Source organism: Gnatocerus cornutus, chromosome 3, assembly GCF_029298725.1.
Source record: "Gnatocerus cornutus isolate USDA-ARS CGAHR chromosome 3, icGnaCorn1.1, whole genome shotgun sequence".
NCBI classification, from domain to species: domain Eukaryota; kingdom Metazoa; phylum Arthropoda; class Insecta; order Coleoptera; family Tenebrionidae; genus Gnatocerus; species Gnatocerus cornutus.
In genome coordinates this window covers 16,963,266-17,107,444 of record NC_142235.1, presented here as the reverse complement: position 1 = coordinate 17,107,444, position 144,179 = coordinate 16,963,266, and the positions used below count along the sequence as shown (strand labels likewise).

Here is a 144,179-nt window from a genome sequence, read left to right as displayed (position 1 = left end):
ATGTGCCAAATTACATAATTTTAGAACAATTGTGTCAAAGCTGACAAACTTTTGTTACCGTTATTGGCCAAAATTTTCCAAATTTTTCTCAAAAGTGCTGTCATTCTTGTAATTGCAACGCGATTGTAATAAAAATTGAAGATATTACTACTTTACCTTCAATTGTTATTCGTGATAAATTAAAAAATTATAGAACAACATTGTCAAGTTTTAAAAATTTTTGTTGCTGTGACTAGCAAAGAACTTCGAAAATTTTCTTAAAAATGTTGTAATTTCGGTAATTGTTTCTCAATTGTAATGAAATTTGGGGGTATTACTACTTCGTGTTCGATTGTTAACTTCGTCAAATTACAAAATTTTAGAACAATTTTGTCAAATTTTACAAATATCTTGTTAGCCAAGAATTTCCAAAAATTTTTCAAAAATGCTGTAATTCTGGTAATTGTAACGCGATTGCATTAAAATTTGAAGACATTACTACTTTACCTTCGATTGTTAATCGTGTCAGATTACAAAATTATAAAACAATTTTGTCAAAATTTCACAAATTTTTGTTGCCGTGACTAGCCAAGAATTTAGAATGGTTTTTTAAAAATGTTGTAACTTTGGTAATTGTAGCGTTACTGTAACAAACTTTGGAGACATTACTACTTTGCTTTTGATTGTTAACTTTGCCAAATTACAAAATGTTAGAACGATTGTGTCAAATTTTACAAATTTTTGTTACCGTGACTAGCCAAGAATTTCTAAAAATTTCTCAAAAATGTTGTAATTCGGGTAACTGTAATGCTATTGTAATAAAATTTGGTGACATTACTACTTTATTTTATTGTTAACTGTGCCAAATTACAAAATTATAGAACAGTTATGCTAAGTTTTTCAATTTTTTATTACTGTGGCTAGCCAAGTATTTCCAAAATTTTCTCAAAAATATTGTAATTTTAGTAATTGTAACGCGGTTGCTATACAATTTGCGGGAATTACTATTTCTTGGTTGTGTAATAACTTCCCCAATTTGCAAAATTGTAGAACACAAAACAACATTTTTAGAAATTTTAGTTTTTCTAATTTTAGTGCTGCAGCTATTCATTTTCACCTTTTTTGGGCTCATTTTGTTCTCTTCTTTATCAATTTTTGTCAATTTAATATTTCTCTCCTCTTTACAGACCTAGACAAAATGGATTTTTATCTGAACACTTGACAAACTGACCACCGAGAAATCAATAAACCGGAAAATTTCTTTTATTATTTACTTTTCATGAAGTATGTCCTTGATTCCTCGAAACCCCAATTAGCCAAACTCTTCGCTCTCCCCAAAAAAAAAATTGCCCCCATCGAGCCCCATTCCCAGTAGTGGGCAAACCCGGTCCTCGAGCACAAAGAAGGCTTATTGTCCGAAATGGTCCCGGATTCCCGGATCTTTCTTATAAATACTAAGGGCATCGCGACGCTCCTTCGCCGGGACGCTAGTGCGGCGTTGCTAGGCTACCGGGATGGACCCCGAGATGACCTCTCAACTGCAGATGACTTTATGTCAGACGATTGGCAACCCTGCCCGTTCCAGCGCCTCATTTCATACATCGCTGAGCGAATACGAGGGAATGTGGAATGACACCCTTGCAATTACTCTGTTCGGGTTAATGCCGAAATTACTGCGGCTTTGAGAACTTGGATGTGTCAAGTGCATGGGATTTGGATTTAAGAAAATTTTTGAACGGACCAACGCAATAATAGTAAATGAAAAAATTACTTGTAAACTTCCGGATTCACCCTCCCAGCCACCATAAATGTATATGACACAGAAAATTAGGGTGGAAATGTTATATTGCATTCGGCTGTCTCCTTTCATACAGAAAGAATGTCCAAAATGCATATCAAAACTTCTGACAAGTACAATAGATATTAAAAGAAGGGTCGTAAATGGCTTTTCCGAAACCCGAAATTACATCCAACCCCTAATTCCGAAAACAAACATTAAACCTTAAAAAACCACCCCGATCGCCCGACGTCGTTAAAAATCAATTAGGAGCGCCGTGTTTTTCTCCAAAGATTTGATTATCGGCATATCGGTGCCGAGAAAAATCCCTCTGCGTAAATTAGGGGTTGTGTTAAGCCACTTAAAATAAATCTCACCCTTGTGCTCCCTTTCATTTAATTTCGGATGATTGTAACATGGAAACTGTTAACGATTTTGTGAGGTTTGTTCGTATGTAAATTGTGGAACGATATTCCGGTGGATCTTTAGGGGTGAACCGGAGTCCGGATTAAGTTCGAGACCCGCGAAAATCATGTTACGAATTTTAAATTGAGATTGAACGGCGCAGCCTAATTGAAGCGAGGTAATAAAAGTGTTTGGGGGGTTGCTTTTTATTTGATAAGGACAGATCCTTTATTCACGGGGTGTTTGAATTTAGACGGGCGTTGAATCAAAATTCACAGCGGAAATTCGAGAATTTTGCAAATATGTGACTCTGAGGACACATTTCAGTATTCCGCTCATTAATTATACAAGATTTAAAGTCGCAGTAAAATCAATTTTAATTCAAAAAACGTGAGACTCAAGTAAAAGCTCGCCGCCGTGCCTTTTTAGGAAAGAAACCTTTGTTTTGATGCTAATTCTGAAACCTGGAAAACGACTTGACTGTTCGAAAAATTGATATATACCGAGTGATTCTAAAAATTGGTACTACAGTTTGTGGTTTCCTTGTCTCCCATTTTCTATTTCCTTATAATTGGATCTAATACGTTGTCGAACAATTATTGTTGATAATTTGGAACCGAAAGTTACTATTTTTGGGTTGTGTAATAACTCTACTAATTTGCAAAATTGTAGAGCAAAACACAATTTTTGTTAGAACTTTTGGTTTGAAGACCAAATTTCAGAAATTTATTTTGTGGGAAAAATATGTAATTTTGACTGTTAACTGTACCAAAATAAAAAATCATAGGAAACATGTGTCAAATTTTCCAAATTTTTATTCTTATAATTAACCAAAAATTTCCAAAATTTTCCAAAAAGTGCTGTAATTTTGATAAATGTAATTCGATTGTAATAAAATTTAAAAAACTAATTACTTAATTTTTGGCTATTAACTGTGTCAAATTATAAAATTATAGAACAAATGTGTCAAATTTTTGTTCTGATGATTAGCCAAAAATTTCTAAAATTGTCTGAAAAGTGCTATAATTTTGGTAATTATTGTAATTCGATTCTAACAAAATTTTAAAAACTGATTACTTAATTTTTGGCTATTAATTGTGCCAAATTACAAAATTATATGACATATCGTATCAAGTTTTACAATTTTTTGTTCCGGTGACTAGCCAAAAATTTCCAAAAATTTTTCAAAAATACTGTGATTTTGTTAATTCTAATTTGATTAGAACAAAATCTGGAGATGATTAATTTACTTTTGACTGTTAATAGTTCCAAAGTACAAAAGTATAAAATACATGTGTCAAATTTTCCAAATTTTTGTTCTGATGACTAACCAAAATTTCCCAAAATTTTCTTAAAATGCTGTAATTTTGATATTTGTAATTCGATTGTAACAAAATTTGAAGAGATGATTTCTTTATTTTTGACTATTAATTGTGCCAAATTACAAAATTCTAGAACAAATATGTCAAATTTTACAAATTTTTGTTCTGGTAACTAGCCAAAATTTCCTTAATGTGATTTCCTTAATTCTGATACGATTAGAACAAAATCTAGAATGAAGATTAATTTACTTTTGACTGTTAACTGTACCAAAGTGTAAAATTATAGGATACATGTGTCAACTTTTACAAATTTTCGTTCTGATGACTAGACAAAAATTTCTAAATATTTCTTAAATATCCTGTAATTTCGGTAATTTTAATTTGATTGATTGTAACGAAATTTGAAGAAGAAATTTCTTAATTTTTGGCTATTAACTGTGCCAAATTACAAAATTTTGGAACAAATATGCCAAATTTTACAAATTTTTGTTCTGATAACTAGCCAAAAATTTCCAAAATTTTTAAAATTGATGTAATTTCCTTAATTCTAATACGATTAAAACAAAATCTAAAGAGAAGACTAATTTACTTTTAACTGTTAACTAGACCAAAGTATAAAATTATAGGATACATGTGTCAATTTTTACAAATTTTCGTTCTGATGACTAGACAAAAATTTCTAAATATTTCTTAAATATCCTGTAATTTCGGTAATTTTAATTTGATTGTAACGAAATTTGAAGAAGTAATTTCTTAATTTTTGGCTATTAACTGTGCCAAATTACAAAATTCTAGAACAAATATGTCAAATTTTACAAATTTTTGTTCTGATAACTAGCCAAAAATTTCCAAAATTTTTAAAATTGCTGTGATTTCCTTACTTCTAATACGATTAAAACAAAATCTAAAGAGAAGACTAATTTACTTTTGACTGTTAACTAGACCAAAGTATAAAATTATAGGATATATGTGTCAACTTTTACAAATTTTCGTTCTGATGACTAGACAAAAATTTCTAAATATTTCTTAAATATCCTGTAATTTCGGTAATTTTAATTTGATTGTAACGAAATTTGAAGAAGTAATTTCTTAATTTTTGGCTATTAACTGTGCCAAATTACAAATTACAGAACAAATATGCCAAGTTTTACAAATTTTTGTTCTGATAACTAGCCAAAAATTTCCAAAATTTTTAAAATTGCTGAGATTTCCTTAATTCTAATACGATTAAAACAAAATCTAAAGAGAAGACTAATTTACTTTTGACTGTTAACTAGACCAAAGTATAAAATTATAGGATACATGTGTCAACTTTTACAAATTTTCGTTCAGATGACTAGACAAAAATTTCTAAATATTTCTTAAATATCCTGTAATTTCGGTAATTTTAATTTGATTGTAACGAAATTTGAAGAAGTAATTTCTTAATTTTTGGCTATTAACTGTGCCAAATTACAAATTACAGAACAAATATGCCAAGTTTTACAAATTTTTGTTCTGATAACTAGCCAAAAATTTCCAAAATTTTTAAAATTGCTGTAATTTCCTTAATTTTAATACGATTAAAACAAAATCTAAAGAGAAGACTAATTTACTTTTAACTGTTAACTAGACCAAAGTATAAAATTATAGGATACATGTGTCAATTTTTACAAATTTTCGTTCTGATGACTAGACAAAAATTTCTAAATATTTCTTAAATATCCTGTAATTTCGGTAATTTTAATTTGATTGTAACGAAATTTGAAGAAGTAATTTCTTAATTTTTGGCTATTAACTGTGCCAAATTACAAAATTCTAGAACAAATATGTCAAATTTTACAAATTTTTGTTCTGATAACTAGCCAAAAATTTCCAAAATTTTTAAAATTGCTGTGATTTCCTTACTTCTAATACGATTAAAACAAAATCTAAAGAGAAGACTAATTTACTTTTGACTGTTAACTAGACCAAAGTATAAAATTATAGGATACATGTGTCAACTTTTACAAATTTTCGTTCTGATAACTAGACAAAAATTTCTAAATATTTCTTAAATATCCTGTAATTTCGGTAATTTTAATTTGATTGTAACGAAATTTGAAGAAGTAATTTCTTAATTTTTGGCTATTAACTGTGCCAAGTTACAAAATTCTAGAACAAATATGCCAAATTTTACAAATTTTTGTTCTGATAACTAGCCAAAAATTTTCAAAATTTTTAAAATTGCTGTGATTTCCTTAATTCTAATACGATTAAAACAAAATCTTAAGAGAAGACTAATTTACTTTTGACTGTTAACTAGACCAAAGTATAAAATTATAGGAACATGTGTCAACTTTTACAAATTTTCGTTCTGATAACTAGACAAAAATTTCTAAATATTTTTTAAATGTCTTGTAATTTCGGTAATTTTAATTTGATTGTAACGAAATTTGAAAAAGTAATTTCTTAATTTTTGGCTATTAACTGTGCCAAATTATAAAATTATAGGACAAATATGTCAAATTTTACAAATTTTTGTTACGGTGACTGGCCAAGAATTTCCATTTTTTTTTTTCAAAAATAATTAATTTCTGTAATTCTAATTCGATCGTAACGAAATTAAGAGAAAAGATTAATTTACTTTTGTCTGTTAACTGTACCAAATTATAAAATTATAGCACAAACGCATAAAATTTTACAAAGTTATGTGACGTTGACCAGTCAAGAATTTTCTCAAAAATTCTGTAATTTTGGTAATTGACCCGCTATTGTAAGAAAATTTAACGATGTTACTACTTTAAAGTCGTGTAATAATTCCACCATATTACAAAATTGTGGAGCAAATAACAACAAATTTAGAGAATTTTGTTTAGAGAACTAAGCAAAAATTTCTGATAATTCGTAATTTTTGTGGTGCAACTACAAAACTGGAAAAGTTATTATTTTAGGTCGTGTAATAACTCTGGTTCTTCGGTTTGTCTTTCAGTCCTCGCTCCTCGCCTTCCACCCTCTGAAAACAAAAACATTCCCGACCATCTGATGGGTGTCTTGTATCTTTTAATTGGTATCCAATACCTTGTCGGACATCTACTGCTGACGCTTCGGAACCGATATCTGATACACGTTTAAAAACTGACAAGGCAGGATGACAAGGGCTCTGAAAACCCCAAGTGTTGGAATTCCTTCCACGACGTGCGGGCAATCACCAATTTTTTAGCCAAAGTCGGAAAAGTGAAATAAATCAACCTTTTCCGAGCCATCGACTTCTCATGTTACCGATCTATCGGAACAAGTTATCAATTCACTAAGCATTTCATGTTGTTGGTAGAACTGTTCTTTGTGTCAACGCCGCCTCACGATGATTATCGGAGTTTTTTCATGATTATTAAACAGTCCCGAGTTTCGGCTTGTTATTAAGAGGGTGAAAGCACTTAAAACTTAAATTAATAACCGAGCAAATTAACAAAATTTTAGATCGCGTGAGAGTCGAATGGGCTTTCTGTTCCGGTTTAATTACCGGAAATAATTTATTCAATTATTTCCTACGTATTGATTAAAGTCATCAACTCTTTCATCGCGACATTTCTTCTTCGGAAATTGGAAAATCCGCGGCGCCACCCGAAATTAGAATACTCGTTGGTACCTTTTGACCGTTTCCATGCTTCTTCGAATTCGGTCCACGTCTTCGCCATCATTATCGTTCGGTATTTAAGACGTTTTAATCGCGATTCTTAATGTATCGGACGTTACCTCGCGGACAGGACGGTCAGACGGCGTTCTTGGGCCGTGTCGTGGCCCCCCGCGATGTAATTGCAAGCCGCGAGTGTGTTCGGATGGGTGGTCCCGTAACGCGTCCCGCTGGGACGATCGCCCAGCGAGGAGGCTAGTTGCGCCGTTAGGACACAAGGAGAAGGCTACAATTTTCTAATTACTTTAGCCTACTAGATTAACACGCAGAGAATGAAGTAGCAAGCTCCCCAAAATACGGCATTTTTGAGAAAAGTTTGGGGCGATTTCAAATCAGAAATTTCTAATTTTTGTTCTATAACTTTGTAATTTCGCACAGGTACTATAATCATTTCCCCAAATTTCATTAGCGTTGGAATTACCGGAATCACAGCATTTTAAGAAAATTTTGAAATTTTTTGATTAATTACCATAACAAAAATTTATATATATTTTGACACACTTGCCTTATAATTTTGTATTTTGGTACAGTTCACAATCGAAGCCAATTTAGTTGTCCACCAAAATTTTATTACAATCGCGTTTCAATTACCAAACTTACATTTAAAAAAAAAGTTGAAAATTTTTGGCTAGACATCGTAACAAATTTTTTCAAACTGTTCTATAATTTTGTAATTTTTCCGAGTTAACAATCAAAGTTAAACTAGCAATCTTCCCAAATTTTATTACAATCGCGTTACAATTACCGCAATCACAACATTTTTGGAATTTTCCTGAAGATGTTTCTTTAGTCATTATCAAAAAAATTGTAAAATTTGACAAACTTGTTTTATAGTTGTGTAATTTAGCAAAATTAACAATCGACAGTAAAGTAGTAATGTCTCCAAATTTTATTACCATCGTCACATTAATATCAAAATTACAGCATTTTTGATTTTTTTTTACTTTTTGGTTAGTCACCAAAATACAAATTTGTACAATTTGATTCATATATTCTATAAATTTATAATTTGGTACTGTTGACAATCAAGAGCAAAGTTGTTATCTTCTAACATGCGCGTTTTAATTACCAAAATTGCAGCGTTTTTTAGAAAATTTTGTAAAATGTTGAGTAGTCATAACAAAAATTTATAAAATTTGACACAATTTTGTAATTTGGTACATTTAACAATCGAAGGTAAAGTATTATTGCCCCAAAAGTTTGCTACAATCGCTTCACAATTTCAGAAATTACAGTATTTTAAGAAAAATTGGAGATTTTTAGCTGGCTCCCATAGCAAAAATTAGGAAAATTTGCGACACTTGTCCTATAATTTTGTAATTTAACAGTTACCAATTGAATATAAATAAATAATTTCTTCAAATTTTATTACAATCGCGAGGCAATTAGCAAAATTACAACATTTTTGACTAGTCACTGTGACAAAAATTTGTTAAAATTGATACAATTGTTTTATAAATTTGTAATTTGGCGCAGCAAACAATCGAAAGTAAAGTGCTAATGTCTTCAAATTTTATTACAATTGCGTGACCATTACAAAATTACAAAATTTTTAAGAAAATTATAGAACTTTTTGACTAGTCAAGGTAACAAAAATTTGTAAAATTTGACAAAATTGTTCTATAATTTTGTTATATGGTACATTTAACAATCGAAGGTAAAGTAGTAATGCTACAAAAAGTTTATTACAATTGCGTCACAATTTCAGAAATTACTGTAATTTAAAAAAAAATGGAGATTTTTAGCTAACTCCCATAACAAAAATTAGGAAAATTTGCCACACTTGTTCTATAATTTTGTAATTTGGTACATTTAACAATCAAAAGTAAAGTGTTAATGTCCCAAAAGTTTATTACAATCGCGTCACAATTTCAGAAATTACAGTATTTAAAAAAAAAGTTGGAGATTTTTAGCTAGCTCCCATGGCAAAAATTAGGAAAATTTGCTGCAATTGTTCAATAATTTTGTAATTTAACACAGTTACCAGTCGAATATAAATAAATAATTTTTTCAAATTTTATTACAATCGCGTGACACTTAACAAAATTACAAAATTTTTAAGAAAATTATGGAAATTCTTGGCAACTCAAAGGTAACAAAAATTTGTAAAATTTGACAAAATTGTTCTATAATTTTGTTATATGGTACATTTAACAATCGAAGGTAAAGTAGTAATGCTACAAAAAGTTTATTACAATCGCGTCACAATTACCATAATTACAGGATTTTTGAAAATATTTCGAAAATTCTTGGCTAGTCATCGTACCAAAAAATTGTAAAATTTGACACAATCGTTCCATAATTTTAAAATGTGGTACAGTTAATAATCAAAGACAAAATAATGATGTTTTCAAATTTTATTACAATCGCCTTACAATTACTGAAATTAAGGAATTTTTTAGAACATTTTGAAAATTTTTAACTAGTCATCGCAACAAAAAAATGTAAAATTTGACACAATTGTTCAGTAGTTTTAAGATTTGACACAGTTAACAATCGAAGGCAAGGTAGTAATGTTACTAAATTTGATTACCATCGCGTTACAATTACAGGAATTACAGCATTTTTAAGAACATTTTGAAAATTCTCGGCTACCCATCGTACCAAAAAATTGTAAAATTTGACACAATCGTTCCATAATTTTGAAATGTGATACAGTTAATAATTAAAGGCAAGATAATGATGTTCTCAAATTTTATTACAATCGCCTTACAATTACTTAAATTATGATTTTTTTTAGACCATTTTGAATATTTTTGACTAGCTATCGCAACAAAAAAATGTAAAATTTTACACAATTGTTCTATAGTCTTAAGATTTGACACAGTTAACAATCGAAGGTAAGGTAGTAATGTTACTAAATTTGATTACAATTGCGTTACAATTACCGAAATTACAGCGTATTTAAAAACATTTTAAAAATTCTCGGCTACCCATCGTACCAAAAAATTGTAAAATTTGACACAATCGTTCTATAATTTTAAAATTTGGTACAGTTATTAATAAAAGGCAAAGTAGTAATGTTGTCAAATTTTATTACAATTACGTAATAATTACCAAAATTACAGCAAGTTTGAAAAAAAATTGAAATTACGTGACTAGAACCGAAACAAAAATTTGTACAATTTCACACATTTGTTTTAGAGTTTTGTAAATTGGTATAGTTATTACACAATTTAAAAATTGTAACTTTTCCAAATTTTATTGCTGTAGCACTAAAATTACTAAAATTACGAATTTTACCCATAAATTGTCGAAAATTTTTGCTTCGTTATAATTTTTTTTTATTTTTAATTTTTAGTTAACAATTTTAAAATTTGGTAGAGTTATTACACGACTCAAAAATAGTAATTTCTCTGAATTTTATAGTTGTAGCACAAAAATTACAAAAAATACAAATTTTGCCTAGTCACCGCAACAAAAATTTGTAAACCTTGACACAATTGTTCTATAATTTTGTAACTTGGCACAGTTAACAGTTTAAGGTAAATTAATAAATTCTCCATATTTTATTAGGAACGTATCATATTTATCGAAATTACAAATTTTTAGAGAACATTCTTGGCAAGTCACAAAAACAAAAAGTTGTAAAATTTGACACACTTGTACTACAATTGTGTAATTTAGCACAATTGACAAATCAAAGACTAAGTAGCAAACTTCCTACATTTTATAACAGTCGCGTTACAAACGTTACAAATACCAAGACTAGAGCATTTTTTTGCTAAAATTTATGTCGAAATTTGGAAAATATAAAACATTTTTTTCGGTTATTAATGCAGATTTGGCATGGCAGATTTGGTTGAAATTGGCTCACGAAATTTTATTAAACTTTTCGTTCTTTATTAATTCCCTTTTGTTGTTCCTCCGGTGCGATCGATACCTTTCGCAGTTTCTGCCACCCACGACCATTCCCATTTTTCGTCCGTAAATACCTCCACTTTCCTCTTTTTTATTTCTTCTTTGGGTGCTGCAGCCGCCGCTCTTCACGGCTAGTTGGCAAATACAAACGCAGTCTGTTATATGGGGGCGCCACCGACGCGGCGCCGCCACAACTCACTTCCTCCAGCTCCGAAAACAGCGGAAATCGCAAACTGTTTCTGTTTACCTGATCTCGAGAAGCCGCAATATTTTTCCACTTTCCGTGCACGCATAAAGAGGAAATGAAGGATTACGGATAGAAATTGAAACAATCAAAAAAAGGAAGTCGCTGATTATTTTTTCGTTTAGGAATGCAAGAAATTCGCCTTGGAAGAGTTAATTTCGTCGGCATATGAGTCGCCCGCGGTGTCGTGTCTTTCCGAAAATTTGTATAAATTAAGGCTTAATGGCCGTTCTCAGCCCCCCGGAGCGCCGCCGCTCCGCCGCCCCTCGCGCGTCGGCGACAATCATTTTTTCCGCTCGGTCATCTCGTGTTCATCCATCGACTTTTTCTACTGAAAAATTTCGGTGTTCTCTTGAGATCATCGCACATATCTAGCGTGCCATGGAACAAATGCCAACCATGTTGATGCTAATGGATGATGAACAGATAGCGCCAGTGTCAGGGCTAACAGATTATTAGTGAAGGGGACCACAGGCGGGGACCATTGTTTTAATAAGGATGCGTTTAGACGGTTATTATTTATGATTTATTAAAAAAAACCTCAATCTGAGGACACGCTCTTTTGCACTTTTTGATGAATCATACTGTATATATGAGGCAGGTTGATGCCTCTATATTAAAAACTAGATCTCAGAAAGACATGAAAAATTTTAAATTTGTTAGTTTTCTAGTCCTTGGGCTCTTTGATTTCATGTTTTAAAGACAGATTTCATATTAGGTATGTTACCAGTTTTTAAGTTTTCCGACATTAGAAAAAAAATTGTATTTTTTGTAATTTTTGTGCTACAACTATGAAATTTAGAAAAATTACTATTTTTGAGTCATGTAATAACTCTACCAAATTTTAAAATTGTTAAGTAAAAATTAATAATTAAAAAAAAATATTTCTATAACAAAGTAAAAATTTTCGACAATTTTTGGGTAAAATTCGTAATTTTAGTAATTTTAGTGCTAAAGCAATAAAATTTGGAAAAGTTACAATTTTTAAATTGTGTAATAACTATACCAATTTACAAAACTCTAAAACAAATGTGTGAAATTGTACAAATTTTTGTTTCGGTTCTAGCCACGTAATTTCAATTTTTTTTCAAACTTGCTGTAATTTTGGTAATTATTACGTGATTGTAATAAAATTTGACAACATTACTACTTTGCCTTTTATTAATAACTGTACCAAATTTTAAAATTATGGAACGATTGTGTCAAATTTTACAATTTTTTGGTACGATGGGTAGCCGAGAATTTTCAAAATGTTTTTAAAAATGATGTAATTCCTGTAATTGCAACGCGATTGTAATCAAATGTAGTAACATTACTACCTTGCCTTCGATTGTTAACTGTGTCTAATCTTAAAACTATAGAACAATTGTGTCAAATTTTACATTTTATTGTTGCGATGACTAGTTAAAAATTTTCAAAATGTTCTAAAAAATTCCTTAATTTCAGTAATTGTAAGGCGATTGTAATAAAATTTGAATACATCATTATTTTGTCTTTGATTATTAACTGTACCACATTTCAAAATTATGGAATGATTGTGTCAAATTTTACATTTTTTTGGTACGATGGGTAGCCGAAAATTTTCAAAATGTTTTTAAAAATGATGTAATTCCTGTAATTGCAACGCGATTGTAATCAAATGTAGTAACATTACTACCTTGCCTTGATTGTTAACTGTGTCTAATCTTAAAACTATAGAACAATTGTGTCAAATTTTACATTTTATTGTTGCGATGACTAGTTAAAAATTTTCAAAATGTTCTAAAAAATTCCTTAATTTCAGTAATTGTAAGGCGATTGTAATAAAATTTGAATACATCATTATTTTGTCTTTGATTATTAACTGTACCACATTTCAAAATTATGGAACGATTGTGTCAAATTTTACAATTTTTTGGTACGATGACTAGCCAAGAATTTTCGAAATATTTTTAAAAATGCTGTAATTCCTGTAATTGTAACGCAATTGTAATCAAATTTAGTAACATTACTATCTTGCCTTCGATTGTTAACTGTGTCAAATCTTAAAACTATAGAACAATTGTGTCAAATTTTACATTTTTTTATTGCAATGGCTAGCAAAAAATATTCAAAATGGTCTAAAAAAAATCATAATTTAAGTAATTGTAAGGCGAATGTAATAAAATTTGAGAACATCATTATTTTGCCTTTAATTATACTGTATCACATTTCAAAATTATGGAATGATTGTGTCAAATTTTACATTTTTTTGGTACGATGGGTAGCCGAAAATTTTCAAAATGTTTTTAAAAATGATGTAATTCCTGTAATTGCAACGCGATTGTAATCAAATGTAGTAACATTACTACCTTGCCTTGATTGTTAACTGTGTCTAATCTTAAAACTATAGAACAATTGTGTCAAATTTTACATTTTATTGTTGCGATGACTAGTTAAAAATTTTCAAAATGTTCTAAAAAATTCCTTAATTTCAGTAATTGTAAGGCGATTGTAATAAAATTTGAGAACATCATTATTTTGTCTTTGATTATTAACTGTACCACATTTCAAAATTATGGAACGATTGTGTCAAATTTTACAATTTTTTGGTACGATGACTAGCCGAGAATTTTCGAAATATTTTTAAAAATGCTGTAATTCCTGTAATTGTAACGCAATTGTAATCAAATTTAGTAACATTACTATCTTGCCTTCGATTGTTAACTGTGTCAAATCTTAAAACTATAGAACAATTGTGTCAAATTTTACATTTTTTTATTGCAATGGCTAGCAAAAAATATTCAAAATGGTCTAAAAAAAATCATAATTTAAGTAATTGTAAGGCGATTGTAATCAAATTTGAGAACATCATTATTTTGTCTTTGATTATTAACTGCACTACATTTAAAAATTATAGAACTAGTGTGTCAAATTTTAGAGTTTTTTAGTGCAATAGCTAGCCAAAAATTCTCAAAATGTTCTCAAAAATTTCGTAATTTTGGTAATTGTAAGGCGATTCTAATAAAATTTAGAAAGATTACTACTTCATTTTTAGTAGTTATTTCAGAATTCTTGGACAATATTGTCAAATTTTACAAGTTTTGGTGACAGTGACTAACCAAAAATTTTCAAAATTAAAAAAAATGCTGTAATTCTGGTAAATCTAAGGCAAATGTAATCAAATTTCGTAACATTATGACTTTGTCTTCGATTGTTAACTATGTCAAATGACAAAATTATTGAACAATTGTGTCAAATTTTACATATTTTTGTTACGATAATTAGTCAAAATTTTTTAAAATGTTTTCAAAAATTCCGTAATTTCGGTAATTGTAAGGCGATTGTAATAAAACTTGGAAAGATAACTACTTAACTTTCAGTAGTTAACTGTATCAAATTACCGAATTATTGAACAACTGCGTCAAATTTTATAATTTTTTTACGGTGACTAAGCCAAGAATTTTAAAAAATTTCTCGAAAAAGCTGTAATTTTGGTAATTGTAATGCTATTGACATGAAATTTGGGTACATTATTACTTTAACTGCGATTGTTATATGAGCCAATTTACAAAATTATAAAAGAATTGCGTGAAATTTTACATTTTTTTTACGATAACTAGCTAAGAATTTCCAAAATTGTCTCAAAAAATTTGTAATTTTGGTAATAGTAACGGAATTGTAATATAATTTGAGAAAGTAACGACGTTTGAGTCGTGTAATTACTCTTTCAAATTGCAAAATTGTAGAACAAAAAACTAAAATTTTTATTTTTTTGAGGACCCAAAATAGTAAAATTTAGGTAAAATAACTTCAGATGTACAAATATGTGAATATTTTCCTTCAAGAAAAATGTGGAAGAAGCTCATTTTAAACCACCCTGTACAAAATGAGCCCCAATCTTACCAACCAAAAAATGCCGAAACGAAACATCTGCGAAATCTGTCCCAATTTGTCTAATAACCCACGTTTTCCTCGCCGTCCGCTTCCTCATATTTGCTCATCTCCCAGCCTGCTTAATGTTCCATGAAAACGCCATCCATATTTTTTCCAGCACCTCCTCGTGGGGAAAACCTCCATCTCCGCGTCAACAATTAAGAGTTTCTTTTTGTTCGCTTAATTATATTTAATTGGGTGCAACGTTTTTATTGGGCCACAAATCATACAGGCAAGGGTCGTAAAATCTTCCAGTATTGTATTCTTCCTCAAATGTGGGTTAAATAATAGAAAATTTATTAGTTAGGTGATGGGGTCCTTCCTGTTCTTCTCGTATTTATTAATATTAAGTTCGTTAGAGCCGATCTTCCGTTTAAAATAATTAAACTAAAACATCTAAAATTTACGACGCGGCCTTAATTAAGAGGAATTTTTATTTGGGAACTGCCAGAGGGTGATAGTAATGTATGTGTGATTTTTGCACCCCCGGAACCCGGACTAGACGCGACTTGTCCGGAAGCACATCGTCACAGCGTTGTAATTGTTACGTCACATCCGCAGCATCCCCATGCACTAAACCACCCTCAACGTGACAAATTTTTATGGCTTTTTACCCCGGTTTAGCCACACGTCCATCCCCCGTCTCTCTCACCCCCAAACGTTTAACAAAGACACCCGATTTACGTATACAGTGAAACCTCGAGCGGTGACTTGCGAAAAAACGCGTTTCGTTTTGGTTACGGGTTGTTAATGTAGCGAATCTGTGGCTAATTGTTATTGGTTGTTAAAGCCACGTGACCTCGGACGACACTAGATGCGAATACGAAATTAATGGTCGTGGAATTGCTGTAGTGTCGAGTGGGGTTTATTAATGGTACAAGGATGAGATTTTTCGTTTTAGTTTGGTGGAGAAAATACGGGATAGGGTAATTGATATGTTAGTGTTGATTTAATTCGGGTTTGGTATCCCTTTATGTATTTAGTTTATGATAATAACACGTTGCAATCAACGAAAGCAATTAATTTTAGTTGATGTCTCACTGGCTCGAGACGAAATTTTATCGCTCGATTACACTATTATCATATTAAAGATTTATGAAATGTGTACTACCACCTAATTTTATAATTACGGGATGAGTTATGGTCAAGGCTGGAGAGGTACAAGGTGGGAGTCAGAGTAGGCCCTGCAGACACACTTTTTTAAAGTTGGCGCCACCACCAGACGCGTTTTTTATTATTCAAAAAAATTTGATTTTTTGAATTCTTTCTCAATTTCTAAATTTTAGATCCTCGAACTTTTCTGTTTTAAAATTTTTTAAATTCTAACTCTTGGTTTCTGACATTTTCCAATTCTTTAGCTCTGAAGTTTTGTTTTTTATTTTGAAAATCTCATTGTCTTCTTTGAGATAAATTGTTGTTAGCACAGTTAAAAAAAAGTCGTTTTAAGGTAGTCAGGTTTCTAAATATTAAATAAATTAAATTTAAGTTTTTCAGTTTTGATTCCGAAAATTTGATGCCTATGAATTTTTTCTCAGTTTCTAATTTTCTTGGTTTCTAAGATTTTGAAATTGTTTAGCTTTGAATTTTTGAGAGTTATTCTCTGTTTTTCAGTTCTGTATCTACTTCTAAATTTTGAATATTTCGGTTTTTTAGTTCCCAAGTTTTTATGTCCTCAGTTTTCAAATTTTTAATCTTCTTTCCCCGGAGATTCACAGCTGGTTAAATTTCCAGTTTTTGGAACTGTCTCGTTCTAGATTTTGAGCGGTGGTGTGTCAGGTTTTCAGGGTTTTTAGCTTTTGATTGCTCAGTTTTTAAGTACTTATTTTATCTTCCGACTAAAAACTTCAGATTTTAGATCACTAAATTTTGGCAAATACTCTAAGACTTTTCCATTTTTAGGTTTTTAGGGTTATATTTTTCAAGTATTGAGTCTCTTTTAAGTTGTCAGATTTTAAGAGATTTTACATTAAGAAGTATCTATGTGCTTAGGTTTTCTGAGTTTTAATAATTTAAGATCTATAAAACTGAGAATCTAAACTTAAAAGTAATAATTTTAGAATCTTTAAAACTGAAAACCTCAGCATTAAACAATTTGACAATTATGTATTATAAACGTTAGGAGAGTGTCAGAACCTGAGAATTTTGAATTTTTGTAGCTTTAAAATTATTAGATTATTTCTCAGTTTTTAGTTCTAGATCCAGTTCTAGATTCTGAATAATTTTGATCTCTGTTCCCAGATTTTTTAATTCACAATTATTTTCAAATTTTAAATTTTCTTTTTCTGATTTTCGTTTACATGTTCTAAGATTTTCAGATTTTCGGAATATAACTTCTAAAATTTTAAGTTCAATTTCTCAGTTACTTATTAATTCAGCTCTGAGAATCTTAACTTTCTAGTTTTTTTAGTTAATTTCCCAGTTTTTCAGTTCTAAATTATAAATATTTCGAGTCTCAATTTCTACGTTCTTATGTTCTTACTTTTCAAGTTTTTAATCTTTCTTCTCTGGAGATCTCTATATTTGGAAATTATTCGCATTTGAGATTTTGACTTTTAATTGCTCAGGTTTCAAGTATTTAAGATCTGAGAGCCTAAGGGCTATGAGTCGCCACACGTTAGGAAGTACCTACTCATATTCTGAGACTTTTGATTTAAAATTTTGAGGATACATATTTCAAATTTTAGGTTTTTAGGCGCTTATTTCTTCAGGTTTAAAATTAGTTTTTCAGTCAGTTTTTTGGATTTTTTATTACATTTAAAGCTGTAGTTTTAGGTTGTTCGGTTTGGATTTAGAGGCTTCTATTTTCATAGATTTGTGTCAGAGCCTGAAAACCCGAGAAAGTCAATTTATGTTTTACTTAGAATTTCTCAAATTATATTATTATATTTGTAGACGCAGGCGATTTTCGTGATTTTATTTAAGATCCTAGTTTAGAATTCTACAACTCAGATATTTTTTGTTGCATTTTGAGGGTCTTAGATTCTCTCATTTTGAGCTTTTGCAAAAGTTCTCAGGCTCTAGGTTTTCAGGTTTTATTCCAATCTTACATTCCAAATATTATTTCAGATTCATGTTTCCAAATTAAGAATCTGGAGGTTTTTTAATCAGGAAATGCTCAGATTTTGTAGATTTCGAGATTACAAATTCTTTGATTTTTTTTTCTGATAACTTATTTATGATATGTATTCCTAAATTCTTTTTCAGTTTTCAAATTTCAGATCCTTGAGACTTTCTGTTTTTAAATTCTTCAAACTTCAACTTTTGGTTTTTGAGCTTTTAAATTATTAAGCTTTGAATTGTTGAGATTTGTCTTGCTTTTTAGTTCTTGATACATTTTGCTTTCTAAATTCTCTGTTTTCAGATTTTTTCAGTTTTTAATGTTCGGAGATTTTAGAGATTTTAGAAGTATTCATTTTTGAGATTTTGAGTTTTTAGGATTTTTAGTGATGTCCCAAGTTTCCAAGTTTTTGGATTTTGATTGCTCAGTTATGAAGTGCTTACTTTTAAGGTTGTTAGGTTTTTAAGCTCTTTTTTTTCAAGTTTAGAATAGGTCGTTTTTTTAGGTTTCCATCACATTCTTAGCTTTAGAGTTTCATTTCCCAAGATTTGATTTTTTTTCTGTTTTTTAGGTTTTGCGTTTAGATGTTTTTGAATTTTTTTAGTTTTTCGAAGTTGTTATTTAGAGTCTTAGAAACTGAGAATCTAAACCTAAATTCTGATTTTAATAAAAACTGTAAAAGTCTGACACCTAAAATTAGTATATTATTAGTATAGTATATTATATCAGTATATTAAACAATTTGATAATTGTTTTCTTAAACTTCTAAAAATATTTTGAATTTGTACACGCTGAAGATTTTAGTAAATTTTTCAAGCAGCTAATTTTAGATCCTAGTTTTGAATTCTGCAAGTCTGAGATTCTGATGGTTTTAGATTCTATCATTCTGAGCCTCTGGAATTTTAATTGTGGGTGTTCAGCTCCAGACTTTCAGTTTTTTAGGGTAATTTAATGAAAATGTTCTGGATTTTGTAAATTCTAAGATTATAAATTTTTAGACTCTCCGGTTTTCAGTTTTCTCATCTAACTTTTAGCTAACGAGTCAAATGTTACTTTTTTAGACTAAAATTAGAAAAAAATATTGTAGTGCGATGACCCGAAATTGATAATTACTTGTCCGTTTTAAGACACAATAAAACCCCTATTGTGAAAACTACCCTCAAAAGCTGCAAAGCTCGATTTCACCCCAAAAAACACGAATCTTCCTCCATTGTCCCTCACAACAGTACAATCTCGTAACGTCCTCTATCAAAACTAAAAACTCGAACAAGAAGAAGACCTCCGGGCGATTACATTCGTACATTTCGCTTGAATACAAACACTTAACACGTTAAATGAAATGTTAAATCCCAATTTTTCAACGTAACTTGAATAAGGGTATTTACGTCCGTATCCTCCATTGTCCCATTATGGGTAGCTACCATTTCAAGGACGACCCAAATCTCTAATCTCATTTCTTAAAAGGACACGAATTTAATTGAGTGGGGGCATTCGCAAAAAATTACTACTGGATACCCTTTGGGGCACAAAGCGCCGGTTGTTTTCGGGGACCAAAGTGGGCACCGATTTGGAAAAATTTAATCTTCCCGAGACGGACAGTAATTACGGTTGGAGACTGTGAAATTTCCCGTCTGGTAATTTCTCAAAATTTGTATTCTAGTAATGAATTCACCACCCGACCGAATTTGTCTTTTATTTGTTTTGCGGCACGACTCGCGTTAAGGGTTGGGGTTGTGTTTGAAGTCCGAACGATTTGAAACAAACTACAACATGTATCGTATTACAATAGGGGTTGATTTCTTTTATTTCTCGACACAAATGATTCCGAGTTTCCCTCTAGATGTCTGGAATCGCTTTAGCAAATTGCTCGTCCGGTCCATATTGTGTCCGTTTCCCCTTTTTATTATAACATAGTTCTAAAACCTACACACCACCGAAAGGAAACATGTTATTCGGACCCTTTTTTCTTTTCTTTCATTTTCTCTCTCTCAGCGCGAAACTGTTTTTCCACGAATGTTTTTCTAATACCAACGAGATGCGAGGAAACGTCAATTTAGTTAATTGAATTAAGACTTGCGGTTTGGTGAGTACACAAGGGAAGGGGTGGCGATAAAAAGAGTTTGATTGAGGGAGTTTTTTTAATTACCTACATCGTTTGTTCGACACAAATAACTTTATAGAGGTGTTTTCAAAGTCGCGGAAACTTCCACTGGGACTTAGAAACGCCAATTGATCTTTTTACACGTTGAGCGCCATAGGGTGGTGTTTTAGTCGCGTTTCCAAACGCGGAAGTAATTATTACATTCAAACCACCGCACGAGAAGAATTTCCTCACTGAATTAATTAAAATGATTAACTACGAGCTTAATGATTCTAGGAACAATTAAATCGGTCAGACTATTTCAAAAATGAAGAATATCCGGCCAACTAGATTCTTGACCATGGAAAAAAAATCAATTAATGGTCCCTTTTTAGTCCGGCAGACCTTAAAAGTGTTTACCGATTTGGAAAATCCTAATCTCTCCAAAACGTATCACTTTCACTGTAATTACCATTGACGACAAGTAGATGGTCGTCCGTCTGGTAATTTTTTTGGATTGGTCAACAGAGGAGGACGTTTCCGACGATATTAAAAACATCCTGTCTTCACGTTATATTATTCAATTAATTTTAATGGAATCAAACTGGAATTAAACAAGTGGGCTGTCAGATTTACAATTATGTTTTATTAATTACATGGGCGGCAATTAGACCCACATTTTACCATTTATTTCCTTCAATCAACGTTGGAAATTTTAATTTTATGCGATGGGGGTGGTGACGTTTCAATTATCACGATTTTGATGGGAATGAACATGCAGAGCTACCAACCCAAAAACAACTTTGGAGGCCTCCTACTGCTCGGTTTACATTAAATTTATGATTCATGGAGGTATTATTTTTAAAGAAAATATTAAATAAGCTATTATCGTTTCCATGATTTGTTTAAATGTAAATACAGTCGTAATTATGAGTAAATTAGTTCTGAGTTTACGACTAATGAAAAGTTTTACGTTTTACTTTTATTGCAATACGGCTGATGCAAAAATTATTTTTAGATTTACAGATAAATCGTTATGTTTTCAATTGTAAATTTGTATGTGAAAAAAGATTAAATTTGTGTGTCTTTTATTTTTCAAAGTTAAATTAAATTCTTAGAATAGCAGAGTCCAGACCTTAAACTCTGCCAAACTCAAAAGAAATTAAAAAAAATCTTAAAAACCGAGAGAATTGAAGAATCTAAGAATGTATAGTCTTAATGGTCCCAATTTATTAAATTAATTAAATGCAAAATCTATAGAAATCTGACTAACGTACGAAATTCATAACTTGGGAAATAAAACCTTAAAATTTAGAATGCGATGAAAACCTGAAAAACCGACAAATTTTAAATCTAAATAAAAAGCGTCTTAAAACCTAAAAACCTTAGAAATAACCATTTCAAAACTGAGCAATCAAAAGCCAAAAAGTTTGAAAATCAAAATCTGAAAAACTCAAAATTTAAAAGTGATTCTAAAACCTATGGAAAAGAAACAATAAACATTTGAAAAAAATTAAAAACCTGGAAACTAAAAATTTTAAAATTAGAACTGCATCAAGAAGTAAAAAACTGAGAAAAAATCTAAGCATCTGGGAGTGAAATTTAAAGAATTTAAGAACAAGAGTCAGAGATAACAATCTCTCTAAATTTTATTACTCTAGGATTCATATTTTCAGACTTATAAATTTTTATAAAAAACATCGGAAATTTTTTAGCTCTTCATTTCTAAAATTAGTTTTTTCAGCAATAACTTTGAGATTTAACACAAATGATGAGGAAGTAAAAGACACCGACTTTTCCAAATTTCACTGCTCTAGGATTAAAATTTTTAGAATTACAAATTTTTATTAACAGAATTGAAAATTTTCAGTTCGACCTAAAAATAAAAATTCCTAAAATTGGTTTCTTTTACTCTCTGATTTTAAGATGTGGCACAATTTATAAACACTTCAGAGATACCAATCTAACTAAATTTGATTACTCTAGTATTCATATTTTCAGAATTACTTTTTTTTTATAAAAAACATCGAAATTCTTTTAGCTTTTCATAAAACTTAAATTTCTAATATTGGTTTCTCCGGCTCGATAACTTTAAGATTTGGCACAATTGATGAGCAAGTAAGAGATACCAACTTCCCCAAATTTTATTGCTCTAGAATTACAATTAAAAATATAAGTAAATTAGTTCTGAGTTTACGACTAATGAAAAGTTTTACGTTTTACTTGTACTGTCTTTTATTGCAATACGGCTGATGCAAAAATTATTTTTAGAAGTGCAGATAAATCGTTCTCTTTTCAACGAAGAATTTCTTGTAAATTTGTATGTGGATAAAGATTAAATTTGTGGTCTTCAAAGTTAAATAAAATTCTTAGAATAGCAGTGTCAAGACCTTAAACCCTGGCAAACTCAAAAAAACTTAAAAAAAATTTTGGAAACAGAGAGAATTGGAGAATGTAAGGATTTATAGTCTTAAAATCCTTTCGCATGGTCCCAATTTATTAAATTAAATAAAAAATTTAAGAGATTAGAGATTAGAAAAATTAGAAACTTCCAAATGCAAAATCTATAGAAATCTGACTAACCTACGAAATTCATAACTTGGGAAATAAAACCTTAAAATTTGGAATGCGATGAAAACCTGAAAAACCGACCGACTTCAAATCTAAAAAAAAAGTCTTAAAACCTAAAATCCTTAAAAATAAGCACTTCAAAACTGATCAATCAAAAGCCAAAAACTTTGAAAACCAAAATCTGAAAAACTCAAAATTTCAAAAGTGAATATTTCTAAAATGTCTAAAATTTCTGGAGAAGAAACATTAATCATTTGAAAAGTGAGGTCATAAAAACCTGAAAACTGAGAATTTAAAAATTAGAACTGCATCAAGAACTAAAAAATCTAAACATTTCAGAGTGTAATTTAAAGAATTTAAGAACAAGAAAGCTGAACAACCTAAAATTCAAAAATTCAAAAAGAATTCAGGAATATCATAAGTAAGTTATCAGAAAAAAAATCTAAGAATTTATAATCTCCAAAACTCCAAATTTTAGCATTTTCTGAATGAAGAATCCCGAGATTATCAACTTGGAAACTTGACATTTGGAATGTAAGATTGGAGTAAAACCTGAAAACCTGGAGCCTGAAAACCTAAAATTAAAATTCGCAGAAGCTCAGAATGAATGAATTTAAAATCTCTATGCAACAAAGAATCTATGAGTGGCAGAATTCTTAGGTAGGACCAAAAATAAGGTCCCGAAAATCTCCAGCGTCTACAAATTTGAGATAATTTGAGAATAAAAAAAAACAGAAATCGTATATTTTTCTTAAACTTCTCAGGGTCTCGACAGTTTCCTAACATTTTTAGTTGTCAAATTGTTTAATTCTGAGGTTTTCAGGTGTCAGGCTTTTCCAGTTTTGGACGTTTTAAAACTATTGCTTTTCAGGTTTTGTAGCTCGGCATGTTCGGAGTTTATTAAATTTTGACTTTTGGTTTAGCATCTCAGTTTCTTAGATCCTAAATTACTACTCTGAAAATCTAAGAAAATAAAAGCTTCTTAATTTGAATTCTCTAAAAACCTAACAACCTAAAACTTACAGCTTTGAATGTGATAAAAATCTGAAAAACTGACTGAAAAACTGATTTTAAACCTGAAAAAATAAGCGCCTAAAAGTTTAAAATTCGAAATATCCTCAAAACTTTCAATCACAAGTCTCAGAATATGAGTAGATAGGTACTTTCTAAAGTGTGGTGACCCAAAAACCTCAGGCACTTACGGCTTAAGTACTTTTAATGAGAGCAATCAAAAGTGAAAAACCTTAATAACCTGACACTATAAAAATCTCAGAAACTCAAAATCTCAAAGACGAATAATCTTAAAATTTAGAGACCTGGAAACCTGTGAACCTCCGGAGAAGGAAGAATAAACCCTTGAAAAGTGGGAACACAAAAACGTAGCAACTAAGACCTGAAATATTTAGAATCTAGACCTAGATCCAAAACTGAAAAATTGAGAAAGTAGCTAAATATTTTAGAACCAAAGAGACAAAAACTCAGACACTAATAATGTGAGATTTTTACAGCTGGATAATAAGTAAACTGAGCAATTGAAAACCAAAAACTTTTAAATTCTCGGAAACTCAATATTTCCAAAATCTGGAGATCTAAGTACATGGTAATGTTCAGAAAAAAAGATTAAAAAATTTAAAATTGAGAATTGAAAAATCTGAGAACTGAGATCCGAAATATTTAGAATTTAGAACTAAAAAAACTGAGAAAAAAGCTAAAAATTTTAGAGTAAAAGAATGTTCAGGCAGAGTTAAAATTTAAGAAATTTGAGAACTGCAAAGTAGAAGGATCCAAAATTTAGAAACTGAGAAAAAACACATGAATATCAATTTTTTGGAATAAAAAATTAAACTGAAAACTTAAATTTCGGAGTTTTAGGATCTTACAAAACTAGAAGTTGAGAAAATCGGGAGCCTGAGAGTCTCATAGCCGGAGGATACTGAGCAATCGAAAGTCAAAAACTCTGAAAACCTGAGACACCACTAAATCTCAGACACTCAAAATGTCAAAGGTAAAAAATCTTAAAATTTGGGGATCTAAAAACCTGTGAACATCCAGAAAATAAAAATTAAAAATTTGAAAACTGGGGACAATAACATCTAGGAGCTGAGATCTGAAATATTCAGAATCTGAAATTGGATCCAAAACTGAAAACTGAGGAATAATCTAAAAATTTAAGAAAGAAATTTAAAAAATAGAAGAACAAGAAAACTGAAGAGTCTTTAATAAAGAAACTGAAAAAGAATTCATAAATGAAAATTGAAAACTTGAATTTCAGAATTTTAGAATCTTACAAAATTAGGAACTGAGAAATCTGAGAGCCAAAGAGTCTTTGAAGTGTAAAAAGTAACTTTTTTATTATACCGTTATTATTTAAATCAAAGAAGGCATTAAAATTTTGGACGTACGTCTGCTGGAGTTCGTACATTTCGATATAAAAATTATTTACCTGAAGTGATCAAAGACACGAAGATTTTGCCAACTGTCAAAGTCACAGCCACTCCTTACAAGTGCATATTAATTCTGCCTTCATTTTAGATTCTCCGGCGCGCCATAAATCCCCCGATTGTCCGACCTCTTCGGTTTGCAAATTTCCGCGAACCGAAATTCGTAATTTATTGGTCTTAAACGGCGCAAAAACTCCATCGCAACAATTTTAATCAGCTCTCATTAATAACTCGAAAGTGCGAATTTTGCCCCAATATGGCGTCGCCGTCATGCCAATTGTCCCGTTATCCGATCCGGTCCTGCACAAGCGGATGATTTATTCCGGTTAGGTCGTGAATGTCGTGAAGCGCGTCTCGGTGTAAGGCGGCTGTTGTGGCTGCTCGCTCTTTGCTGTGGTAACGAGATACCAGGGTGGTCCAGCCTTCACCTGTCCTGTTCTCCCATCCGCGACGTTTTTTTTTCGAATTTTCCCGTAATTTCCAAACTGGGGAGAAAAAATCGAAGCGGATGGTAGCGCCGTTTCTTATCAGATCCTCTGCAGACATATTTCGGCGGTGTCAAAGACACGGAGTTACATGCATGGCTTCACCGCATGGTGTTCAGACGCCGCCAACGCCACCGGGCGGTTTTCATTAGCGTGGTGCTTGTCATAATTGACAAATTGGGCTAAAGGGCCACAGTTCGACGGAGGAGAATTTTATTCGAAAAAAATTGCTAATGAAAACGAAAGCCAACAATGTATTCTAGGGCACCTCTTTATCCAAAAAAAGTTAAATTATAAATCATCGTAAGTTGAATCACTTTTATTTTGAAAAATTATGAAAATTTATGTATCAATATTTGAATTTTTATTATTTTTTAAACATTTGATTAGTCGTTACAGTATGTTACCTGTGAAAAACAGAGATGTGAAAAGCATTTATGTTAAACAACTCTAAAACCAAGGCAAATGGATAGGAAACTGCAATAACGTGGTAATCAAAATGTCATAAATAGTTTTATAATAATTTTGGTAATTTCAGTGCTACAACTATAAAATTTGAGGAAAATACAACTTTTGAGCCGTCAATTGATTCTACAAAATTGCAAATCTGTAGAACATTTTAGAAATTGTTAAGGCGGAGCAAAAAATTTAGACACCCTTTGATTAAATTCGGAATGTTTTTATAATTTCAGTACATCGGCTACAAAACTTGGAAAAGTTACAAATACTACCTATGAGTTATGTAGAGGAGACCGGGGTAAAATGATTCCCATTGATTCCCAAACTGCCCTTAGTTCGATCTGTCAATGAAATGATTAAATATGTTGCTGAACCTGCGGATACTGCAGACAAGCACCTGCATGCAGTTCGATGGAAATTCAAAAAAATTACAGCGATATTTGTGTTTTTCCTTGGTTTGATCTAAGGTAAGGCATTTTTTTCAAGTGTATTTTACCTTTTTTATTAAAATTTTAAAATGACCCAGTGGTGTTTTAAAGGATTAACATTAAACTTTCAATTTTTTGTAGATTCAGTTGCAACATTGCATGTTGTATATTTATGGATTATGTTCTTTGTTCTTATAGCACTTGGAGTAAAACGATCACTTATGTACTGGTAAAACGATCCTGGAATCATTTTACCTCTAATATGAATAATTGCATGATATTTGACAAAAAACAGTGACAAAAAAACAAAAGCGAGAGAAAGAATCTTTTCAGAATGTATTTTTTTTCAAAAAAAAATTATTTACTCTTCAAAAGAAGAGGATTGGATTAGATGCAGTGTGTGCCAAAAATGAGCTCATGATCAATGTGCAAGAGTAGACAAAGAGAATAATATATTTACTTGCAATTTTTGTTTGGGGGAATTAAAAACTTCTCAAATCAGAAAAACTTCTTATTTTTACAAAAAAAAGTAAATTCTTTTAATGTTTATTTATGTCTTCATTTTGTTGTTTTATTTCTTGTTATTTAAGTTTATTTTGTTATTATTATTTTAATGTTTAAATATATTCACTGTTCCCACTAACCGAGGGTTCATTTTACCTCTAGTCTATGCGTAAAATGATCCTTCTGCAGTCTTACACTTAATTCTGATTTTAATAAAAATGGTGCAAAATTTCGGATGCATTTTTAGGCGGACTTGTAGTACATTAGTGGTCAAAACTCCTGCATAAATAGTAGATTTATCAATATAAAAGTTTTGTAGCTATGTTGCTAAAGACCTTAGAGAGATCATTTACCCCTGTACCCCCTACTAAATTAGAAATTTTTATTTTCGAGGCGAAGCGGTAATATGAGAAATCATCTTCTAAAAATTCGTAATTTTTGTAATTTTAGCGCTACAGCTATTAAATTTAGAAAAATTACTAGTTTTTGTTTATTAACTCGGCTAAATTTTGAAATTGTATATCGAAAGACACAAAATTTAGAAATTTTTATTTTCATAGCGAAGCCGAAATAAGAAATTCTTCTGAAAAATTCATAATTTTTGTAATTTTGGTGCTACAGCTATAAAATTTTGAAAAATCACTAGTCTTTAATCGTATATTAACTCTACTAAATTTTAAAATTGTAAATTGAAAGACACAAATTTTAAAAAAATGTATTTTCAAGGTTAAGCCGAAATATGAGAAATCCTTCCTAAAAATTCGTAATTTTGGCAATTTTAGTGTTACTGTTATGAAATTTGAAGAAATCACTACTTTTTAATCTTTTATTAACTCTGCTAAATTTCAAAATTGTAGATCGAAGGACACAAATTTAAGAAATTTTTATTTTCAAGGCGAAGCCGAACGAAATATGAGAAATCCTTCCTAAAAATTCCTAACTTTTGTAATTTTAATTTTACAGCTATGAAATTGTGGAAAATTACTAGTCTTTAATAGTATATTAACTCTGCCAAATTTTAAAATTGTAGATTAAAAAACATAAATTTTAAAAATTTTTATTTTCAAGGCGAAGCCAAAATATGAGACATCTGTTTCTAAAAATTTGTAAATTTTGGTAATTTTAGTGCATGAAATTTGTCGAAATTACAAGCCTTTAATCGTACAATATTTGGAAATTTTCATTTTCAAAAGGAAGCAAACTATTCTGACATCCACTACTAAAATTCGTAATTTTGGTAATTTTAGTGTTACTGTTGTGAAATTTGAAGAAATCACTACTTTTTAATCTTTTATTAACTCTGCTAAATTTCAAAATTGTAGATCGAAGGACACAAATTTAAGAAATTTTTATTTTCAAGGCGAAGCCGAACGAAATATGAGAAATCCTTCCTAAAAATTCATAACTTCTGTAATTTTAATTTTACAGCTATGAAGTTGTGGAAAATTACTAGTCTTTAATAGTATATTAACTCTGCTAAATTTTAAAATTGTAGATTAAAAAACATAAATTTTAGAAATTTTTATTTTCAAGGCGAAGCCAAAATATGAGACATCTGTTTCTAAAAATTTGTAAATTTTGGTAATTTTAGTGCATGAAATTTGTCGAAATTACAAGCCTTTAATCGTACAATATTTGGAAATTTTCATTTTCGAGAGGAAGCAAACTGTTTCGTAATTCGTAATTTTAGTAATTTTTGTGTTACAGCTATGAAAGTTGAGAAATTTTTTATTTTTCACTCGTTTATTAACTTTAGCAAACTGGGAAATTGTTGAGAAAAAGGCGCACATTCTAGAGATTTTAACTATGTTTACTATCCAGCAAAATTAACGCAAAATCGCCCTACCAATTTTAAAAATGGCTTTAAAAAAATTAATGATGATTCACACCAAGTTACGATTTCTTCAATGTGATAGAACATTTATAGGACAATCCGAAATTGCATATTAAACTTTTGCAATGCATTCAGAACTAAACAGCTCATTAACTGATTTAATACAAATGTGACAAAAATTGTTAAGTAAGAAGTCAGAAATGGCTATAAACCACGAAGAATACTGATCTAGTTATCACTTATCAGTATTCGAGGAAGTTAAACACTCTGTAGAGGCCAACTGCAAAACTCGAGGTAAAAATCACAGCGATTCCCACTTTTGTTTTTTGCAACTATTTTGCAACAAGTGTTAATTTTGTGAAAAAAATTTGATATTAAATTGTCAAAATTGCTTCACAATGCAAGTACATATATGGGCTCAGATCAGTTTGAAAAAAATGTAATTTTTAAAAAATAGTTATTTGTGTACCAAGACCAAAAAGTGACTTTTTTTGGTCGAGCCTTATTTTAATGGCCGAGACGAGGGCATTTTTTGGCCATGATGCACACAAGATTTTTTAGGCGACATCATTAAATTTACAAGTTAATTAATTTTTATTTATGATTTATTGATTTAATCATTTATAACAACTGAATAATTGCAAATATTTATGAATCCTTCCGAAAAGTTTATATTTTCTTTATTAACATTTGTAGTTTCGGCATGTATAGCTTCACAATTTGTATGAATTGAGTTTGATGTGCTTTTGATGTTGTTGCAGCAGCACTGCTAGACCAGTTTATTTGCAATAATTCATCACGTCTCTGTCGTATTTTACAGAAGTTAGTCGATTTTTTATTTTACCTAAATAATGATATAATTGGGGGTAATGTCGGTATCTTTATGTAATATGCAGAACTATGGGTAGATGGCGCCACCATAGAAGGGCCAAAAATGTTTGCGGCCAGAAAAGACATACTTTTAGGCCGTTTTTGAGACCTAAAAATGTCATTTTTAGTTTAAGTCGCCTAAAAAATAAATTTTTAAAGTTTACATTAATTTTGCGGCGCAGTGTAGTCATAATATTTCGTCAACTTCGATGTTGGAATTTTTTACCCAGTTGTTTTGGTTTTAAAGTTTTATTTTTTATTTTAATAAGATAAACCATCAAAAATTTAAAAAATAAAAAAATGCAATTATTGAACCATACATTTTCAAAATGTAATTAATTCAACCTACGATGATTTAAAATTTGACTTTTTTGCAGAAGAGGATGTTCTAGAACGCACGTGGGGTGGTTTTGGAGCCGCCGTGTATATAGGTATACAGCGTGTTCGAAAAAAAAGTCTTGACAGTGACGGATCTTCTTCCTCCACTCGTCCTTCCAAACAAGGACAAAGCGGAGTTCGTCCCTTCCCCCGGATAAATAACGATGACATCGTTTGCCATCATGTCGGCCGTAATGTATGAACAACACCTTCAATGTAAACGTTCAACGTTAATTAGAATTTACTATTAACACGTTTTGTAAAACAAGGCCGGGATAAAAGCCACCGATCGCAGTCGGCGATCAATCAGTCAATTGTCTGCGCATGTGTGCCCGTTTTCTGCTACCACACAATCGCTAGATGTCACCCGTTCAATTTTTTTTATGACTACTTTGTTTTAATTTCTTGTGAAAAGACCGCACTCGTGTCCACCATAAATCCGAAGAACAATCGAGCGAGATGCGCCGTTTAAGGAAAAAATTTTTTACGACTTTTTTCGGAATCCAGACCTGCCTCGTTTTCCGCCAACTATCAAAAATTCACACCGCTCCAATTTCCCACACAGTCACAGTCTGAGCGCGGCTTGTCCGCGGTTCGTTTTTCTTTTATTTCTATATAGATATTCGGTTTTTTTTGGTTTCGTTTCGTGGTGGCGCCACGTTCGTCCACGGCATGCTGCGACCCTTTGACTCACAGAATGCCGACAATTAGAATGCGCCCGGTCGTTTTCAACATATGTAAACATGTCGTATAAATTAAGCGACTCGAAGACGGGACAAATCAAGATCGTCATCGAATTAAAACGAGACGTCTCTGATGTCTCTGAGGTTTTTGTGCGAGCGCGAGGAGAACGGGCTTTTTTCATCATTTCGTTTCTTTTTCGGTTGGGTCATTGCGACGTCAAAAAGGAATTAGTTAGACATTCAACTACCAGCTTATTAACATCTGCATACTTTATTGAGGAACTTAAATTGGACTGGTGAGAACCATCAATCTTACGAAACGGAAAACTTCATTTTCAAATACACGAAATTTTGAATATCTAATTTTCTAGAATTCTCCAATTTATTACATTCTTTTTTTTATATTATCAAACTTCCAAATAGTTTGGGCGCTCTTTAAAACTAATAAAATAAGAAAAAATCGAAATTTAGAATCATTAATAAATTTTTGACATTTTCAAAAACTTTCTAAAACTGTTGCTATAACTAGAATCTTGACATAAATTTAGACGATCTATAAAATGTGCGAAATAACTTCAATATTAGAATTTTCGAAATATCCAAGATTTTTATTTGTTGTCCAATTTCTTATATTGCAAGAATTTTTTTATGTGATTTATATTAGGATTTTTAAAATGTTGAAATGTGGGAGAAATTTGTATAAGATTTTTATTAAATTTACAATCGATCATTTAATTTTTAGGCTTTTAGAGTAGTTGAAAAAAACATCAAAATTTTTACAACTCGACGAATTTTATTTAGAAAAATTAGAATTAAAACTCCTAGAATATTGAGATTTATAAAAAATTCAAAATATTGGAAAACTTTTTTTATAGCGCTAAGGTTTCGAGTTTTGAAATTTCTCTAATTTTCTGAAATTGGTAAATTATAGCGTCCCCATTCTCTAGAAACTAGGAATAATTCGTTTTTCTATATTTTCAAACCTCCAACATCTCTGGCGCTCTTTGGAATCAATATAACAAGAAAATTAAAAATTAGAATTTTTGACTTTTTTTTTAGAACCTCTCAAGGACTCTCAATATATAGAATTTGTAGAAAATTTAAAACTATTGCGATCACGTCACCTAAATTTAATTTTTTTAAGATTTCTGCTACCTTTAAAATTTTCGAAATAACTTCAAAATTACAATTTTCAAAATATAAAATTTACCGCTTAATTTTTTAAATCTGCGTAGAATACTTACCAGATTTTAATAAAATTCTGAAACATTCATTTAATTTTCGAGATTTTAAAGGAGCAGAAAAATAATCCAAAATTCCAAAGTAATGAAAATCTTCATTTTAAAAGCGTCAAAATTTTGAATCTCAGATTTTTTTTTAAATTGGTAAATTATGGCATTTACATTCTCCAGAAGCTATTAATACTTCCTTTTTCTACATTTTTAAACTTCTAACAAGGTCGGTCGGTCTTTGAAATCTTTTAAATAAAAAAAATTCGAAAAAAAATGTTGACTTATTTTTGTTGTACAAGTTTTGCTATAACTAGAATCTTAATGCAAATTTAAATTATTTAAGAGCTTTTCCTTCTTTAAAATTCGTAAAATAACTTTAATATCAGAATTTTAATATCTTTGTTGTTAAATTTCTATTTATTCTATAATTTTTGAAATCATTAAATATAACTAGAATATGAATATCTAAAATTAAAAAAAAATAGAATCAACCATTTAATTTTCATTTTTTTTGAAAATTAAAAAAAAATAAATTTTGAAAACTGGACGAATCTTATTAAAAAAATTAAATTAAAATTCGTAAAATATATATTTTTTTGAAAGTCTAGAGTTTTTAAAACCTCTAGACAAACCCTTAAAATGTTTGATTTTAAAATTGTAGGCTTTCTAAAATTTGTGGAAATTTAGGATCTCCAGAAACTGAAAATTATATTTTATTTAATTTTTGATTTCTTTTTTAAAGTAACAATATTAAAATAAATTGACATTAAAAATTAGAAAATTAGCAAAACTTTATTTTTTTTAAACTAAAATATTTAGCATTTTCAGGCAGTTCAAAATTTGTAATAACTTTTTTTTTCTAGACAGATTTTAATTATCTTCAAAATATTTTGATTAATTTTGATCATTAGAATCTTTATGAATTTTAATACATGACTGGAATATTGACTAAGATTCTTGAATAGTTTGGAATGTGTCATATTAAAGATTAAAACTAAAAATAAAAAATTAGAAAAAAGCGACAAGTCGGAAAAACAAAAAAAATCGAAAACAATAATTATAAAAATTCAAATACCTAATTGAAGAATAAAATAAATATAAAGAAGTAAAACATAGAAGATCGTTTTTGAAAGATAAAAGAAATCTCTAAAAACACCTAAGAAATCTAATAGATCTAAAACAATTCAAGCATCTAAGGAAAGCAAAATTAAGAATCTACGAAAAGAAAAATAAGAAAATTCAAAGAATTTTAAATATAGAATTCTAAAGAAGTCAAGACCAAGACACATATTAAACATTTGAAAAAGTTTGATGAATTCAAAGAAATTTGCGAGGGATCTAAAAATTTCAAGAAATTGAGAAGTAATTGAGAAAAAATTTGCAGGAATTGAAAGACCACTTGGAAAATTCTAAATCAAAGAATCTGAAAATTGAAATATCTGGAAAATTTAGAGAAAACAGAAGGAAAAAATTAAGAAAAAACTTGAACTTGAAAAAAAGTGGAAAAAAAAAGAGAAAACAGATGAAGAAATAAAGAAAATTAAACAAAGTTGTCTTCAAATTGAGCTAAAATAGACTGAAAAATACAAGAATATTTTGATAGAAAGAACGAGGTAATTGGAAAAAGAACTGAAAGTAGAAGAGAAAAAATCAAAATAATAATAATAATAATAATGTTTATTATTGGCAAAGAAACCTGTAAAGTTTAACCAAAGGTCTAGGTTATACAGATTAAATTCGAAGACATTACAATAGTATAAAATTACAAAAAGACAAGTATAAAATGACACAAGTTAGAATCTAAGAATACAAACATAATAAAACACGTTGAAATGACAGGTCTCGCCTAAAATCAAAATTTAAGAACTCCTCCACTGAGTAAAAGTAATTGTTTGTTAAAAAATGTTTTATTTTCCTTTGAAAGGTCTTGACTGGCAAGAGTTTTATATCCGCTGGTAAAATGTTATAAAATTTTATGCAAAAGTAGTTCGTGGCTGTTCGAGATTTGTTAAGCCGCATATTATTATGACTGATGACCTCAACAGATCTTGTATTGTTATTGTGAAACGCATTAAGTTTGTCGAATAGATGTATATTATTGGTTAAGTAGACTAAACATTTAAATATGTATAATGATGGTAAAGTGAGAATTTTTAATTCTTTAAAGTGACTTGCACAATCTTCCCTGTAGCTTAAGTTGCAAACGATTCTTAGTGCTCGTTTTTGAAGCTTAAAGAGTCTATTGGCACTAGAGCTATGATCCCATATCAGAATTCCATATTCTAAATTTGAGTGGACTAGACCATAATAAATTCTTTTTAACATTTCCCGTGATAGACTGTTAGCGAAGTTTCTTAGTAAGTAAATGTTTCGCTTAATTTATTGGCCAGGTATTCTCCCTGTTTGTTCCAGGATAAGTCAGAGTCAATAAATAAACCTAAATATTTAGCATTTTTGACATATTTTCCATCCTCAAATGAATTATTACAATGTTTTAGGGTAAAAAGAAGGTTGACAGTTTTTGTTTCGTTGAGACATAATTTGTTGCTGGTAAACCACTTATTGATATTAACAATAGATTTATCTTTAGAATTTTTTATAGATCTAGGAGAAGTACCTTTAATCCCAATGGTAGTGTCATCAGCATAAAGTGTAATGTCAACATCTGACATAAATTCTGGTAGGTCATTTACATAGATTAAAAACAGTAGTGGTCCTAGTATCGACCCTTGAGGAACACCATACGTGAAAAAGAGAAGAAGAAGGTGAAAGTTAATAAAAAGTATGCTAAAGAGTCTAAAGTAAAATAAAATTGTAGAATTTAAAATTTAATGTATAATAATCAAAAGAAGAAAATACAATTTTGTCTTTATGTAGGTATGTACAATTCAAGTTGTTTAAAATGGTATCTGTATAACGGCCCCGCGGCGTCCCGACTTGTAATTTTTTCCCATTCGTGCATTAAACATCCGCTTTCCATACAAAAGTGTCCCAGAAGTGTCCAGCAAGGCTCATTACGTCCGAGTGACAACTACACCAATCGTCATGTCGGTAATTGCAGGTATAATGAAACAACATGCACATCAAGACAGCCATGACAGAGGTTCGAAAAGCTGCCGCCGGGGCCGCTTCCGGCGCTCAGCACGATATTTACCCCGCCCACGTTTCATTATTGTCATTTATTATCAATTTAGAGTCGTCGAGCGCAAAATTTTAATGACATACAATTTGTTTTACATTTAGTTGTTTTTTTTCTTTCTTCTTCTCTACCGCGCGTATGTCCATACAACAATGTAATTTTTTTCCCCGACTTGCGTGACATGTGTGTGGAAAAAACTGCGTCTAATAACAGACCAGCCTGTGTACGAAATGGGAAAATTAGTTGTAAAGTGACGACGGCGTTTTTTTCTTTAATAAAAAATTTAGATTCGATTGGAGCCAAATCTGGAGGGGTTGCTGCCAACATGGCCGGACTATTGTTCGGCGATTGCAAAATAATATTCCATTGGCCCTTTTTTCAATAGGGTGAGTGTATTGTGTCGCTTTTGCATCTGCTCTTGGCTCCTGTGCTTTGATTCGAAGATTAGCCGGCAGAGGACATATCGGATAACATTATAATTTTCTATTTTTGTTTTCTTTACTTGTCGTTATATGGACGGGGCGGTTTTGTGTTTTGTGGCAGATTCAATGTATGGTTTGTGGTTTGAAATTACGGTTTTTATCTACAATGGGACTTTAAGTAATTCGATAGCGAGCGGGATACAGATAATCATGTGGGTGCACAACTCACCGCTGATGATGTTACCCACAGGAAGCCCCAACGTTTAAAGGAAAACACGTGAGTAGTCAAATTTACTTCATTTCGACTCATTTGGACCAGAATTTCACGAGGATTTTTTTTATTATATTATTCTTAATTTAGTAGGTAAGAATACTCAACGTTTAGGGGAAAACACATGCATGTCGGCATTTCATTTAATTTTGACTCATTTGAGGCAGAACTATACGAGTATAGCAGCGCAACGTTAAGAGAAAAACACCTAAATATTGGCAGGTACTTTCATTTCGACTCATTTGAGGTAGAATTTTACGAAGATTTTATTTTTTTTTCTGTAGGATTGAAGAAAGATGCATTAATATTCCGTGTGTTTAAAATACAATTTATACGTAAATATTGGCAGGTACTTTAATTTCGACTCATTTGAGACAGAATTTCACGAGAGTTTTCATTTTGTTATTATATTATTCTTAATTTAGTAGGTAAGAAAGCTCAAAGTTTATGAGAGAACACGTGAGTTTACTTTAATTTTGACTCATTTGAGACAGAACTTTACGAGGATTTTTTTTTTTTTTTAATTTATAATTATATTATCCTCAATTTGGTAGAAAAGGCAGCTTAACGTTAAGAGAAAAACACGTGCATATTAGCAGGTACTTTAATTTCGACTTACTTGGTGCAGAATTTTACGAAGATTTCATTTTTTTTCCTGCAGTTTATGAAAGAACACGTTAGTATTGGCATTTACTTTAATTTTGACTCAATTGAAGCAGAATTTTACGAGAATTTAATTTTTTTTTAAATTATATTTATATTATCCTCAATTTAGTAGAAAAGGCAGCTTAACGTTAAGAGAAAAACACGTGCATATTAGCAGGAACTTTAATTTCGACTTACTTGGTGCAGAATTTTACGAAGATTTCATTTTTTTCCTGCAGTTTATGAGAGAACACGTTAGTATTGGCATTTACTTTAATTTTGACTCAATTGAAGCAGAATTTTACGAGAATTTAATTTTTTTGAATAATATTATCCTTAATTTAATAGGTAAGGAAGCTTAACGTTTAGGCAAAAACACGTGAATATCGACATTTACTTTAATTTAGACTCATTTGAGGCAAAATTTAATTTTTTTCTGTTATGTTATTTTTAATTTAGAAGGCTCAACAATTAGAGAAAAACACGTGAGATTGACATTTAGTTTAATTTCGACTCATTTGAGGCAGAATTTTACGAGAATTTCATTTTTTTTTATTATGTTGTTCTCACTTTAGAAGATAAAATGCTCAACGATTAGAAAAAAACACGTGAGATTGACATTTAGTTTAATTTTGACTCATTTGGAGCAGAATTTCACGAAAGTTTCAGTTTTCAGAAAGTCCACCCCTAAAATCGTCTTTAATTTTAAAGATAAAATTTTAGAAGTTTGCATACGCTCATTGTTGACAAAGCTCTAGAAGCTGACGCAGAATTTTGTTTTTTATTACGGGTTGGTTGGCGTCGCGACGCCTAAGAAGTATAATTTTTAGCGACTTTTGAGTTTTTGCGGAAATATTCGCGAATTAAATTTTTTTTTTGAACAACATAACTGTGATACAAATATCTGAGTTGTTATTTTAACTCTAATTCAAATTGTGTTTAAAATTTGCGAAAAAAACGCTGTTTTATCAAGTTACTTTTCAAAATTATAACAGCGCAGTGGCAAACTACGTTTACACCAAAATTTCACAAGTCATTTCATTCACTTTTATAAAGGTTAATTTTAATTAACACGGGCATGTTGCACTTTATGGACACCAGAAATCGTTAATTAACATCGACAAAGCGACAATTTCACCAAGTAAGACTTTTGCCACAATCTAAAGCGGACCAAAGGATAGATGTCATTTGTGACACAAGATGTTGACAGATGGGTGTAAACGTAGTTCCCAATTTTGACGTAATGAAACCGTATTTTTTTCTCAAATTTTGAAGACAATTTGCATTGAATCTAAAATAACAGCTGAGATATGTTTAGCACATTTATATTAAGGGTTGATTAAGGGTTGATATCACAAACCCTCACAATTAACTAAAATTTTTAAGGCGTCGCGATGCCAAAACTATCAGTAATAAAAAATAAATTTTTGCGTCAGCTTCTAGAGCTTTGTCAACTGTGAGCGTATGCAAATTTTCAAAATTTTATCTTTAAAATTAAAGACGATTTTGGGGGTGGACACAAGTGTTGCCGGACCCTGTATAATTTTTCTTTAGTAGGTAAGAAAACTCAAAGTTTATGAGAGAACAAGTGAGTATAGGCATTAACTTAACTTTTGACTCATTTTGAGCAGAATTTTACAAAGATTTTATTTTTTTAATTATATTATCCTTAATTTAATAGGTAAAAAAGCTTAACGTTTAGAGAAAAATACGAGAATATCGACATTTACTTTAATTTCGAATCATTTGAGGCAGAATTTTACGAAAATTTATTTTTTTTTAATTACATTATTTTTAATTTAGTAGGCAAGAATGCTCAACGTTTAGGAGAAAACACGTGAGATTGGCTTTTAATTTAATTTCGACTCATTTGGTGCAGAATTTCACAAAAGATTTAATTGTTTTATTATATTATTCTTTATTTAGTGGGTAAGAAAGTTCAACATTTATGGGAACACATGTAAATATCGACATTTACTTTAATTTTGACTTATTTGAGGCAGAATTTCACAAGGATTTATTTTTTTTATTATAATATTCTCTGTTGAATGGGTAAGAAAGCCTCAAAGTTTATGGAAAAACACGTGAGATTAGCATTTACTTTAATTTCAACTCATTTGGTGCAGAATATCACGAGGATTTAATTTTTTTTAATTATATTATCCCCAATTAAGTAGGTAATTCTATCAAACTAAGACGCAACGACAACTGTACTGATCCTTGACGTTAATTAGCGTAATTAACCGGTTAAATTATCCTTGCAAATCGTTGATTAATTGATTATCCACACGTCTATTCACCTGACGGTTCGTAATAAATCATAACCGAAGAAAAGCAGTGATAAATCATCACAAGAAGTGACAAACTACCGACAAATCGTACGTTTGATAGAATGTTTGGCCACCCTGTATATTTCAAGGCTGGTGAATTTTTACCATGTTCGAAAATTAGCATTTCCCTGCAGTGGATTATCGCGTTTTCGTGCCCACCTCCCATATCTTCATGGGTGCATAATGGGTGTCACTCCCCGCCAACATGGTGGATAAAATATGTCTCTATATTCTCTCTCTGTAAAAAGTTGAAAGGAGTCATTGTTTTGAGAGGTAATTGCGTTAAGTGTATGTAATAAGACGCGTAGGTAGCTATAATTTTATCGATCCACCACAAAGTGTTGTTTGTAAGCAGGGAACGTGATTATACATATATGGCGTACACTTACGAATAGAACAATAATACTTTCAGCTAAATAAATCTTCAAGATAGGATCTGTGCCATTTTCTTGTTTATGTAAGAAGGAATTGTAATTTTCGTGTTGGTTGCCACGTGTTGTTGCAGGCTTGAGAAATGTTCGACGATTGGGAAACATGACCGAGTCTAATTAATTGCGAGATAACGGAGTTTTAAGACAAGGCTAATTACACCGAGGCGGCTTTGATTTTTCTATTTCATTGTAGGAAAACTTACTCTACAGAGCGAACTAAACTTTTGGGACATTTGGGGAAAATAGAGAGGCGAGCGGTAGCGAGCCGAGTAGTTGCAAAATTAAGAAAATTTAATAACTCGAGCAGTGGAAAGTCATTTCTAAAGTTAAATCGTCTTCTGATTCAGAATCCGAAACTCGTTTTGCTCCATCAGGTCCGGACTCTGAGATATAAGTAAAATTAGGTTTTTTTTGGATCCTGCGTTCACTTTTGTTTTTTTTTTAGTTTTGTCTGACTACTGGTAAAACCATAAAACTATATAATACGTCATTAGAAAGGTAATTAAATAAGCTCCACAACGAACTATAGAAGTCGCTGAAAAAGTTACTTTTTGCCAAGAAATTTGTCGTAGTTCTGGCGATATGAGACGTTAAAACATTTCGGAACTCGAAATTTTAAGTGATATTCATTCCGTTATTTGTAGACCTACGTTAAAGATTCACACGATTTTGGATTCTACGTAAAATACGTAAAATAAGCGCCAATAACTAAAATTTGCTCAAAAAATAAATGGGACATTGACCGAATAAGTTATTTAAAAAATGAGATTTTTAACCAAATTTTTAAGTGCAATAAAAACATTTGATACTTTTGAGTTATACATTAATCGAAAGAACAGCTTGAGATATATCAATTGACCAAATTTTAGATCGATCGGTCAAATACTTTTCACGGGCGGTCAAAAAATAAAAACTCATTTTTTTTATTTAATTTTGGAACTTAAAATTTACCATTCAAAACTTGAAACGTTTCTAATTTAGTTATTTGTAGACGTATGTTAAAAATTCGCACAGTTTTGGATTCTGCGTGAAACTAATAACGTCTTCTAAGATAGATATCGATCAAAATAGATTTACATTATTTGAGTCAGAACATTTTTTTTAAATTGACGGTTGATGTTCAACATTTATTATGGTTGCAATTTGAGATAAAAAAAAAGTAAAATATGTGACACGTGTTATAACATTCTGCTCGTGCATAAATAAATTCGTGACTAAAAGGACGTTTATAAAACTTGTTACAATCATAATATATTATTTGATACTTTTTTGCTTGGAACTCCAAAATTGGTAGTTTAATTTTATATTTTAATACGTCATTGCAAACGTTGAAATTTCTGCTTTCTAAAGCGGTGCTAAACACGTTATGATCTTTTGTAATTTTAAAGTTACATATAAATAAAAAAAAAATCTCTATTTTGTGCTATTTTTCCAACAGATTGGCGAGTTTTTGTGTTAAATAGTTACTTATTGGCTTTTCCAGAATATTTTCTTTCAAAAATTTTTGCCCTTTAAATTTTTTGGTTCATAAGCAAACGAAAAACTTTTCATCATCCGGAAGTTTTCTAAAATGTATTATTTTCTCCTGTGTTATCAGTCATTTTAAAACTTAATAGCTGCCTAAAAATACGGTTTTGTACGCAATGGCATTAATTTTTTAATAAAATTGTCAAAAATGAACAAAAAGTGTAATTTTTTTTAAAACTTTTTTACGTTTTTGAACTTGTACCTTCTAAACGATAAGAGATATCAATGCACTTGTTAGAGCGTCACAAAGACAAGTTTTTCAATGACGTTTGCAATAAAAAAAACATTCTTGAGTTATACGCAAAACGGCGTACGAAAATTACAATTGGTTCAGTAGAACCTAAAACAATCATTTTTCAAGAATTTCTCTAAATCCGGACCTGATGGAGCAAAATAAACTTTAGATTCGGAATTTGAGATTTTACTTCATATAAACTGCGCTAAATTTTAAAATTTTAAAGCAAAACAGAATTTTCAAAAATACTGTGGTAAATTACAAAATTTTAGAGCAAAAACAAAATTTTTATTTTGAAACAACCCAAAACATTCCACAATTTCTGATAAATGTCCGTAATTTTGACAGTTTTTATCCTGGATCAATAAAATTTGGCGGTTTTACTAACTTTGGCGTGATTATTAACTCTGGTAAATTTCAAAATTTTAGAGCAAAGAACAGAAATTTTAGAATTTTTTTTTAAACAACCCGAACCATTCCAAATTTTTCGATAAATTTTTGTAATTTTGACAGTTTTTATCTAGGATCTTGGATTTGTTTACTAACTGTAGTAAATTCTAAAATTTTAGAGAAAAAACAGAATTCTTAGAAATTTTTATTTTGAAACAATCCAAAACATTCCACAATTTCCGATAAATGTCTGTAATTTTGACAGTTTTTATTCTGGATCAATAAAATTTGGAGGTTTTACTAACTTGGACGTGATTATTAACTGTGGTAAATTTCAAAATTTTAGAACAAAGAACAGAAATTTTAGAAATTTTTATTTTGAAACAACCCAAAACATTCCACAATTTCCGATAAATTTTAGTAGTTTTTACAGTTTTGATCCTAAATCAATAAAATTTGGAATTTTTACTACTTTTGACGTGTTCATTACCTGTGCTAATTTTCAAAATTTTACAGCAAAAGACAGAATTTTTAGAAATTTTTATTTTGAAACATTCCACAATTTCCGATAAATTTCTGTGATTTTGACAGTTTTTATCCTGGATCAATGAAATTTAGAGGATTTACTAACTTTGACGTGATTATTAACTGTGGTAAATTTCAAAATTGTAGAACAAAAAACAGATATTGTAGAAATTTTTATTTTGAAACAATCTAAAACATTCCACAATTTCCGGTAAATTTCTGTAATTTTGACAGTTTTTATTCTGGATCAATAAAATTTGGCGGTTTTACTCCCTTTGACGTGATTATTAACTGAGTTAAATTTCAAAATTTTAGAACAAAGAACAGAAATTTTTATTTTAAAACAACCCAAAACATTCCACAATTTTCGAAAAATTTCTGTAATTTTGACAGTTTTGATCTAAGATTAATAAAATTTGGAAGTTCCACTACTTTTGACTTGTTGTTTAACTGTGCTAATTTCCAAAATTTTAGAGCAAAGAACAGAATTTTTAGAAATTTTTATTTTGAATGAATTTCCGATGAGATCACTCTGCAACGACTCGGCTCGACTCAACAAACCCAAACCTTGTCAATTTTTCGCATGACGTTGCTCTCCACCGGAAGCCGCAATTTGGGTGAATTAGAATCGGGCCGAAAGCCGCGCCTTGCGAGCGCTCGTTCGTTTTTCTGCTCATCTCTTGTCCGAATTCAGGAAGCGGAATGTTTGCATTCACCACACGAACATTAGCTATCGATCCCTTCTAGAAATCGTGGATTTGATGAGTCACAGATTACGGCGATGGGGCAGCATCCCCATCAAGATGTTGAAAAAAGGCCAACGTCCTCCACGAGAAACTCACATGCGTCACATATGACTAATTACCGTCGTTGGCGTAAAAACTGCAATTTCGTCAAGGAAGACAATCAAGGCCACGGAGACAGCCTCCGTTTTCGTGAAAAAATGGGAAATAATGCCGACTAATTGCTCTCATATGATTTTTTTCGATGGGCGGGTGAGGAGGTAAATGGTGAGAATGGGAGCAAAGGTAATAATTAGAGACACATGACGCAGATTCCCATATATGTACCCTATGCTGTTTTGTGTTATTTCATGTAACAGGTTGTAATTGACGTTTCACTTTATTGTTGTTTGGAAATTGCTCGGATTTTTTTCAGTTATGTTTTATTACCGTGGACTTTTTTAATCGTTTACATTGAGGACATGCCGGAGCGCTGCAGGTTGTTATTATTACTAATGTGTGTTCTGTTGAGGGAATAATAATTTAACATATTGCCAGTATGTGAGAAATGTCTGTTTGCTTCTTTATTTTTATTCAGATTTGTACGGATATGTGGACGGATACGCATAATTCATGCTTATTCCCTCTTGCGGTTTTTTGGCGTTTTTAAATTAAAACTAAGTACACGGTATAAACTTTGATGACCACAGACGCTAAATCGTTTTCATAAAAACGACAGAAGTCGTTATAAGCTTCAATTACGGAAGTCGGCTTCTTTGATAGAAATCAAAAATAACGTGCGAAATTATGTCAAGGTTATGGCTGCTAGTGTTTTTTTTTAATGGAACTATATCCGTTTTTTTATAAAAACGACACCAAATATATTTTTTTTTGTCTGAATATACCAATCTAAAAACCATCGTAATCAAATTGCAAAAAAAACGAAGGCAAAAACATTCTAAAATGTTGAGTTTTAGCACACTTAATACAAGGTGTTTATAAATGTTTCTAGCATCAAGGGTGGCTATGTAATGTTATAGAAATTTGCCGCTCGTTACAAATGTGAGTTTCAATTTTTCGACTGACATTTGCAGTTAACCTCAAACATGGAGTAAAGTAAGTTTTGAAAGAAAAAACTGTTCTAATTGTGGTTTAACACCAGAAAATTAAAAACTTGGGCATAAAATAGTAACTAAAACGTCATTGACGTAAGTAACATTATAGAAAAAAATTCAAGATAGTTATATTCACTATGAAAACAAAGCGGCAAAATAGTGCATGACGGGAATTCCAGAGCCACCTTTGATGCTAGAAACATTTATAAACACCTTGTAGTAAGAGTACTCACAAATTTTACTGTTTTATTTTTGAAATTACCAAAGTTACTGAGTGTTTTGGCAAAAATACAATTTTTTGAATTGTCCTAAATCGCTAATTTCTAAAACGACTGTGTTTTGTTTAAAAACTTTGCAATTTAGTACATTTCAAGAACTTATAAAGAGCAATAAAACAGCCAAATTTTACCGATTTATCTCTGAAATTTCTAAAGTTACGGAATTTAATATAAAAAAGTCCAATTTTTTTGAATGGTCTAAAAACCAAACAATCTAAAAGAACTGTAATTTTTATTAAAAAATTTTGAAATTTAGCACATTTTAAGATCTCATCAAGAGTGATAATTCTACCAAATTTTACCGATTTATCATTAAAATTACCAAAGTTAGTGAATTTTGTATGAAAAAAGTCAATTTTTTGAATGATCCAAAAACAAAATGTTGTAAAATGAGTATGTTTTGGTCAAAAATTTTAGAATTTAGCATACTTAAAGGGCTTCTAAAAAGAAAAAATTCTAAGAAATTTTACTGTTTTATTCTTTAAATTACCAAAGTTACTGAGGTTTATAGAAAAAATTGCATTTTTTTTAAATGCCTTAAAATAAAAAATTCTAAAACGACCGATTTATCAGTGAAATTACTAAAGTTACCAAATTTTATATGAAAAAGTGCAATTTTTTGTATAGTCCAAAAACGAAACTTTCTAAAGTGAGTGAATTTTGTTAAAAAATTTTGGAATTTAGCACGCTTAATAAGTTTCTAAAAAGTAGAAATACTGACAAATTTTACTGCTTTCTGTTTAAAATTAGTAAAGTTACTGAGTGCTACAGAAAAAGTGCAATTTATTGAAGATCCCGAAAACGAAAAATTCTATAACGACTGTTTCGTTCAAAAATTTTGCTTAGCACATTTCAAGAACTTGTAAAGAGTGGTAATACTGGCAAATTTTACTGATTTTTTATTGAAATTACAAAAGTTATGAAAAAGTGCAATATTTTTAGTGGTCCAAAAACAAATCATTCTAAATTTCGATTAAAAATTTTGAGATTTAGAGTACTTCTACAAGATAATTTAAAGAGCTTCTACAAGGTAAAATGCTAACAAATTTTACTATTTTTTTTTTCTAAAATTACCATTACTGAGTGCAATTCTTAAATTGCTTTAAAGCGAGATATTGATCAAAATAGATTTTTAGAGGTTTTATTTGGAATAATTTTTAACAGCTTTTTCGAGGCAAAAACGAGGTTTAACACTTTTGAGTTAGACATCAATCGAAAGAACAACTCTAGAACTATAAAATAACCAAATCTCAAATTGGTAGATTAAATAGTGTACAAATGACAGCCAAAACAACAAAAAATCAAAAGTTTGAATAAAAATCCTTTTTACTAAAAATATCGACTATTGAATTTTAGATAACTGAGAGCTAATTTTAAGCAACAAGAGTGTAAAAAAACGATGGCGCAGATTGCATCATTTATCCGTTTTAGTTCCGGAGATAAGGAGCACTAAATATTCCGGAGCCCTCCAGCGACAATCCCAAACTTCAATCGGTTCTAATTTAGTTATTTGTAGTCGTACTGAAAAAAATAACACAGTTTTAGAATCTGCGTGAAATTCTCCGTTAAACGTGTACCTATAACTAAAGTTTGCTTCTCAAATAAACGAGATATTGACTAAATTAGATTTTTTTGAAGTAATTTTAACAAACTTTTTCGGTGCGAAAATGACGTTTAATACCTTTGAGTTCTACATCAATCGAAGGAGCATTTTGTGATCTATCAACTGACCGAATTTTAGATCGATAGGTCAAATAGTTTACGAATGGATTTTAAAAAACCAAAAATTCAAAACTTTTCATTGATTGAGTTGGATTTGTTTTTCCAAAAAAAATGACTATAGAATTTTGGACATCTGAAAGCGGATTGCAAGTCACAAAGGCGCGAGTAAAACGATGACAAAAGCCCCATTTTTTTATCTATCTTAGTTTCGGAGATATTGAGCGTTAATCAAAACTCAAAATTCTCAATTATTTGCCACTAATTCAGTTATTTCGGAATGCATGTTAAAAATTTGCACAGTTTTGGATCACAATGAGCAACAATAACTTAAATTTGCACCGTAAACAAGCAAGATATCGACTGAAATAGATGATATAAAGCACTAAATATTTCGGCCTTAGGGCGGCAACCCAAAATTTCAATTGCTGCTAATTCGGTTATTTGTTGACGGACGGGAAAAATTCGCACAGAATTAGTTTCAGCGAGAAATTCTGCGTTTAATGAACACCAATAACTTAATTTTGCTCAAGAAATAAACGAGATATTAACATTTATAATTCCGGAACTAAAAATTTACCATTGGAAACTTTAAAAGTTTCTAATTTAGTTGTTTGTTGACGTACGTGAAAAATTAGGTCAGTTTTGAATTCTGCGTGAAATTCTGCGTACATTGAGTACCAATAACTTCAGTTCACTGAAGATATAAGCGAGATATCAATCAAAATTGATTTAGATCATTTGAACTAGAAAAATTTTTGAATTTGAGATAACAAAACGATAACAAAAATTATTGCGTGATTAGTTGGCAGAGGTAAAAATAATTTATGACTGTTGTTTCTAGCCTAGAAACGAAAACTATAAAATAAAATAAGAGGCACTAAATTGAATAATGTTGTCATTTTAGCACTGCTGTTTCTACAATTTTTAGAATAAAAAAAAAAAGATTTTGCTTACAGATAACAATAATAATAATCTCCAAATTTTTCCCCCAAAAATCTTCTTTTTCTCCCAATATTATGATATACAGCCCTGCCATGTCCGCTACATAAAATTGATACTAAAAACCGAACATGTGAATCGTAAAAGTGGCTCCGATGAAAACACCATCAGATTTACAACGTCCATTAAAAGTGTTATTTACGCGAACAATTCCTTGTCCTTCTCTTTCTTTTCATTACGCGCGCATTTTACGATCTCCGCCGCCGCCACTGGAACCACAACAGCAAAAATTTTCATTTATTATCGCCTCGACGCGACCGCTTTGAATCTTCACCACCGATAACGCCCTAGGGGAGATCCGGGAAAAATCCAAGAATCGATCGCCGATACCGATCAAATTATTAAATTATTCAAGGAGATTAATATGCAAGACCGCGTGCAATTTGTAATTCTAACACAGGATCGCGTCCTTTTATTACGCGGGCTGTAATTTGTAAGATTTCCGAGGAGGAAAAAATAAAATTAGAAGCTTCGGATATTTTTCCGGTGAATCATTTTATGGCGTTTTGACACCCGTGCATTCTTCGCGTTTATGTCTCTATAAATATTTTTTGTTGTGGGTGGTTTAATTGCATGGCGAAGAAGTGCAAAAAAACACAAACTGAAAGTGAGTGTTGTAAGAATAGAACTGTAATTAATGTAAATTGCGTCTCTAATTATCGCGCTGAGATGTTATCTCTTCTTATCATAGTAAGATCGTTATGGTTCCAAGTTGCGCCACTCTCCCCTAGGAGCGCCTCTCGTTTGAAGTGGCACCATTTTGAAAGGCCCAATTCCCTGTGAATCTCCATTTGTGATAGGCCACGTCGGAAGAGTTGAATGACTGAAAAAACGTGAAAAGGGCCGATGATACCGCGTCTGGACTCCCATCAAAGCGTTTCGTCTTTTGTCGTTGATCCGGTAATTAGAGGAAATCTCTGGACAATAGCGGTGTCGTTGAAGACCTTTCGGCGTTACCTTAGCGACACGCCCTTTATAAAGTGACATCAAGCTGTTATGCAGCCTCCGGTCGGCTTTTAATCTGCTTAAAATTAAACGAATATAACTTTGGGATTCTGATCTTTTAATTAGGCGCAATTTTTTTTTCCGTTGCTAACATTTCCCCGACAAAACACATGTCAGTTAAAATACTTCGATAATGATTACCGTGAACGTTCCGCACGCATAGATACGCGTTTGTCATTGCTAATGTTTAACAGATATGTGTTTTCATGGTGTAGTTTTCCCATTCGTTGGGTGACGTTAAACCAAAAATTATAAGTAATTACGACTGTCTAACAATGAAAGACACATCCGCGGTGGTTCAAGACTCCGTGATGTGTTATTTCGTGCGGTTTTCGTTACGTTACGGTTAACGGGGACAAACGCAATGTGGCTTCACACGCTTTTTTATCGGTTTTTTTCAATTTTTCTTTGTTTTTTGGGAGTCAAACTCATATTAGCACAGTTTTGGATTTTGTCTGAAATTCTGCATCAAATGAGTACCAATAACTCTACAAATCAGCTGTAGATCTCCAGCGGAATATATTTGAGTTTTTCCAAAAAATTGAATTTTTGAATTTAGATTCTAGAAACGATAGCGAAAATCGCATCTTTCAATCTGTCGTAGTTCCAGACATATCGAGTACTAAATATTCCGGAGCGAAAATCTAAAATTTCAATCGCTTCTAGTTTGGTTATTTGTCGATGTACGTAAAAGATTAGCACAGTTTTAGATTTTGCGTAAAATTCTGCGTTAAATGAGCACCCAATAATTTGAGTTAGCTTTACAAATAAACGAGAAATTGACGAAATTAGATTTTTAAAATGTTAATTTGGAGTCATATTTCAAAATTTTTTTTGGTCCGAAAATATCATTTCATACTTTTGAATTATGCATCAATTAAAAGAGCAGCTCAAGGTCTATCAAATAGCCAAATCTCTGATCGGTAGGTCAAACAGCTTACGAGTGGCGGCCAAAAACAATAAAAATTTCAAATTTTTTTGTAGTTTGAGTTGGAGTGTTTTTACCAAAAAAATTAATTATCGAATTTTGGATTTTTGAGAGCGAATTCTGAGCAATAAACGCACGAGAAGAACAATGGCGCAAACTGCATGTTTCTATCTGCCGTAGTTCCGGAGATATCGAGCAAAATTTTGCCCCCTGGTGACAACTTGAAACTTCAGTCGCTTCTAATTTGGTTATTTATTGACGTACGTGAAAAATTAGCACAGTTTTAGATTTAGCGTGAAATTCTGCGTTAATTGAGTACTAATAACTAGAGCTTACTTAAACAGTAAACGAGATATTGACCGAATTAACATTTCAGAAGACTTATTTAGAGTCAGTTTAAATGAGCATGATCCGACAAAAAGAGCGTTTAATATCTTTGAGTTATACATCAATAAAAAGAGCAGCTCGAGTTCTATCATTTGGCCAAATTTCTGATTGGTACGTCAAATAGTTTACGTGTGGTTGTCAAAAAAACAAAAATTCAAAATTTCTTATCGTTTCAGTCGGATTTTTTTTTCCAAAAAAATTGACCATCGAAATTTTGACATCTGAAAGCAGATTGTAAGTTACAAAAGCGCGATTAAAACGATGAGAAAAACCGAATTTTTCTATCTGTCTTAGTTTCGAAGATATTGAGCGTTAAATCTTTCAAAACACAAAATTCTCTATTCAAAATTTTATTTGCTACTAATTCAGTTATTTGTGGATTTACGTTAAAAATTCACACACTTTTGGATTTTGCGCGAAATTCTGCTTACAGTGAGCATCAATATTTTAAATTTGCACCGTGAGTAAGTAAGATATTATTGACGGAAATAGATTTTGAAATAGCACTAAATATTTCGGCCCTCGGGCGGCAACTCAAAATTTCAAACGCTACTAATTCGGTTATTTGTTGACATACGTAAAAAATTAGCACAGTTTTGGATTCTGCATGAAATTCTGCGTTAATTGAGCATCAATAACTATCGCTTGTTTCACAAATAAATGAGATATTGACCGAATTAAGTTTTTTTTTCATGGTCAGTATTAACGAGCATTTTCACAATGAAAACAGCGGTTAATATCTTTGAGTTATACATCAATCGAAAGAGCAGCTTGAGATCTATCAATTGGCCAAATCTCAGATCAGTACGTCAAATAGTTTACGAGTGGCAGTCAAAAAAACAAAATTCAATTTTTTTACCCTTTCAGTTCATTTTTTTCAAAAAAATTGATTATCGAATTTAAGACATCTAAGAGCCGATTTTAAGCAGAAAAAGTGTAAAAAAAACTTATGATAAAAACCGCATATTTATATCTGCCGCATTTCCAGAGATATTCCGGAGCTTCAAAAATTTTGCTCTTTGGCAACTATACGAAACTTCAACCGCTTCTAATTTGGTTATTTGTTATTCTTACATTTTTGAATTCAGCTTGAAATTCTGCATAAAATGGACCGCAACAACTTAAGTTTGCTCTAGAAATAAGCGAGATATTGACCGAATTAAAATTTTCGAGAGTTTTTTTGGGATCACATTTAACAATTTTTTAGGTTTGAAAATAACGTTTAATATTTTTGTGTGCTACATCAATCGAAAGAGCAGCTCGAGATGTATCAACTGGCTAAATTTCAGATCGGTAGGTCTAACAGTTTACGAGTGGGAGTCAACAAACCAGAAACTAAAAATTTTTTATCACTTGAGTCAAAATTGTTTTTCCAAAAAAATTAACAATCAAGTTTTGGATATCTGAGAGCGATCGAGCATCGAATTTTAGATACTTTAGATCAAATTTTTAGCAACAAAAACGCAAGAAAAACTGCATCTGTAGTTCCAGACATATTTAAATATTGAAAATTCCAGAACTAAAAATTTACCATACGAGTCTTCAATCGCTTCCAATTCAGTAATTTTTTGGCGTACCTAAAAAATTAGCACAGTTTTGGATTTTGCGTGAAATTCTGCATAAAATGAGTACCAACAACTTTACTTTGCTCCACCAAACAGCTAGAAATCGGGCAAAATGCCTTTATCTCATTGGTCAAAACATTTTTTTCGAAAATCTAGAATATGTAATTTTCTTTTACCTTTGTTTTTTTGTGTTCTTTTTTGTCATCACCCCAAACTCGAATAATTTTGCAACTGAATTTGTTCTAGATATCTAAGAAAATCTGTATGAATCAATTCAGCTTTGTCAAGCCATCAATTTTCTTTAATTAATTCGAAACTAAGAAACTAATTATCTGCTACATAACCAGTAATGTAATCTCTAATTGAAAAATGTTTTAATTACTTCTCTATGTGTAGAAACCAACTTCGATTTTTTCACAAAAATATAAATATTTGTGCGTGTGCCTCAAGACGCCACATGCGGCCCAATGTTATTTAAAATCCAGGAAACGGTAAAACCGCCTGAAATTGAAATTTATTGAAAACTAGGTATGTAATTATGAGATAATTACAAATTTTAATATTAATATCAAAACGGCTCGAGAAATTAAAAACAAATATCAATTGTAATTAGTTGAGCGTATTTATATCGAATTCTGTTTAATAATTCATTATTCAAAAACAATAGAAAATAATTATCCAAGCACTCCCTTTCGTCCTCGCCGTCCAACAACACAAACCCATCGAATCCATTAATTGCAAGCATCTCAAACCCGTCAATCAATACCTCGCTATCATCAAACACCACCGACCATCGCCGTCGCCATATTGCAAAAAATACAGGACGTCCCAATAAACAACAACTAAAAAACAACGAAAAACCACCTACTGATCGTAATTGATAAAGTGAGCTGTGCAAGGCTTCCAGTATATAACTGACGCCGACAGCAATCCAGAAGGCAGTGGAAGAGGGCGTGGCGACAATACCCCGCTGTCAGAGAGGGGGGATCAGTAACGCGAAGTGGGCGGTGCTTAACACTGCTAATCTTTTCCGAAAATCACGTCATCTCACTCGGACACATCGATAAAAACACAGCTAACTGAGGTATTTTATGTGATATCGGTATGAAGAGGCCAACTTGATTTTACACATTAAATAGCTGTTAGCTGGAATAGTTATCGTTTAATCGCAATAGCTGGGGATTTTATGCGCGCACAATACAAAAGTGCGTAAAAACTGGAGTACCTCAGGGCTCACTCTAGCGACCATTCCTTTTGATTTTTTTACGGATTTTTGTTAATTTCACAACATGGCGCACGCCCCGAGACGCCGCGACGGCAACGTCTCGACGCCTTGCGTCAGTTAGTGGTGGAATAGCAGTGGAAGCACGTCACTGGTGTCTTTCGGGGTTTTATTAGGACGATCTTGTTTATAAATATTGGACAAGGCAGAGGCGGCGCAGAGTGGGGGTGAGTAGAGCTGATTTTCGCGTGTTTCGGGTAATTGTACGTTTAACTTATCTGATTCTTGAATATGAAAGTGTAAACGACTTCGTCGTAAATGTCGACAGGATAAGTGATGAAAACGAAGAAAGAAGAATTTTTCAGTGAGGGTAATTAACGTCATTAGTGGACATTCCTGCATAATTATTTTAATCGTTTGATGAGTTTTTTCCTTCGTTTTGCTCACACTTGACCAAATTTTGACCGCCACAAAACTCCATCAAATCACATTTTTACTACAAATTTTTTTATAAGTGCCCAGGGGCCTAAAAACTTCAAACGGCTTTAAGAATTCGATATCTAATGCTTGTTGACAGTGCAATTATTAATACTAATTATAAGTAATTAGTATAATGATGAACATACTTGCATACATGTAAAATACAGCAATAGTTAGAATTGCTCCGAGTAGAAAAAAATTGCAGGACTTTTATGGGTACTGTTGGAACCCGTATAATATATTTTTTAAATTTTGTTTCTACTGGTAATGCCAAATTTTAATTACATTCCCAACTGTCGGAAAAAAAATTGAAAATGTTTTTGTATATGTAGAACGAACGGCTCTAATTCTAGCGAACGAATACGTGAACGAACAGTTTTTTACTCTAGCTGCTCTAATGTACAGAACGAGCGACTACCAATTAAAACAGTTTTTAGATTTATGTATTCGTTCAGTATTGTAATTAGACTGAACAGAGAATTTGTGTTCTGCTTCCTTTAATGTAAAAACGAACGAATACGTGAACGAATTGCTGTATTTTTACTCTAGCTGCTCTGATGTATAGAACGAACAACTGCAAATTAAAACAGTTTTTGAATTCAAGTACTAATGGATTTAAACTGAACAAAAAATTTGTGCTCTATCTGCTCTAATGTAAAAACGAACGAATACGTGAACGGATTGATATATTCTTACTTTAGCTGCTCCAATGTACAGAACAAACGACTACGAATTAAAACAGTTTTTAGATTCATGTACTTCGTTCGGTAATTTTTTTTAGACTAAATAGAGCATTTGTGTTCTGCCTGCTCTAATGTAAAACGAACGACTTTACAAGCGCATGGAACAAATAAGTGAAAAAAAATTAGAACGTTTTCTTTAATCAAATTTTACAAAAAAAATTAATTGACATGATTAGGGTATTCGTTCTGTAATGGAAGCAGATCGAATCGACGGAATGCAAGCAATATTTTCACTCTGCCTGCTCACATGGAACGAACAAACGAACGTTCGATTCGTACTGCAAACACTAGTGGAGATTTAGTTTACTCTAAAACTGTCCAAAATTACGAAAATTTAATTTAATAAGACAAATTAAAAAATCATTTAAGGAACAAACCAAAAATTTTATAAAAATCCATTTCTGAGGGCAATAAATAATCAGACAGGCCATGACTTTCAACGAGATTTTGGTGTCATAATTACCGACGTTTAAATATTTGAGGTTATATAGAAGCGACGTACGAAATGTCATTCAAATGCAACAATATGTCATTAGAGGTGCGATTGTTTAATTGTTTTTTCAATAGTACCAAATTATAAAAAAGTCATGGCCTGCTTAATTTATTTTTGAACGGATCACACGGTATAAGTTTTTGTGGTTGTGTGCATCTAGGGCTCTAAATTTTTATCTAGAGTCAAATTAAAAATCTACTTTTAGGACAAAGCAAAAATTTTCAAAATTTTGTGGTTCTAGGACCAACTTTTTAGCGAGCTGTTTAAAACAAACGGCCCAAGGCCTTCTTTCTAAAAGCGACCACAATCATTGTACGATTTTCTGCATTTCTAAATATTAAAAATTTGACTTTTCGAATTTTTTCCAAGGCTTACTTCAATCATAAAATAAATGCACGCAAAACAAAATCGTTATTGCCCACCCTGTATGTCCAACTTGAACGCATGAATGAACGTCAGAGGGCACTTATTAAAATTTTACGCATCTATAAATATGTTTCAGCCACAACATAACCTATAAATCACAGAGTTACGACAATGTTGATGCTTCAAAACTGTTAGAACCTTAGTTTTATGTCACATAAAGTAATGAAAGAGAAAATACAATAATAGTAATACTAATAATGATAATTGAATCAGGGAAACTTCAGTCTCGTGCGCAATAAGTTCTCTTTATTTTTCTCCCTCTAGTTACAGAAGTAATCGCCCCGCTGCAGTTCCAGGAAGAAACTTGATGTTAAATACCGTGAAAATCTTATCAGAGGCGCCGCGAAAAAATTTTCTGTTTGGCGGATTGAAAATGTTTGTTTGAATAAATAGATACTGTTTGAAATGTAAACATGAAAGTTCAGCCGCGTGGATTGAAGTTAGCTAACTAGTTGTAAAGTGGTATTAAAAAATGATGACGTTTATTTGTGTAGCCGGTGCGAAAAGAAAATGAAAAGACGGGAAAAGAGCAAATATTGAAATGAAAGTTGGTGGTTTTGGGGAAGTAATTAAAATTTGGCTTGTCCGTTTGCACCCCCAATTGAGGCAGTATTTTTGTTTCCAGATGTAGACGTGTCGGCGTGTCCGTGTGTATGTGCGCGTCATCCCCGTCGAAAAGGAGCATCAAACAACATCAATGTCGCCTGGGCAGAAAAAGGAAACCGACGAAACCGGCGTGTCACAAAAACCTCTCGTAACGCCTCCATAGGCATAACCTCCTAACTCCTGCCCACCGTAAGTGTGAAAAGTGGGGGAGAAATGTCGCCCGCGGATTGGCTAGCACGGTGTCAGCTCCGGCGGCTCGACCAATCCCGTCGCTCCGCTGTCATTAACACACACAGTGTCGAATCTGCGGGTTTCCTGCTATAGTCGTCGCTCACACTTAACCCGGGAAGGAGGTGTCAGACTTCACACTGAAAAAACCACCCCTTGGACATCGGTGCTCCAGTGGCGTCCAGTGCGCGGTGTAGTGCGGTGCGATGTGATTCTGTGTGAAAAACGGTGAGAAAAGGGTGAGACAAAGCAAAAGCTGCCAGATGCGTTTCGATACGTCGCTGGAGCAACCCCTCGACGCCAAAGTGAAGAACACTATGGCCTACCACCCCTTCCTGCAGCTGCCGCGCCAGACGGACTTCAGCGTGAGTTCGCTGCTCACCGCCGCCAACAACAACCCCTCGTCGCCGCCGACGCCTGGGTTTTTTCCGTCGGCGGCGTTGGCCGCGTTCGGCTCGCAGAATCCACACGGGTGCTATCCAGGGACGCTCATCCCCAAACTTAACCATCCTCATCCGCATCATCCGGCGCTTGCGGGACATCCGTACACGACGGCGGAGGACGTGGTGCTTGCGGCCGTCGCGGCGCATAACCATCATCCGGGGATGCGACCGCTTAGAGCGATACAACCAGAAGAGGATGGGGTGGTCGACGATCCCAAAGTCACACTAGAAGGAAAGGATCTCTGGGAAAAATTCCATAAACTTGGCACGGAGATGGTCATCACCAAAAGCGGGAGGTGAGTCCTCATTTTACAACCCCCGACGGAAAAATCATTTTCGCGAGTGTTAACTATCACAAAAGTGAGTGTTATAGTTAAATTACCAAGCTCTATCTTCAATATTCTTTCGACACAGTGTCCGAAAAAAGGTTAATCCGGCCCATAAAAATCTACGACTCTAGTGACATTTTATTCGCTAATTTACAAACGTGTGGATTACTAAATATGCAAAAATAATTTATTTAATTCTTAGTTAAGTCGGTATTTCGACAATTTTATAAAAAAAAACTAAAATATTTACTTTAAAAGCGAGTTAGAGTCAGATTTAAAATATTTTATTATAACTAATCTCCAATTAATTCTTAATCAGTAATTTAAAATAAACTTGTTGCTATTCAAACTGTCTCAACTGACATTTTATTCCGCGATTTGCCAAGTTTAAACTAACTGAGAATAAAAAGTGTGGCGCCAGTTTTAACTAAAACTATTTACTTTAAAAACGACCTAACTAAATTTACTTAATTTTTATTCAGGAATTAGAACCAACTTGTTGCTGTCTAAAATAGCTAAGTAGGGAAGTTTTGTGCTATTTGCTACGTTTTAGATAGTGTTAGACTTTTTAGAAAATTGTAGTAAAATCGGTTAATTTTGCTTAAAATAACTAGCCAATTCTTGTCACAATAAACCGTCTAATTCTCGAGATTAGTTAATTTGTGCTTTTGATTTTCTTAACTTGGAGTGTATTTTAGCTAATCCTAGAAATTTTCTGAAGTAAATCGACCAAAATATTTGATAAAAAACAGTTAAGTCTAGAATAATTTTTTTTCAAAGTTCTCGCGACCAAAACCGTCAAAATTCTTCGGATCTTCGTAAGTTAAAGAGTATTTTAGCTAAGACCACAATTTTTTTCGATGTAAATGTCCCAAAAATTCGACTAAAAAGTTACGTAAAATAACTAACTTTTGTGGTATTGAACCGTCAAATTCTAGACATTTATTTTAGCTTTTTAGACTAACTTATTTTAGCTACTTAGAGATTTTTTTATGTAAAATTTGTAAAAATTAACTTAGTAAATTTTTGTACAAATTGTAATAAAAACTCGTCACTAAAAACGACCAATTTCCAGAGATTAGTTAAGTAGTAGAATTCCTAGTTTTTTCCACACTCTAACTTGGGAAATATTTTAGCTAATTCGATAGAATTTTTGGTGTAAATGCCCCTAAAATTCGACTTAACTTTGCATAAAACGCAAACTAACTTGAAGACTATTTTAGTTAGTTTTAGTAATTTTTTCGTGTAAAATTTAAAAATCCCAGTAAAGATTAGTTAAATTTTGCATAAATTTATTCTCTCAGAGAAAATTTTAACTAATAATTTTGCTATTACTCAAAAAAAGTGTTTTCATACTTTGGTAACACTGCAAAAACAATTGAATGACACTAACTTGCAGACTATTTTAGCTAGTTTTAGTAATTTTTTCGTGTAAAGTTAAAAAAACCCAGTAAAGATCAGTTAAATTTATTTAAACAAAAAGTGTTTTACATACTTTGGTAACACTGCTAAACCAATTGAAAATGACACTTGGAACGTCAGTTGAACGACATTTCGTACATGACCTAACCTCAATGTTTGATTGACATCCAGTGTTGCCAAAACCGCACTGAAAGTCATAGCCTGTCTGATCAACCAGATTATTTTTACAATCTTTTGTTATTTCCACGGTAAATTGTAAAACTCCTCACCACAAATTGTCAGAATTTGCCGTTTTTGGAATTCCAAATCCAATTTGACAAATTTGAGGCCGCTATTTATTTTTATCAGTCATTTGCGATACGAACTTTTCTATTAGCGGCGCCACAAAACCCTTTTAAATCGCGCGACAGTTTCACTTGCCGACGCTAGAAGTTCAAGTCCGCGTTATTTATGGCACGATAATTACAAACCAAACGTCACTAAATTCTGCAATCAAACACTAAAAGGACAATTTTCTTAAAAGCTTTGCCGCGATAAGACGTGTAATAATAGCGTTTTTTTCCCGCCAGTGGGTCTAAACCCGGTGGGCCTGGCGGCCATTACGCGCATTTTTCGAAAAAACTGCGTCGAAAAAGCAGCCTTGACATTGCCGTAGTGAAGGCTGGAATTGATTTATGGCATAAACCGGCTGTTATCAGCGGTAATTTGTCGAAAATTTGTCGAGTTTTTGCGCGGGGAAAAAAATGTCCCCCAGGAGGCCGTTCCGGTGCCTCAGCTATCCAACCGCTATGGTTGCATTTCCTCCGAATTTTCCAAAACCGGCGAATCCGCTCTCCTAATTGCTGTTAAACTCGATTAAACCGTTCCAAATGAGATGCACGTGTAAAAAACCCGACGATTTATGGCCGCGAGGTGCGTGATGGATTTTTCAATGAGCCGAAACGTCGCGGCACGAATCGATCGAGACGAGGGCTAATTATTAGCACCCCTCTAAAGCTCTCCAGACGTGCAGTGGCGCGAGAATCTCAAGGGGTGAAAACGTTGGTCCGCCAGCAGAGGCTTGCGGTACGCTAATTCTGGAGATTGAGAAGATAATTAATTCTGTTGGTCGTCAATTTTCCCCCGATCTGGCGGACAAAGGCCATGTCGGATTTGTTTAAAAGGCCATTAATAATATTTTTAAGTGTTTCTAGGATGTCGAAATGTTTACCTGGGCCCATAAAGCCGTTTACCTGTTTAAATTTATTAGTTTCGTGTATTGTTTACTCTGGAAAAAAAGAGTTTCGTTTTATGGTTGTTCAGAGCTCAATCGTGTTTCTCACCTTGTCAGCAAAACAATTGAGAAATTGCCCGCCAATTATGAAAATTATGATGATGATGTGAACGTGACCTTAGCCGGACTTTTCCGGTGACGCGAAATCCGAAAAAATCGACGGATCCGAAAACGTTGCAATCAAGTAGGCGTTGGAGTGTAATAAATCAAGACGAACATTTACTGTGAATATGCCACCAACATGGTATTTACAAAAACATATATTATTAGAGATTGGTTATAGCAGGTATAATATCACAATACAATCAGTAGGATAATAGGAGGCCATGACAGGACGAAGCTCGAGGCGATCTTGCCTTAATTCTAGGGTACAGATCTAGCAGGCGCCTAAACAAGACGTAACGACGGGTCCATGGCACACTAGGATGCACGCAATGTCTGCAGCCGGTTACTGGGCAACGACGAAGGTGAATCGAATCGCTTAATTATTGCTCCCTCACGGCGCTGATCGGGTCCCGATTTTGTTCAGGGCGAATGTCTCTGGGGTTTAGAACGCCCTATTTCAACCCTCCAATAAAAAAATATTTGAAAGAACGGTGGCAATTTTTGTTTGGTCCAAAATTCTGTGATTTGGGACGAGTTTTGAGTTCGTTCTTCCAAAAAAAATCTAAAATTTTTGATTTTTGTTCTAACATTTTGTTGTTTAAGACACTTAATAAACACTTCTGGGGTAAGAAGTTTAGCAAATCTCACTGCTCTTGTGCCAAAACTGGCAGATTTACCAAATGTAATCGAAAATTTTGTATATTTAGTTGGACCTAAAAATAAAAAATTTTAAAAGTCTTAATTGTTGCTCTAAAATTCTGTTTTTTGGGGCACTCAATAAACTTTTCTAGAGTTACAACTTCACCAAATTTCGTTGTTCTAGTGCTCAAACTGTCGAATTTACAGAACTAAATAGAAAATTTTGCAATTTGAGTTGGATCCAAAAATAAAAAATTTCTACAAAAATTAAATTTTTGTTCTAAAATTTCGTATTTTAACACACTTATTAAACGCATCTGTTGAAGCAAGTTTACAAAATTTTGTTGCTTTACTCCTAAAACTATCGGATTAGCTAAATCTAATAAAATATTATGCCATTTTTAGTTGTACCAAAGAATAAAATATTCTCAATTTTTTAATTTTTGTTCTAACTTTTTGTAGTTTAAGACTCTTAATAAACACTTCTGGGGTAACAAGTTTAGCAAATCTCACTTCTCTAGTGCCAAAACTGGCAGATTTACCAAATGTAATCTAAAATTTTGTATATTTAGTTGAACCTAAAAATAAAAAATTCTAAAAGTTTTAATTTTTGTTCTAAAATTCTGTTTTTTTGGGGCAATCAATAAACATTTCTAGAGTTACAACTTCACCAAATTTCGTTGTCCTAAAGCTTAAACTGTAGAATTTACAGAATTGAATAAAAAAATTTGCAATTTGAGTTGTACCCAAAAATAAAAATTTTTTAGAAAATTTAATTTTTGTTTTAAAATTTCGAATTTTAACATACTTCATAAACGCATCTATTGAAGCAAGTTTACAAAATTTTGCTGCTTTAGTCCTAAAACTGTCGGATTTACTAAATCTAATAAAATATTTTGCATTTTGAGTTGTACCGAAAAATAAAAAAATCTAAAATTTTTAATACTTGTTCTAAAATTTTGAATTTTAATAGTCTTAATAAACGTTTATACAGAAACATCTTTCCAAAATTTCACTGCTTTAATGCAAAAACTGTCGGATTTAAAAATCAATTAATAGAAAATTTTGCATTTTGTGTCGGATCTTAAAAAGAAAAATTGTAAAATTTTTAATTTTTGTTCGAAAATTTCGAAATTTTTTGCACTTAATAAACGCCTCTATAAAAACAACTAAACAAAATTTCACTACTTTAACGCTTAAACTGTCGAATCTACAAAATTTAATAAAAAAGTTTGCATTTTGTGTAAGTTCTAAAAATAAAATTCTATTTTTTTTAATTCTTGTTCTAAAATTTTGTATTTTAGGGCACTCAATAAACTTTTCTATTGTTACAACTTTACCTAATTTCGTTGTTCTAGTGCTTAAATTGCCGGACTTACAGAATTAAATAGCATATTTTGCATTTTTGTATTTGAGTTAAATCTGAAAAATTCTAAAATATTTCCTTCTTGTTCTAAAATTTTGTAACTTAAAACAATCAATAAACGTGTTTACTGTAATAAATCTCTAAAATTTTACTGCTGTAGCTTCAAAATTGTCGAATTTGTACAATTAAACACAAATGAAAAATAACTACTTAAATTTTAAACTCGACCAAAAAATAAAAAATTTTAAAATCTCTAATTTTTGTTTTAAAGTTATGTAATTTTACACAGGTAATAAACACTTATAGAGTAACACCTCCACGAAATTTCATTGATCTAGTGCTAAAACTCTTCGATTTACTGCGATTTATTTTGAGTATGATGTAAAAAAAAATATCTAGCACTCTAAATTTTTATTCTAAAATTTTGTAATTTAAAATTTTTAATTAAACACCTCTTTAGTAACAACTTTGCCACGTTTCTTTGCTTAAGAGTCAAAATTGTCAAATTTAGAATGTTTCAGAGAAAATTTTGCTTTTTAAGTTTGACCAAAATTTGTAAAGTTCCAAAATTCTTAATTCTCATTCTAATTTTTCCAGTTTTGCCAAAACATTCAAAGGTACAAAATATAACAGATAATTAAAATTTTAAGTGGAACCTAAAAGCGAACTCTTAAAATTCTGTAGGTATCATAAATTCAATAATTTGTTGTTTCTTCAAAAAAGTTTATTAATTGTTTGAAAACACCAAATTCTATCACAAAAAGTAAGAATTTTAGAACTGAATATCGAAAACTTTAGTCATATTTTTGAAGCTCAATTTAAAGTCATAATTTTAAAAATTACACAGTACTTAGTGAAGTAGTTAAAATGTCTTTAAAACTTTCAACATAATTTAACTTTACTTGGCTCAATTTACACCTAATCACGTGAGACATTTTTGATTCCGATCCAGCAAATCGATTTCCATCTAATTTTGGCGTGGAGCCAGAAATAATAATTTGATCGTCAGGTCTACCACCTCACTTAAAAATTTCCCGAGACATTTTAATGTCGCCATTCCCACATTTGCATTCATGGCACAAACAGGTGTCATAACTCACCTCGAATTTTTTATCGCGTATTAAAGGTGCCAAAACCCATATCCACCCAACACGTCGATTTCGTCCAAGGTGACGTGAAAATTACCATTTCCCACAGCATAATTCACGTTGTACACCGGAATAAATAATTTCGATTCCAGTAACAGGTCCGCTGGTAATTATACAGGGCTAAGGACACGTCATCGTCCATAAGATGCCGAACGAAGGGTTGAAATAGATATCTAAATAGCCAATAATTATACATCGAGTTCTCCCCTTTTGTTGGTTATTTCTGCCAATAATTATACACCAATTATTCTCTAAAGCGTCTTAATAATTTATTAACACCACTTTGTAATAATTTAGAGTTTTCAGAGGACCGAGAAAAAATTCATGACTAATGACTCTGACTTCGATCCGGGACGCCGGATTCCGGTCCGCGTTTTTTGTCCGGTGTTTACCCAGCAATTTCGTGGTTGAATTTAAAATCACGCTTTAATCATAGTGGAGAGAGGTGAGAAAATGATGCTGGGCAATTATGGTACGCTCGCTCTTCACGACGAGAATTCGTTTCGAAGTTATGCGGGAAATTGGCCGAAATGAAACGAAGATATGAGTTTGATTGAGAAATATTACCTCGCTGATATTTGAGATATTTTTTCATTTAAGGGGCGGGGGCGGATTGCAGCATCGGCGAACGTGGGACGCTCGAAAATAGTCCTTAAGCAGAAAAAAAGGATTTTTAGTTAGACTCAAAGAGGAAAAGTTCTATAATTTTTAATTCTTGTTCTGAAATTTCACACACGCAATTAACGTTTTTTAAGTAACAGATCTACCAAATTTCACTGCTTTGACCTTAAAACTGTAGGATTTTCAAGGCTTTAAATAAAATTTTAAATCCTGAGTTTGCACCTACAAGAAAAAATTACATAATTTTCTCCTTTTGTTCTCAGATTCTGTAATTTAGTACACATAACATACGAATTGGGAGTAATAAACTCAGCAAATTGCATCAGTTTAACTTTAAGATTGTCCAATTTGCGCAATTAAACAGAAATAAAAAAAAGTGAATTTTAAGTTTGAGCAGGAAATGAAAAATTTTAAAATTCTTAATTCTTGTTCTAAAAATTTGTAATTTCATAGACGACATCTAAAGTAACAAATGCACTAAATTTCAGGGCATTAGTGTGAAAACTGCCGAATCTATATGACCAAATATTAAATTTTGAATTTTGAGTTTGTACATACAAAAAAAATTCAAAATTTTCAGCTTTTGTTCTAAAATTTTGTAATTTAGTACACATAACACACGAATTTCAAGCAATAAATTCTCGTAAGTTTCATCGTTTTAACTTTAAGATTGTTCAATTTTCACAAGTAAACAAAAATAAAAAAAAGAATTTTGAGTTTGATCTAAAAATAAAAAATTCAAAAAATTATTAATTCTTGTTCTAAAATTCTGTTATTTTATAGACGTAATGAAGATATCTAAAGTAACAAATGCACAAAATTTGAATTAATTACCGTGAAAACTGTCGAATTTACATGACTGAATACAAAATTTTCAATCTAGAGTTTGTACCTACAGGTAAAAATTCTAAAATTGTCTTCTTTTGTTCTAAAATTCTGTAAATAAGTAGACATAACATACGAATTGGGAGTAATAAACTCACCAAATTTCATCGGTTTAACTTTAAGATTGTCCAATTTACACAATTAAAAAAAAAAAATGAGTGAATTAAAAATACAGATTTCTAAAATTTTTCATTCTTGTTTAAAAATGGTGTAATTTTATAAACGTAATGAAGATAATTGAAGTAACGAATGCATCAAATTTCAATGCATTACCGTAAAAATTGTCAAATTTACATGACTTAATACAAAATTTTGAATCTTGAGTTTCTACCTACAGGAAAAAATTCTAAAATTTTCTCCTTTTGTTCTAAAATTCTGTAATTTTGTACACATAACACACAAATTCGGAATAATAAACCAATCAAATTTTATCGTTTTAACTTTAAGATTAACCAACTTACCCAATTAAACAGAAATAAAAAAAGTGAAAGTTTGAGCTGAAGATAAAAAAAATCAAAAATTTTGTTATTCTTGTTCTAAAATTCTGTAATTTTGGAGACTTAATAAAGGCATCTAACAAATGCAGTAAATTTTAATTCATTGACGTGAAAATTGTTGAATTTACATGACTAAATACTAAATTTTGAATCTTGAGTTTGTATCTACAGGAAAAGTTTTTAAAATTGTCTGCTTTTGTTCTAAAATTTTGGAATTTAGTACACATAACATACGAGTTGGGAGTAATAAACCCACCAAATTTCGTCGGTTTAACTTTAAGATTATCCAATTTACACAATTCAACAGAAATAAAAAAAATTGTGTTTGAATTAAAAATAAAAAAATTCTAAAATTTTTAATTCTTGTTCTAAAATTCTGTAATTTCATAGACGTAATGAAGACATCTAAAGTAGCAAATGCCCCAAATGTTAATGCATTACTGTGTAAACTGTAGAATTTACATGTTTTAATACAAAATTTTGAATTTTGAGTTTGTACTTACAGGAAAAAATTCCAATTTTCTTTTTTTTTGTTCTAAAATTCTGTAATTTCGTACACAAAACACTTTAACTTTAAGTAATAAGTAATAAATTCTGCAAATTTCATTGGATTTTCTTTAAGATTGTTCAATTTACACAATTAAACCAAAATAAAAAAAAAAATTAAGTTTGAGTTGAAATTGAAAAATTCTAAATTTCTTAATTCTTGTTCTAAAATTCTGTAATTTTATAAACGAAATGAAGATATCTAAATTAACAAATGCACCAAATTTCAACGCATTACCTTGAAAACTGTTAAATTTACATAAAAAATGTTGACTCTTGAGTTTGTACCTACAGAAAATAATTCTAAAATGTTTTCCTTTTATTCTAAAATTTTGTAACTTAGTAGTTTGGGAATAATAAATCCCCCAAATTTCATCGGTGTAAAAAAATGAATTTTGAGTTAATAAAAATTTTAAAATTGTTAATTTTTGTTCTAAAATTCTGTAATCTCAGAGACGTAATGAAGATGTATAAAGTAACGTCTGCACTACTATGAAAACTGTCAAATTTACATGACTGAAAACAAAATTTTAAATTTTAAATTTTGAATTTGTACAAAAAAAATCAAAATTTTGTTTTCTTTTGTTCTAAACTTCTGTATATTAGCACACATAACACACGTGCTTGGAGTAGTAAATTCACCAAGTTTTATTTTTTTAACTCTAAAAAGATCAAATTTATAAAACTAAACTGACACAGGATACACAGAATGTCTCAGAACTTTCATTTAGGTAGTGAAAAAAACTTTACTAAAGTCATGAGGTTTGAAATTAGAGCTAAGTGAAACCAACAAAACCAAAAATTTTCCACCCAATGGTACTTATTGTCGAATTTCGGTATTGATTTGTAAACCCACCATCGCCTTGGTTCCCACCGCGCATAAATCGTCTTCATATTTGAATATTTATCGTAAGCGCTTGTTAATGAAACCATTATTCTAATGAGATGAGTTCATCAAAAAATAGTTGTTTCGAAAAGTACCCAACGTGACGAATCTAACTCGTCGAAACACCGTCCAATTAACAACGCGAACCACGAATTAACCGACCGGTTATTAGTTCTCGAAAGATTTATGACTTCCCTTCAAAATTTCTAACAATGATGATAATAAGGCAAAGTCGAGACCACCTGTCAATAGACCACACATAACCTCGATTTTTCGTACCTAATTCCACACATATACTCGGTGGTTCATAAAAACTGAATAATGATAGGTTCCCCTCGTGTAGTTTTTTCCCTTGGCCGTTTAAAAACACACATTGAGTTGTCCAAATCGCTCTTGTTTTTTTCGTCGGCGGGCGAGGAAGGAAACTCCTTTGGTCCGCTGTACCTTATAGCTAAAGTCAATAAGGTATAATTTAGTATTTATCATATTTTCTGTGAGGTAGGTACACGTGATCAGTTGGTGAAACAACGGCGCAGCGCCTCACCAAGCCCACTTTTCAGTTTGGCCGACTATACCTCGTAGTTATTATGATATACTCGTTAGTTAACAACGTTGTTATATGAGTGCCAGGTTGGATGTAATCAAGGTGAGCCGAATTAGCCCTTCGTGGTCGGCTTGCGAGCAGACTTACCTTCTTCGTTCCTCCAACCTTGTCCCGTTCTTACCTTTCTCTTGGAATCAAGTCATCTGCTTTTCGATTTGTGGATGGATCTTGATGCTAATAAGGTGTTTGGATCGGTTAATGATCTGATATAGCAATTTCGTAAGGTTTATGGCTGCTTTTTTCTAGATGGCAGGTGTTAATTTCATATGACTATTCTTTTGCTTTCGCTGACGAGTTTTAATGGCTTTTTTCGGGAAGAAACGATGGGCGATGGACGCGAAAAAACATATTCTTTTGATGGGACATTTCCGCAACAGATGAGGGTTTATTGGGATAACATATGGGGCATTCCACGCTCAAACGAACATGATTTAATCTCGAGCTCATTAAGGGTTCAACAGAATTATTTATCGTGCATGGTGTAAACAACTAATCTCAAATTTCTTAACTATTCATTTTCATCGATTGGCCCGCTGCACTGGAACTGTAATTCAATTAACCTATTTAGGTTGACCACTTTGCTCTTTGACGTTGCGCGTGCAATTTTGCAGAGTTAATTAACCCAATGGCCGGTTTTAGAGCTCGAAATTGAATTTTTTGCACTTGGAGCTGCGATAGTTCGTTCAAAGTTGTCTAAATTCTGTTGGTTTTCCGCTTCATTCTCTAAAATCTACGACATTTTTTACTAAAATTAAAATTCTTCACAGTTTTAGTGCAAGTAACTCCACTAAATCTCAAAAAAATCAAACAAAAGATACAAATTTTTGAAATTTTTATTTTAAGACGAACCAAAAATGTTCGACATTTTTTACGAAAATTTGCAATTTTGACAATTTTAGTGCCAAACCTATCAAATTTGGAAAGGTTACTAATCTTGAGTTCTTTAGTAACTCCACCAACTCTCAAAAGGATAGAGCAGAAGATATAGATTTTCGAAAATTTTTTTTAGGACTAACCAAAAATTTTCGACATTTGTTACGAAAACTTCCAATTTCGACAATTTTAATGCCACATTGATCAAATTTGGGAAGGTTACTAATTTTGAGTTGGTTATTAGCTTCACTAAATGTCAAGACGATAAGACAGAACACAAAAATTTTAGAAATTTTTATTTTTAAGACTATCTAAAAAGTTCCAAAATTTTTACAAAAATTTGCAATTTCGTTTATTTTATTGCCTCACCAATCAAATTTGGGGAGGTTACTAACTTTGGGTTGTATATTAACTCTACTAAATCTCAAAAAAATAGAGAATAGAGTAAACTTTTTAGATATCTTTCAGTGGGCTTTAGACACTATTCAAATTACTTACTTAGATTATCTAGAACTTCTTGCTTATATCATAAATTCAATGCTTTCTAAGATACTGAAAATTGTATGAATTTTCTTCAGTCGCCAAAAGCATCAGCTTTTCGAGTTTTTCTAGATTCTAGAGATATTTTAGATATTTTTTCAGAATCTTTGAATTTTCAGAGATGTCTAGCTGCGCTAGAATCTCTAAATCCTATAGTTTATCTACAATTTTAAATCCTAGATCTTTTCTCTAGATCGCAGCAACTATTTTATCTTGATTTCCCTAACTGTCTAGATTCTGTTGATTTTATTTGTTATATTCATTGATTTTGTCATATTATTTATATTTTTTCATTTTCTATTCTCAATTGTTTTGCTAAAATTTTCTAAAAACTGTAAATACAATACACACTTTTCAAGATATCTTTCTGTAGGCCCTAGAGACTAGAAACAATCCAAATTCTGTTCTCTATAGTAAAAATACTACGTTACACTCAAAATTGTATAAATTTTCTTCAACTTCTAGTTGCTTAAGCTTTTTGAGTTTTTCTAGATCCTAGAGACACTTTTAAATATCTTTCCAGAGTCTCTAAATTTTCTGAGTTATCTAAATTTTCTAGAATTCTGTAATTCTTTAGTTTATCTAGAATCTGACATGTTCAGTATTCCGACACTTCAGTTAAGTCCGACTTTTGAAGTGCTCCGATTTTCCATTTTTTTATTATTTTTAGTATTTTAGTTAAACTTTGCAAATTCTTTCAAATTGCTAGATAATTTTATAGTTTATCTATCTTCTTTAAATTTTCTATGATTATAAGTCTTCCAATTCGTCGGTTGTTTAAAATATCCAAATTACTCAGATTATCTAAATTTTCGAAAATCTTCAATCTGTTATATTGTTCCCCAATTTCTCTATATTTACTGGTATCTATATCCTAGATTCTAGACAGTCTTCAGATTCTCTGTGTTTTATACAATCCCTTTTATTTAAACTCCAATATTCTAGGATCTCCAGCTTTTCTATACAATCTACATTATCTAGAATTTTCCAGATATTTTTCTAAAATTTAAATTATCTGTAGTCCCCAAATCCTAAATTCTCGCTTTTCATTGAAATCTGTCTCTACTTAGTCAGTAAAATTTCAAGCTTTTAGTCAGATTTAGTGCAATTTTCGGTTCAATTTACCTCAATTTAGTTTGCCTTAAATTTTTTAGTTAGTCTAATTTTTTTATTTAGTCTGTCATTTTAATCCGATTTAGTCTAATTTGGTCAGATCTAGTACAGTTAAATTGAACTTGATCGTGCTTAGTCTTTCCAAAACGGTTTTTATTGATTAAATTATAACAACTCGTTCTAGTAAAACTGTAATCTTACAGGAATTAGTCGATTTAATCAATGAATTACTAATTCCTTAATTTTACTTTTAGTACGTTTTTCTATAGTCTGATTTCCTCCGATTTAGTTCGATTCTGGGTTAGTAAAAAATAGTTTTAATTATTAATCTATTGGTCTTAAAATTAATCGGATTCGGTCAAAAAAAATTAAATTAGTAAAGGCCAAACTAAATTAGCAGCAAAAGTAATTGTCGCTTTTTGTTAAAATCTATTGAAATTAGTCATATCTAGTACAGTTGACTAATACGAGCTGATCGAACTTGTACAATCACGCTAATTTGAATTAGCTTAGTCGATTAAAATCCAATTAGTAAAGTCTAATTTTTAATAAAATTGAAATACTAGATGTTCTAGTTCTATTCAATTGGAATCTCTATAGGTACTAAAAATACCAGATTAGTTTCATATTTTGTACAATTTTTCTCATTTTTATTCTCATCGATTATGAAAAGTTTTCCTGCTTGACTTGTGCATTTCTAACGACATCGATTTATTTCCCATTTAACGAACGTGTGTTTCCTAACGAGAAACATTTAATTAAACAATTTTATAGTGTTAAATGTGGGTAATTAGTGCAAATGCAGTGCGATTATTGCACTTATTGGAGCAATTAGGAGTGATTACCATCGCGCCAAGGTACAAGTTCAAATTCTAATTTTTTCGGCATTGACTTGTATGGGTACCATGGTGGTGTTGCGGGTCCGAGATTACCACACCGATTAACATGAACCTACTTATTAGCAATGTTGAGCATTCACTTAAAAATAAATAGAGAACAGGCGCGTTGTACTAATCGATACCCATAAAATGGGTGTGTGTACACTCTTGCTGAAAAAAAAAAAAAGATATTCAAGCCCCGCGCTCTAAACTGCAATTATGACTGACACAAAAATTCGCCTCGAACTCTCGAATTTATAAAATTATAGTGTCGCCATTTTTCCGGCCATATGCAAATTGGTCGTTTTTTCGAGTTTCCGATCGATACATGTGCATTCGGTCGAGTTGGCTGTGCTCTTGGCCGATCGTCATCTTGTTGACGCGTCCGACCGTATATTATGGAGGTATAGAGAGATGATTACCTCGCCGCCTTCTCTTCAATTTATACTAAATTTCCCAAAGGTGCTAACCTGATGCGAAATAACTCGAGTGTGCAAAGCTTTGGCGGCGGCGCCGCCGCCGCCACCGAATACATCACACTGAAAAATTCATAGCGAATCGACACGCTGAGGAAGAGATGCACTTTTCAAAGCGTTTTACCTCGGAATTATCGGCGTCGTAAAAACGTCTTATCTGCATGTTGACTTTATCGGACATATGTCTGGGGGTCGAGGCGGTCGAAGGTCAACAGATTGGTTGGAGGAGGCGGTGTCATAAATATCACACGCCGCCACCGACTTTGATAAAGTTTGAGCTTTGATGAGTGCAAGGTGCAAGTGTGATCGGGACTTTTCCTTTTCATTTGATCGTTAAAATGATGATCAGCAGTGCGAGAACTGGACTGGTTTAGAAGTGGCAGCCATGGCTTTGATTTATCGCTTTGAAATGATCACGCCGAAATTCTCGCCTAATTAGAAAGACTAAATTGCGCTCCATACAATGTTGTTTTCAGATGGCGACCATCATTTCAGTTGCTAATTTAGTCAAGTTTATTAATTTAATTTTGACTAGATTCGGCTCAGTGCTCAAAATCTACTAATTTGCTTAAATTTTACAAATTCTAAGATCGAACGACTAATTGAAACTTGTTGATTAGCACTCTCCTTTTTACTAATTGAAAATCGACTTTTACACAGAATTAGTCAGGAAAACTCTAATTTAGCTCGGATAAATATGACCAAGTGAATTAGTCCATATCGAAGCAAAGCAGATTGCTGCAAATTGTACTAAATCCGAGTAAAGTCTTGGAATTAGTAAATTACTTATTCAATCGACTAATCCCGGAAAAATTACCGTTTTACTAGAATAAGTTGTTTGAATTCAACCAATGAAAATGGTTTAGGAAAGACTAAGCACGTTCAAACCCAATTAAACTTTACTACATCCGTATAAATTAGACTAAATCGGATTAAAATGACAGATTGAATGAAAGGATTATACTAACTAAGAAATTTAACTCAAACTAAGTCTCAGTAAATTGAACTAAATTGTACTAAACTTGACTAAAACCTTGAAATTTCTCGGACTAAGCAAAGACAGATTTTTACTTAAATCTGAAAAATTATTGACTAATTAATTAATAAGATGACTATATTGGCCCACTTAGTCTCTAAATGATTTAATTTCACCGAATTCGACTAATTCTAAGATCGAAAGTTTAATTGGAACTTGTCGATAAGTAGTTAACCTATTTTTTACTAATCTAGAATCGACTTAATTCTACAGAATTAGGCAGAAAAACTAGACATACGACCTAATTAGGCTCGGATAACAACGACTAAGTAAATTAGTCCGGATTGGAGAAAAGCACATTGCTGTAAAATGTACTAAATCCGAGTAAAGTCTTGGAACTAGTAAATTATGATTGATTTAACCGACTAATCCCGGATAAATTATCGTTTTACTAAAACAAGTTGTTTGAATTCAACCAATGAAAATGGTTTAGGAATGACTAAGCACGATTAAGTTTAATTAAACTGTACTAGATCCGACTAAATTGAACTAAATCGGCTTAAAATGACAGATTAAACGAAAAGATTAGACTAACTAAAAAATTTTAGTCAAAGTAAGTTACAGTAAATTGAATTAAATTGTACTAAATCTCAAAAAAAAAACTTAAAATTTTCCGTACTAAGTAGAGACAGATTTTAATGAAAATCGAGAATTTAGAATTTGGGGACTACAGATAATTGAAATTCTACGAATTGGAGAATTCTGAACACTAGAAAATAGAGAGAATCTCAAGAAGTTGATAAATCTGTTCCTAATTTTGGGAGTTCAGCGAGTATCTGGAAAATATCAAGATCTGAATGAAGAGACGTTGGAAAATCTGAGAATTTAGATACTTTGTAGAACACATAAAATCTAGAGATTTCAGAAAGATATCTGGAAAATTCTAGAAAATGTAGATGTCTAGAAAAACTGGAGATTCTAGCAGGTTTGGGCAATTTAGGAAATCTGAAAATTATAGAAAATCTAGACAATATTGTCAAACTGATGACTGCCAAGAATTTTAAATCAGAACTATGTAACAGAAAACCCATCAAATCTAGATCGTGGACAAAATAATCTGAGAAATTTGGATAATTTCTAGATAAGAACTAAAGAATCTGGGGACTCTTAAAACCTAGAAACTGGAAAAAAAAATTAAGTTCTGGAAAGTTATCTAGATAGGTGTCTATAGAATTTCGATATGCTAAAGTAGATATCAGTGAATACAGAGAATTTGCAGAACTATTTAACAGGCAACCTATTCAATTTGAAGAATTTCGAAAATCTAGATAATCTCTCTAATTTGGACAGTTTATAGAACCGACAACTTAAAAAACTTGTAATCATAGACAATTTTCAACAGATAAATAAACGATAAAATTATCTAGCAATTTGCAAAGTTTAACTAAAATACAGAGATTTTGGAAAATCAGAGCACTTGAAAAGCCAACCTATAAAATATACTGATTTTGGCACATCTGGACAATCCTAGAAGATTCAGAGAATTCAGTAAATCTGGAAAATATAGAGAATCTATACGATGGCGATGTAGGGAAACTGATGACTGTCAAGTATCTAGGATCGGACAATTTAATAAAGAACCTTTCAAATCTATCCTATAGAGAATCTAGATAATCTAGAAAATTTGGGAAATTTGAAAAATTGTGTCGTAATACTAAACATATCAGATTCTAGATAAACTAAAGAATTTGGAAATTCTAGCAAATTTAGATAACCCAGCAACCTTAGTCACTTTGGAAAAATATCTAGAAGTGTCTCTAGAATCTAGAAGAACTAAAAAACTTAAGCATCTGAAAACTGACGAAAATTTATACAATTTTGAGTGTCTTAAGAAAGTATAGCTTTTGTAATATAGAGAATAGAATTTGGAGAGTTTTTAGAGCCGACAGAAAAATATCTAGAAAAGTGTTTATTTAATCTACAGCTTCTAGAAAATTTTAGAAAAAGAATTCCAACGTAGAAATATAGATAATACTACAATAAATATAAATAAATGAGACTAAACCGGTTTAGTTTTAGTACGATTTAGCCGAATTCGAATGAATTAAGTGGAATTGAAATAACTTACTATATTAAGTTGTGATCTTCCGAGTCTAATTTAGGCATTTGAATGTTCAATTCAAGTCTATTCCTCAACAGAACCGAAGCAAACCTAAAACCTAATTAAAATCCCGGCCGCCACCTCCTCCAAGTGGCAATAAACCTCTTCTTGTCCTCTTTAAACTTGGCTTTCGGCTCCCAATAAATCATCACCGTAGTAGTTGTGTGTAACTCCCAGGTAAGGCCATTATAGCCCAGTATTTGTTTAGTGCGTAAGTGCCAGTGGCGCCCGTCAGTCGGTGCACAGCGGGACGTTGGTCCGTTGGTCCGCCCGAATCTTGCATTAAGTCAATTATAACGATGCGGCGCCTAAATTCCATCGGTGTCTACAACTCCAGCGGATTATCACCGGTTCGTATCTTTTCCACACGCAAAGAAGAGATTTTTATTTTCACGACACGCTGTATATGTGAGACCCCAACGGATGGTTTTAATATGTACCGAGGGATGTTTACAGAATAGATCATAGACAGCTGTCGAATTTTTGTTGGGGAGGATGGATGGGTCGGCGCCATTATTTTGATATCTTTATTTGAGGGGTGCGTTGAGGGGAGAGACGCGCTCGGGTAATTAAATCGACAAAATGATCGTTTAGGTTTGAGCATGTTGACCACGAAAGAGATCTTCTTTTTGCTTTTTTCGATCGATTTCACTGATGTCAAGGCTTGCATCAGGTTTTTATTGATCGCACGGTATAAATTAAGTGTCGTTGTGGTGAAGTTATCTTGATTACTTAAACTATCTAAATCAAACTTAGCGTGAACTTGGAGTTTTCTAATTATCTGGAACATGAAATGATTTAATTCCTGTTTGGTTTAATCAATTTTATAAGACGAGCGGCATTTCGGGAATTTATAATTTAAGTTTGTTCCATGAAACTTACTTTTCTAGATATCTTCAATTTTCTGGGTGTGTAAACTCACAAATTTACAAATTCTTTAGTTTATCTAGAACGTGACGTGTTCTAACGTTACGACAATTTTTCGAATTATCCGATTATCTAGATTCTCTTAACTTTTGAAATTCAAATTTTAGATGCTAGATCTTTCCTCCAGATCTTTGCAACTTTTTGTTTGGATTTCCCAAACTGTCTAGGTTCGGTCGGTTCTCTGTTTCATTTGTTATATTCATTGATTTCGTCATATTATCTATATTTCTTCATTACCTATCCTCTGCAGTTGCTTTGCTAAAATTTTCTAGAAATTGTAGATGCAATAAACACTTTTCTAGATAATTTTCTGCAGGCTTTTGAAACTGTCCAAATTTTATTTTCTATATTATAAATGCTATGCTTCCTAAGACGCTTAAAATTGTATAAATTCCCGGCTTATTAAATTTTTTCCCAACATCCAGATTTGCTAGAGACCCCAGATTCTTTAGTTTATCTAGATATTATCCAAATTTCTCAGATTATTTTGTTCACTGTCTAAATTTGATGGGTTTTCTGTTACATTGTTATAGTTTTTGACAGTAATCAGTGTGTAAATATTCTCTAGATTCTCTTTAACTTTCAGATTTTTTTAAATTGCCCAAATCTTCTAGGATCTCTTGCTTTTCTAGAAAATATACATTTTCTTAAACTTTCCAGATATCTTTCTGAAATCTTTATATTTTATGTGTTTTAAAAAGCCTCTCATGTTTCCAATGTCTCTTCATTCAGATCTTGATATTTTCCAGATACTCGCAAAATTCCCGAAATTCCAAATTCATCAACTTCTCGAGATTCTCTCCATTTTCTACTGTTCAGAATTCTCCAATTCGTAAAATTTGAATTATCTGTCGTTCCCAAATTCTAAATTTTCGCTTTTTATTGAAATCTGTCTCTACTTAGCCCGTGAAATTTTAAGGTTTTAGTCAGATTTAGTACAATTTAATTCGATTTTCTGCGACTTAGTTTAACTTAAATTTCTTAGTTAGCCTAATCCTTTCATTCAATCTGTCTTTTTAAGCCGATTTAGTTCAATTTAGTCGGATCTAGTACAGTTTAATTAAACTTAATCGTACTTAGTCATTCCTAAACCATTTTCATTGGGTGAATTTAAACAACTTAATCTAGTAAAACGGTAATTTATCAGAGATTACTCGGTTGAATTAATAATTTTCTAATTCCAAGACTTTACTCGGGTTTAGTACATTTTACAGCAATCTGCTTTGCTCCGATCCGGACTAATTCACTTAGTCATTTTTATCCGAGCTTAATTAGCTCGTATGTCCAGTTTTTCTGCCAATTCTGTAGAATTAAGTCAATTCTAGATTAGTAAGAATAGAGTACTTATCGACAAGTTCCAATTAGTCTTTCGGTCTTAGAATTCTTAGAATTAGTCTAATTCAGTGAAATTAGATCATTTATAGACCAAGTGGGGCAATATAGTCATCTTATAAATTAATTAATTAGTAAATAATTTTTAAAAAATTTAGGTAAAAATCTGTGTTTGCTTAGAACGTAAAATTTCAAGGTTTTAGTCAGATTTAGTACAATTCAGTTCAATTTACTGAAGCTTAGTTTGAGCTAAATTTCTTAGTTAGTCTAATCTTTTCATTCAATTTGTCATTTTAATCCGATTTAGTCTAATTTAGTTGGATCTAGTACCTACAGTTTAATTACACTTGATCGTGCTTAGTCATTCCTAAAACATTTTTATTGGTTGAATTTGAACAACGGATTCTAGTAAAACGGTACTTCTTAGGGATTAGTCGGTTGAAACAATATTTTATTAATTCCAAAGCTTTACTCGGATTTAGTACATTTTACAGCAATCTGCTTTGCTCCGATCCGGACTAATTCACTTAGCCATTTTTATCCGAGCTTAATTAGGTCGCATGTCCAGTTTTCCTGCCTAATTCTGTGGAATTAAGTCGGTTCTAGATTAGTAAGAAATAGAGTACTTATCGACAAGTTTCAATTAGTCTTGATAGAATTGTTCCAATTCGGTGAAATTCGATCATTTAGAGACCAAGTGGGCCACTATAGTCATCTTATTAATTAATTAATTAATAAATAATTTTTCAGATTTAAGTAAAAAACTGTCTTTGCTTAGTACGTGAAATTTCGAGGTTTTAGTCAGATTTAGTATAATTCAGTTCAATTTACTGAAACTTAGTTTGAGATAAATTTCTTAGTTAGTCTAATCCTTTCATTCAATTTGTCATTTTAATCCGATTTAGTCTAATTTAGTCGAATCCGGTACAGTTTAATTAGACTTGATCGTGCTTAGTCATTCCTAATCCATTTTCATTGGTTGAATTGGAACAACTCATTTTAGTAAAACGAAATTAGTCGGTTTAATCAATAATTTACTAATTATAAATCTTTACTCGGATTTAGTACATTTTACAGCAATCTGCTTTGCTCAGATCCGAACAAATTTACTTAGTCATAATTATCCGAGCCTAATTAGGTCGTATGTCAAGTTTTTCTGACTAATTTTGTAGATTAGTAAATAATAGAGTGCTTATTGACAAGTTCCAATTATTAGTCTTTTGGTCTTAGAATTAGTCCAATTCAGTGAAATTAATTCATTTAGAGACCGAGGATAACACAGTTATCTTATTAATTAGTCAATTATTCTTCAGATTTCAGTAAAAGTCGACATAAAAAGACTACTCATTCAAATGAGTACATTAAGTAATTTATTATTCTTCATCTGTCTTAAATAAAAATGTACATAAAATCATAACCGGAATTCTGAATTAGTAAAAAATACCTATCTAAGCTTGAATTAGTCCAACTCGGTCAAATTAGTACATTTTGGACTTCCCAGAGCGAAATTTGCTCAAGTTCGAATAATTTGATTCGTCTTAGATCAATTATTGAAATTATAAAATAGAGTATAATATCCGTTCATTGGTTCTGGAGCGGTGGTGACGCCTGGAACGAATGAACGAACATGTTCGTTCGATGTGGAACGAATGTTCGAACGATTGGTAGAGTTTGGAATTGAGCCTCGTGTGTATTTCCAGACAAATGTTTCCTCAGATGAAGTTCCGAGTGTCGGGCTTGGACCTAAAAGCGAAATACATACTTCTGTTGGATATAGTCGCAGCGGACGACTACCGATACAAATTCCATAACAGGTGATTACCATGATTTCTAATACGACTCAATGTTTCAGGCGTATGTTTCCTGCCTTCAAAGTACGCGTATCGGGCTTAGACAAAAAATCCAAATATATACTACTAATGGACATCGTAGCTGCAGACGATTGTAGATATAAATTCCATAACAGGTTAGAAAAAAGAAATTCTTATTACTATTTATTTCCTCCCTTCATTGGTGTTTTTTGAAAATTTCGTATGCGACAGATCGAGGATGGCGCTGAGACTTTTTCCTTTTTTTCCGCATTTTCGTTCTGTTCGTACGAAGGCGATATTCGGGTGTTTGTTTTTTCGAAAATCAGTCTGAGCCCGCTAAAAACAGATGCCCGAATTTTGTGTGTTTGAAAGGCACGAAGCATGCGTATCTCTGAGTAGACCGAAGGTGCATGATTGGGGGATTTTTTTAATTGTGGTTTTGTAGTCGGTGGATGGTGGCTGGGAAAGCCGACCCGGAAATGCCTAAGAGGATGTACATCCACCCGGACAGCCCTTCCACGGGCGAGCAGTGGATGCAGAAGGTCGTCTCGTTCCACAAGCTCAAGCTCACCAACAACATCTCCGACAAGCACGGCTTTGTAAGTATTCCTCGAGACGTTTTCTTCTTTTTTTTCTTTTCACGTGAAATGTGGCTTGGAAATGAGATAATTAGTGGAGAATTCGGACAGTAAAGTCTGCTTTCGGGTCTTTATGTGGCACTTAATTAGTACAGAGACCACCTATCTCGAACGGCTAATTCGGGTCGGCGCTACTGGACGTGGACACCACGAAGATAGCCACCCTGATAACAAACCGATTAATTGATTTCGGGCGGAAACACACAAATTAGGAGCAATTACGATGCCGTTGACACCACTTAACTGACCTTGAAAATTATTTACAAAAATACACTTTTCATCCCCTAGCGATACCGCCCGAAATTTCTACCAAAAACTGGGATTTTCTTAATTTTATTGTCTTTGCAATAAAACTTGGCGAAATTACTATGCTTGAGTTTATTCTTTGAAATTAAAAAAGTATACAACTAAAAACATTTTTTTACTTTCAGGATGAACGGAAAATTTCAAAATTTGTTTTAAAAATTCGTAATTTCGGCAGTTTAACGCTATAGCAATGAAATTTTGAGAAATTTTTGCATTTAATGTGTCTATAAACTCTGTATACTTGCAACATCATATAATAGAAAATACAAATTTTGGAAATTTTTTATGAGATTAAATTTACTTTTTCCAAAATTTTTGACTAAAAGCTGTAATTTTCTTTATTTTAACCGTGTAGCTATTAAATTTGGACAGATTACTTTTCTTAAATTGCCCATTACGTGTGCCAAATTTCAAAATTTTAGAGCAAAAGACACTAATTTATCAAATTTTACTTTTAAGATGAACAAAAAATTTTAAAATTTGCCTTAACAAATCGTAATTCTGCTGTTTTAACGCTTTAGCAATAAAAATTTGAGAGATTTTTGCGTTTTATGTGTCTATGAACTGTGCCTAATTGCAACATCATACGATAAAAAATACAAATTTTAGATTTCTTTATGAGAATGAATTTACTTTTTTCAAAATGTTTACCAAAAGCTGTAATTTTCTTTATTTTAACCGTATAGCAATAAAATATAGACAAATTACTGTTCTTCAGTTGTTCATTACCTGTGCTAAATTTAAAAATTTTAGAGCAAAAGACATAAATTTAACAAATTTCTACTTTCAGGATGATCAAAAAAGTCTCAAAATTTGCCTTAAAAATTCGTAATTTTGGCAGTTTTAAAGCTTTAGAAATGAAAATTTGAGAGATTTTTGCATTTGATGTGTTTATAAACAGTGCTCAATTGCAACATAATACAATAAAAAATACAAATTTTGAATTTTTTTTTCCAAAATTTTTACCAACAGCTGTAAATTTCTTCATTTTAACCGTATAGCAATAAAATTTGGACAGATTACTTGAGTTGCCCATTACGAGTGCCAAATTTAATTTTTTTGAACAAAAGACACAAATTTAACAAATTTTTACTTTCAGAATGAACACAAAATCTCAGAATTTGTCTTAAAAATTTGTAATTCTGGCAGTTTTAACGGTTGAGAGACTTTTGCAATTGATTGTGTTTATAAACTGTGCTCAATTATAACATCATACAATAGAAAATATAAATTTTTGAAAACATTTTTAAGAATAAAATAACTTTTTCCAATTTTTTTTAAAGCTGTAATTTTCTTAATTTATACGGTTTAGCAATCAAATTTGGAGAAATGACTACTTTTGAATTGCTTTAAATTTGTGCCAAATTACAAAATGATAAATTTAAATATAGAAATTTAACAAATTTTTACTTTCAGAATGAACAAAATCTCAAAATTTGCTTTAAAAATTCACAATTCTGCCAGTTTCAACGCTGTATTAATGAAAATTTGAGAGATTTTTGCATTTGATGTGTTACACACTATTCAATAAAAAATATTAAATTTGAAAATTTTTCTTTAGAGAATTAATTTAAATTTTCCAAAATTTTTAAAAAAGCTATAATTTTCTTAATTTTAACGCTATTGCGACAAAATTTGAACAGATTACTACTCTTGCTTAGTACGTGTGTCAAATTACAAAAAAAAACACAAAAAATACAATTTTTTTTACTTTCAAAATGAACGAAAAATTTCAAAAATGCTCATAAAAATTGTAGTTTTGGCAGTTTTAACACTTTTGCCTTGAAAATAAAAGATAATTGCATTTAATGTGTTTATGAACTGTGCCCAAAATAATACAGCCGAAAAAACAAATTTTGGAAATTTTTATTTTAAGAGTGAATTTAAGTTTAGCAAAAGTGGGTATAATCTTAACTTTTATGCAATTACGATGAAATTTGCACAGTTTAATTGATTTCACCCGGAAACACACAATTTCGATGCCGCCGCGACCCCTTAATTGGCCTTGAAAATTATTTACAAAAAAACACCCTTCATCCCCTATCGATACCGCGTAGCCTCGCCCGAAATCGCATTACACAAATTTCCAGAAGTATAAGCTGGTGTGTGCGGTTCGGTTACATCATCCCCTGCAGTAAGCTTTTAACAACCCCTGCCCTTTAAAACCGTCTCCCACTCCCCCTGGGGGCGATCGTGCGACCTGTCTTTAATCTCAGGGATGCATCTTGAGGAAAGCCGCCCCCGATTACGCCAATTAGATAATGAGACGTTGATTTTCGGGCGAAAAGTGTGTGTGCTCGATATTTTTCGGACGGGTTGTACGTTGAAGGGTGATATACAGGGTTACCCTAAGCGAATTCGCGGCACGCCCCGGGGCGGGGTTATTCCGTCTTGTGAATAAGACATGCACTACACCATATATTATGCATTTAACACCGAACATGGCAAAAAAGATACACGAGGTGGAGGAAGGGGAGGGAGATGCGATGAGGGTTGTTCTGATAAATATTCAGGGTGCGAGACGAGAAGAAATGTGGTGGAATATTTTACTAGATTAGTGGGTGCAGGGAGGAAATAAGAGGGCATTGGGGTGGCAAGATGAAAAGTGTGTATCGTGCGGACGCAAGAAAGGAGATTTTAAAAATGAACATCTCGAAATGTAAGACGAGTTTAGAAATTCTATATTTTATAAAAATTCGCTTAGAGTCTAAAAACGGAGCTGGGAAAATTGTTTTTATTTTTAGAGATCATTACAAGCCTACAAACACAAAAAAGAAACATTTTGGAAATTTTCAGTGTGAGCGTCAATTTAATTTTTTTTAATTTTTACCAAGAACCGAGCTTTTTTAAATTTAATGCTATTGCAATAAAATTTGGGGAGATTACTATTTTTGACCTGATTCTTGCTTGTGCTAAATTTCTAAAGTTTAGAGCAAAAGACACAAATTTTACAATCAAGATGAATTAAAAATTTCAAAATATGCCTTAAAAATTTGTAATTCTGACAGTTTTAAGGCTTTAGCAAGAAAAATTTAGGATATTTTTGCACTCGATGTGTTTATAAATTGTGCCCAATTGCAACATCATACAGTAGAAAGTACGAAATTTAAAACATTTTGTTTTGAGAATTAATTTAAATTTTTCAAATTTTTTATCAAAAGCTGTATTGTTTTTAATTTTAACGTTATTACGACGAAATTTGGACAAATTACTATTCTTGAGTTGCCTATTACGAGTGCCAAATTACAAATTTTTTGAGCAAAAGACACAAATTTGGCAATTTTTTTCTTTCAGAGTAAAAAAAAATCAAAATTTGTCTTTAAAATTCGTAATTCTGGTAGTTTTAACGCTTTAGTAATAAAAATTCGATATTTTTGCATTTGATGTGTCAATAAACTGTGCCCGGTTCCAAATTATACAGGTAAAAAGACCAATTTTGTAATTTTTTATTTTTAGTGTCGATTTAATTTTTCCAAAATTTCAACCAAAAATTGTAATTTTCTTAATTTTAACGCTATTGTGATAAGATTTGAACAAATTGCTACCAAAAATTTACAGTTTAGTCATCGCTCTGATGATGGTAGCATTGGTATCGAAACGCGCGTCAGCATTTTTTGACGAAAATTTGTGTTTGGGAATAAATTGTATTTTTGATAATTTCAAAATTTGTTTTAAAAATTCATAATTCTTGCTGTTTTAACGCTATAGCAATGAAAAATTGAAGAATTTTTGCATTTGATGTGTCTATGAATTGTGCAGCGTTACAAATACACACAGCCAAAAGACAAATTTTAGAAATTTTTATTTTAAGAGTGAATTTAATTTTGTCAAAATTTCTACCAATCGCTGTAATATTCATAATCTTAATGCTATTGCTATGAAATTTGGACAGATTACTATCTTTGAGTTGACCATTATATGTGTCATATTACAAAATTTTAGAACAGACGACTCACATTTTACAAATTTTTACTTTCAGGATAACCAAAAAATTCAAAAGTTGTCTTAAATCGTAATTGTGTCAGTTTAAGTTAGCGCGTAAAAAAAGTTAAGCGTCAACATAATTTTTTTAAAATTTTTATCAAAAATTGTAAATTTCTTAATTTTAATGCTATTGCAATAAAATTCCGCGAAATTACTATTTTTGAGTTCTCCATAACGTGGGGCGAATTACAAAATTATACAACAGAAGACAGAAATCTTACAATTTTTCCTTTTAAGATAAACTGAACATTTCAAAATTTGTTTTACAAATTTGTTATTCTGGCAGTTTTAACGCTTTAGCAATGAGAATTTGAGAGATTTTTGCATTCGTTGTGTTTATGAACTGTGTCCAGTTACAACTTTATTCAATAAGAAAAACAAAATTTAGAAATTTTTATTTTCAAAATAAATTTTCTTTCCAAAATTTTTAACAAAAGTTGTAATTTTCATAATTTTAAGACTAATGCAATGAAATTTGGGGAGATTACTATTCTTGAGTTACTCATTAGATTCCTGTGTTATTTTACAAAATTATCAAACAACAAGAGCCACAAAAAGAACAAATTTTGAAAAATTTTATTTTAAAGATTAATTAATTTTTTAAATTTTTTTAATTATTTATTTAATTTTTTAATTTTGTCGCTACTGCAATAAATTTTTGAGAGATTACTACTTGTGAACTGCTCCTTACCTGTGCATAATTACAAAATTACTGCATAAAAAATACAAATTTTCCAAATTTTTACTTTTGGGATAAAACGTTTTAAAAATTGTACTTATGACAGTTTTATCGCTTTAACAATGAAAATTTGAGAAATCTTTAAACTTGACGTGGTTATGAACTGTGCCCATTTACAAAGTCATACACCAAAAAGACAAATTTTGGAATTTTTTATTTTAATAGTTAATTTTTTTTCAAAATTTTTTTCAAACGCTGTAATTTTCTTAATTTTAACGCTATTGTAATGAAAATTGGAGAGATTACTAGACTTGAGTTGCTCATTACGTGTGCCACATTACAAAATTATTAAACAAATAATACAAATTTTACAATTTTTTACTTGCAAAATAAACAACAAATTCAAAAATTTTTCTTACAGCTTGTAATTCTCGCTGTTTAACCGGTTTAGCAGTGAAATTTTGAATGATTACTATATTCAATGTGGTTTCAAATTGTACCCGTGACATCATACTGTGAAAAAAACAAATTTTGAAAATTTTTATTTTAAGGATTACTTTAATTTTTCCAAAATTTTGTCCAAAAGCTGTAATATTTTTAATTTTAATACGATTGCAATGAAATTTGAACAAATCACTATCCTTGAATTGCTTTTCACTTGTGCCAAATTACAAATTTATAGAGCGACACTCACGAAAGAGAAATTTTTATTTCAAAAAGCGACTTAATTTTCTTAAAATTTTTAGATTTTCATAAATCGTAATTTTAATCATAAATATTTGATATGAAATAATACCGATTGGTGCTCTGTAAATCAAATTTCAAAAATAGCCCGGCCCACCCCTCATAAAAAACCCACAGGGTAGCCACCCATTTTCCCGTTGAGGAATAAAGCCATCCAACTTTAAATAATTAAAAGTCCCCAAGCTGTGACAATCCATCGTCATGCAAGTCACAAATCACAGAAATAACGCGATCGGCAGATGTCATTACGTCGAAAATGGCGCCCCCGTGGAAACCATTCAAGAGAATTTCGTCCATTGTGATCGATCCCGAAGAACTTTAATGGCGTATTACAATAAACGTTACATTCATTAGCGATCATTAGGCATTGTTTGTCAACTTTTAAATGTAATGTATACGGAATAATTCATAAGAGTTTTTCGAGCGCGGTTCTGGGGGCGCGGGGGGCGGCCCAAGCCGTATCATTACACTTGTAGTTTTTGTGTTTACCACTCGTGTATACAAACAATCGATTCGAGAATAATAATACAAAAGTTATTTGTCGGCAGTCAATAAATACCATAAATTATGCACGAACTAGGAAATAGTTATGCGGCTCAGCAGCGTCTCCAGAAATTATCAGCAAATTACCCTAACGACAATATTACACACATCATTTATTATGGACGAAGTACACGATAAAATCAAATTTTCTATTTTTACCGGACCACCGCCATTGAGTTTATTGTTCGTCTAGAATTTTTTCACCTTTTTTTCTTTCTTTTATTACTCTGTTTTATCGAGGACCGGAGATAGAAAACGGTGGCACTATTACTGAAACAGAGTGGAAACCGTTGTATTCGATATCTAAATTGCTTTTGGATATCTTTTATTCGGCTACTGGCAGTCGGGTACCTTTTAAATGGGTGGTGGAGAAAACGCGGTTTGTGGGGGCGAAAAGGGCACTGGAACGAGCCCATTCACACCTTTAAATGGGAACGAGTCACGCTTACGGCGATCTTTAAACAGACTCAATCGAAAACTATTCGAAATTTCGAGCTGTATAAACGATTGGTGATTTATCAGATTACTGACCTTTTAGAAGATTGCGTTTTTTACCTGTAATTTTCCTAAATGTTTAATCAATTTGATGAGATAACTTGTCTTTATCTGATAATTATCTAGTCTAAATTACAAAATTATAGTTCAAAAGAGACAAAATTTATGAATTTTTATCTGCCAGACGAACTAAACTTTTTTTTTTGAAAAATTGAAATTCTGACAGTTTTGACCTTATAGCTATAAAAATTTGGGAAGTTTGTGCATTCAATCCGTTTATAAACCGCACTTAGTTACAATGTCATACAGCAGAATAAATAAAATTTCGAAATTTTAATATCGAATAATATTTTTAGTTTATCCAATTGCTGTAATTTTCGTAATCTAAACGCTATCGGAATAAAATTTAGAGAGCTTGTTACTTTAAAACTACTTATTGTGTGTGTCAAATTTCAAACTGATTGAGCCTAAGATTCAAATTTTAGATTAAATCATTTTTGGGTACAAACCACAATTTAAAAAAATTTTGTTAAATTCTGTAATTTCAAAAGTTTTAATGCAAAAGTCATAAAATTTGAAGAGATAACTTAACTTAGTTATAACCTGTGTCTTATTACAAAATTATATATCAAAGAGGCAAATTTTTACAACTTTTTAGTTTCAGGACGAACTAAAAATTTCAAAATTTTACTTAAAAATTGTAACTTTAAGAATTTTAACGATTTTGTAACACAAATTTACGAGATTTTTGTTTTCAATTCGTTTTTGAATTGTGCTCAGTTACAACGTGTGACAAAGAAAGAGTCAAATTTCGAAAATTTTATTTTGGGAATTAAACTTTTTTCTAAAATTTTGACAAAAACCTAATATTGCTAATTAATTTTTACGCTATCTCAATGAAATTTCGTGAAATTGTTACTCTTGAGCTGCTCCTTATTTATGCTAAATTACAAAATTATAGAGCAAAAAACGCACACTTTACAAATTTTTCCTTTCAAGACAAACGCAAAAATTCAAAAATTTTCAAAAAAATTGTATTTTTTTTTGATTTAACGCTTTTGCTCTAAAAATTTGGAAAAATTGAGCATTCGATTTGTTTATAAACTGTACCTAGTTACACAATCATATAGCAGAAGAAAAATATTTTAGAAATTTTTATTTTAAGAAATAATTTAATTTTGCAAAATTTCTATCAAAACCTGTAATTTTCTTAATAATAAAATTTGGAGAGATTGCCACTTGGAAACTACTTATTGTGTATGTCAAATTTCCAAAAATTGATTGAGCAAAAGACACAAATGTTAGAACAGTTTCGTTATTAGTAGGTACAAGTCAAAACTTTGCAATTTTTTATTAAAATTTTTAACTGTAACTTTTGAAGTTTTAAGGCAACAGTCATGAAATTTGAGGGGATAACTTATCTTAACTTGGTTATTGAGTGTGCCAAATTACAAAATTATAGAGCAAAAAATACAGATTTTACAATTGTACGATCAAGAAAAACCAAAAATTTCAAAATTGTTATTTAAAAATCGTAATTCTGGTAATGCATCAACGCCTGGGCAATAAAAATTGGAGAAATTGCCAATTTTGAGCTGTTTATTTCTTGTGTTAAATTATAAAATTATAGAATAAAAGACACAAATTCTACCTATTTTTATTTTCAAATTGAACTGCAACTTTCAAACACCTAGAGCTTGTAATTTTGTCAATTTTAACGTTTAGAGATTGAAAATTTAACAGATTTTTGTATTCGATGTGTTTATAAACTGTGCTCATTTACAACACCATACAGTACAATAGAAAAATTTTGAAAATTTTTATTTTGAGGATCCATTTAATTTTTTTAAATTTTTTATCTAACGATGTAATTTTCTTAATTTTAACGGTATTGCAAAGAAATTTGAACACATTACCATTCTTGTATTGCTCCATATTTGTGCCAAATTTAAAATTTTTAGACAAAAAGCACAAATTTCACAAATTTTTACTTCCAGCTTGAACTGCAAAGTTTCATTTTTTTTAAAGTCCGTAATTCTGGCAGTTTTAACACTTCAGCAAAGAAAATTGGAGACATTTTTTCATTTGACTTGTTTATAAACTGTGACCAGTCACATCATTCAGTAAAAAAAAATTGAAAATTTTACGGCTGTTGCAAAGTTTCTTATTCTTGAACTGCTCCTTAACTTTGCCAAATTTTAAAATTTTATAACACAAGGTACAGATTAAATTCCAGATTAATACGCAAATTTAAAAAAAAATCTGATTCAGGCAATTTTAACGTTTTTGCTATGAAAATTTGGGAGACTCTTCCTTTTGATGTGTTTATAAATTTTGCCCAGTTACAACATTATACAATAAAAAACACAAATTGTGGAAATTTTTATTTAGAGGATAGAAGTCATTTTTTTGAACATTCGATCAAAAGCTCAAATTTATTTTAACTTTAACGCTGTTGCAATAAAATTTGAAAAAAATGGTATGAGGCTTCGATGACTTGTGCCAATTTCTAAAATCATAAAACTATAGACCCAGATTTTACAATTTTTTATTTTCATACAAGTACAATCTAAAAAAATGTAATTTGTGTAATTTTGCCCCTAAAACAATCAAAATATAAAACGTTTTCACATTCAATGCGTTTCAAAACTGTGTCCAGTTACAACATCGAACAGCCAAAGAATCTAATGATAGCAATTTTTATCTTGAGGATGATGGTATTTTTCCAAAACTTCTACGAATACCTGTAACTTTATTAATTTTAACGCTATTGCAATGAAATTTAGAGAGGATGCTTCTCTTGACTTACTTATTTCGTGTGCCAAATTACAAAATGATTGAGCAAAAGACACGAACGTTAGAACCGTGAAATTTTTGTTTTAGAAAATGTGCAACTTGTGGTGTTATTTAACAGCTCCGATAAACTCCACCGCAAAAAAAACTGCAAAGATCCCCAGTTCATTGAAATTAATCACAATCGAATTATCAACTTGTCATTCATTCCTATTTTTACATCAAAAGGTTAAGTCCCACTGATTTGTGAACCAAATTAGCAAAATTATCTTCGGAATAATTATGAAATTAGATGAACTCGTCCCATTGCTCAAGCGTAAAAGTTACAAAATCAAATCCTCGGCCGAAATTCGTTGAATCCGTTGTCCGTTCACACCCTGTCAATCACATCTCGTTCTCGATCACCCTGTATCTGTCGGAATCCCGTTCGGTGTCTGTGTACCGAACCGAAAAGTGCTCACTTCGCTCTTCATCACAGAGACAAACTGGCAGTATACACAGGGAAACTTTTTTTTGTCGGCTGCTTAATTTTTGGCTCATCGAGTTGGAAAGTCAAAGAGACCGGCTGGCGCCCGATTATGGCCCTTACGGGCGGCCCAAAAAAGATGCACACAAGCAAATTATCGGACCATGTTCGACTTACATACGCCCGTCTTGATTCTTTCAAGGATGTCGATTGTGTTTTAGAAGCAACCCTTCACTTGGAGGGTTGTAAGATTAGGCGATCGATAAGGGTGGATTTTTCGCCAGAATTAAATATTTGTGCGCGACATGAGTTCGTCGATATCCGGGAAATCCAAGGTAAATAAAACATTACAGGTCTGTCCGTGTTGTCGCACCCCCGAAAAAACCACCCCCTGCTGGAACATATATAGCCGGATCGCGTGCTAGACGCGCATAAGGCAAACACCTCGAAAGCATTAGTGGCCATTTCGAAGTTGTATTAACACTCCAAAATTACCAACGTAAAAAATATATAAAAACCAACTGAACGGCGCAGGGAGTAGAGTCGATTCTCGCGTGAAAATATCCAGGGGGGGCTTCGGCTCAAGAAGGGTGCGCTTTTCGATGGCGTCGGGACGACACGCGATGGTACCACCAGCATCCCTCCGAAATTATCATAAAAGGGTGTCGAGTTATGGAGACAACAGTGGCGTTTAGCGTATTGTTCGCGACATGAATGGGAAAAATTATTTGTTTGCGCGAGCTGCCGACTTTTCGGGCAAATATTTGCGGGTAAATACGCCGACGAGCGCACTGTCCGGGGAGTAGCTGCGAGCCATGGAGAGACCCGTCTTGGCACGGGTGGTAAGTGGCGCCATCAATCATCACTGTACGAACTACGCCCAGGGCTGTCTGCTAAACAAACATATAATTATGTATATGAACCTCTGTTTATCCCAGCCACTATCATTACCACAATACCTGACCACACCGGGCCGCCCCCCCGCACCTGCGCCGCTGCAGATCCCCGAAAACGATAATTCCAACATCTTCGAGTCGAGAATTACTCAATGAAAACCGGACGAAACGAGATCGTATCGAGGTAATGCAAAAGCGAATCGCGGTTACGTCACTGACTTGACCCGAGGTCTGGGGAAAGCGACGCCATGTTGGATTTGGGGTTTTCACGGTGGAGGAAATTTGCATGGAAGTGGCGGAGATAGCATCTAGAGGGCCACTGGCACGCCCATCCACGACGATCGCACATTTTACACAGAAGAAAGACTTTTCTTAATTTCAATTTTTAGAAATTTTGAAAATTTCGTTCTTTTGGACCACACAATAACTGTTCCACTTGTCTAAATTTTGGTTCAAAAAAAATACACTTGAAGAGTTTGCGTTTTTCAAAATTTAATTTGTAGTTCCGAATTACCATTGTAACAAATTTTTGGAAAATTTGACGAGTTAACTATTTAAGACCTAATTTACTAACAATGCGCATTTATATTACTATACTTACAAAAAACAAATTTTCCAATTTTTTATTTTGCGAGACGAACTAAAAATTATAAAATTTTTCTGAAAAATCGTAATTCTGGTAATTTCAATGCTACGGCAATGAAACTTAGCGATTTTTATTTATTAAATGCGTTTATAAACTGTGCCAAGTTACAACAGCATACACCAAAAGAGACGAATTTGATAAATTTTTATTTCGACGATTAATATATTAATTTGTTCAAAATATTGATTAAAACCTGTAATTTGTACTAAAAAATCGTAATTCTGGTAATTTTAAAGATACAGCGGTAAAATTTTAGGATTATTATTACATTGATGCGCTTATAAAGTGTGCCAAGTTGCAACATCATAGAGCAAACGAGACAAACTTTTCAATTTTTTTTTCAAAATAAACTAAAAATTTCAAACATTTTTCTTAAAAATTGTAATTCTGATAATTTTCAAGGTTCTCAAGGTGAAATTTAGGGATTTGGATTAGTTTGATACGTTCAAAAAATGTGCCAATTTACAACAACAAAGAGCAAAAGAGACAAGTTTTAGAATTTTTTTTCAGGACGAACTAAAAAATTTAAAATTTTTACTTAAAAATTGTAATTTTGCTAATTTTAAAAGTTATACGGTTAAATTTAGAGATTTTGATTACTTTGATACGCTTATAAAGTGTGCCAAGTTACATCATAGAGCAAACGAGATAAATTTTTCCAATTTTTTTTAAGACGATTTAAAAATTTCAATATTTTATCTTAAAAGTCGAAATTCTGGTAATTTTAAAGGTACAGCGGTGAGATTTTCGACTACTTTTATACGTTTATAAAGTGTGCCAATTTACAACATTATAGAACAAAAGAGACTAATTTTACAATGTTTGTTTCAGAACAAACCAAAAATTTCAAAATTTTTACTTAAAAATCGAAATTCTGGTAATTTTAAAGATACGGCGGTGAAATTTAGGGATTTTGATTAGTTTGATGCGTTTAAAAAGTGTGCCAAGTTACAACATCACAGAGCAAAAGAAATGATTTTTACAATTTTGTTTTTAAAAATTTCAAAATTTTCTTCTAAAAATCGTAATTCTCGTAATTTGAAAGGTACCTACGGTAGTGAAATTTGGGGATTTAGATTACTTTGATACGTTTATAAAGTGTGCCAAGTTACAACATTATAGAACAAAAGAGGCACATTTTACAATATTTGTTTCAGGAGAGACTAAAAATTTCAAAATTTTTACTTCATAATCGTACTATCGCGGAATCAAAATTTCGAACATCAAATTGATTGATGTTTAAAAATTGTAAACTGTCCTTTGTCTTTATAACCTTAAAATTTATAAACGGCACAGCAAATGTCAGAAATTTACTTTGAATGTCAGTCACAATGACAATAAAGCTTGCTTCACATTGTCATGTCAAAAAGTGATGTTCGAAATTTTGATTCCGTGATAGTAATTTTTATAATTTTAAAAATACGGCGGTGAAATTTGAGGGTTTTGATAACTTTGTTACGTTTATAAAGTGTGCCAAGTTACAATATTATAGAGCAAACGAGACAAATGTTACATTTTTTTTCAGGACGAACTAAAAATTTTCAAAATTATTCTTAAAAATCGTAATTTTGCCAATTTTAAAGGTACGACCGTGACATTTGGGGATTTTGATTAATCCGATGCGCACATTAAGTATGCCAAATTACTACATCATAGAACAAAAGAGACGAATTTTACAATTTTGTGTTTTTAAGACAAACTAAATATTTTAAAATTTTATCTTAAAAATCGGTATTTTGCTAATGTTAAAGGTACAGCGGTAAAATTTGGAGATTTAGGGATTTGAGGATTTTGGGATTCGATGCGTATGTTAAGTGTGCCAAGTTATATGATAGAGCAAACAAAACAAATTTTTCATTTTTTTTAGGACGATGTAAAAATTTCAAAATTTTTACTTAAAAATCGTAATTCTAGTAATTTTAAAGGTACGGCGGTGAAATTTGGAGATTTCAAGTACTTTGATACGTTTATAAAGTGTGCCAAGTTACAACATTGTAGAACAAAAGAGACACATTTTACAATATTTGTTTCAAGACAAACTAGAAATTTTAAAATTTTCACTTCAAAATTAAAATTTTGTTAATTTTAAAGGTACCGCTGTGATATTTGAGGATTTTGATTAGTTCGATGCGTTTATAAAGTGTGTCAATTTACAACATCATAGAGCAATAGAGACGAATAAGTAATACAAATTTTAATTTTAAGACGAACTGAAAATTCCAAAATTTTTAATTAAAAATCGTAATTCTGATAATTTCGAACCTACGACAGTAAAATTGAGAAATGTTTATTTTAACGACCGACATAATCTGTCCAAAATTTTGACTAGTTTTCTATTGAAATGCTAAGACATTTACGAACTAAAAAATTATAAATGAAAAAGAAACAAAATGCGTTTCTTCTATTGATAAACGGAAATGATTGAATATTAGACCGCTTTTTGCGTCCCCTAGCAAGAAGCATCAACACCGTTGGAATATCCTCCTTGTAATTGCCTTCATGTTCAATGAATACCAACAAGTCGTAGACAAGTTGTAACACAGAAAAACGTAAAAACCGCGTAAATTGCAACGCCTGCTTCTCCACTCGAAAATTCAAAATACCTGCACTCGTCTTTGTTTTTTCCAATCCCTTATAATGTATTCGGGTAAACGGTGGCCGCCTGTCCACTTTTCTTGCCGAGACCGGTAATTTACGATTTGTTCCCTTTTGGTTCATCCCTCAGCGGGTGGTAGATTGGTTTTTGTTTTAAAAATGTGGGCAAGTCTCGGTCGGTAGGTGGCCCAAGCGAAATTCGCCAGCACTTGAAGCGAAACAGGTGGACAAAGAGGAAATTTGACAGGAACACAATAGTATTCCTTTCTTCGGAACACAATGGGATGGTTTATGGAGAGGTATAAACATGGGCTACCGCAAGATGTTTTCGAAATCGGCGTCTAATGCCCGATAAGTACCGTTTTGTGATGGGCATAATGAGAAGAGACCTTGTATAATAAGGCGGCACCTTTACAGGGATAATCTGGGTCTAGTTTAACGGGTTTAACTTTGGACAATGGAAGGGCTTGAGAAAGAGGGCGAGGGTGAAACGTTTTTTTTAATTTTAGCTGCGTGATCGATAAAGTGCGTCTTCGGAAAGATGACAGTGTAAAGAAAATCGTAACTTTCGGGAAATTATGAGCATGCAATCACCTCCCTCGAAATATTACGGATTCTCATGCGACGAGGGAATTATGGGATGATGGAAGCTTTGCCAGGGTTGGATACCGTGCGAGCCACAAAACGAAAAACATAAAAAATTAGACGGAATTTCACTTAAAATTTTCTTAAATCTGTGTTTTCTTTCCGATCATTGTATAATTTTCCATAAGAAATAAGCAGTTTAAGAATGACACCCTCTCCAAATTTCATTGCAATAGAGCTAAAATTACGAAAATTTTGACTACAACCTGTTATTTTGGTCATTTTAACGCTGTTGCAATGAAATTTAGGCAATTAATTGTTCATAACTTAATTATTAATTGTGCCTAATTTTAAAATTATGGAGCAAACGGGACGAATTTTACAATTTATTTTTAGTACAAGCGCAAAATTCAAAATGTTTGTCAAAAAATTGTAATTCTGGTAATTTTTAAGCTACGGCAGTGAAGTTTGGGGATTTTTATTTATTCGATGCATTCAAAAACTGTGTCAAGTTACAATACCATACACGAAAGGACACAAATTTTGGAAATTTATTTCAGCTATTGACATAATGTTTCCAAAATTTTGATTTTTTTGCTGTAATTTTGGTAATTCTAATGCTGTTGCAATAAAATTTGAGGAGATTATTGTCCTTAACCCAATTAATAACTGCGCTTAAATACAAAATTTTAGAGCAAATAGAACAAATTTTGCAATTTTTTATTTTCAGGACAAACTGAAAATTTTAAAATTTCTGCTAAAAAATCGTAATTCTGGTAATTTTTAAGCTACGGCAGTGAAGTTTGGGGATTTTTATTTATTCGATGCATTCAAAAACTGTGTCAAGTTACAATACCATACACGAAAGGACACAAATTTTGGAAATTTATTTCAGCTATTGACATAATGTTTCCAAAATTTTGATTTTTTTGCTGTAATTTTGGTAATTCTAATGCTGTTGCAATAAAATTTGAGGAGATTATTGTCCTTAACCCAATTAATAACTGCGCTTAAATACAAAATTTTAGAGCAAACAGAACAAATTTTGCAATTTTTTATTTTCAGGACAAACTGAAAATTTTAAAATTTCTGCTAAAAAATCGTAATTCTGGTAATTTTTAAGCTACGGCAGTGAAGTTTGGGGATTTTTATTTATTCGATGCATTCAAAAACTGTGTCAAGTTACAATACCATACACGAAAGGACACAAATTTTGGAAATTTATTTCAGCTATTGACATAATGTTTCCAAAATTTTGATTTTTTTGCTGTAATTTTGGTAATTCTAATGCTGTTGCAATAAAATTTGAGGAGATTATTGTCCTTAACCCAATTAATAACTGCGCTTAAATACAAAATTTTAGAGCAAACAGAACAAATTTTGCAATTTTTTATTTTCAGGACAAACTGAAAATTTTAAAATTTCTGCTAAAAAATCGTAATTCTGGTAATTTTTAAGCTACGGCAGTGAAGTTTGGGGATTTTTATTTATTCGATGCATTCAAAAACTGTGTCAAGTTACAATACCATACACGAAAGGACACAAATTTTGGAAATTTATTTCAGCTATTAACATAATGTTTCCAAAATTTTGATTTTTTTGCTGTAATTTTGGTAATTCTAACGCTGTTGCAATAAAATTTGAGGAGATTATTTTCCTTCACCTGATTAATAACTGTGCCCAATTAAGAAATTATAGCGCAAACAGAACAAATTTTACAATTTTTATTTTCAAAACAAACTAAAAATATCAAACTTTTTACTAAAAAATTGCAATTCTGGTAATTTTTAAACTACGTCAGTGAAATTTGGGGATTTTTATAAATTCGATGCTTTCATAAACTGTGTCAAGTTACAACATCATACACCAAAAGACACGAATTTTAGAAATTTTAATTTTAGCGATTAACATATTTTTTTCAAAATTTTGAGTAAAAGCTGTAATTTTGGTAATTTTAACTCTGTTGCAATGAAATTTAGGGAGATGATTGTCTTTCACCTGATTAATAACTGTGATTTATTATGAAATTATAGAACAAACAAAACAAAGTTTACAATATTTTATTTTCAGGACTAAAAATTTCAACATTTTTCTAAAAAATTGCAATTCTGATATTTTTTAAGCTACAAAAAAAATTTGGGGATTTTTATTAATCTGATCCGTTTATAAACTGTGTTACAAGTTACATCATACACCAACAAGCACGAATTTTGGAAATTTTAATTTTAGCGATTCTCATATTTTTTTCAAAATTTTGACTAAAAGCAGTAATTTTGGTAACTTAAACTATATTGCAATAAAATTTGGGAAGATTATTGTCCTTAACCCAATTAATAACTGCGCTCAAATACAAAATTTTACTTTCAGGACGAACTGAAAATTTTAAAATTTTTGCTAAAAAATCGTAATTCTAGTAATTTTTAAGCTACGCCAGTGAAATTTGGGGATTTTTATTTATTGAATTCGTTTATAAATTGTGCCAAGTTACATCACTATACACCAAAAGGCACAAATTTTGAAAATTTTAGTTTCATCAACTAACATATTTTTTTCAAAACTTAGAATAAAAGCTGTAATTTTGATAATTTTAACGCCGTTGCAATGAAATTTGAGGAGATTATTGTTCAGAACCTGATTAATAATTGTGTCTAATTACGAAATTAGAGAGCAAACGAAACAAATTTTACAATTTTTTATTTCCAGAACGAAGTAAAAATTTCAAAATTTTACTTAAAAATCGTAATTCTGGTAATTTTCAAGCTGCAGCATTGAAATTTAGGAATTTTTAATTATACGATGCGCTTATTGTGTTTGTGCCAAGTTACAACACCATACACCAAAAAAAACAAATTTTGAAAATTTTTCTTTCAAACGATAAACACAATTTTTCCAAAATTTTGATACTTTTACCGCTGTTCCAATTTGGGGAATTAGTTGCTCCTAACCTAATTACCAACTTTTCCCCTTCTTTTTGTTTTTCTTCAAATGATAAAGTCATCAAAATTCCTCTTTCCTCCTCCGGGCACTTCCAATTAACCTTTCCCCCGTGCGCCATCTCCCGTTCCGGCGCGTCAACATTGAAATTTCATTAAAACCCGCTCCGGGAAACTTACCGGATTCTCCCCTAATTTCCCCATAAAGGTCACTTCACACCACCTCCGCAAAGGTTAAGCGTTGACCTCCCCGTCATCACATTTTTCACACTGAAAACGACATAGCAGCCTCCTCGATCCTGCTCCTAAATTGATTCGTATGTAAACATGGCGCTGTTCAAACATGGCGGCAAGCCAAAAGCTTTTTAGACAAATATTTACGTTGGTATTAACCATTGCAAAGCCTACTTAGAGATTTCTGTTGACACGGGAGCAAAAAACTAAACGAAATATTGTGTTCGGCTCCCTACTGAAAGTTTTTTGTTTTTAAGCCACCTGGATGAGGGTTTTGTCCAGTGACCTTTGAGACTTTTCAAAAATTGGACTAATTAGTTGTTTGGTAATTTCGGCGGTATCAAACGGCGGCTGATAAATGTCTATTAATTATTTCATCCAATTATTGTTACATGATTGACATTAATCCGAGTAGTGAGAAACAAGAAACACAAACACTGATAAGGTCTTATCGCAATGTTTATGACCGTTAATTTTTGATTAATTGTTGTATTTATGCATCGCGCCGATAAAACCGTGTCAGAAGAAAACCAAAACATTTCGTCATCGAAACATAAATATACATTACAATATTAACGAATAGGAACAATACAACAACACCTTAATCCGGCCCCGTTTAATTTATTCCCTGAATAATTTCTGTGGATACAGCACTGGGGAGTTGTTAAATGAAATTATTACAAGGATTTTTCACGATAACGAACATGAAAACTGATAAAACTATTTCTATTATTTACATAATCAAATCAGCGTTTATGCGCTACCCGTTCATAGTCTAATCGGCACCGACGTGTGGGTGTGTTACCAACTTCCACAAGAAAAAAACAATTAAATTTATTCATAAAGCGAGCGGAGGTCTGACGGGGTAAATTAAATGTAGGCGCCTGTTTCGGACTCATTTCCAATTCCGAATGAAATGAATCCGGCCTTTGTTGGATCACACTGTAATTAATAGACAACTGTTTATCCCTCGAAATATTCAGGACAACTGAAAAAACGATTTTTGTTCGATTCCAGTGACTTTCAAAGAATCCGAAAAAGTACTTTTCGGCCGGAGTAACTTCGACTTTATTGAGAAGTCTCAAGAGCTTTACTCTTAATAGTGAGCTTTTTATCGTTTTTCTGGGAAAAACGAAGTGTACCGAGCATTTTCGCAGTTTACTTCCGGAGTCCGTAAAACTAGTGCGTCCGTAAAGTAAACAAAAATTTAAATTTTCTATTAAACTATTTCTTTGTCTTTTTAGTTACATTTCGTTATCTTCAGAACTGTTCGAAAAAGCTCGTTTTCGGCCGAATCACTTTAACTTTTTCGGTAAATCTGAATCACACTATTAAGCTTTTCATCCTCTTTGTGCACGCATGCCGAGAATATGTCGCATTTTAATTCCGGAGTCCGTAAAATTAGTGCGTCCGTAAAGTTCATAAATGTTTCAAAAATTAAGTTTAATTGGAAATTTAAAGCGTTTATTAAAACTGTTTCTTTACCTGAGAAGAGTCCGTTTTGGATGCATTTTGTTATTTTTAGAAGATTCCGAAAAAGCTCATTTTCGGCCGAGTCACTTTAACTTTTCTGAGAAATCTGAAAAGTTTAACTTTTAATAGTAACCGTTTTACTTTTTTTCTGATAGATGTGCCTAGCTTTTACCGCATTTTAAGTCCGAAGTCCGTAAAATTAATGCGTCCGTAAAATAAAAACATAATTAAAAAATTTACTTTACTTGTAAATTTAAAGCGTCTATAAACTGTTTCTTAACCTGCAAAGATTTCTTAGTTACATTTTAATATTTTCAGAAGAGTCCAAAAAAGCTTTTTTTCAGCCGAGTCACTTTAACTTCTTGAAGACGTTTGGAAAGCTCTTCTCTCAATAATGAGTTTTTATCCCAGAGTTCGTAAAATTAGTGCCTTTGTAAAGTGAATCTTTCAATAATACAATTTCATAGAATACTAAAAATGTTTTTAAAACTGTTTCTTAATATGAGAAAATCCTCTTTAAGTTACATTTTACTATCTTCAGAAGAGTCCGAAAAAACTCATTTTTAGCCGAGTCATTTCGACTTTCTTGAGAAGTCTAAAAAACTTTATTTTCAGTATTGGTCGCTTTACTTTCTTTATAAGAAACGCGAGGTGTGCCGAGCGTAGGTAAATCACATTTTACTGTCGGAGTCCGTAAATTTAGTGCGTCCATAATGTGAATTTTTCAAAAATTCTATTTTATAAAATATTTAAAATGTCTATAAGATTGTTTCTTAACTTGAGAAAACCTCTTTTTAGTTTCATTTCGCTGCCTTCAAAAGTGCCCGAAAAAGCTCATTTTCAGCGGAGTCACGTTGACTTTTTTAAAAAGTCTGAAAAGCTTCTTTTCTCAACACTGGTCGTTTTACTTTAATTTTAAGAAACGCAAGACGTGTCGAGCGCAGGTAAATCACATTTTACTGTCGGAGTCCGTAAAATTAGTGCGTCCGTAATGTACATTTTATTGGATATTTATAAAGTCTATTAAAACTTAACCTGAAAAGACCTCTTTTTGGTAACATCTTCACAAGAGTCCGAAAAAGCTCATTTTTATCGGAGTCAGTTTAATTTTTTTGTGATGTCGGAAAAGCTTTGCTCTCAGTAGTGGCTGTTTTACTGTCTTTCTGAGAGGTGTGCCAAGCCTTTATCTTATTTTACTGCCGGAGTCCGTAAAATTAGTGCGTAAGTAAATAAATTAGTTTCAATGTAAATATAAAACGTCTTTCTAAACTGTATCTGAATCTGAGAAAATTCGTTTTTAGTTGCTATATTCAGAATCGTCCAATAAAGCTCATTTTCAGCCGAGTCACTTTAACTTTTTTGAGTCTCATAAGCTTTATTGTTAATATTGGCCGTTTTATCTTCTTTCAGAAATGTACAAATTGTGATCCTTTTTTGGAAAAGCGCGTTTTGCTAAATTTAGTGCGTCCGTAAAGTGAATTTTTCATAGGTTAATTTAATTTCACTGTTGATATTACATATTCAAAAGAAGAACAAATAAAAGTAATTTTTTTCTTTTTTTTGACTTTTTATCTAAATTGCCTAGTTGACCCTATTTTGAAAAAAGTCAGTAAATGTTTATTTGAGCCTAGTCATTATTACCAGTTTCTATCTTGTGACACGCCAATAAAACGACATGAGAGTTTTAAAACTGAATCGAAAGCAACTGTATTCTTACCAGGTATTTATTTACTTTTCAGCCTAGTCAGTTGCAAAAAAGGCAGGCAAAGTGTAGAATTAAAGACCGATATTTAAAATAAAGCGGCCGAAAAAGTGCCGTGAAGCAAAAATTATTTACAGACTACGCGGAGTCGTTTCTACTTTTAGGCTGATTTAATTAAACCAAGATTTTGCTTTGTACGTTTTCCACCCCCAGCGCTCACGTGAGTTGTACCCCCGTAATTTCCCCGTCGTCCTTCGGCCATAAAAATTTCACCGTCTGAAGTCAGGTACAAGAAAGACCGTTCCTCAGCTAATGTGTTTTGGTGACGACAAGTAACGAGCTCTGCCCGTAAATAATTTAAAAAGTCAAGTTTTAGTGTTTTTCGAGTCAAAAGCGGCCCACTAAAAGTGGACACCCTACGGCTCCGGGTAACATTCTTACGACTATCTCTCCGCATCTTGTTTTGATGTTTTATCGATCAAAGCGCTCATTCTTTATTTTCTGTTAATATTTTATGATTTTTTTGAATTTTGGTTTTGCCTCAGACTATAAAGTGTTTTTGTTTTCAGTTGAAAGAAAAAGCTGTTGATTTCCTGGTACGTAAATTCAGATTTATTACACACCGCGACGGGGCAATTCCGGGAAAGTTACCCACAGGAGGTACGTAAGTTAGTGTGGGGGTAACTTGCCCCAAATTGCCCCAAGCGTTTTGAGGCTTAAATCAAGTAGTTTTACGTCAACAAAGTCCTTCGTCGGTCAATAATAATAAACTCGTTCATTTACACCGTTATCGATACTAAAGCAGAAAAATGCTTTTGTCGGCGTGACCTCTCTGACTTATTTGCTTATTAAAAGACATCAAAGCGATTATTTTTACGGCGTTCTCTTTTTATGCCTCCTTATATTTATAATAATTTCCGAACGGCAGCGGCGCGCGCTATTAAAACGCTTTTTCGTTCCCTCACTGTACACTCAGGTATCGACCATATTCGGGGCTATTTCACCAAATATCATGCGACTTATTCATCATATCGTTACGTAAGAAAAGCACGAGCTTACAACAGCTTAACTTGTAATTCAATTATCAACTATTTAAGGGTTGAGGGTGGCTTTTTTGGCTCAGGAATTGCGCTAATTAAACTTTCAAACATTATATTGTCATCTTGAATTGAAGCAATTCCGGTTAAGCGCCCTTTTAACACTTTTAACACCGGAAGGACTAACTGGAGCTAATTCTTGGCCGCATCATCGACGTTTATCTAACACTCACTCCAAGTGAGGTGTTAATAGGCCGAAATCGGTCTTTTCAGCCTTCGATGACGTGTTAATGACGGCGGTTTTAAGCTCCACAATTTTTATTATTAAAATTAATTTTTCCGTTTCCAGTTTCCAGATTTTCTTTACCGAAATTTTGTTTGCTTTAGTTTGATACGATTAAATTTATTAAAATGTGTTTTCCCAATAATTCCAAATCGCAATTAAATCACACGTGGATTTACTATAAATATTTCACTTTTGTTTAATCTATTTTTTCAGAAAACGCAGTGTCATGCCATATGTTCTCGTCTGATTAAATTTAGCGAAATACCTGCAATCTAATATCACCTTCATTTTTATTTAAATTATTCATTTAATCAGCGTTTATCCATTTGATTAAACACAGTCAAGTTTAGTTAACTTTTTCTTTATTAAATATGACCCAATTTTTATGTAAACTCGTCTGATTAAATTTATTCGTACGCCGATTAGTTTGAGTTGATTAACTGCGCGTAACTTCTTTAAATTTAACTTGAATGTAATCAAATATAGTTTAGTTTAGTTTGAGCGTTTCATTGCATTTTATTTAAATTCCCATTGCGAGTTTCATTTGATTAAATTTACTTCAACGTCAGAGAAATCTGATCAAATCTAATCTTTCTTATTTAGTTTTATCTGTTCAAATAAAATCTTATTTAGTTTCATAAATTTGTTTTAATCGAAAGCGACTTAAAAATTGTGAACTTTATCCGATTTGATTAAATTTAGTCGAATCAGTCCCATTTAAAATTTAATTTAGTTTTATTGATTTAGTTTATTTTATTGCGACATAGTTTTCAGAAATAATTTTAGTTTCATGGTATACCTATCAATCTCGTTTGAATAAATTTGGTTCAATTGGTCAACTATTTAGTTACTTTAAGTCTACTAAACATTCTCATTCGATTAAGCAGAGCCGAATTTAATTAACTTTTTTTCGTGTTAAACACAATCCAATTTTGATGTAAACTCGTTTGATTAAATTTATTCGTACGCCGATAAATTTGAGTTGATTCACCGAGTTTATTGCGGTTGACTTCTTTACATTTAACTTTACATTTAGTTAAACATAGTTTAGTTTGCGCGATTCTTTACGATTTATTTAAATTTTTATTTTCAGTTTTATTTGATTAAATTTATTATGAAGTTTACCTAAAATGTAATGTAGTTTTATAGATTCACTTCATTTTAATAAAACACAATGTAAATTTGAAGAAATCATTTTAGTTTCACAGCATATCAACCTAGCTTGAATAAATTTAGTCAAATCTTTAATCATTTTTAGTCTAGTAACATCCTCAATGTTTATTCGATTAAATAGAGTCAAATTAGGTAAACTTTTTTCTTGTTAACGCTATATAATTTTTGTGCAAACTGATTTAATTAAATTTATTTGTACCCCGGTAAATTTGAGTCGATTTAGTGAGGTTTTTTACTATTATTTTAAATTTTAGTCAAATATAGTTTAGTTTGAGCGGTTTATTACAATCCAATTTAGTTTATGAAGTTAAATGTGGAAAAAATAACTTTGTTCTGTGATAAAATAGTTTTAATCGAACAGAATTTAAAAATAGTAAGTTTTATCCGATTTGTAAATTTAGTCGAATTAGTTTTAACTAAAATTTAATATAGTTTTATCGATTTACGTCATTTTATGCTACAACATCTAAATACTTTCAGTTTCATGCCAAATTAACCTCATTTGAATAAATTTAGTCAAATAAGTAATTATTTTTAGTACAGTAAAGGCCCTAACGTTTATTTGATTAAATTAAGTCAAATTTAGTTAACTTTTTTGTTAAACACATCATAATCCTCATGTAAACTTGTTGGATTAAATTTATTCTAGCACCGATAAATTCGAGTTGATTTACTGAGCTTATTGCGCACAACTTCGTTACATTAAACTTAAATTTAGTCAATTATAGTTTCATTTGAGCGATTCATTACATTTTATTCAATTCTCATTGTCATTTTCATTTGATTAAATTTACTCAAATGTCACATTTAAGACCGTTGTGTAAAATCTGATTAAATTTGATTCATTTTGTGTGATGAATTTGTTTTAATTCAACCCAATCTAGAAACATTGAGTTACATCTGATTCATCAGATTTGATTAAATTTAGTCGAATCAGTTTTACTTAAAATTTAATTTTGTTTCATAGATTTAGTTCGTTTTAGTTCGACACGATCTAAATGGCAAAAAATAATTCCTGTTACATGGTATCTAGATAATATCGACTTTGTTTGAATAAATTTAGTCAAATATTTAGTTATTTTTAGTCCAGTAAAATCTTCAATTCTTACTTCGTTTATTCGTACGTAGTGAACCACCGTTTCTTTGAGGGAGTTTAGCCTTTCCCCTTGAAAAAAGCATCACCCTGTATATTTAGTTCGGATCGAAATCAATTACGTCCCTCCGCCGCTCGTAAGTAAAATCTTAGAGGGCGCTGACTTGTGAAGGAATGCCGCAGGCGGCGTCGTAAGGAAGTGAGGAAGAGCAGGATCGATGTCTCCACTTCCGGTGCGGTTAGTTAGCGCCAAAACCCCCCAAGAAAGAGGGTGATTTTAAAAAGCCACCCCCACGAAAAACCGCCACCGCTTAATCCAATTAGATCGCGTAAAATTGTCTTTAATAAAATAAAGCGGCGTTTAGACGGCTATTTGTTTTACAAATTAAATTCCGCGAACCGTGCTCAGACAGATCATTAACAAAAGTCTCAGGCCGGCCAACCTTTAAAAATAAAATTATCTCACCGAATGTACTTATTCTTAGGGCCGTTGTGGCGCCACCTGACCACGCCTCCTGGTTTCATTTTCGGTCTTTGTCTGTCGCGTTGCTGCCATTCATCGACTCTTGTTCTTTCGATCGGTTTTCTCTTTCTGTTGTATGTTTTATGTTTTTATATATATCTGGCACGGTTCATTAATGGTGAGGACGGGTTTCTCTCAGGTGCAGGTATCGGAGTTTTAATTATAATTTATCTTTATTTACTGCCATCTATCGTCTTTCATCTTTGATGTTTGTTTATAATTTTTTTAATTAATTCAGTTATAAGACAGCGGGATATTTATGAAAGCTTCGAAATTAGACGACGGCGGACGATTTTGTCAAAGAACGAAAAACTTCGCACCCAAAGTCACTTAATTGCCTCTTCGCTTTTCCCTTTTTAAAACCTTTACTAAACGCTCCTTTAAAATAGTTCGATTTGGTCTAAATTTAGCATAGAACAAGCGCGTAATTAGAGCTTTTCTAGCTCGAGCTTTCGCTGTTAAACTTATTTCCCCGGAGCTTTCCGGCTAATAGACAACCTTGCGCTTGACTATTTCGTAAATTATGTAAACTGAGCGAAAGCATGGGTCAGCACTAAGGGAAAGTTCCTTTTATCTTGTTTGGGAACCAAATTGCGTGTTTTTAAATCGTTGATTCGTGTTTGGGGAGTTGCGTCGCGCTGAACTCACACGACTTCAGACAAACGGGCGGTTCTTTTTATTGGTTTTATTGGTATTCAATTCCCAAGAGTTGAGTAAAACTAAGAATTAGAAAGTGTTGGACTTGATAAACATTGAGGCCGCGCCATTGCAAATTTTGGCTTCTCGTCTAAACGAAAATTTCCAAAATTTTTCCTGCTCTTTGTATTTGTAATTTGGAGCAGTTAATAAGCAAATAAAAAATAATTGCTTCTCAAAATTTTATTGATGTCGCGATAAAATTGCCAGTGTGGCAGATTCTAATAGAAAATATAGAAAATTTTGCCATCTTCATAATTACAAAATTTCTAAAATTTTTGTTTTTTGCACAAAAGATTTGTAATTTGGAGTACGTAATAAACACGTCAAAAGTAGTAAATTCACCAAATTTCGTTATAAAGCATAAACACAGCATAAACTTACAAATATAATTAAAAAATATGACAAATTTTGATTTCTCTTCGAAAAAAAAATTCTAAAATTGTTCTCTTTTGCTCTATAAGTTTGCAATTTGGAGGTCAAAACTAGTACTTTTACTAACTTTTATTGATAATGCATGAAAACTCCCAAAGTTACAAATGTTAATAATAAAATATTGCAACTTTTGATCTTTCCTTCAGAAAAAAAATTTTTATAAATTGTTCTCTTTTGCTCTATAAGTTTGAAATTTTAAGTAGTTAATAAAGAGGTCAAAAGTAGTAAATTCACCAAATTGTTTACTGTTTGTAATTTAGAGTAGTTAATTAAAAAGTGGGAAGTAGTAATTTCACTAAATTTTATTGATAATGCATAAAAACTTCAAAAGTTACAAATATTAATAATAAAATATTGCAAATTTTGTTTTTTTCTTGCGAAAAAAATTTCCAAAATTGTTCTCTTTTACTCTATACGTTTGAAATTTTGAGTAGTTAATAAAGAGGTCAAAAGTAGTAAATTCACCAAATTTCATTGATAAAGCATAAACACTCTAAAGCGTACAAATATAAATACAAAATATGACAAATTTTGGTTTTTCCTCGAAAAAAAAATTGTAAATTTGTTCTCTTTTGATCTAAGTTTGCAATTTGGAGTAGTAAACAAAGAGATCAAAAGTAGTATTTTTACCAACTTTTATTGATAATGCATAAAAACTCCCAACGTTACAAATATTAATAATAAAATATTGCAATTTTTGATCTTTCCTCCAAAGAAAAATTTCATAAATTCTTTTCTTTTGCTCTATAAGTTTGTAATTTAGAGCAGTTAATTAAAATGTGGGAAGTAGTAATTTGACTACATTTTATTGATAATGCATAAAAACTCCAAAAGTTTCAAATATTAATAATAAAATAATGCAAATTTTGTTTTATTCTTGCAAAAAAAATTTTAAAAATTGTTCTCGTTTGCTCTAGAAGTTTGTAGCTTAGATTAGATAATAAAGAGATCAAAAGTAGTAGTTTTACTAATTTTTATTGATAAAACATAAAAAGTTCAAAAGTTATAAGTATTAATAAAAAATATTACAAATTTTGGTTTTTCCTCGCAAGGAAAATTTCCAAAATTGTTTTCTTTTGCTTCATAAGTTTGAAATTTTGAGTAGTTAATAAAGAGGTCGAAAGTAGTAAATTCACCAAATTCTATTAATAAAGCATACACTCTAAAACTTACAAATATAAATAAAAAATATGGCAAATTTTGGTTTCTTCTCAAAAAAAAATTCCAAAATTGTTCTCTTTTGCTCTATAAGTTTGCAATTTATAGTAAATAAATAGACCAAAAGTAGTATTTTCACCAACTTTTAATGATAATGCATAAAAACTTCCAAAGTTACAAATATTAATTATAAAATATTGCAACTTTTGGTCTTTTCTCCAGAAAAAAATTTCATAAATTGTTCTCTTTTGCTTTATAAGTTTGTAATTTCGAGTAGTTAATTAAGAAGTGGGAAGTAGTAATTTGACTAAATTTTATTGATAATGCATAAAATCTCCAAAAGTTTCAAATATTAATAATAAAATAATGCAAATTTTGTTTTTTTCTTGCAAAAAAAAAATTTCAAAATTGTTCTCGTTTGCTCTAGAAGTTTGTAGCTTAGATTAGATAATAAAGAGATCAAAAGTAGTAGTTTTACTAATTTTTATTGATAAAACATAAAAAGTTCAAAAGTTATAAGTATTAATAAAAAATATTACAAATGTTGGTCTTTCCTAAGAAGGAAAATTTCCAAAGTTGTTTTCTTTTGCTTCATAAGTTTGAAATTTTGAGTAGTTAATAAAGAGGTCGAAAGTAGTAAATTTACCAAATTCTATTAATAAAACATAAACACTCTAAAACTTACAAATATAAATAAAAAATATGGCAAATTTTGGTTTCTTCTCAAAAAAAAATCCAAAATTGTTCTCTTTTGCTCTATAAGTTTGCAATTTATAGTAAATAAATAGACCAAAAGTAGTATTTTCACCAACTTTTAATGATAATGCATAAAAACTTCCAAAGTTACAAATATTAATTATAAAATATTGCAACTTTTGGTCTTTTCTCCAGAAAAAATTTCATAAATTGTTCTCTTTTACTCTATAAGTTTGTAATTTCGAGTAGTTAATTAAGAAGTGGAAAGTAGTAATTTCACTAAATTTTATTAATATTGCATAAAAAACTACAAAAGTTACAAATATTAATAATAAAATATTGCAAATTTTAGTTTTACCTTGCAAAAAATTTTTAAAAATTGTTTTCATTTGCTCTATAACATAAGTTTGTTATTTGAAGAAGTTTATAAAGATGTAGAAAGTAGTAGTTTCACCAAATTTTATTGATGATGAATAAAAACTCCAAAAGTTACAAATATTAATAAAAAAAACTATTGCAAAATTAGGTTTTTACAAAAATCCAAAATTGTTCTGTTTGGCTCTATAATTTGTAATTTGGAGAAAATTATTAAGAAGTTGAAAATAGTAATTTCACCAAATTTTAATGATAAATTATAAATAAAAGTAAAAAAATTTAACCAAAAATTCTTGCAAATTTTGGTTTCTCCTCGCAAAAAAAGTTTCAAAATTGTTCTCTTTTGGTCTATTAATTTGTAATTTAAAGTAGTTATTAAAGAAATCTAAGGTAGTAATTTTACCAAATTTTATTAATAAAACATGAAAACTTCAAAAGTTAGAAATTAAAAAAAAATATTGAAAATTTTGGTTTTACCTCGCAAAAATTTGTTTCAAAATTGTTCTTTTTTGTTCTATAAATTTGTAATTTAAAGTAGATAATAAAAAGGTCAAAGGTAATTTGTAATTAGTAATTTTACCAAATTTCATTGATAAAGCGTAAAAACTCCAAAAGTTATAAATTTTAATAAAAAATTGTAAATTTTGGCTCCTCAAAAAAAATTTTTTCAAAATTTTTACTTTTAGTTTAACAATTTTATAATATGAAATAGTTAAAAAAAATGTGATTCTTGATTAACTAAGCATCTAAAAATTAAAGATTTTAGAAAATTAGTGAATCTAAAGAAATTGCAATAACACAAATGATGTTCAGATCTAGATAATCTTGATAAGTAATAGAAAAAAATTGTGATAAAGTTATAACTGCGCATAAGTACAATCGATGTAAAAAAACTGTAAAATCTCCCATGGGTCCTCTTAAACGAATTACCTATCACAACCTAATCAAAGCTTTCAGCTTCCTTTTAGCGGGTGAGCAATTTTTCAAATATGCCCATCGCTTGGGTGGCTATCTATCGGCGAGTCCGGGCACTAAAGACAGCAGTTTTACATTAAAGCAACTGAAGTATCTCGTCGCTACCGTTGAGATAACAATCCAGTGAGCCATTCCGACGATTCTCGTCTGTCTCTATCCAAATACCTGAATAAATGTCGCGGCCTACTAGTCCTTTTAACACAAAAACTCGTACATATTCAACGAGAGAGTGATAAAACTGTACTTAACTGGTGTTGAAATGTTAAATAATATTCCCGCGTCACATTTTGAACTGACGATCTCAAAAAAACTATTTAATGCGTCCGTCAAATCGGCGATAATTCGATTCAATTAGACAGGGTCGGCGCGAGGGGCGCGGGTCATAAAAAACCCGTAAAATGAAAATACAGGATATTAAAACGAGCGGTACTTTCAAAGCCGGCTCTTCAATATTATTTATATTTATATTAAAACGCCGCATGGTGTGAGGTATAAAATATTAAAATAATTCTTTCTTTACAAATAATTAGCAAGTCTTCGCGTCGCTCACTTGGCTCATTTGGCACAAAAGACGCATAATTTTCGCATTTGAATTCACAAACATGCATCCTGTTTAGACATTTTTTTCGTGTTGGGATAGAAAAAAGAGACGCCGCCGGTTGGTGTCGCCGTTCTTGTCTGATGCGTTGTTGAGCTCTTCGGCGACCGGAATTTGGTGGTTTTTTCGCGCGAGCGGTGTAACAAGATGGATTGCTTTATTTTCGTTTTCATGATGTTGCCATCGACTTATCAAAAAACGAACTTTGCCATTTCCAGCCTCTACCAGTTGAGTATTCGCAAAAATTGAAAATTCATTAGCCGTGGCAAATTCATTAATTGCGACGCTTTATTAGTTAAGACACTTTCTAATTCTTCGTTTCACCGGACTCTTGGGAATTCACCTCAAATTACAGATAAAACTAATAAAAGGAAACGCTCGTCTGTCGGAATCCACGATCGAAAACACGAAATGTAGGGTCTTTTTACTCGTTTTTCAAAATTTTTTGAAATTTTTTATTTGAGGCAATATACCTAGGCAAAAATATTTTTAATAAAAAAATTTGCAACTAAGTCAGAAATCACTATTTTTGCCCTGTTTATTAAATGTTCCAAAATACAAATTTATATAAAAAAAAAACAAAAATTTTGGAAATTTTAATTTGAGGCAAAACCAAAATTGCAATATTTATTATAAAAATTCGTAACTATTACACAACTTTAATGTTTTATTTTTGTTTTTTGCACAAAAGATTTGTAATTTGGAGTACGTAATAAACACGTTAAAAGTAGTAAATTCACCAAATTTCATTATAAAACATAAACACAGCATAAACTTACAAATATAATTAAAAAATATGACAAATTTTGATTTCTTTTCGAAAAAAAAATTCTAAAATTGTTCTCTTTTGCTCTATAAGTTTGCAATTTGGAGGTCAAAAGTAGTACTTTTACTAACTTTTATTGATAATGCATGAAAACTCCCAAAGTTACAAATGTTAATAATAAAATATTGCAACTTTTGATCTTTCCTTCAGAAAAAAAATTTCATAAATTGTTCTCTTTTGCTCTATAAGTTTGAAATTTTGAGTAGATAATAAAGAGGTCAAAAGTAGTAAATTCACCAAATTGTTTACTGTTTGTAATTTAGAGTAGTTAATTAAAAAGTGGGAAGTAGTAATTTCAGTAAATTTTATTGATAATGCATAAAAACTTCAAAAGTTACAAATATTAATAATAAAATATTGCAAATTATGGTTTTTCCTTGCGAAAAAAATTTCCAAAATTGTTTTCTTTTACTCTATAAGTTTGAAATTTTGAAGTTAATAAAGAGGTCAAAAGTAGTAAATTCACCAAATTTCATTGATAAAGCATAAAGACTCTAAAACGTACTAAAACGTACGTAATGTTCCAAAATACAAATTTATATAAAAAAAAAACAAAAATTTTGGAAACTTTTAATTTGAGGCAAAACCAAAATTGCAATATTTATTATAAAAATTCGTAACTATTACAACTTTAATGTTTTATTAGTGAAATTTGGAGAAGTTACTACTTTTGATCTGTTTATTAACTGTTCCAAATTAGAAATTTATAGAGCAAAAAACATTTTTTTTTTAATTTTCTTCATGAAGAAAAGTAAAAATTAGCAACATTTTTTATTAAATTTTGTAACTTTTGTTGTTTTAGCGCTTTTTTAGTGAACTGTGGGGTAGTTACTATATTTGACCTGCTGACTAACTTCTTTAAATTACAAATTTATGGGGCTAAAAATAAAAAAATTAATTTTTTTTTGATGACAAGCCAAAATTTGCAATATTTTATACAAAAATTCGTAATTATTGCAGATTTTATACTTGATCAATAAAATTTTAAGATATTACTATTTTTGACCTGTTTATTACCTGTCCTAAATTGCAAATTTATATAGCAATGATGAAAAATTTTAGATTTGAAGCGAAACCAAAATTTGCAATAATTTATTATTAATTATTAATTTTTATTAATAAAATTTGGAAAAGTTCCTACTTTTAACCTGTTCATTAACCGGTCCAAATTAGGAATTTATCAAGCAAAAAACAAAAAATGTTTTTAATTTTCTCTATGAGAAAAGCTAAAATTAGCAACATTTTTTATTAAAGTCTGTAATTACTGTAGTTTTAACGTTTTTATAGTGAAAATTTCGAAAAATGACAATTTTTTAACTGCAGATAAACTGCTCCAAATTTCAAATTTATAGAGCAAAAGATAAACATTTTGAAGTTTTTCAAAATCTGCGATATTTAATTTAAAAATTCGTAACTATTACAGTTTTCATGCTTGATCAATGAAATTTAATGATATTCTTATTTTTGATCTGTTTATTAACTGTTTCATATTACAATTTATTAGAGCCACAATGAAAAATTTTGGAAATTTTTGGTTTGAGGGAAAACCAAAGTTTCCAATATTTACTATAAAAATTCGTAACTATTGCAATTTTATTGCTTTATTAGTGAAATTTGGAGAAGTTACTACTTTTGGCCTGTGCATTAGTTGTTTTAAATTAAAGATTTATAGAGCAAAAATATATTTTTTTAAATTTTCTTTAAAAGAATAAGCCAAATAAATGAGCAAAATTTTTTATTAAAATCTGTATCTACTGTAGTTGTAGCGCTTTTCTAGTAAATTTGTATTTTTGGAATGTTGATAAACTGCTTCTAAATTTATAAATACTTATAAAGCAAAAGATAAAATTTTGAATTTTTTTTAGAAACAAGTCAAAATTTGTAATATTTAATATTAATAATAAAAATCTTAACTATTGCAGTTATTGCTATTTGAAGATATGTATTACTATTTTTAACCTGTTTATTAACTGTTCCAAATTACAAATTGTTAGAGCAACAGAAAAAAATTTTGGAAATTTTTGATTTGAGAAGATACAAAAATTTGTAATATTTTTTATAAAATCTGTAAATTGTGCAGTTTTAATGATTTACCAATGAAATTTGGAGAAGATGCTACTTTTGACCTGTTAATTAACTACTCCAAATTACAAATTTATAGAATAAAAGAAAGAAAAATTTTGGAAATTTTTAGAAATTTTCTTTTCGACGCAAAATCAAAATTATTTATAATAATCAGTAATTTTTGCAGTCTTAAGGCTTTATTAATGTTTGACAAAATGTTGACAGGCTAGTAGCTTACAACTCCAATCTGACATTGTCGTACCTGTAAAACGACGTAATACAGAGTGTTCTTAAAATACCCGCACTACTTTCTTGCAGCGACCCTGTGTGATTTGTCCCTTCTATATCCAACATATCATGAATTATTTCTCCGATATCAATGCCGCCAAGCTGCCGACACCTTATTGAAATTCTCAGGCACAGCCTACTATGATAATAAATTTATAATAACCCATTATTATATTGATTATCAGCGTCTCGTATTAAAATTTCATAAACAGTTGAGTGGTGATTAATGACTGAGGGATTAATTTTTAATACTTTAATTACAAGCTGATTTTTGAGACACTTTGGTCCAGTGGCGTCCGCATTTTGTAATTCCTCTCACGGCCTCCAGCGTTGTGCGTTTCTAAAGGTATTATTAAACAAATTGGTTTGAATTTTTGATGAATAGGAGTGGTGATTTAATAATTTAATTAGAATGTAAATTCGCGTTGCACGTGTGTGTAGTCAGTGGCGTCTCGTCAAACAACGTGAGAATCAACATCGGCACATCTCCGTCTCTTGTCCTGTTTAATTAACACTATCGAAATGATCAGTAGTGAGTGGAGAGCATTTACATATTCAAAAGGCCAAAACGTGTAATTTAAATTTTTATACGATAATAAAGTCGAACCGAACGGGTCCTTAAAAAACCAGTAGCTGAAAGAAACACTGGAAAAAGGCGATTTTATTTAAGGTGTACGCATTGCGTCCTCGAAGAAAATATAGGGTTTTTATCTTTACGATTTCGTAGAAATTAGTTTGTGTTTAGTGTTTAAATGCGGCGGCGCTAATAAAACTTGGAATTTCTCGGCCGATTTATCGACTCAACGACCTTCTCTTCTTCTCCTAATTACCAGAAATTTCCTCCAACAGGAGCCGCTTAAGGTGGATTCACACGCGCAATGATCACGTTCAAGCCACTACTCCTAATTACCTTTAAAAATGAAGAATCGTTCTCGTTACCGTCGCCTCGATCGGTACAAGCAACGGTATCAAGCGCGGCTCTCTATCTAAACGTTGTATCTCTGAATATTTAAATGTTTCGTTCTCAGTGTGCGACCGAATCGAGCCCGGACCACACAAGTATCTCATACAAGCCTGGCACAAATCATCCATCGAAGGAAACAAAACCTGTTTTCACATCATATTATGCCGGGGCATCTTTTCAAATATGCATAAGTCCACCGAGCGATTTTTCATCGGCACTAAAAACGCTGCCGCGGACGAGCTATTTATACTCCCAGCGCCGCGCGGGAGTCGCGCGCTGATCCCCCTGGCGCCACCTATCAACGACTCTAATAAGTTTGTTTGTTCCAGACGATACTCAACTCCATGCACAAGTACCAGCCAAGGTTTCACCTCGTCCGGGCCAACGATATTTTGAAGTTGCCGTACTCGACGTTTCGGACGTACGTCTTCAAGGAAACGGAGTTCATCGCGGTGACGGCGTACCAAAACGAGAAGGTAATTCAGTGGGTTCGATTTGGGATCTTCACACCTCTACCTGTGAAAACACGTTCATGTAGAATGTCAACTTAATTAGAATCTCGTATCGCCTCTACAATCGCCGGGTTTTTTCAAGCGCGCGGATTCTTCAAATATCTCGATTTTCCCTCGAATCAATCGAAAGAATAATCTCGGCGAAATTTCGTCTCGTCCCAATTAAAAGAAAACGACTGCGAGGCTAAAAAGCGTCTTTCGATCCGCTAATTGTTCTCGGAATCAAACGAGATATGTCGCACATTATTCGTAAGAACAAAGCCACAGAAACCGCCGCAGAAACTCAAAACAGATACGTTATAATACGTATAAAGAGCATCGCAGAGCGGTCGTGTGATAATTAGACGAAGAGAGACGTTTCGAGGAATTTGGAGAGATAGAGATGAACGCTGCGAAATGTGTGGTTTTTTAAGTGAATTTCCTGCTATCGTTTATGTAAATAATCAGTCATCGACGCTTCTGATTCTTGTAATTATTGGGTTTAATTAGGTGTTTTTTAATGAGTTAAGAGTCTCGTTCTTGTTGCAGATTACGCAGCTCAAGATCGACAATAATCCTTTTGCGAAGGGCTTCAGGGACACGGGAGCGGGAAAGAGGGAAAAAAAGTAAGTATTTAATAAGTACTCTTTGAGAAATATTGATGACGAGGAAGAAATGTGTCGATCGTCATTATAGACATTAAGAAAATAAAACCTAAACCGACTAACTACACTTATTGATCAGATATGATCTAAATTATAGTCTCCATCTTATCGCTTTTATTTTGCTTCTTGTCGTCATATTGGATGTTGACATTCAAACGATGGGATTCTTGGGATATCTTGTTGTTCCATCGGGACATTAGACATCGAAATTCTTTGGATTTATGGACCATTTTGGGCTTCTGGATTTAACTTCATCAGCTTGCTTCTACAATACAGTTATGGTTCTTTGAATTTTGAATATTCTTCAGGAATTTGGGCTACATATTTTGTCCAAATCCAAATCCAATAGATTTTTTAAATCATTTGAATAAAAATTTTTGGTATTCTATACTTTCACACTTTGCTGTTTTGTATATTAAAATTTGAAACTATTGCAGGTTAAACGCAATATTTTTAACAGGTGAAACCTAAATTTACATTCTTATTAAAATTAGTAACTATTAAAGTTTTAATGTTTTACCAACAAAATTCGAAGAAACTACTCTTTTTGACCTGCTTATTAACTATTCTAAATTACAAATTTGCAAAGCAATTTTTTTTTTAATTTTGATTTGAAAGAAAACCAAAAATTACAATAAAATTTGGAATTTTTGTAGTTAAGTGCCTTTTTAATGAAATTTCCTGATATTACTATTTTTGATTTGCTTATTAATTGTACCAAATTGAAAATTTATAAAACAGAATAAATTTTTGGAAATTTTTGATTAGAAACGATACCAAAATTTGCAATAATTTTTTATTAAAATTCGTTACTACTGTAGTTTCAACACTTTTCTTGCGAAATTTATGGAAATGACTCTTTTTGACCTGCTAATTAACTGCTCCAAATTACAAATTTATAGAGCAAAAGATAAAATTTTTGAAATTTTTTTATTTGAGGCAAAACTAAAAATATGTACCTATTTTTTATTAAAATTCGCGACTTCTTCTTCTCGGTTTTATCGATTTTTTAGTGAAATTTTGGGAAATGACTACTTTTGACCTGAAAATTAACTGCTCCGGATTACAAATTTATAGAACCAAAAATTTTTTTTTTTTTCATCACAAGCCAAAATTTTATATAATAATTCGTAGCTATTGCAGATTTTTCGCTTGATTAACAAAATTTGGGAATATTACTATTATTATCGCCTCCAAATTACAAATTTATACAAAACATACAAAATATAAACAAAATTTTGAAAAAATTTTTGTTCGAGGCGGACCCAAAACTATTTTTTATTAGAATTTGTGACTTTTGCAGTTTTACCCCTTTAGCAATTAAATTTTGTGAACTTACTACTTGTGACCTGTTTATTAACTACTTCAAACTACAAATTTCTAAAGCAAAAAAAAATTTTGGAAACTTTTGATTTGAGCAGAAACCAAAATATGCATTTTTTTTTGTTTTTATTAAAATCTGTAAGTTTAATAGGTTTCTTGCTTTATCAATGAAATTCGAGAAAATTCTTGTTCATTTGTTTAATAACTATTCCAAATTACAAATTCTTAGAGTAAATGCTAAAATTTTTGAAGCAAATCAAAACTTACTTTAATTACTTTTTTATTAAAATTTTCAAACATTTGCTGTTTTAATGTTTTTTTTTAAATAAAATTTTAAAAAAATACTATTTTAAATCTGTTTATTAAGTATTCCAAATTACAAATTACAAATTTATACAGCAGAAAAGAAAATTTTAGGAATTTTTTTGCGAGTAGAAAGTAAAATTTTCAAGTTTTTTTATCAAAATCACTAACTTTTGCAATTTTAAAGTTTGATTAATAAAATTTAGAGAAATTACTTTCTTTGACCTATTTAAATTTTTAGTTCGAGAAGAAACCAAAAGTTGCAAATATTCGAAATAACTTCGCACTTAGGAAGTACTGATCACATTGAAGCCACTAAATCAGTTTTGGATAAAGTTATGTTTTTGACTTGAACTTTTAAATCTTTTTCATTATCTGTTTTTTTGGACTTCTAATGCTTATTAGCTTTTCAGATTTTTTTCGATTTCCGCAATTTTAAAGTTTTAAATTTGTTTAAGATCTATGAGATTCCTGTTGTATTCTTTGACTCTTTAAATTTGCCGGAATTCTAGATTTTCAGAAAATTATTTAAATTGAAGTTTGCTTTTCGAAATTCGCTATTTCCCATCCCTTACCCTAATCCGTCTCCGTCTTCTAAATTACATCCCCACAAGACTAAAAATCCCCGGTTTAATTTCCACAAGACCATCCCCGTCCTGTCAGACCTAAGCCAATTTGTCTGGAAACATTTAAAACCGAGTCAGACCCGTAATGTATGCATATCACTTACTGTAAATGCAAATGCCGAAAATACACCCTCTCTAACGCACACACACATCACCCTTTTAGTTTTTGACCTTCTACAAAATGCCAACCTTAATTTGATACCGTTAGCGGCGTTGGCACCCCCGAGGTCTTTATTTTGCGGACTCCTTTAATTTACTTCGGCGGTGGTGGAGACGCCCACCCTCGGAGAACGACGGCATTATCATCCCTTGCTTGCTTTAAATAGTGATGAGGAGCGCCACAGGGATGCATCACCGGTCCGATGCTATTCACCTGTGTTTGCTCGCTGTCGAAGAGAATCAATTGATTTGGTGGACGTGGAGGTATTGTGCTAATTGGAGGCTCTGCAGACTGCTAAAGTAACTTTTGTAATTTTAATGCCTTATCAATTAAATTTGTTGATATTACTGTTTTTGACTTCTTTATTAACTGTAGCAAATTACCAATTTATAAAGTAACAAAACCAAAAATACCTATTTTTAATTAAAATTTGTGTTTTTCGCAGTTTTAATGCTTCACCAATGAATCATTAATTAATTTAGTTTTCAAATTTATAGAGAAGAAAAGAAAATTTCTAGAAATTTTTATTTAAAGCGAAACCAAAATTTGCAATATTTTTTATTAAAAAGCTATTGCAGTTTTCAAGCTTGATCAATGAAATTTGGAAACATTACTATTTTCGATTTGTTTATTATTTAGTCTAAATTACAAATTTATAGAGCAAAAGATAAAAATTTTTGAAATTTTGTATTCAAAGCAAAACCAAAAATACCTACTTCTGATTAAAATTTGTGTTTTTCGCAGTTTTAATGCTTCACCAATGAAAGTTGAGGAAATTATCCTTTTTGGCCTGTTATTAATTAATTTAATTTTTAAATTTATATTGAAGAAAAGAAAATTTTTAAAAATTTTTATTTAAAGCAAAACCAAAATTTGCAATATTTTTTATAAAAAACTATTGCAGTTTTCAAGGTTGATTAATGAAATTTGCTAACATTACTATTTTTGATTAGTTTATTATTTGCTCCAAATTACAAATTTATTGAGCAAAAGATAAAAATTTTCGAAATTTTCTGTTCAAAGCAAAACCAAAAATACCTACTTTAAATTAAAATTTGTGTTTTTACATTATTATTTTTTTTTTTTGGCCTGTTCATTAATTAATCTAATTTTCAAATTTATAGAGAAGAAAAGAAAATTTTTAGAAATTTTTATTTAAAGCGAAACCAAAATTTGCAATATTTTTTATTAAAATTCGTTAAATATCGTAATTTTAAAGCTTTTTTACTGAAATTTAAGAAAGTGACGACATTATCATCCCTTGCTTGCTTTAAATAGTGATGAGAAGCGCCACAGGGATGCTATTCACCTGTGTTTGCTCGTTGTCGAAGAGAATCAATTGATTTGGTGGACGTGGAGGTATTGTGCTAATTGGAGGCTCTGCAGACTGCTAAAGCAATTGATATTGTGGGGTGCAAACAGTTAGAGGGGTCAAGAACAAAGGGCGGCTTAATTGACCGACTACGGCGATAATTACAGACGCCGACCTTTTTCTTTGCAAGAACTTGATGAGGACGACAAATTTTATAGATGGTATTTGTTCTTATTGTTTCAGGCAGGCGATGCTGGCGCAGAGACATACGGACGATAAGACGTCGCATCCGCTTCCTGCGAGGATGTCGGCGGATAGCAGCACCGTTTCCAAGACTGACGACTCGGAATTGGACGTTGTGGGGACGGCGGACAGCCCCAGACCGTCCCTGCACGCCTCCACGCCGATCGCCTCCTCCCTCAACCACTCAGGTAAACCAAAAGAGGTGTTAAAAGAGACGTGGGGTTGAGCATTTTTTTGCAGGTGCTGAAGACGACTCCCTCCGCCGCCGCCTCCACGACGACTCCGGCTCCGAGTCGAGTTGCTCCGAGTCGCCGGGAAGCACAGCATTCCGCCCCCGCCCCTCCTCGCCGAAAGACACCGCCGCCGGTCCCTCCAACCCCTCGGGAGAATACCCCTCCCCCAATATAAGCGTGGGGCCTCCGATTCACCCCCCGCCTCACTTACTCCCGTACCTGTACCCCCCTGGTATCTACCCGGGTGCTGGTGGTCCCCCGTTCGCCCCCCATTTGAGTCTGTTTTCCGGCGCGCACGCGCCTGGGATGAACCCGAGTCTCCTCTTCAACGCTCAACTTGCCCTCGCTGCTCAACATCCAGCGCTTTTTTCGCATTACCAAAATTTAGCGCATCCTAACCCCCATCATCTGTCGCCTACCTCGCCTCTGCATAATCACTTAAAAGGGGGGCATAGGTTCACCCCGTACACCCTCCCCAATTCCAACTCGGGGGTGAGCTCGTCGCCGTTGGGGAGCGCGTTCGAGACGGTCACCCCCAGCTCACATACAAGGAGTTTGAGCAATTCCCCGTCCGGGAAAGGGCGAGGGGGGTCGATCTCGCCGCCGCCCCGACCGAGCACCGCCTCCCCCAAGCCGGAGACGGCGTCTTCACCGAGTGACCTGAAGAGTATAGAGAAGATGGTGAACGGACTTGACGTGAAACAGAGCGAGGACGTTGACAAGTGATGAGGTTCTTGCTGTCACGGGGTGTTTTTGCAATAGATTTGGATTTTGTGATTTTTGCACATTGTAAAAAATTACCGTAAAGTGCTTTTCTTATCGTAGCTTACAACTGCTGGAAAAAAGTACAAAATGTGTGTGAATTGTACGACCTTTTTCGTTGTAATCCGACCTTGTTTGGTGCTATGCTAAATGATTTATTTATCCCTCGGGAACTCCCGGATATTATTAGTGATTCTATTGTAGACTGTCGAGTAGGGGATAGTCGGGAAGGGCGGCGCACGGCACTCTCCCCCACTCTCCCATTATAACAATACTAAAATAAAGAAAATAAGACACGATAGAAGAGTTGTTCCTTTTACAATTACTGCAATTAATTTAAAATGTAAATAGTGTTTGTACGTACGCGTATCTGTATATAATGGTTGTTTTTGTGTTTCAAACTGTAAATTGTAAATTTTCCTGTCAACTAGTGTATATTAGACCTCAAAATTAATTTATATTTCTACCAAAGAGTTTTGATGGTTTTTGCGCTCGAACGCCATATTTCCATGCAAAAACCATGAGAAACAGAAATAGCAATAAACCATACCCTTCTCCCCTACATATTTCTCTATATCTCTCTTACAAAAAAACGAGTATAAATGCTGTAAATAATATAGATCAATGTACATTTTTTATGACGGTTGTTTCAGTTTGAGACGGTCGTCGACTGTATAGATGATGCTTTTTTGTTTTACAATTATATCGTTGAAAAACAGTACTGGCGTTAAAAATTGTTTCTATTTATTGAATTTATTTTTTTTATTTGTAAGATTGAGTTTAATGCCGGTACTAAAAATTTATAAAAATCTGTATTAAAGTAGAAGATGTGAAATTTGTCTTGTGTATATGTGGAATACTTTTAAGAATTAAACGATATTCATACATTTACATTGAGTTTTATTCATTACAAAAAAAGAATAAAAAACAAAAAAAATTGCAAAGAAAATGTTGACAGATTTTTTTCTAAATTCTGTTAGTTTTGATTAAGAATTGTGTAAACTTATTTAGTAAAAAGAACTCAAAAAGAGTAATTTCCTCAAATTTTATTTGTAAAAATTTTCAGGGTGACGAGTTTTAATCGAAAATTTTGTAGATTTTTGAAAAGCAAAATTTCTAAATTGTCTTTTTGACTCAATCAATTTGTAATTTGGCACAGCTGATAAACAAGTTAGAAGTAATAACCTCTTCAAATTTGATTAATAAAGTATAAAAACTTCTAAAGTTACAAATTTTTGCACACAATTTTGAAGAATTTTGGAAATCAGATTTTATAAATTTTCTCCCTGTACTCAATCAATTTGTAATTTGACACAGTTGATATACGAGTCTGAAATATTATCTTCTCCAAATTAGATCATTTATTTGATCTTATATTTATAAAAACTCCCAAAGCTACGAATTTTTATATAAAATTTTGTAGATTTTTGAAAATCAAAATTTTTAAATTCGGTTTTGTTAAGTCAATTAGTTTGTAATTTGGCACAGTTAATAATCGAGTCTGAAATATTATCTTCTCCAAATTTGATCAAATATGTACGAAAACTTCCAAAATTACAAATTTTCATATAAAATTTTGTAGATTTTTGAAAGTTAAACTTTTTAAATTCGGTTTTTTTAACTGCATTATTTTGCAATTTGACACAGTTGATAAACAAGTCTATAATAGTACCTCTCTAAATTTTATCAATAAAGTATAAAAACTTCAAAAGTTACAAATTTTTAAAAAAAAATTGTAAATCTTTGAAATTCAAAATTTTTAATTTCGGTTTCTTTAACTCAGTCAGCTTGTAATTTGCCACAGTTGATAAACGAGTCTAAATTATTATTCTCTCCAAATTTGATCAAATATGTATAAAAACTTCCAAAGTTACGAATTTTAATACAAAATTTTGTAGATTTTTGGAAATCAAAATTTCTAAATTATGTCCTTTTGGCTCAATCAATTTGTAGTTTGGCACACTTGATAAACGAGTCAGAGATAATAACCTCTCCAAATTTCATCGCCGAGACATAAAAACTTCCAAAGTTGTGTACCGAAGAAGTAAAACGAGAGAAAAAAAAATTCCAAAACCAATAACTTTACGCAATTATCGATGAAGTTTTTCCCTCAAAAAACCGTTAAATCCATTCTGAACAAAATGCGGAAACGTTTCTAATAGTCTCGGTACCCCATTAATCAAGTTTCTAATTCCTAATTACGCTCAGCAATGCAGACCCTGAACTTGAACTCGGCGATTCTTCATTACCATCATTCCAGCGCGATTGCTCTTTGCTACCGAAATCCCTCACTCCTACTCACATCTCCGTTTCTCTTTCGAGCCGATTAAAAAATGATTCATTAGCCCGTCCACGACTCATAAGAAAATAATTAATAAAACAAGCCGAGGCGATATTAGCATTTTCGTCTATTTTTTTTGTAGTATCGGTTTTCTTTGTACGAATCCTCGCTTCTGTAGTGGTTTTCTTAGCGAAATAATTAATTAACGTCGGCCGGTCGTTGTTTGATAATAATAAAATGAATAAGAAAACGAAATCAATTATCAAGTTAACCGGCACAAAGTAGTCTGAAGTGTTTCCCAAATAAACTGCAATCTTCATAGAGTGGCTGTAATAACAGAAGCGGTCACCATCAAAGGATTCCACGGCCGGATAAGAACATTGTCAAGTAAGAAAGTCAATTAATGAATAATTACCTGGCTCTGCGGCGGCAATTAGTTAAGTAGCTTGGAAAAATTATGGTATCCGTTCGATTGCCGGCCTTATGTACACACGTGGTAAGAACATGGACTTTCTGGTACAAAAACCAGAGATTTTTAATTGTTGGGGAAATGTCACGCGGGTAAGATATGCGATTACAGCGAAAATTTATTCTGACGGGTTTGACCTTTTGTGGGATTCGGATTTTTGTCTAATTCAAGGTGCTAAAATAGCTTTTCTGCTTTTAAGTGCTTTGGACGTATTATGGGAGTTTTACTTTTTGAGTGACAGGATTTTGAGCATTTCATTCCAAAAAATCTAGAAATTTTTTTATATTAATTCTTAACTTTGGATGTTTTCATACTTTGTCGATGAAATTTGAGGAAATTACTATAGTGGCAAATTACAAGTTGATTGAATCAAAACAACAAAATTTAGACATTTTGACTTTCAAACATCTAAAAAATTGTAGTAAAATTCGTAACTTTGAAAGTTTTTATACTTTGTCGATGAAATTTGGGGAGATTACTATTTCTGACGCATTTATAAACTGTACCAAATTACAAAATGATATAGAGCAAACAGAATTTAAACATTTTTATTTTTACAAATCTAATTTTGTATTGAAATTCGTAACTTTGGAAGTTTTCATACTTCATCGATGAAATTTTGGAACTTTACTACTTTTGACTCATTTATATAATTTGCCAAATTAACTCACTGATTGAGTTAAAGATACTAAATCTAGAAATTTTGATTTTCAAAAATTTACAAAATTTATTTAAAAATTCGTAACTTTGCAAGTTTTCATACTTATTTGATCAAATTTGGAGAGGATAATATTTCAAATTCGTTTATCAACTGTGTCAAATTACAAATTGATTGAGTTGAAAAAACAAAATTTAAAAGTTTTGATTTTTAGAAATCTACCAAATTTTCTATAAAAATTCGTAACTTTGGAAGTTTTCATACTTTGTCGATGAAATTTGGGGAAGTTACTATTTTTGACTCGTTTATCAAGTGTAAAAAATTACCAATTGATTGAATCAAAGCAACAGAATTTATACATTTTGACTTTCAAATATCTAAAAAAATTGTATTAAAATTCGTAACTTTAGAAGTTTTCTACCTTCATTGATGAAATTTTGGAAGTTAACTACTTTTGACTCGTTTATCAAATTTGCCAAATTACTAACTGACTGAGTTGAAGAGACCAAATCTAGAAATTTAGATTTTCAAAAATTTACAAAATTTTATTTAAAAATTCGTAACTTTGGAAGTTTTTATACTTCATTGATCAAATTTGAAGAGGTTACTATTTCAGACTCGATTATTATCTGTGCCAAATTACAAATAGACTGAATTGAAGAGACCAAATTTGAAAATTTTAAATTTCAAAAACCTACTAAATTTTATAAAAAATTTGTAACTTTGGAACTTTTTATAATTTTTGGATCAAATTTGGAGAGGATATTATTTCAAACTTGTTTATCAATTGTGCCGAATTACAAATTAATTAAGTTGAAAAGACTGAATTTAGAAATTTTGATTTTCAAAAATTTACAAAATTTTATATAAATATTCGTAACTTTGGAAGTTTTTATACTTCATTGATCAAATTTGAAGAGGTTACTATTTCAGACTCGTTTATCAACTGTGCCAAATTACAAATTGTTTGCGTTTTAAAGACAGAATTTAAAAATTTTAAATTTCAAAAATTTACTAAATTTTATATCAATAATTGTAACTTTGTAAGCTTTTATACTTCATTGATCAAATTTTAAAAAGTTACTATTTTTGATTTGTTTATCAATTGTGCCAAATTACAAATTGTTTCAGTTGAAGAGACCAAAATTAAACATTTTGATTTTCAAAACTTTACAAAATTTTAGATAAATATTCGTAGCTTTGAAAGTTTTAATACTTCACTGATCAAATTTGAAGAGGTTACTATTTCAGACTCATTTATTAACTGTGCTCAATAACAAATTTAATGGGATGAAAAAAACGAATTTAGAAATTGTGATTTTTAGAAATTTACAAAATTTTATATAAAAATTCGTAACTTTGAAAGTTTTCATACTTATTTGATCAAATTTAGAGAGGTTACTCCTCAGACTCGTATTTCAACTGTGCTAAATTACAAATTGATAAGTTGAAAAGACCAAATTTAGAAATTTCGATTTTCAAAAATTTACAAACTTTTATGTAAAAATTCGTAACTTTGGAAGTTTTTATACTTCATTGATCAAATTTGAAGAGGTTACTATTTCAGACTCGTTTTATACATATTTGATCAAATTTGGAGAGAATAATAATTGAGACTCGTTTATCAACTGTGGCAAATTACAAGTTGACTGAGTTAAAGAAACCGAAATTAAAAATTTTGAATTTCAAAGATTTACAATTTTTTTTTAAATTTGTAACTTTTGAAGTTTTTATACTTTATTGATAAAATTTAGAGAGGTCACTATTATAGACTTGTTTATCAACTGTGCCAAATTGTAAAATAATGCAGTTAAAAAAACCGAATTTAAAAAGTTTAACTTTCAAAAATCTACAAAATTTTATATGAAAATTTGTAATTTTGCAAGTTTTCGTACATATTTGATCAAATTTGGAGAAGATAATATTTCAGACTCGATTATTAACTGTGCCAAATTACAAACTAATTGACTTGACAAAACCGAATTTAAAAATTTTGATTTTCAAAAATCTACAAAATTTTATACAAAAATTCGTAGCTTTGGGAGTTTTTATAAATATAAGATCAAATAAATGATCTAATTTGGAGAAGATAATATTTCAGACTCGTTTATCAACTGTGTCAAATTACAAATTAATTGAGTTAAAAAACCAAACTTAGAAATTTTGATTTTCAAAAATTTACAAAATTTTATATAAAAATTTGTAACTTTAGATGTTTTCATACTTATTTGATCAAATTTAGAGAGGTTACTACCTCAGACTCGTATATCAACTGTGTCAAATTACAAATTGATTGAGTACAGGAGAGAAAATTTATAAAATCTGATTTCCAAAATTCTTCAAAATTGTGTGCAAAAATTTGTAACTTTAGAAGTTTTTATACTTATTTGATCAAATTTGGAAAGGATAATATTTCAAACTCGTTTATCAACTGTGCCAAATTGCAAATTGATTGAGTTGATGAAACCAAAATTAAAAATTTTGTATTTCAAAATCTACAAAATTTTATCTAAATATTCGTAACTTCAGAAGTTTTTATACTTCATTGATCAAATTTGGAGAGGTTACTATTTCGGACTTGTTTATCAACTGTTCCAATTACGAATTAATTGAGTTGTAGAGACCGAATTTAGAAATTTTTAACTTCAAAAATCTACAAACTTTTTTGTAACTTTGAAGTTTTCATACAATATCAATGAAATCTGAGGAAGTTACTATTTCTGACCGTTTACCAACTGTGTAATCATCAAGAAACCAAAAGAAAAAGCAAAAAAATTAACCGAGCCATTGCCCCACACTGCGCTCCTAATTACACCTCTGCCATTTAATTTTTACCTTGACTGGTAGTCTCTTCAGCTAATTCTTTCAATTTACTACTTTCATTATTTATTTATGTAAATATATAAAATTTTGTACGTAAAACGTGTAGCAATGAACATGTTACACTTGAGCGAACTTACCACTAGAAGCTGCTCGATAATATCGAAGCTCATGATCGTAAAAGTTGAACATGCAATGACGTCTCTATTATTTCAGAAATTATAAATATTTTTCAAATTTTAATGTTCTGCAAATCGCTCTTCTTGTTAAAACCAGGAGGTGTTTGATTACTATTTATTTTAATAGCACATTTTACAGCTCCAAGAAATGTTTATTGAAAAATGAAGTGTCAATTTGTTGTGAAAACAGAATGGGAATGAGCGCACTATTAAAACAACTCGTTCAATTTTAAATGAAATTACCATCAATTTATTAAATGAAACTTAAATATTGGAAATGCCCGTCAGGTACAAACGCAAACTAAAAATCGAGCAAATTTGCACAGACTGGCGATATTTTCCAATCGACAGATGTAATTACGTCAGCGTCAAACCCGGAAAATATACAGGGCGTTCCACTCGACACCATTAATCCGATGCGTGTTTTTGTTAATTGAGTGATTTCACACAATGGCAGTTCCACTTAACGTTTCCTCATTAAACTTGTCGAATTTTCGCACGCTTTCCGGTGCACGTTTTGCATGTTTGTTTTTCGGTCGGATTTGCATTTTCCCTGCGCTTTGTTTTTGTGCGCTGGAGAAAAAAAACGACAAGGTCTGAGTTATTCCTGAAATGAAGTGAAACTGGTAGCTGCGAAAGGTGTGAGACTTTAACAGCTGAGGTGTGGACATGTTAAGTTTGACCAAAGAGGCCGCCTGAATTAAATAAGCGCGAAACGGGCCCACATTTCGCAAATCGACACACAAAAATTCGCATTAAAGTGCCTCATTAAAAGATGATAAGAGTTTTTGTGGGAAGGTAGAGGAAAACCGGGAAAATCCGTCCGTTTCTTTGATTCCGACACCGGTTTTGTTGTGTCGCTTCTTTTTCTCTTCAATTATTCTGACACGACCGGACGAATTATCGTTCCAACACCAGCCGTGTAAAGTTGGTTAGTTATTTTCTCGCCAAGCGTTGGCAATGCCGATTGTCTCCGATTGACAGGCCACGAATAATGTTTACAAAAAAGGCGTAAAAATTCCGCTTTCAACTCGCCGTTTTCGCCGCGTCCGCGAATTTTTCCGTCGTTACTGCACTTCCTTCGCATTATTAGATGTTATATCGGACATTTTTCATCGCGATTTTTTTCCCATCACACGCGTAACGAGCTCGATGGTAGATCGATGGAATGTCGGGTCGTTAGTGCCATTTGTGCTCTTGTTCGCGTTGCATCGTAAAAACATATCGCGGCTAATTGGGGAAAACTGTGTCATAGATTTTCTCTTACACCTGACGCAAAAACGGGATTTTTGCCTTATGGCCGACATGGGAAAATTACAGGCAAATTATCCAACGGCGATGGACAATGACCATCGGATGCGGGTACAATACGAATTTATTATTACTACGATTATTTTCATATGGTGATTAAAAAAATCTTTACAAGATGTTCTCGTGCTGTTAATCTAGTTAACTCTCATCTTAAGAGTTTTTCTTCTTATCCATTTTTCATGAGCAAACAGACTTCATTGAAGGCATTGCATTTATTGAGTTTTTGTTGTTTGTGTCAACTTCAGTCTCTTCAAAAGTTTTAATTATCTTCACGATTTGATTACATAGGTACTTCAAATATTTAAGAGTTTTAAAAAATTAAAAATTTGTGTCTTGTATCTTAATTTTTTTTGTATTTTTAACACGTTTACTAATTCTGTCAAATTTCAAAATTGTAGAACAAAAAAAAATAATTTTTTTATTACATGTGCCCAATTTCAAAATTCTTCATAAGAATTCATCAGATTTAAAAACATTTGTTCTTAAGACAAATCCAAAATTTAATTTTTTATGATAATATTAGCCATACATCGAGGAAATTTGATACAGTAATTGCTTTTGCCTTACTTAATATCTGTGCCAAATTGCAAAAGTTTGGGGAAAAGAAAAATATTTTAGAATTGTTTAAGTGTTAGAACAAACAAAATTTCTAACATTTTGTGTTAAATTTCGTAACTTTTGTAGTTTTAACGCTAAAATTATACGACTTGGCTGCGTAAATACTTCTAGCATGTCCAGTATCTCGGCAATATTCCAAAAACAAAAATTAAAGTTTTTGGAATTTTTATTTTGTGGACGAATCAAATGTATTCAAAATTCTTGCTAAAAATTTTAATTTTGAAAATTGTATTGTTTTAGTAACGAAAATTAAGGAAGTTACTGTTATTCACTTCTTTATTATCTGTGCCAAATTTCAAAATTATTGAAAAAAAGATATCTTTAGAAATTTTTGTTTTTAGGGTAAATCAAAATTTAATTTTTTTAATAAACATGTAGCTTTAATAATTTCAGCCCTACAACGATAAAATTTGGTATAGTTACTATACTTACTAGTACTAGTCAAATTGCAAAAATTTAGGATGGAAGAAACAAATTTTAGAAATTTGTAATTTTTGAAACAAACTCAAAATTTTTTAAAATTTTGTATTAAATTTCATAACTTTCGAAGTTTTAACTTTAATATTATAAGACTTCCATGTAAATATTTCTGGCATGTTCATTATTTGTGCAAAGTTTCGAAGAAACCGAAATTTTAGAAATTTTTATTTGGAAAACGAATTGAAAGTATTCAAAATTTTTGATAAAAAATTTAATTTAAAATTGTGATGTTACGATAATGAAAATTACGGAAGTTACTGCTATTTACTTGTTTATTAATTGAACACAATTTCAAAGTTATAACAAAAAAACACTAGGTTTAGAAATTTTCGTTTTCAAATTAAAAATTTTTATTTTTTTTATAAAAACTTGCTGCTCTAGTAATTTTAGTTCTATAACAATAAAAATTTGTACAGTTACTGCATTTGGCTTACTGGTAATCTGTGCCAAATTGCAAAAAATTTAGGGCAAAAAATACAAATAAAAAAAAATTATTACTCATAAACCCAAAATTTGTAACATTTTGCATTAAATTTCGTAACTTTGGTAGTTTTAACGCTACAATTATACAACTTGGCTCCATAAATATTTCTGGCATGTCCATTATTCGTGTCAAAATTCGAAAATTTAAAACAAAATTTGAAAATTTTTAATTTGAGAATTAAACAAAAGTATCCAAAATACTTGCTAAGACTAATTTTGAAAATTGCTCTACCACCATAATGAAAATCTAGTGAAGTTACTGTTATTTACTTGTTTGTTATTTACTTGTTTGTTATCTGTGCCATGTTTCAAAATTGTAGTAATTTAAAAATTTTTGTTTCTAGGTCAAATAAAAAATTTCAATTTTTTCAAATAAAATTTGAAACTCTGCTAATTTTAGCCCAATAGCCATGAAATTTGGTACAATTACCACTTTCTGCTTACTAGTTGTCTGTGCTCAATTGCAAAAAATTGTTGCGTAAATATTTCTGGCACGTATATTATTTATGCCAAATTCCAAAATTTTAGAGCAAGAAAGCAAAATTCTTCGAATTTTTTATTTTGAATACAAACTTGGTATCATAAAGTATCAAAAATTTTAGTTAAAATTTATAATTTTGAAAATTGTAATGTTACAGTAATAAAAACTGGGAAGTTATTGCTAATTATTAGTTTGTTATCTGGGCCAAATTTCAAAATTATATACAGTATGTCCCCGGATGATTGGGTTCACAAGAGGGAAAAAAGTTTATTTTCTATTTTACAAAAAAATTACAAATAAATAACATTCTTTGATTATTTCAAAACGGATAAATCTGCAATTAAAATTTCAAAATTATTAGTGTGTACTGTTAAAATTAATTTTTTTATATTTTTATTTATTAAATTTTGTAATTGTATTTAAATAATAGCAGGCTGTGGATTCACAATATCAAATAGTGCGTTAAAAATTAAAGAAAAATTTAGCCAATAAAGTGTAGGTATTAAAAAATTGCATAAGAAATGCCGTTGCATCCTTAACAATAATTAAGGAAATTCGAAACAGTGTTAAAGAATTAGGAGTTAGAATTAAACTATGTGCTGACACAGGTAATGAGTCAATGAAATAGTAGAAATTGGTTATACATAAGGAATAAATTTCATTTCTTTGACATTTTTTGCAAAATTAAAAATAAAAAAGTTCTTCGTTATTTTTTGTTTTTTTTTTATTTTAACAACACAGCTTGATAATATTAAAGTTTTAATTAAAGATTTATTTATTTTAAATTAAGCAAAAAATATTATTCCTTTGTCATTTTTTCATAAAATAAAAAATAAAGTTTTTTTTCTTTTGTGAACTCAATCCGGAGACATACTGTATAAAAAAAATCTTTTTTTAGTTTTTAAAACTAATTAAAAATTTTATTTTTTAATAAAACCTGCAGTTCTTGTAATTTTAGTCCAACAACAATGAAATTTGGAACAGTTACTGATTTTGTGTCAAATTGCAAAAATTTAGAGCCGAAGGAACAAGTTTTAGAAATTTTTAATAGTAATACAGTTCTCAAAATGTGTAAGATTTTGCATTACATATTTTAACTTTGGTAGATTTAACTTAAATTTTACGACTTGACTGCTTAAATATCTTTGACATGGTCATTATTTGTGTCAAATTTCAAAATTTTAGAACATGAAACCAACATTTTTCAAATTTTGATTTACAGAACCAACAAAAAGTATTGAAAATTTTTGTTAAATATTTTAATTTTAAACACTGTAATGCTACTAATAAAAATTGGGAAAGTTACTGCTATTCACTTATTTTTTTTATTATCTATGTCGCCAGATTTAGAAGTTTTTGTTTTCAGGACAAATAAAAAACTTTTACTTTTTTTATATAACCTGCGGCTCTGGTAATTTTAGCCCTACACTGTTGAAATTTGGTACAGTCAGTGTTTTTAATTTACATGTAATTTGCGCCAAATTACAAAAATTGAAGGGAAAGAAAACAAATTTTAGTAATTTTTTATTGCTGTTAAAATTAAAAATTTGTAACATTTCAAAATTGTTTTCAAAGTCGTTTTTCGTACTTCCAACCTCAATGCAATTCCGCTTATGAAGATGTAGAATTAAATCCATAAATTGACGGACAAAATAACAAAATTTTTATAATAATTTTAATTTTGAGTAATAATAATATTAATAACAATTTTCCCAATTTCGCTAATTTCAACAGATCTCAACTGATCTAAAATTTGGAGACGTTGTTCGTGCATAAGAAGTTTTAATTTTTTGTTTTAAAATCTCAAATTTTTTCACCTTTCCTCTAGGAAAATGAGCTAGCAGCATTACAGGTGTGCGCGTAAACCGGTAGCTCCTAGTCAGTAAAAAAAGCAAAACTCGGTGATAAAACCTTATCGCCGATCTGTTTTTTCCTGTATGTGTGGTGCGCGTTCTCATCTGCATTCAAATTGAGTCGAAGGCGCCCAAAAATTCCTTAAATAGACAACTCGTCTGCTAGAAAAGATGTATGAAAACGAGAGGAAGATGTGAAACCCACACACATGTGATCTGAATCTGGAGTTTGATGCCGAAATGCCCATTCTTGGTAATTGGATGAGAATGGAAGATTGTGGATTAAACCACAGATGATTCATGTTTGATGATGGGTGTGACCTTTTGGGAGGTAAATCTGATTACTTTGGAGTGAAAGTGTGAGGAAAAAAGAAGAAGATTTTCGAAACGATATTGATGATTTATGGAATGGGACCAGAAGATGGGTCTGGTAATTCCCACGGTGGAGGCAGGAAAAAATAAAAGTGAAATTAACATTTCTGCACTTAGTGCCTCGTCATTGTTTATTGAAAACGGAGATGAAGTAGTAATTTGTGTAACAAGCGGCGAAAACAACACTTTGTGCTTAGTCAGAGGCTGGTTAAAAATAGTTTTTTCCTCGTAAGAAATATCGAAATAGAGACGTAATTCTCGCTCGTAGCGAGCAATAAAAGCTAATTACCTCACCGTTCTTCCATAAGAGCCCACAATAATTTATTATAGGTTATTGTTATTAGATATTAGCAAAGTACAAGAATGTCCTTGCATTGTTCTCAGTGATTTATATCCGAATCAATATTAGCAACAGCTCCAACCTTCTGGCGATCGGCGGCGTTATCTAACACGAGACTCGAAATGGCATCGCTATTAATTCGAACTAACGATCATGATAATTCTATAGAATAAACATAAATCTCGTCTCAATGCTCGATTAGATCGCATTAATTAAAACGTTATGGTAATTTATGAAAATGTCACAAGAGAGGATTGTGTGCTAATAGCCATTGTGGCCCTCTCAGGATGCACGATTTTTTCTCCTCCTCACGGAAAAACGATAATTAAAAAATTAATAAATTAAGAACCACCTGTCTACTAATTAGCCGCGGCGACTGGTTTTGTCAAATGACACGAATTTTGAAATTTCCTTCAGGTTATACTAACATTCACTATTTCGTGTTGTTTCAGAGAAGTTTTATCGATCATCTCAACGGGAGTTTAGAATTGGATCATCGATTTTTAGATTAAGTTATTATTAAAAACTGCCATAATCCGTATCTAATTCATCGACATATTTAAATGATTCGGGTTTGAATATTTATTACTTAAATTAATTTTCTTGGCAGACACATCTGCTCTGGTGACGATCTTTGCTATTTATCAAATTATGGCTTCATTAAATTGGTTCTTTGTTTCGGGCTTGTTAATAACACTTATCAATATTCATATGTTGGGTTGAGTAAACCCATATTGCAATGAGCGAAAATCAAACTATAATAAAAAATTTAAAATTTAATACAAATTTATCCCTTTTGCCCTAAAGTTTTGTAATTTGGCACAGATAACTAGTCAGCTACAAGTAGTAACTGTACCAAATTCCATTGCTGTAGAGCTAAAATTATAAGAACTACAAATTTTATTTGAAACAAATGAAAATTTTGATTTGTCCTAAAAACGAAAATTTCTAAATTTGGTGCTTTCTTATCTATACTTTTGAAATTTGGCACAGATAATAAACAAGTAAATAGCAGTAACTTCCCTAATTTTATTACTGTAACATTACAATTTTTAAAATTATAAAATTTATCAAAATTTTTGGATACTTCTGATTCGTCCAGCAAATAAAAAATCTAAAATTTTGTTTGAATTTACCAAATAATTAATTTAATAATGAATAGGTCAAAAATATTTGCGCAAGTCATATAATTTTAACAATAAAACTATCAACTTTAATTAATTAAATTAAATTAATTTAAAAGTTACGAATTTTGAGTACCATCTTACAATTAAAAATTTGTAAAGTTTGTCTCTTTGGCCTTAAAATTTTGCAATTTCGTACAGATAACTAGTTGTTCTGAAGCATTAAATGTTCCAAATTTCAACGCTGTTGGACTAAAATGACAAAAGCTGCAGGTTTTATTAAAAAAAAAATTGAATTAATCTCAAAAACAAAAATTTCTAACACTAGTTTCTTTTTATCTATAATTTTAAAATTTAGCACAAATAATAAACAAATGAATTATAGTAACTGCCCCAATGTTTATTACTGTAACATTACAATTTTCAAAATTAATTTTTTTTAACAAACATTTTAGATAGGTACCTACTTTTGGTTTAATCCAATAAAAATTTTTAAAATTTGTTTTTTTTTCATATTTTTTTTTGCAATTTGGCACAGATGACTAGTAAGCCAAAAACAGTAACTGCGCCAAATTTCATCGCTGTAGGGTAAGAATTACTAAAATTGCGGTTTTGACAAATTTTGAGTTTATCTCAGCTATTAAACATGTTTTTGCATTTTTGCAATTTGGCACAGATAACTAATAAGACAAGAGCAATAAATGTACGAAATTTTATTTCTGTAGGACCAAAATTAGAGTTAGAAACCTAAAAAATAGAAATTTTCTCGAAATTCCTTTATGGTTCTCGAAATTCCAAAGAGATGTTTTTCCAAATTTTCCTCAGATCTTCCGAAGACTATTAAAAATTTTTGGGGTCATCGGAAGAAGAAAAGCCAAAAAACAGTGAGTAAGAAAGAAAACGAAGACTAGAAAAAAAAATGAAATGGTCAAAAGTTTTCGCTAACTTTGAAAACAAGTTAGATAAACAACTATAAATATCACGAATTCCCCTTGCGTCTGTTCACATTCCACCGAAAATCGGTGTTGCTCGCGTTACATAATAAACCAACACCATCCCAATTAATTATCCTTTCTCTTTCTTTGTACCTCGCCGCTCTTCCTCTCCCCCCTCATTTTCAAAAGATGTAGAATGTAGATCACGAAAGCGGCATAGATAGTTAGTCCTTGTATTTGTCACCTGCCGGATTTTTACCGAAAGTCCCCGATCTTGATAAGCAAAACATCCATCCAGTGGCAAAAGCAGGTAAACGAACCTTTAATAAATGCTCGCGTCGAATTTATTTCAACGATTAAATAATTTTTATAAGGGTGAAAATCACCTGGACCCCAATTATCCGAAACAAGAAGAGTCGGAGAATGTCAGAGATAAAGTCGAGAGGGCACATTCCAATAACCAGAAGCTGTGTTATCTATGGATTGTATCGTTATCTGTGCTCTGTGTTTCGTGGACAGAAACATCTATTAAAATAGATATCTGCACCTACATGTCACGGCTTGGGACAGACGGAGTGATAAAATGGCTGGTTTAATTGTCCCGAGGGAGTGATGGGACGGTGATAATTTCTATATGGGAGCAAAGATACAGATGGGGCACAAAAACGATGGACTGATTAAGCCCAAGTCGCTTACTCACATTTCTATTACAATTTTTCGTTATCTTTATATAGTTTTTTGCGATAAACATGCGTAGAAGTCACGCAAAATTATTAAGTGTTCTTTAATTACAGTTGAAAACAATTAAAGTGAAGTTATCAGACGTGGCGAGATAACGCGACGAGTATTTGCTTCTAATTGATTCCGTTCTAAAGTGCGTACAAAATTTTATGTGCCAACGCAAGTATTTTTAAACAATGAGAGCTCTCAAATAACAAATTTGAGATTTTCTGGAATTTAGAAAATGTCTGGAAAATTTTGGTAATATTTTTGAAAAAATTTTGGAACGATTTCTAAAGAATTTAAAGGATTCAAAAAAATTTAAATAATCTCTAATAAACCTACGCGATCTTTGAAAAGTTTGTACGAACTCTTATAAATCTGGACACCGCTAAAGTAATCTTTACAACCTCTGGAAAACTAAAAATCTAAAATCTAGAATCTAAAAAATGTTTCCAAAAGTTGGAAAATGTCTAAAGGACCTTAGAGACCTTTGATAAATCTGTAAAATTTCTGAATATTTGATGAATATCTAAGAATCTCTGAAAATTTGTGCGAGTTCTAAAGGATCTCCGAAATATCTGAAAAAAGTGCTGAAACATCTAATTTAAGATTTCCTGGGATTGTGAGAAAGATCAGAGAAATTTTTAAGATAGATTTTGAAGCTAGATTTCTGCAGGATCTAAGAGACTAAAAGATTGAAAAACTCAGAAGGATCTGAAGAACTCCAAAAGAATATAAAAAATTTCTAATAAATCTAAGAGATCTTCGATGTATCTGAGCTAACTCTCATAAATCCGGGCAACTCTAAATTAATCTCTAGAACATCTGGAGAATTTCTAAAAAATCTGTAAAATATTTGCAAAAGTTGGAAAATGTCTAATGGATTTTAGGGACTTCTGATAGATTTGTTAAATTTCTAAATATTTTAGGAATCCTAAGAAAATAATCTGTGCGCGTTCTGAAAGATCTCAAGAATTTCTAACAAAATTGAGACATCTACAAATTTGAATTTTTCTGGAATTTTGAGAAAGATTTGGTGAATCTCTAAAATATTTAAGAAATAATTTTGAAGCAAATTTTAAAGAATTTGAAGAACTCTAAAGAATATAAAGAATTTCTAATAATCAGAGATTTTCGTTGGTTTGAGCAAAGTCTCCTTAGTCTGAGAAGCTCTAAGGTAATCTTTGGAACATCTAGAGAATGTCTAAAGAATCTGAGCACAAGTTAGGAAATATCTGAATAATTCTAAGAACTTCTAATGGATCTGTAAAATCTCTAAGTAGGTATATTTAAAAAATCTTTAAGAATATTTAAGAAATTTCTAAGAAATCTGAATAATTTGTGTGAATTTTGAAGGATCTCAGAGGAATCTTTGAAGAACTGTAGAATGTAAAGAAACATTTTCAAATTTTCAAATTTCTGGAGTTTTGAGAAAAATTTAAAATATTTGAGAACTTTCATCAACCTGGAGAGCTCTAATAAAATCTCTGGAAGATCTGGAGGATGTCTAAAGAATCTGAGAAACGCTTGTAAAAATTGGGAAATGTTTGAAAGATCTTAAGGAACTCTAATAAATCTGTAAAATCTCTAAAAATATTTGAAGAGTCTCTAAGAATATTTAAGGAATCTCTAAGAAATCTGTGTAAGTTCTAAAAGACCTGAGAAATATCTAAAAAATTGAAGCGAGTCACTGAAAGATTACAGAAAGTAAAGAATGTGAGAAAACATCTACAAATTTAAGCTTTTTTTTAAGAAACATCTGGAAAATCTTTAAAAGAAGAATCTAAAAAACTCTGAAGTACTCTCACAAATTCTAAAGAACATAAAATACAAATTTTAGATTTTAGAAACATCTAGGAAATTTCTGAAATATTTAAGAAAAAATAATTTTGGAGCTATTTCTGAAAGATCTAAGAAACTTATTTATAATAAATTTGAAAAATTTTGGAAGGGTTTGAGCATCTAAGCAGTTCTAAAGTAATCTCTGGAATATCTGAAAGATTCTGAAAAATATTTGCAAGTGTCTGAAAGATCTTGGGGATCTCTGATAGATCAGTAAAATTTCTAAATGTTTAAGAAATCTCTAAAAAAATCTTTGAATAATCTGTGCAAATTTTAATGTTTTGAAAAATCTCTGAAAAATTGAGAAGTTTTTAAAGGAAAATATCTTTAAATTTAAGGTTTTTTTGAAAAAGATCTGGAAAATCTTTCTAAATTTTGGAGCGATTTCTGTAGAATCTGAGGGACTAAAAAGGTCTGTAGAATGTCAACAACTCTGAAAAAAACTGAAGGACTCTAAAGGATGGGCAAGACTGAATACTCTAAAGAACTCTAAAAAACATTAAATATATTGCTATTTTCTGGAATTTTGAGAAAGATCTGGAGAGTCTCTAAAGTATTTAAGGAAGAATTTTAAAGCTGTTTCTAAAAGATCTGAGAGACTCTAAGAAATCTGAAAAATTTATAATAAATCTAAGAAAGAGCTTGAGCGAACATCCATGACTTTGGGCAGCTCTAAAGTAATTTCTGGAATATCTGGAGGTAATGAAGAATGTTTGTTTGCAAAAGGGAAAGTATCTGAAAGATCTTGGGGATTTCTATCGTATGTGTAAAATTTTTGAAATATTTAAAAAAAAAATTGAAAATCACAATGGATTTTTTAAGAATCTGAAAGATTTTTAAAAGATCTAAAGAAAAGAATCTAGAATAATTAGAAATAAGAAAAAAACAGAGGAAAAGAATGAAAACAATTTCGTCTACTGTCTAACTTTGTCTAGTTGTAACACTTGCGATGTAATGAAATAACTTTTAGGCGGTGGCCTCCTCATCCGTGCAAGAATCGGAAGTATCATGACGCATCCGGAACACTGTGGGTGTCCGTATATGACCTCAAATGGTCCATAAGCGCCAAACGCTTTAAAATTCCTTTAAAATCGGCCCATTTAACATAACCCCGCAAGTCGTCTGTTCCGACACCCCTATCTTCTAAACGTCCATAACAATGTAAAGCTAAAAATGCTCTTTGTCTCGCGCTGTAATTTACTTACGGCGCAGTTAAATTATGATGCGACAGGGCATTTTCGAGCTTCGTTGGGTTTTGTGGGCGCTCTTAAAACACCATCTGTCGACGTTTTTCAACGACGGCATACATTTCGATCCGGACATTTAAACAGGGTGGAAATTTATTAAGCGACACGAGGATATGACGCGGATTTTTAACGAAATTAACGATACTTTTCGCTCGGAATCGATGGAGATTTATGCGGATTAGTGCCAGAACCGCTGTCACATAATAGTAAAACCGGCTCTGGCCGTTCGCCTCGCTATTTGTTTTTCTTTGATTGAATAGGAAAGAGAGAATTAGTCGAAGAATTCAAACGGTAGCCACATAACTGAGCTTTCTGCGAAATCAAGATACACCATGCCACATAAACAATTCCAAAGAAAAAAACTCCACCGCCATAAATACGCTTTTTTCGAATTTTATCGCTCTCAAAACAGGTCAATCTTTATTCTCTTTTAATTTCGCTCAGCCCCTATCCTCCTGAAAGCCCGCATCTCGAATATCATCCGGTCAAGTGGGCCATGACTGTGCAAACAAAACTTCGGGATGAAGACGCTGGAAATTGCGACCCTCTCACAATCGAATTAAAGAGAAAAACCGACGAAATTGTGTCACAGATGGCCACGTTTCCTCAGAAAACGTCACCGATAAATCGAGGAGTAGGTGTTTTCATGGCACTCTGGATCGCGTTCGACACCTGCGACTCGGGGGTGGAAGAGACGCAGGGCGAATTTTTTACGTTTGTGGAGACTTTTTTTTGGGGTATTATTACGGACGGTTGAGCTTTAGCGTGGTCATTTATGGAAAAAAGCCGCAGGCCTATAATAAAATGGCATTTATCCGTCATTACTGGCCTCAACAAAAAACGATTCCTGAATTTAGATCAGGAATTATACACACCCCACGATAGACCCCATGCGATCGGATCGATAGCTTACTGATCGGGAACTTGTGCGAAAGAAGTTCAACCACTAAAAAACTACGAAATTTGGTAACAAATTCACAGATTTGTCAGATTCTTAGGAGATTTTTAACACTTAGATCCTGAAAACCGCCCAATTTTTTTTTCAGAGATTTCTCAATAATATCAGAACATTTTCAGATACCTACTTCACTAATCTCTCAGATTCTTAGAACATTTTTCACACTTTTTAGAATCTCTTAGATCCTTCAGAATTCGTACAGATCATCAAAAGATCGTCCAAAGATTCCTTCAGACAAGATTCCTCAAATTGTTTGAAGGTCCTTTAGATCCTTCAAAAACTGCTTTGATTTCCAGATATTCCTTCAAACTTTCTTAAACTTTTAAGAGATTCACCCAAAACAGCAAATGTGCATAAAATCCTTTGAAAATCGCGCAAATTGTTCAAAAATTCGTTTAGAGAATGCTGAAATATTTCTGAGCTTTTTTAGATTCTTCACAGATCTTTCAAATCCTTAGGAAAATTTTCACACTTTTTAGGGTTTATTAGATTTTTCAGAAGTTGTACATCAATTGAACCTCTCAAATTCTTAAAAATTCGTTCATAAACTTCTTCAAAAAAATATTTAGAGCTTTTTTAGATGCTTTACAGATCTCTTAAATTCCTAGGAGATTTTTCACCCTATTTAGAGTTCCTTAGATCCTTCAAAGATTCCTTAAATTGCTTGGAGCTTCTTGAAAGTCTTTTAGATTCTTCAGAAAACGCTCAGATCCTCCAGATATTTATTTCTTCTTTCTTAAATGCCAGAAATTCATAAAATCTTTCTAAAATCACGCAGATCGTCAAAAGATTTCTCAAATATTTCATTGCTTTTTTAAATTCTTTACAGATTTCTCAGATCCTTATAAAATGTTTCCCACTTTTCAGTTACCTAGATTTTTCAAAATTTGTACAAATCATCAAAGGATCTTTCAAAAATTTCTTAACTAGTCCGGAGCTTCTTGAAAGTCTCTTAAAAATCCTTTAGAAGTCGCTCAGATTTTTTAGATATTTCTTCAAACTTTCTGAAATTTTTGAGAGATTTACCCAAAAAAGCTAGCCAAAATAGTTGTCAAATTTTTCAAAAATTTGCTCAGATTGTATAGAAAATCTTTCATAGAATTCTCAGCTCTTCTTTAGATTCTTCATAGATCTCTCAGATCCTTGGGAAATTTTTCACACTTTTCAGAGTTGCTTAAATTTTTCAGAATTCGTACAAATCATAAAAAAAATTTTTCAGAGATTTTTTAAATTATTCAGAGCTTTCTCAAATCCCTCAGATTTCTTAGATCCTTGAGAAATCGCTTAGAGCCTTCAGAACTCGCACAAATCGTTTAGAAATTTTTTCAGAGATTTCTCACATATTTTAGAGCTTTTTCAGATCTCTCAGATACGTAAGAGGTTTTTAAGACATTTTAGAATTCTTTAGAACCTTTAGAGATTTCTCAAATTGTCTGGAGCTCCTTAAGAGCCTTTTAGATTTTTCAGAAATCGGTCAAATGATTCACATATTTGCTCAGACTTTTTTAAATTCTTTCGAGATTCACCCAAAATAACAGAAATTCATAAAATTCTTCGAAAATCGCGCAGAAATTTGTCAAATATTTTAAAGCTTTTTCAAATTTTTCTCAGATTTCTCAAATTCCTTGAAGAATTTTTTAGATTCTTCAGAATTCGCACAGATCATTAAAAGATTCTTCGGAGAATCCTTAAATTGTTCGGACCTCCTTAGATTTTTAAGAAATCAAAAAATTATTTTAAAGTTTTTAAAATTTTTCATAATCAAAAGATTCTTTTGGAGATTTCTTAAATTATTTAGAGCTTTCTCAGGTTCTTCAGATTGTTAAGAGTTTCTTAGATTCTTGAGAAATCGCTTAAAGTCTTCAGAATTCGCACAAGTCGTTCAGAAATTTCTTCAGAGATTTCTCACATATTCTAGAGCTTTTTTAATTTTTTTACAGATCTCCCAGATTCTTAAGAGATTTTGAACATATTTTAGAATACTTTAGATCCTTTAGAGATTTCTCAAATTGTCCGGAGCTTCTTAAGAGCTTTTTAGATTTTTCAGAAATCGGTCAAATTCTCCAGATATTTCTTCAATCTTTTTTTAATTCTTGCGAGATTCACTTAAGATTCATAAAATCTTTTGAAAATCGCGCAGATCACCCAAAAATTCTTTCAAAAATTTCTCAAATATTTTAAAGCTTTTTCAAATTTTTCTCAGATCCCTCAGATTCTTTGAAGAATTCGTACAAACCATTAAAAGATTCTTTAGAGATTCCTTAAATTGTTCAGAGCTCCTCAAAAGTTCCATAGATCTTTAAGAAATCGAAAGATTTCTTAAATTATTTAGAGCTTTTTTACGTCCCTCGGATCCTTAAGAATTTCTTAGATCCTTGAGAAATCGCTCAGATTCTTCCAAACTTGGATCTACCAGAGATTCTTTCAGAAATTTCTCAAATATGCGATTCAGAGCTTTTCCAGATTCTTCACAAATCTCTGATTGTTGAAATATTTTTCACAATCTTTAATGTTCTTTACAATTCGTAAAAGTTTCTGAAAAAGTTCAGAGCTTTTTCAAATTCTTAACAGTCTCCTGGATTCTTTAAAAATCGCCCACTTTCTTCAGTTGTTTTTAAATCCTTGAAAAAGAATTCAAAAAATTAAAAATTTATAAAATTCTTCAAAAATCTGAAGAGTGAAGAATCTGAGGATGATAAATTTCTGTAAAATCTGAGCCAATCTTCAAAATCTTGAAAAAAACTGTTACTATGCAGTTTGTTCACATTGGCGCTTAGATAGTGTTTGTTTCAAGCATCATTTGATGACTTTGCCTGTTGTTTTGTGTAGAAATAACGCGTCCGATTGTAACTGCCCCACTGATTTATGGACCGACTCAACACCCCAGGGACTTAACATTCTCCCTGACCGCAACATATCATAGCGATATCAAATCTGGATTATTTCCCGGATTTCTATGAACAGCCTGCCTGTGGGATTCACTCGAGATATAAATTGCATTAAAATATGCTTCCGATCTTAAATCGAGGGGCCACAAGCCCCGCAGTGCAATAAGACGTAAAACCGTCGAATTTCCATACAAAATTTTGTTCTCTAAATTCGGAATGGCTGTCATCAAAGCTATGATATAGTGCGTTTAAAATCGAGGCAGGTACAGCAGTAGATCTCGTTATCGATAAAATTGAAGATTGATGGGTGGTAAGATAGCCCTGGCGGTCCGGTGACAAGTGTAGAATGGTCGCCCGTCGTTAGCCCCCGTAGAGAGGGTACCTTCTCGCTTGCATAAATTCCGTTGATGATTTTTAATGAGCCGGTCCTGTATTGACACGAGTGCGGTACAAAATGCAGGTGTATGGCGGTAGCCTTCGGGGGCAGTCGTTGCAGCGAACCTCTTCTTGTTTATGTGACAGGAGGTCTTTGAGCAGCCGACCGGCGATCTACGACTTCGGATATGTCGTATAGCAATCAAAGAAGCAACAGTGCGGCCAGACCACCACTTTCTTCGGCCTCCACCACCAATCAATAAAAAATATAAGTGGACACAAGTCCGCCCAATTAGCCGGACGGAGGTCGTCATAATTCCGTCTATTCTCTTATCAACCCCTCGTGCGTTTTCTATTATCAGAACTTCAATTTTGCAATTTTGTACAATTAATATATGACTCAAAAATAGTAACTTTTCTAAATTCCATAGCTCTAGCAGTGAAACTACAAAAATTGCAAATTTTATTAAAAAAATTCAAAAATTTTTGCTTTGTCTTCAAACAAAAAATTCTAAAATTTGTGTCTTTTGCTTTATAACTTTGCAATTTGGTACAATTAATACACCATTCAAAAATAGTAATTTCTCCAAATTTCATAGCTCTAGCACTAAAAGTACCAAAATTACAAATTTTATTGAAAAATTTAGAAAATGTTTGCTTTTTTTCAATAAAAATTTCTAAAATTTGTGTCGTTTGCTCTTCAACTTTTCGATTTGGTACAATTAAAACACCATTCACAAATAGTAATTTCTCCAAATTTCATAGCTCCAGCACTAAAAGTATCAAAATTTCAAAGTTTAGTAAAGAACCTCAAAAATGTTTTCTTCATCTTCAAAACAAAAATTTCTAAAATTTCTGTTCTTTGTTTAACAATTCTTCTATTTAGTAGACTTAATACACGACTCTGATGTAGAAAGTCATCCAAAGTTCATAACTGTAGCACTTAAATTACTAAAATAAAAAATTTTATTAAAAAATTACAAAATGTTTGCTTTGTTTTCAAATGAAAATTTCTAAAATTTGTGTCTTTTGCTCAATAATGGTGCAATTTGGTACAATTAATACAACATTTAAAAATAGTAGTTTTTGCAAATTTCATAGGTCTAGCACTAAAAGTAGCAAAATTATGAATTTTATAGAAAAAATTAAAAAATTCTTGCTTTGTCTTCAAATAAAAGTTTCTAAAATTTGTGCCTTTTGCTCTTTAATTTTGCAATTTGGTACAAATAATACACCATTTACAAATAGTAATTCCTTCAAATTTCATACCTCCTGCACTAAAATTAACAAAATTATGAAATTAGGTAAAGAATGTCCAAGATTTTTGCTTCATCTTTAAAACGAAAAATTCTAAAATTTGAATCTTTTGCTTTACAATTATGCAATTTACTTAATACACGTCTTAAAAATAGTAACTCATCCAAATTTCATAATTGTAGCACTAAAAATACTAAAATTACAAATTGTTTTGAAAAATTTCAAAAATTTTTGCTTAGTTTTTAATAAAAATTTCTACAATTTGTGCTTCTGGCTCTAAAATTTTGCAATTTGTTAAAGTTAATACACGACTTAAAAATAGTAACTCGTCCACATATCATAAACTGTAGCACTAAAATTACGAATTTTATTCCTAAATTTAAAAAATTTGCTTTGCCTTTAAATGAAAATTTCTAAAATTTATGTTTTTTGCTTAATAATTTTGCAATTTGATAGACTTAATACACAACTCTAAAATAATAATTTCCCCAAATTTCATAGCTGTAGCACTAAAATTATCAAAATTACGAATTTTACTGAAAGATTTCGTACATTTTTCTTCCTCTTCAAAATAAAAACTTCCAAAATTTGTGATTTTTGCTCTACAATTTTGCATTTTTGCAATTTGGTAAAATGACTACACGACTAAAAAATAAAAACTTTTCCAAATTTCATAGCCCCAGCACCAAAATTATCAAAACTTCAAATTTTAGTAAAAAATGTCGAAATTGTTGCTTCAACTGCAAAACGAAAATTTCTAAAATTTGTGTTTTTTGCTTTACAATTGTACAATTCAGTAGATGCATTACACGACTCAAAAATAGTAATTTATTTAATTTTCATAACTGTAGTACTAAAAATACCAAAATTGCGAATTTTATTGATAAATTTCACAAATTTCTTTCTGTTCAAAATAAAAATTTCTAGAATTTGTGTTTATAGCTCTATAATTTTGCAATTTGGTAAAGTTAATGCTCGATTTAAAAATAGTTACTCCTCCAAGCAATGAAGCTCTAGCGCTAAAATTACTAAAATTACAAATTTTAGTGAAAGAAGTCAGACATTTTTTTCTCGTCTTCGAAACGAAAATTTCCAAAATGTACGTCTTTTGCACCACTTTCTTCGGCCTTCACCACCAATCACTAAAAAATATAAGTGGACACAAATCCGGTCAATTAGCCGGACGAAATTCGTCATAATTCCGTCTATTCTCTTATCACCCCCTCATGCAACTTGCGGCTGAAAACCGTTCGTTTTCTATTATCAGAACTTCGTATCAGCTCAGAGTCGTATCAGTGACCGTTCGACCCCAACGATTTTCCATAATCCGGGATTTGCTCAATAACAATTTGTCTATGGGGAGTTGTGGATGTAATTGACGTTTTATCTACCATCGCGACCTTATCGCCCTTTAATTTGGACGGTTTCGGATGTCGAACCGTCACTTAACACATCTTCGGATCGAATTACCCCAAGATAAAAACGGAAATTATTTACGACAACCAAAAGAAAACAAAATTATGGCAGTGGCGCAGCCGAGGAAGCCATAACTTATTATAATTTTGCGTCCAATTAAATTTCCATGGATTTTTTGCGTGGACGCCACTGTGTGGGCTGGTCACTAACGTCCGCATTATTCATATCCATTTTGGGTTAACCCAGCAGGAAATGGCCACACGCGTAATTACCAAGCCGGAAAATCTGCCGCCAAAATTCAGGATGTTTGGGATGTTTTTCTGCATAGGAAAATTGCGGTGCCGATATTATCGACTGAGATGAAGAAATTTTAGGTATTTTAAAACGGTGCTGCCAGAATTAGATAAATTATGGTTGAGAAGTGGCGATGTTTGGTCGTAAAATAAAATAGCTGTAAGTTTGGGAATTTTGGAGCGATATTTTTGAGGTCAAAGATTTGGTAGTAACGGAAGAGGAAGAAAGCGGCTACTTTCTGGTTTGATCGTCGTTCAGACTTTTCAGAAGTTTGGATCTAAATTGCACAACTAATTTGAAAAATCCAAATAAATATGTATGATTTCTTTTTTTTTAATTTTTAACTTTTGATTCACGGTTTGTGTAATTTTTTTTTATTTTTTTTTAGAACGTGTCTTTTGCTTTACAATTTTGCAAAATTATAAATTTTAGTATAGAATATTAAGAATCTTTGCTTCGTCTTCAATAGGAAATTTTCTAGAATTTGTCTTTGGTTCTATAATTTTGAAACTTGGTAGAATTAACAAACAACTCAAAAATTGTAACTCTACCAAATTTCATACGTATAGCACTAAAATTATCAAAATCAAAAATTTTATTGGTATATTTAAAAAAAAATTGCTTTGTCTTTAAAATAAAAATTTCTAGAATTTGTGTTTTTAGCTCTATAAACTTGCAATTTGGAAAAGTTATTACACGACTCATAGTAATTCCTAGTTTTATACTTCTAGTACTAAAATTACCAAAATTACGAATTTTAGTAAAAAATTTCGAAAATCAGGTTCGACTTCAAAACAAATTATTTTAAAATTTGTGTCTTTTGCTCTAGAACGTTGAAATTTGTTAGAAAATCAAACTTCAAAATTCGAAACTTCTTCAAGTTTTATACTTTTAGTACTAAAATTACCAAAATTAC

The 144,179-nt window shown here is 31.3% G+C and overlaps 1 protein-coding gene across 6 annotated transcripts; it reads left to right on the top strand.

Moving 5' to 3' along the window:
• The first annotated feature begins 54,791 nt into the window (after positions 1-54,791).
• LOC148177628 (optomotor-blind protein-like) lies at positions 54,792-118,750 on the top strand. Of its 6 annotated transcripts, none has more exons than XM_088032232.1 (8): positions 54,792-55,730; positions 76,884-76,997; positions 77,288-77,441; positions 99,124-99,150; positions 112,071-112,217; positions 112,782-112,858; positions 116,865-117,052; positions 117,105-118,750. In XM_088032232.1, exons 1-8 carry the CDS (start codon positions 55,255-55,257, stop codon positions 117,821-117,823), a joined length of 1,902 nt encoding a protein of 633 aa, XP_087888358.1. In that variant the 5' UTR covers positions 54,792-55,254; the 3' UTR covers positions 117,824-118,750. The 6 variants fall into 6 exon arrangements, with proteins under 6 accessions (XP_087888358.1, XP_087888356.1, XP_087888355.1 ...); XM_088032230.1 differs by having other exon boundaries at positions 116,859-117,052; XM_088032229.1 differs by lacking the exon at positions 76,884-76,997 and adding an exon at positions 76,732-76,845 and having other exon boundaries at positions 116,859-117,052.
• Positions 118,751-144,179: the final 25,429 nt, after the last annotated feature.

Bases quoted from the DNA above. Each gene is read 5' to 3' on its own strand.
- LOC148177628 (XM_088032230.1), top strand. From the start codon at position 55,255: ATGCGTTTCGATACGTCGCTGGAGCAACCCCTCGACGCCAAAGTGAAG. The intron at 99,151-112,070 runs GTACGTAAATTC...TGTTTGTTCCAG, and splicing joins AAAAAGCTGTTGATTTCCTG to ACGATACTCAACTCCATGCA. The intron at 117,053-117,104 runs GTAAACCAAAAG...ATTTTTTTGCAG, and splicing joins CTCCTCCCTCAACCACTCAG to GTGCTGAAGACGACTCCCTC.